We start from the raw sequence: 144,179 nt of genomic DNA on the forward strand, positions 1-144,179 counted from the left end.
GTAAAGTTAAGGAAAATCCTAAGAGGTTCTATAGCTATATTAAGAGGAAAAGGGTGGCTAGGGAGAGAGTAGGTCCCCTTAGAGATCAGTAGGGCCGCCTATGTCTTGAGCCGCAGGAGATGGGTGGGATTTTTAACGAATATTTCTCCTCGGTGTTCAATGACGAGAATATCATGGTTGCTCAAGAGATAAGGGAAACAAGTGGAGGTGTTCTGAAGGACATTCGTATTACCAGCGAGGAGGCATTTGCAGCCTTACAGTGCACTAAGGTGGATAATTCCCCAGGGCCTGACTGAGTGCATCCTCAGACTTTGTGGGGAGGCTAGAGAAGAAATTGTAAAGGCCCTTGCAGAGATACTTGATTCACTATTAGCCACCGGTAAAGTTCCTGAAGACTGGAAGGTGGCTAATGTTATTCTGTTGTTTAAGAAGGGTAGCAAGGACATGCCAGGGAACTACAGGCCGGTCAGCCTGATGTCAGTGGTGGGGAAGTTACTGGAGAGAATTCTGAGGGACAGGAACTACCAGCATTTGGACCTGATGGACAACTTTTTCACGCAGAGTGGTGAGGAACAAACTGCCAGAGGAAGTGGTTGAGGCAGGTACAATAGTATCATTTAAGAACCACTTGGATAGGTACACGGGGGGGGGGGGGGGGGGGGGGGCTTCGAGGGATATGGGCCAAACGCAGGAAATTGGAACTAGCTGGGTGGTCAGCATGGACTCGTTGAGTGGTAGGGCCTGTATCTATGCTGTATTTCTCTATGACTCTACTAGGGACCGTTGAATAGTCTTATAACAGTGGGATAGAAGTCAGACTGGTCAGATGAAGGGTCTTCACCTGAAATGTTGACTGTCCATTTCCCTTCACAAATGCTGCGTGACACTAAAATAGGTGGTGTCGTAGCCAGTAAAGATGGTTATCATGAATTACAGAGAGATCTTGATCAGGTGGGAAAGTGGGCCGAGGAATAGCAAATGGAGTTTAATTCAGATAGGTGTGAGGTGTGGCATTTTGGGAAGAAAAATAACAGTAGGACTTTCACAGTGAATGGTTGGGCCCTGCAGATGTTGTGGAACAGAGGGACCTAGGAGTACATGTACATGGTTCCCTAAGGTAGATAGGGCGGTGAAGAAGGCTTTTGGCATACTAGCCTTCATCAGTCAGGGCACTGGGTATACGTTAGGATATTATGTTGCAGTTGTACAAGACATTGGTGAGGGCATATTTGGAATATTGTGTTCAGTTTTAGTCACCCTACTATAGGAAAGATGCCATTAAGCTGGAAAGAATGCAAAGGAGATCTATGAGGATGTTGCCGGGACTTGAAGGACTAAGTTATGGAGAGAGGTTGAGCAAGCTGAGACTTTTTTCATTGGAGCATAGGAGACCGTGAGGTGATCTTCTAGAAGTGTATAAAATCATGAGGGGCATAGATAGGGGGGAATGCACTCAGTCTTTTTCCCAGGGTTGGGGAATCAAGAACTGGAGGGCATAGGTTCAGGGTGAGAGGGGAGAGATTTAATAAGAACCTGAGGGGCAACTTTTTCACCCAGAGGGTAGTCTTTATGTGAAATGAGCTGCTAGAGGAAGTGGTTGAGGCAGGTACATTAACAACATTTAGGACACTTGGACAAGTACATGAATAGGAAATGTTTGGAGGGATATGGGCCAAACATGGGCAAATGGGACTAGCTTAGATGCATGTCTTGGTCAGCATGGACCAGTTGGGCTGAAGGGCCTTGTCTCCATGCTGTATGACTCTTTGACTCCATGACCCATTGAGTTCCTCTAGCAGTTTGTTTTTTGATATGAATTTGATATCCTGCTCAAATTAGAATTTCTGATAATGAGGGTACAGACCAGCTTGTAGAAACTACAATTATCAGTGCATATGAATAAATGAGGTAAATTAATATGGTCAAACAGTAACACTGCTCTCTGTGAGGATTTGAGAATTGTTAAAGTCCAGGATCTGACTGTAGCAGCCAATTTAGTCCTTTATCTGCATCAGTAAGCTTCTCTGCAGGTCTGTGCAATCACTGAGAAAGTGCCCTGCAGGAAGATCTGGCATAAACCAAAAGTTTTGGGTAGCACACAGCACTCAATTTTACAGTCTCTTTTCTTCCCACATAGCAATCTTATGGACAGATTCTTCCTGGAGTGGATTCTATGCACCCTAACTTTTCATTCCAATGCACCAGTATGGGTCAATGAAATAGAATTGAGTAAAGAGAATCAGAAATGACTTGACATAAATCATTAAATTTGTGTTTTGGGAATGGAGAAATATTTCTGCAGATGCTTATGTAGATGATTTCACTCAGCTTATTGCATTATCCAAAATGGCGTGCTAGATTCGATAAACTTCCTGCTCAATCCTTCTAATTTTGCTGCACTCATATTGGTACTAATTTCACATTACCTTCCTTTACTGTGGTTTTTAACCTTGACGCTGCATTTCAAAGGTTTTGCAAAGAAGTCAGACTTCCATTTGTCTTTGAGTTCATTGATCCATTATCAATAATCCCGAGCTTGTCTCTAAATTCTAAATATTTAACCACTGTTGCTTTTAGAAAACTATTGATGGGAATTAGAAGAACAAAAGCCATTGAATTTATGATGTTACTCTCCAATGGCATGTATTGTAAAACCAGAGCAGCTCTTGACATAGGATCTGTAGATAAGGTATGGCAGCCCAATCTCAGAAGCTGTTCCTAATGGTTTGTCATTTCTCAAGAGGCTTTAAAATGGAAAGAAGTACACAATGGAAAAGGTCTAGGTGAACTTACCACCAATGACTTAACTTAAACAGGAGGTAAAATTCAAAGTTTGTTTCACTACTTCAGTTGAATTTGATGCCTGCCAAGGAAAATGATGAGATTTGTGATGTTATTTTTACATCCAACACAAGTTTGGAGATGGCACAACAAAAAAACTGATGATCAGCACCTGATTAGGGTTCTGGCAAATGGTCTTTGACCTGAAGCATTAACTTTCCTTCTCTCTCCACAGATGCTGCTGACCTGCTTGTGGCTTATGCTTTTACTTAAGTTGACAACAATGCTCTGTATTTCAAGTAGCTGAACTGATGTGCAACCAAAATTGTTGGTAAATTGTTATATTTAATCAATGTCACTCAATAGTCAAAAGGGTTGAGAGCTTCAAGTTCCTGGGAATGAACATCACCAACAGCCTGTTCTGGTCAAATCACATAGATGCCATGACCAAGAATGCTCATCAGTTCCTCTATTTCCTCAGGAGGCTAAAGAAATTCGGTATGTCCTCTTTGACACTCACCAACTTTTATCGATGCTGAAGCATCCTATCTGGATGTATCACGGCTTGGTATGGCAATTGCTCTGCCCAGGATGGCAAGAAACTGCAGAGAGTTGTGGACATAGCCCAGCATGTCACAGAAACCAGCCTCCCCTCCTTGGACTCTGTCTTTACCTCTCGCTGCTTTAGCGAAGCAGCCAGCATAATCAAAGACCCCACCCACTTGGGACATTCTCTCTTCTCTCCTCTTCCATCAGGTAGAAGATGCAGGAGCCTGAGTTCACATACCACCAGGCTTAAGGACAGCTTCTATCCCACTGTGATAAGACTATTGAACAGTTCCCTTATAAGATGAGATGGACTCTGACCTCATGATCTACCTTGTTGTGACCTTGCACCTTATTGCACTGCACTTTCTCTGTAGCTGTGACACTTTACTCTGTACTGTTATTGTTTTTACCTGTACTACATCAATGCATTCTGTACTAACTCAATGTAAGTGCACTGTGTAATGAATTGACCTGTACGATCGGTATGCAAGACAAGTTTTTCACTGTACAATAATAAACCAATACCAACAGTGGCCTGAATTAGGAGATCTGTTATAATAAGGCATAATACTGACCAAAATTTACATTGTCTAATATTCTTAATACTTAGAAGTATCCTCAAAGAGAATTTATTTTCTTTGTGCTTTTGGTTAGGTTTGTTTTGTGCGTGCAGATCTTTGGCTGAAGTTGGAAAGGCTACCATATCTGAAATAAAATCAGAGTATGCTGGAAACACTCAGCAGGTCAGGCAGCATCTGCAGAGAGAGAAGCGGTTCATGTTTCAGCTCAATAACAAAATTGCTTGAGACCTCTAATGGGGAGTACTGGATCTATAATTGCAGAGGTATTGAGTGGTGGTAGGATGACATGTCTCTGGCCAAAGTGGATGAAGTTACGAAAGGATATGTTATCTTAGGAGATTTTGGTAGAGGAATATCTCAACATCAGTGGTGGTCAGAACTGGAGTGGAGGTGAATAGTTGTTGATATCTTGAACTGTTTTGCAGAGTATAATGGGTAGAAGGCATCTCGTGAGATAGAAAGTGGTGAACTTAGTATTAACATAAACAAAGAGAACCATAATAATGTATTAAGTGCATCACGTACAATTATTTGCTTTGTCTTACTACTTCAAAGTGAATACAGTGTACCCCTGCATTACAACAGTACAGGCAATGGAAATTCACCCTTACAGAATTCACATATCACTATCACAAAGTTTGAGATGCAGAATAAAAATTTGCTCTTGCATAATTTGTATGAAAGAAAATAACTACTGTGCAAAATGCGAAAGAAACAACAAATGTCAATTTTTTCAAAGGTTAGCGATACAGAAAATCGTGATACAGACAGTTTTCTAGGAACGCAACCCCTCTATAAATACAAGGGTGTACAATATAATACATGAACATTTTGTCAAGCAGTTTGATACTCTGCCACTACATAAAGAAATCATCTCTTAGACAATCAGGGATTACGTTTTTTGAATGTGATGCTCTAATAACATTCAGTAGCATATGTATAAAGAAGCACAAGGCCACTGTGGTTTTTTTTAACCTTTTATAGAACTGTATTTTGTTCTTTCCAAAGCAGGCCAATGTAGAATGAGGTTAAAAGGTGCTCAGGGCTGCTGGTTAAATCTTATATAATTTAATTCAATAATATAGTGTGTCTGATTCAAGTGTCAAAGGGGACAGAAGTTACCTGATTAGACACTGTGACAGCAAATACTGGCAGGTTGGTTTCAGCCAATATTTCACAGGATCTTCAAAGATGTCAATTGCTTTGTGATTCAGCCCATGGTCTGAGAAGGCAATGCTACAGAACATATTGAGCTGCAGAGCTGCATACACCTCAGACAATGTCATTTCTTGGCAGCAAGTCAGTCTGTCTGCATCACTGGTGCAGGCTGGTATCTCAGTCTGATGGTCCTAATCTGCCTTTGCAGAACTGAAGATTTTTACCTTTCAATTTGTATAATACTCTTTACAAAAGAAAACTAATTTCATACTGACATTTTGTTTATTGCTGTTTCACATTTTGCTTTTGAGGTCGTTTATTTAAATCATTTGGATCATGGCTCATGGGAGATGATCATAGATGTATCACTGAATGTCTGCTCAGTCACAATGGCTTTGTCAGGATTTCCAGTGAGGGTTGATTAGTGCTGATTAAGGGAGAATTGCCAAAGTCCATTAAAGAATGAAAGAAAAAAAACTTGCATTCATATAGTGCTTTTATTAACCTCAAGCTGCTCTAAAGCATACTACAGCTAATCAAGTGATAAGGGTTTTAGTGCAGAACCAACAACAATTTGCAAGGATATGAAACCTTTAATGTCATATACCATCCCAAGGTATTTGATGAAAGTGTAGTCACTGAGATGCAAGGCCAAAGAAGGAAATGGGAGAAATTATTTGGAGAATTAAGGAAACAGCAAGAGATATTAAATATTTTATATTTGCCTTCAGGGGAGAAAACAAATAAGATCTCCTGGAAATGGTGGAGGACACAGGACTTGAGTGAATGAAGATCTCAAAGAGATTAGTGCTAGTTTAAAACCTACAAGAGAAATTAACCAAACTGAAAGGCAAAAATTCCCCAGGTCCTTTAATAACCAGCATCACAGAGTTTTGAATAAGGTAATGTGGAAGTAATAGTGGTCATCTAAAATTCAAATGCAGTTCCAGTTAAACAGTAGGAATACAGTACTTTGGAAGATAGAAAACGTAATCCCTCTTTTTAAGAGAGGAGGAAGGGAGAAAGCATGGGACTACAGACCAATTGGCTTTACATCAATAGAAGAGGAAATGTTGGAACCTATAAACTGAGGACTCTTTGAAATAGGTCTGGGCTGAGTCAGCATGAATTTATGAAAGGGAAACCCATTAGATTCTTTTGAAGTTGTAACAAAATAACTAAGGGCGAACCAGTTTGGACTTTCAGATGGCCTTTGATAAAGTGCCGCATAAGAGGTTATTAACCAAAATTAAAGTGCACAGCATGAGTAAATTGGTAAATTGGTTTATTATTGTCACATGTACCGAGGTACAGTGAAAATCTTTGTTTTGCATGCCATCCATACAGATCATTTCATCACATCGGTGCATTGAGGTAGTACAAGGGAAAAACAATAACAGAATGCAAAATAAAGTGTTTCAGTGATGGAGAAAGTGCACTGCTGGCAGACAATAAGGTGCAATGCCATGACGAGGTAGATTGTGAGGTCAAGTGTCCATCTTATCATACAATAGTCTTATAACAGCAGGATAGAAGCTGTCTTAGATCCTGATGGTATGTGCTTTCAGGCTTTTATACCTACTGCTCAATGGGAGGGGGGAGAAGAGAGAATGTCCAAGGTGGGTGGGGTTTTTGATTATTTTGGCTGCTTGACCAAGGCAATGAGAAGTGCAGATGAAGTCCATGGAGGGTTGGTACTGGAAGTTGATTATCAGACTGAAAGCACAGAATATGAATAAACAGGTCATTTTTCAGTTGGGAGCCAATAGGGGGCCATGGGGATCAATGTTGGGACCTCAGAAGTTCTCAATGATTGGATAACAGGGTTATATATCTTAGTTTCCTGATAATACAAATCTGGGTGGCAGTTTGGGCTGTGAGAAGGGCAGAGAGAGGCTTTTGGGAGATATAGACAGATTATGTGAATGAGCAAGGACATAGCAAATGGAATATAGTGCAAAATCATCCACTCTGGCAAAAAAAAAATCAGAAAGCCAGATTTTTTTTAAATGGTGAGAGATTGAAATGCTTTGTTGTTCAGTGACCTATGTGTTCTTGTAAAACAAATCACTGAAAGTTAACATACTTGTAGAGCAAACAATTCAGAAGACAAATGGTATGTTGACCTTCATTGCAAGAGGACTTGAGTTAGAAGAGAAGGTGCACTCAATTGTATAAGATCCTGGTGAGACAGCACCTGGAATATTGATTACAGATCTGGTCTCCCTACTTATGGAAGCATGTGCTCTTGATAGAGGGAATGGAGTGAAGATTCTCCAGATTGGTTCCTGAGATGGCTGTTTTGCGAAAGATTATGCAGATGGAACCTATGCATCCTTGTGCTTACAAAAATGAGAGGTGATCTCATGGAACCATTGCACATTTTTACAAAAGTTTGACAAGGTAAATACTGGGAAGATGTTTTCCCTGTCTGGAGTGTGTAAATCTCATAGTCTCAAGAAAAGGGGGATCAGCTATTCGGGACAGATGAGATGAAATTTCTTCACCCAGAGGGTGGTGAATCTTTGGAGTTTTCTATCCAAGAGTGCTGTGGAGACTCAGTATATTCAAGACAGAGATTGGTAGAATTTTGGATACTAACAACAATGAGAGGATGTGGGTTGGTGCAGGAAAGTCAGGCTGAAGTTGTGTATAGATCAGCCACAATCTTAGAACAAGTCTTAACCCAGAGAGGCTTCAGATGGAATCTGGTCCCTAATTCTTGTTCAAATTTCAATGTTCTTGAAGTCTGGCAAGTTTTGAATAAGTTTGACAAAAGATCAAAGGTACATTTAGCCTGCAGCTGTCAGTCTCACAACAGAGGCTGCAATTTCTTCCCACTGTTCAGTATAACTGCCTGTCAGTTTTCCGTGTTTCTCTGTGCCAACAGACCTGCTGTTATTGTCTACCAGTCATGCTCACTGCACAATCTCATTGGTTTTCAGGCCATCCCTGGGTTAAAAATGGTCAACTTATGGATACCCCTACACATCAACAAGCTCCCATAATATTATTAAACCCCTATGAACAGCAGAACTAGTTTCCCATCTCTCTCCACTTTCAGTAGTTGTTCTTTCTTATCGGTCTTATGTGCTTTTGATGCCATTCTTAACAACACTGTGGAGATATGGTTACCATATTGAGTGATTTTTTTAATGTAGTTTCTGACTTATGGAAAACATCAACTTATAGATGTCTGTAAAAACCGAACCCGTTCGTTACCCAGAGATGGCCTATATAAGTTGTTCTTTCCTCTTGGGCCTTCATTTTCAGGGAAAACAACTGCATTGGCTTTAAAAAAAACATTTATGTGTTTTACTATAAGCTTTAAGACTAACACTGAGGGAAAAAATCTATTCAGGTTTGAAACGTTATTAGTGATATACCTTGTTATGTTTTACAATATACTTGCTTCAAAAAAGTTTTCAGTAAAAACTGAGCAAGCATGAAAATTAAAAGGCAAACTTAATTTTATTAGATAGCACACTGTCCCCTCCTTTGATGTTAGACCCTTACAAAAATGCCTGACATTTTTACTGACAACGGTTTGTGTTGGACTCTCTCAAATACACCCACTGTATCATGCATGTTTGCCTCCAGCCATACAGGAAAGTAGAACAAGTCTGGCAGCAGGTCTGCACAGAAAATCTCTCGCTCAGCAACATCTGCCTTCATTCTATTCCAAGTGGATCTGATTAAGGTAATTCTCAATTGGATGCTTTTGTAGAGGAGGCAAGAAAGGAAAGCAACTGATTCAAAGCAGTAAGAGAGAAATACTCCATAAATGAACACCAAAGTCTACAAAATGAATATTTAAGATTTAAGATTTAAGATTTGAGTGGGAGCTCTGTGGTCCTAACCATCCGCCTGGTTGAATTTCCTTCTTGTGTAAAATAGGCTATTCCATCCCACAAACTGATACACAAAGATCTGAAAGCCACCAATTGCCAGCAGTGAGCTGGTGAGTAGTAGCAAGTTTCAGTGGACTGCCCCGTTAAAGTGAGAAGACTTCTGCCATTGATCAAACACTCCCAATACAATCGCTTAGAGTCAAAAGCAACAAATGGTCTGCTGGAGGAACGAGCAGAATCGGTGGGTGGAAAGGAATTGTCAACGTTTTGGGTTGAAACCCTGTATCAGAAGAGTTTGTTGCTCCAGATTCCAGCATCTGCAGTCTCTTGTGACTCCCGCTTAGAGTCTAAGACTGTTTCTTCTTCTGAAGGACATCACTGAAACAGTAGGGTTTTTAATGACGATTTATCACCTTCCTGGACATCTGGTGTTAGTTTACTACTTCACAGTTAACTTCAAATTCACAGCTTGCTATGCTGGGATATTGAGCCCAATCCTTCAGCTTGCTCTTCCAGCCCTAAGACTATATTAGGTCATGCCTGTCACTGAGTTCTACCCACTGTTATAAAACCCACAGCTTTATTTGCTGTGATCTAATTTCCCACTCTCATGCTTCTGTTTCATAAGTGTGATTCCCTTTCAGGGTGTTAACTCGAATAAGCCCTCTCTGCTGCCCTGGACATGGACACTGAACACCATATCTATTCACAGCCAAGTGCCTTTCTTTCATTAAAGAACAATGATCCTTGGCTTGGCTTTGGAACATAGGGAATTACAACACTGAGAGCTGAAACATGATGCAGCAATGTGAACCAGAGATGTATATGATTGGATATTAGAAGTGAAGGTGCTCCTTTCTGATCTGTCAAAATAGATTGATCAGTGTGATAGATGGAGTCATGTAAACTTGCTGGAAACACTTCAAGTCGATGAGGAAACTAAAATACTAAATATGGAGATGTCAAAATTGCATTGCAGTATTAATTATTTTCTGTCAAACTGCAATGATATTTTTCAGATAAAATTAAATGCATATTATAGTTACCTCTTTTGGTGACAGAATAAAGAATGTGTAAGGGCTTATTTATAACTGACCCAACTTCTAAATACCTTGCAACAATAGTTGGATAGAATTATGTGGAGGACTTAATTATATGGTGAGATCCACACTTTAAGCTTTCAAAGCTCTGCATCCAGAAATGACTGCAATGGGATGAATAGTGTGCAACCAGCAGTTACCATGGTTACAATGCAACACTGTGAATAGTTAAAAAAAGAAAGAAAACCGTCATGTATTTGAAATCTGAATTCCAAATAGATCCATCACATCTTGGAAATGAGAAGAGCCAGGGTGATGTGTTGGGTGGGGATCGGCAGGATCCTATTCTGTCCTTCCTTCAGCAGAAGATCACAAAGACCGAAATGAGTGCACAACCAATATAACTACAATTAAACGTGGAGGTAACAGAAGCAGAAATCCAAGTCTGAATTGCACATTTCACAGCAGTATAAAAAAAATCAGAAAATCAGTGTAAGTTTCAGGCACATGAATAGTTTGCAGGGGCAATTCAGAGGTTATTGTGTGGAATATATTTGCCTAGAGTAATAAATACAGGTAGAGCAAGGTTGAAGACAAGTGAACCTTTCACTCAGTACGATCTGCTTAACACCTCTTCCTTCACCAGATTCCAAGTAGATCAGATTAGGGCAATTCCCAATGGAATTCTTGTAATTAAGCAGGATACAAAAAAAATGGTAATTGTTGCAAAAGCTCATGAGAGAACTAGTCCTTAAGTGCACCGTAAGGTCTAGAAAATGATTATTTTTAATTACTGATCAGCATTTACAATATGAGAGGGAGATCTTCTCCCGGCTCCTTTGCCTGTGTACGATTTCCATCCTATGTAAAATGAGCTGATACACCCCATGAGCTGGTTCACAAAGATCTAAAGGCACCAATCACCAGCACTGAACTGTTGATTGGAAGTCAGTTTCAATAAAATGCCTTGTTAAAATGAGAAACCTGCTGTGGACCTTGGGGTCAATTCAGTCCTCCCCATAGTATTGTTTAGACTCTGAGATCATTTCCTCCCTTCTTCCTAGAGTTCCGTCCATTGCCCAGATCATATATTTCCTCTCCAGTTTATAAATATTTTGTGCTGTATCATATTTTAATTGGATTTTTATTGCAGTGCTGCAGATCAATAGCTCCTAGATACATTTTTCTTAAGCTTTCTGTACCACAGCTGCAGAAAGAACAGAGGGGGAAGTGGAAATATCTGGCTTGTTGGATGTACATGTGAATCAATTCTGAAGTAAATAAGTTGCATTTTTTTTTCTGTGCATCCTTTACAGTTCAAGGGAAGTAATCCAATGAACAAGCATTAACCCATGCTAAACCAGTGTATCTTGTTTTATTTTTAGCTGATTAAAGAGCTCCAACACAAACTCAGCTCTGAATTGGGTGATAAACCAATTCACACAATGAACCTGATATTAGTGGAGGCAGAAAGGGGTGGCAGGTTCTCGTTCATAGACTGATCATCGCGGATCTTTGTCTCACCTGTTGCCATACTTCAACACTGGTACAGAGCTGACGAGTACAAAGGTGATGTTTTTAAATTCTTAAATTCTAATTATTATTTGATTTCAATCAAGAGTAATTTAATCTCCAAATGGAAGTGTTGAATGAAAGTTAAGTGTTTGATCAGTTAAAACAAAATTATTTTTTTAAAAATAACTTGTATGTTTTGAATATTTTCAGATTTAAATTTAATTGTAGGTTTTCAACCTACTAAACCAAAAAGCATTGCTTAGCTAGCTGACCAAGTTTATTCAGCTGTTTTTTGCATGGGACTTTCAGCTGCAAACAAGGGAGGTAAATTAGGGCAACACAGTGATATAGCTGGTAGAGCCATTGCATCATATGTCAAAGGACCTAAATTCAATCCTGACCTCTGTTGTCTGTGCGAAGTTTACACATTCTCCCTGTGACTGCATGGGTTTCCTTCAGGTGCTCTGGTTTCCTCCAACATCCCAAGGACATGCAAGTTGGTAGGTTAATTGATCACTGTAAATTGCTCCCAGTGTATAAGTGAGTGGTAGAATCTGGGGGGGAGTTAATAAGAACGTGGGGAGAATAAAAATAAATTGGGATTAATCCAGGATGGGTGTAAATGTGTTGTTGATGGTTGGCACAGACTCGGTTGGCTGAAAGGCCTGTTTCCATGATGTATCTCTCTATGACTCTAGCAGCACAAGTGAGCTGAGAGCTGAATATCTGTTTTCTATTATATATGGGGAATGATACTGATAGCAGAAAACCACACGGTGAGATTGATAGCTGGCATTGAGTTATACATAGAATTTTGTCTTAGATTTTCCAGTGATTTTGTGTACTTACTGGCATTTCCCCATGCTATGTTGGCGCCGGAAGCATGGCAACACTTGTGGGCTGCCCCCAGAACACTCCATGCAAAAAGATGCATTTCACTGTGTGTTTTGATGTACATATGACTCATAAAAATATCTTATCTTATTTTATCTTAATGCCAAAAATCTGGGATTTCCCCACAAGTGTGAGAACATGGAGGTCTCAAATGTTGACAGCTTTTTGACATCATTTCCTTCCACTGGTCTCCAATGTTGGATTCCATGGAGAGTCCAGCATGGGAGGACAACATTGAAAAGATGCCCCATCCTATTAATCAGAATCAGATTTATTATCACTGAATTACATGACATGAAATTTGTTCTTTTGTGGCAACAGTACAGTGCAAAGACATAAGGTTGCTATAAATTGCATAAATAAATAAATAGTGCAATAAAAATACTGCAAATAACCTGAACCAAATTTAATCTGGTTCAGGGAGCACTCATTGATTAACTTCAATGGAGAAGAATGACACTGAAGGGCTTAGATATTTTTAATTGTTTGAGTTTTCATTTATATACTTTGTTTTTTTAATTGTTTGATTAGTTAAAACAAAATGAGTTTTTAAAAATAACTTTATGTTGTCCATGTTATAAAATTTCAATCTAATTGTATGTTTTCAACCTACTAAACCAAAAGGCATTGCTTAGCTGGCTGACAAAGTTTATTCAGCTGTTTCTTTTTTGCATGGGACTTTCTCTGCATCATCTCCCTGCCTCTTTATGTTGAGAATTGGGCTAAGTTCCCACTGGGCAAACTACATGAGAGAAGTAGAAATTATTTTCTGTAGTCAGTGCATTGCTGACTACAAAATGTGGCCCATTAAATACTTTGCAATGTGTTACACATTGAGCAATAAGCAGTTGGCCATGAGTTGCAAAGAGTGATCAATAATCTGTGGTGAACTCAGTATAATAGAAAAAGAAAGAATGTGCATTCATATAATGACTTTCATAACCACAGGATATGGAAGATCAACCACTGAACTACATTGAATAACATTAGCAAGTTTGCTGATGATACAAAGTTGGGTGGCAGTGCGACGTGTGTAGAGGAAGTTAGGAGAATTCAAGGTGATTTGGATAGGTTGGGTAAAAGTGGGCAGATACTTGGCAGATGAAGTTTAATGTGGATAAGTGTGAGGTTATCCACTTTGGGAGCAGGAACAGGAAGGTGGATTATTATCTGAATGGTGTGGAGTTAGGTAAGGGGGAAATACAAAGGGATCTAGGAGTCCTTGTTCATCAGTCACTGAAAGTGAATGAGCAAGTGCAGCAGGCAGTGATGAAGGCTAATGGAACATTGGCCTGTATTACAAGGGAAATTGAGTACAAAAGCAAAGAGATTCTTTTGCATTTGTACAGGGCCCTGGTGAGACCACTCCTGGAGTATTGTGTACAGTTTTGGTCTCCAGGGTTAAGGAAGGATATCCTGGCTATAGAGGGCATGCAGCGTAGGTTTACGAGGTTAATTCCTGGGATGTCGGGACTGTCTTATGCTGAGAGGTTGGAGAGACTGGGATTGTACACGCTGGAATTGAGAAGATTGAGAGGGGATCTGATTGAAACATACAGGATTATTAAGGGATTGGACAAGATAGAGACAGGAAATATGTTCCAGATGTTGGGGAAGTCCAGGATCAGGGGGCATGATTTAAGAATAAGGGCTAGGCCATTTAGGACAGAGGTGAGGAAAAACTTCTTCTCCCAGAGGGTTGTGAATTTGTGGAATGCACTGCCTCAGAGGGCAGTGGAGGCCAATTCTCTGGGCACTTTCAAGAAGGAGCTAGATAGGTTTCTTATAGATAAGGGAATTAAGGGATATGGGGACAAGGCAGGAACAGGATATTGATTGTTGAGGATCAGCCATGATCTCAAAATGGCGGTGCAGACTCGAAGGGCCGAATGGTCTACTTCTGCTCCTATTGTCTATTGTCTATTTGAAGTCAAGTCACTGTTATAATTTATGAAAGAGCGACAGCCAACTTCCACACAGTCAGGTCCATTAAACAGAAATTAGACTATTCTGTTTAATGATGTTGGCTGAGGGATAAATGTTGGCCATAAGATTGAAAATCGTCCATCGTTCTGGTTCATATTGTGCCAAAGGATTATGTACATCTGTCTCAGAGAGCCACCAGACTTCAGGTTTATCTGGAAGCCATCACTTAGGAAAGGTCAGCACTCTCATAGTACCTTTGGCCAGAGCTTGTCAGCAGTGGGTTTTGCACCCACAACCCTTAGACTTAATGGTTTGAATTGTACCATCAACTCAGCGTTGAAACCTACAATATATGTTTAATGTGTGACATATTTGACAGAGCTACAGTAATTGCTTTGTACTGGCCAAGTTAATTTTAGAAATTGCAAGTAGGAAGTATAATTGTACAGATTAAGGAAAAGGTTAAGTCTCATTTCCCACACTGTATTCATAGTCATTGCTGGTAATGACTTCCAACCAACATACAAAATCGTAAGAAGGAGGAGCTCATATGGCCCCTTGTCCCTGCTCTACCATTCAATAAGATCATGGCTGATTTCTGCCATGGATACACTGAGCAACTGAACACTTCAGTCCTGTTGGATAGAGACTTGCAAAGGTTCACCACCATAAAGTTTTAGAGTTGTACAGCACAGAAACAGGCCCTTTGGTCCACCACATCTATGCTGTCCTCGTTGCCCATCTACATGAATCCAATTAGCACTTATTAGAACCATATCCTTCCATTCCTGGCCTATTCAAATGCCTGTCTATAGTAGTGATTGTATGGTAGTGACTGTATCTGGTTCCATCACCTCCTCTGGCACCATAAATGTCAACCACTCTCTGTGTAAAAAAAATCTTTTCCCCTCAAATCTTTAAGACTCTTTAGTCTCACCTTAAACCTATGCTCTCTTGTCTTTGATACTACTACCACAGAGAAAAGATTATATGCCTCATAATATTATATACCTCCATCAAGTCACCCCTCAGCCTCCTTTACTCCAGGGACAAACAAGCCCAGCCTTTCTGATTTCTCCTCACAGTTAAAGTCTTTCATTCCAGGCAACATCCTGGTGAATCTTCTATGCATTCTTCCCAGCCAAATCGGACCCTTCCTATAATGTGGTGACGAGAACTGTACACAATACTCCAAGTGCAGTTAAACCAGTGTTTTGTAAAACTGTAACATAACCTCACAACTTTTATATTCTATGTCTTGACCTATGAAGGCAAGCATGCCATATGATTTCTTCACCACGTTGTATACCTCTGTTACCACTTTTAGATAACTATGGACTTGAACTCCAGGGTTCCTCTGTCCATCAACATTCCTTCACACCCCTACCATTCGCTGCGTATGTCCAACCCCTAATCTGGCTTCCCAAAATGCATCACCTGACATTTGTTGGAATAAAATTCTATCTGCCAATGCACCACCCAACTTTTCCATCTGATCTATACCCCGCTGCAACCTTATTCGCTATCCTCAACACCACCAATTTTCGTCACATCCGCAGACTTACTAATGATGACTCCTACATTCACATCCAAGTCATTAATATTTATCATAAACAATAAAGGTCCCAGCATCGAACCCTGCTGTAAGACCACTGGTCACAAACTTCCAATCAGAAAAGATTTCCTTCCACCTCCGCCCCCTACCTCCTATCACAAATCTGAATTTTGATCTAATTAGCCAGCTTGCTTTGGATCCCACATAGCTTAACTGTCTGGACCAGCCTACCATCAGGGATCTAATCAAATGCCTTACTAAAGTCCATATCGGAAGTGTCTATTAGTCTGACTTCATCAATCCTTTTCGTTACCATCTGGGTCAAGACATTTCTTTTCATATTGGTCTTGAATGACAGAGTCATATTTTGACAGCACAAATGGTCACCTCTCTGAAGATGGCAATGGTTGACATACTTATTGCCTTCAACTGAAAGAGATCACCGTTCCTCAGATGAACAATATATATTTAATAAGTAGTTAACTTGTATATTCATTTCTTTTGACTTGTTTGCATTTTTAGATCCTTTAGCAGCTCTTACCTGAACATAAGATATCATTGCTCTGGGACCTCAAATTGACTGGGTGCACTGACATCAAAAGTGAAAACAGCAACCATAATATTTGTGTCTCCCACAATTTATTTCCTGACTTTCTTTTTGACAGAGATGCAAGAGACTGCAGATGCTGGAATCTGCAGCAAAACACAAAAAACTGGAGAAACTCAATGGGTCAGGCAGCACCTATGGAGGGAAATGGACAGACAATGTTTCATGTCGAGACCCTTCATCTGGACTTCATCTTCTCCTTGATACTCTGATTACCTTGAGAGCAAAATTTTGCCAATGCTGAAAATCTGAAATAAAAATGGATGCTGGAAATATTCAGGCAGCAGCCGTGGATAGAGGTATGGAAGCCTGAATTCGCACACCACCAGGTTCAAGAACAGCTACTTCCCTTCAATTTTTCAGTTCCTTGAACCAACTTGCACAACCTTAATCACTACAACACTATGACCACTTTGATCGCTTTGCGCTAATATGGACTTTTGTTCTAATTGTTTTCTTTCTCGTAAAAATTGTGTATAATTTATGTTTAATTTATGATTTTCTTGTAAATGTTTTGTCTCTAATGCTATGTGCTTGTGATGCTCTGCAAGTAAGTTTTTCATTGCACTTGTGCATATGACAATGAACTTGACTTTGACTTTGAGAAAGTGAAAGAATTAAAGTTACAGGCTGATGACCTTCCGTCAAGATTAATTATTTCTTTGAAATGTTGTTGCAGGATATATTTAAGTTAAATACATTGGGCTATTCAAGCAAGAAGAGCCGCTGACTGGTTACTTCACTTGACTTAATGCTGGTTTTGTGCATGATCACCTCTACTTATTTATCTCCATCCTCGTTGTTCATTTTCTCATTCTCTCCTAAGGTTTGATTCCTTTCAATTGTCCCTCATGTTCACTGAGTGTGAAACAGCCTGCACTGATTTATCCATCTAAAGCCTCAAAGAAACACAGAAACAGCTCCTTGAGCCTGTTCCCCACTTCATTAGATCAGAGCTGATCTTTATCTTTACTCCAATTACCTGCATTAGTTCCATGGGCCTTAATGCCTTTGCCTAACGTCCTTCTGCTGCTGATGAGGATTACTGTCTGGGTGTTGGTCACTAGCATCAGCTGGTAAATGCATTTGCCCATTTTGCCTCTGCCCTCTTTGTGCAGCTGCCATCTGTGTTGTCCCTATGGTACAAAAATTGTGCTGCACAGTGTGGTATTTAGGCTTATTTAAATAGCTACTTAATTAAGCAATGCTATTAAAAGCGTTTGCCTGTCAGCCCACCTGAATCTCAGACATGCAAGTTTCTCACACCATACCCCCCTCACCTCCTTAGAAGGAACATAAGTTCAGAAATTTATCTTCGATCAGTGGCATTACATGTACCACATAATAGGATTACCACATTGTACTCTTGTCTCCGAAAATTAATTTCATTGATTTCAATGTAATGAATCAGAGAGGTGGGGTACAGTGGGTTAATGCTACTACAAAACATGTTTATCACCACTGACATCTGAGGCAAAAGACTCTTGGATCCCCTAAACTGTGCACTTAAAGAAAAAAGAGAGCCATAATTCTACTGTAAGTTGGAAAATTGAGACTGAAAATATATAGAACCCAAAGAATAAAACTCTTCCAAGATAAGTTTATAAATACATATCCTGACAAAATAACAGTATGAAGGCTCTTCGGGTAATGGCATTGAACTAGAACCAGACCTCCACTGTTCCTGAAGGAAACAGTTGTATCTTAACATTTAGCAGATGTATCCATTAAAATGACCCCTGAACTGTTCCCACAAGCCATTCATGAATTGACAATTTGCACTGTTTTTGTGATTCTTTTTACAACACTGCTGTAAAATATACAATTCAGACTTGGTATTCTGCTCCTGTTAACTCCAAGTATAATGGTACTTTCTATAGTTATCGAGGTTGTACGGCCATGTTGGTCTTTGTGTTCTTCTGCTGGAGGAAGAACAGAATAGGATCCTGCTGAAGGATTCCCACCCAACACATCACCTTGGTTCTTCTCTTTCCCAAGAGGTGACAGACCTATTACAGGTTTTATTTTGAATTCAGTTTTCAGACATTTGCCGACTTTCTTTCTTTTTCTAACTATTCTCAGTGTTGCATTGTAACCATGGTAACTGCTGGCTGCACACCATTCATCCCATTGCAGTCATTTCTGGATGCAGAGCTTTGAGAGCTTAAAGACTGTGAATCTCACCATATAATTAAAGTCTTGAGCGTAATTCTATCCAACTATTGTCGCAAGGTATTTAGAAGTTGGGTCAGTTATAAATAAGCCCTTACTTACACATTCTTTATTCTGTCACCGAAAGAAGTAACTATAATATGCATTTAATTTTATCCAAAAAATATTATTGTGGTTTGACTGAAGATAATTAACACAGCAACGTCTCCATATTTATTATTCTAGTTTCTTTGAAGTGTTTCCAGCAAGTTTACATGACTCCATCTATCACACTGATCAATCTATTTTGACAGATCAGAAAGGAGCACCTTCACTTCTAATATCCAATCATATACATCTCTGGTTCACATTGCTGCATCATGTTTCGGCTCTCACTGTTGTAATTCCCTATTTTCCAAAGCCAAGCCAAGGATCAGTGTTCTTTAATGAAAGAAAGGCACTTGGCTGTGAATAGATATGGTGTTCAGTGTCCATGTCCAGGGCAGTGGAGAGGGCTTATTCGAGTTAACACCCTGAAAGGGAATCGCACTTATGAAACAGAAGCATGAGAGTGGGAAATTAGATCACAGCAAGTAAAGCTGTGGGTTTTATAACAGTGGGTAGAACTCAGCGACAGGCATCACCTAATTTAGGGTTGGGACTAAAACCTGGAGGATTGGACTCAAAGTCCCAGCATGATATGATATAAACTTTAATTTTTCACTAAGAATTTGTGAACCAACACCAAATGACCAGTAAGTTGTCAGTAGGGCTTTAAAATTCTGAAATGTTTCACTAATGTCCTCAGGAGGAAGAAAATTGACACCCTTATCCAATCCAACCTATGTGACAGTAATACCATATTTTTAATGGTTTTAACTGGAGAACACTATCCCATCAGTGTGACATAAAACGCAGAATAGTACGGGAGACACAAGAGACTACAAATGCTGGAATCTGGAGCAACAATCTGCTGGAGGAACTCAATGGGGCAAGCAGCATCTGTGGGGGGAAATGGACAGTTGATGTTTCAGGTCAAGACCCTTCATCTGGACTTCATCTTCTCTTTGACAGCTCTGCTTATTCTGAGAGCAAAATTTTGCCAATGCTGGATATCTGAAATAAAAACAGATGCTGGCAAAATTCAGGCAGCATCTGTGGAGCGTAGTATGAAAGATTGAAGTCCCACACCGCCACGTTCAAGAATAGCTACTACCCATAAACTATTTGGTTCTTGCACCAAACTGCACAGTCCTACTCACTGCAGTATAGCAACACTACGAGCACTTTGTTGTAGTCCAAGTCCTGATGCAGGATTTCAACCCAAAACGTTGCTGATTCCTTTCCTCCCACGGATACTGCTTGACCCATAGTGCAGTGTAGCAAAGTAACAAGTCTTTTGGCCCAGAATTACTGTGCCAACCATGCTGCCAATCTTAACTCACCCCATTTGCCCACACATGGTCTATATCTCTTCATTCCCTGTCTGCTCATGTAACTCTCTACATGCCTCTTAAACATTTGTATCTGCTTCCATCATTTACCCTGGCAGCGCATTCCATGAACCGCCACCCTCTGTGTAAAAATCATGTCTTGTATATCTTCTTTAAATCTTCCCCCATCAGTATATGAAACAAGATAGATGAACTTACAGCGCTGTTAGAAATTGGCAAGTACGACGTTGTGGGCATCACTGAGTCGTGGCTGAAAGAAGATCACAGCTGGGAGCTAAATATCCAAGAATACAAATCCAATTGAAAAGACAGGCAAGTGGGCAGAGGGGGTGGGGTGGCTCTGTTGGTAAAAAATGAAATCAAATCCTTAGTAAGAAGTGACATAGGATCAGAAGATGTAGAATCCTTGTGGGTAGAGTTAAGAAACTGCAAGGGTAAAAAGACCGTGATGGGAGTTATGTACAGGCCTCCGGATAGTAGCCAGGATGTGGGGTACAAATTACAACAGGAGATTAAAAAAAGGCAAGTAAGGAAGGCAATGTTACAGCGGTCATGGAGGTCTTCAATATGCAGATAGACTGGGAAAATAAAGTTGGTACTGGATCCCAAGAGAAGGAATTTGTAGAACGCCGACATGATGGCTTTTTAAAGCAGCTTGTGGTCAAGCCCACTGGGGAAAAGGCAATTCTGGATTTGGTGTTGTGCAATGAACCAGGTTTGATTAGGGAGCTTAGGGTAAAGGAACCCTTTGGAGGCAGTGATTATAATATGGTAGAATTCACCCTGCAGTTTGAGAGGGAGAAGCTAAAATCAGATGTATCGGTATTACGGTTGAGTAAAAGTAACTACAGAGGCATGAGTGAGGAGTAGGCCAAGGTTGATTGGAAGGGGACCCTGGCAGGGATGATGGTAGAGCAGCAATGGCAGGAGTTTCTGGGAGTAATTCAGAAGACGTAGGATTATTTCATCCCAAAGAAGCAGCAGCATTCTAAAGGGAGCATGAGGCAACCATGGCTGACAAGGGAAGTCAAAGACAGCATAAAAGCAAAAGAAAGGGCATATAATATTGCAAAAATTAGTGGGAAACTAGAGGATTGGGAAGTTTTTAAAAATCAACAGAAGGCAACTAAGAAAGCAATAGGGGAGAAAAGATGAAATATGAAGGTAAACTCGCCAATAATATAAAAGAAGATAACAAAATTTTTTTCAGATGTATAAAGAGTAAAAGAGAGACAGGAGTGGACATCAGACCACTGGAAAATGATGCTGGAGAGGTAGTAATGGGGAACAAAGAAATGGAAGATGAACTGAATAAGTATTTTGCACCAGTCTTCACTGTGGAAGACACCAGAAACATGCCAGAAATTCGAGAGAGTCAGGGACAGAAGTAAATGTAGTCACTATTACTAAGGAGAAGGTGCTTGGGAAGCTGAAAGGTCTGAAGGTGAATAAGTCAGCTAGACTGGATGGACTACACCCCAGGGTTCTGAAAGAGGAAGCTGAACAGATTGTGGAGGCATTAGAAGTGATCATTGAAGAATCACTAGAATCAGGAATGGTTCCGGAGGACTGAAAAATCACTAATATCACTCCACACTTTAAGAAAAGAGGGAGGCAAAAGACAGGAAATTATAGGCTGGTTAACCTGACCAGTGTTTGGTCAGATTTTAGAGTCCATTATTAAGGATGAGGTTACGGGGTACTTGGAAGCACATGATAAAATAGGGCGAAGTCAGCATGGTTTCCTTAAGGGGAAATCTTGCCTGACAAATCTGTTGGAATTCTTTGAGGAAGTAACAGGCAGGATAGACAAAGGAGAGTCAGTGGATGTTGTTTACTTGGATTTTCAGAAGGCCTTTGACAAGGTGTCGCACACGAGGTTGCTAAACAAGATAGGAGCCCATGGTATTACAGGAAAGGTACTCGCATGGATAGAAGATTGGCTGACTGGCAGAAGGCAAAGAGTGGAAATAAGGGGGGACTTTTCTGGTTGTCTGCTGGTGACTAGTGGTGCTCCTCAGGGGTCGGTGTTGGGTCCGCTACTTTTCTCGTCATATGTTAATGATCTGGATGATGGGATTGAAGGCTTTGCAGCCAAGTTTGCGGATGATACAAAGATAGGTGGAGGGGCAGGTAGTTTTGAGGAAGCAGGGAGTCTGTAGAAGGACTTGGACAGATTGGGAGAATGGGCAAAGAAGTGGCAGATGGAATACAGCGTAGGGAAGTGTGTGGTGATACACTTTGGTAGAATGAATAAGGGCATAGACTATTTCTAACTGGGGAGAGAATTCAGAAATGAGGGGTGCAAAGGGACTTGGTAGTCTGAGTGCAGGATTCCCTAAAGATTAACTTCCAGGTTGAGTCGGTAGTAAGGAAGGCAAGTTCAATGTTAGCATTCATTTCAAGAGGACTAGAATATAAAATCAAGGATGTAATGCTGAGGCTTTATAATGTGTTGAGTCAGACAACATCTGGAGTATTGTGAGCAAGTTTGGGCCCGATATCTAAGGAAGGATGTGCTGGCATTGAAGAGAGTCCAGAGAATGTTTATGAGAATGAGCCCAGGGGTGAAATGGTTAACGTGTGAGGAGCATTTGATGGCTCTGGGCCTGTACTCACTGGAGTTTAGAAGGATGAGGGGGATCTCCTTGAAACCTACTGAATATTGAAAGGCCTGGATAGAGTGGACATGGAGAGGATGTTTCCAGAAGTGGGAGAGTCTAGGACCAGAGGACACAGCCTCAGAATAAAAGGACACCACTTTAGAACTGAGATGAGGAGGAATTTCTTTAATCAGAGGGTGGTGAATCTGTAGAAAATTGCCACAGACGGCTGTGAGGCCAAGTCGTTGGGTATATTTAAAACAGAGATTGAGAGGTCCTGGATTAGGAAGGGTGTCAAAGTTTACAGGGAGAAGGCAGGAGAATGGGGTTGAGAGGGAAAAATAAATCAGCCATGATCAAATGACAGACTAGACTCGATGGGCCGAATAGCCTAATTCTTCTCCTGTGTCTTATGGTCTTATGCCCTCTGGTATTTGACATATACAACCTGAGAAAAAGACTATCTACTCTATCTATGCCACTCATAATCTTATAAACTTCTATCAGGTCTCCCCTCTGCCTCTGCTGCTCCAGAGAAAACAACCCTAGTTTGTCCAACCTCTCCTCATAGCTCATTCCCTATAATCTAGGCAACATCCTGGTAAACCTCTTCTGCATCCTCTCCAAAGCCTCCACATCCTTCCTGTAATGTGGTGACCAAAACTACAAATGATATTTCAAATGTGGACTAACCAAACTTTTATACAGTTGCAACGTTGAGTTTGCTGCAACCTAATGACAAATAATGAAATTAAAAGCAACTTGAAGTTTATTGGAGCACATATCTTCATCAGAACAACTCAACACTGTGTTGGGAAATGTAGAATATTGGGTAGCAGAGTGACACAGCTAGTAGAGCTGCTGCCTCACGGCTCTGGCAGCCTGGGTTCAATCCCCACCTCTGGTGCTGTCTGTGTGCAGTCTGCACTTTTTACTTGTGACCATGTGGGTTTCCTCTGGGTGCTCAAGTTTCCTCCCACGTCCCAGAGACATGCGGGTTGGTAGTTTAGTTGGCTGCTGTAACTTGCCTGCAGCAAGTGGTCGAATCTAGGAGGAGCTGATAGAAACGTGGAAAGAATGAAATGGTTTAGTGTGGGGATATGGTAAAAATGGATTCTTGATGGTTGGCATGGATTCGGTGGGCTGAAGCTCCTATTTCCATGATGTATCTCTCTATGACTGTTTATAATTCTTTGAGATGCTCGCCAATAGAAGGACACCTGCCACTTTCAAATTCAGCTTCTACTGACCATCTATTTACTGATTTCCTTTGCTGAAGGCTAATATCCTATAAGAATTGAGTTCCATTGTAACAATGTCCATGTAGCTTGAAAGAAAATTGTTTGGTCACTGGGAATGGGTCTGATATATTTAAAAAGAAAACTCTTCATGTTCAGGACACATGTCAGATAAAACTGGAACCACGTTGGAGATTGTTGAAAAGAACCACGAAATCCTTGCATGTTATCAGTGCGTGGACGGAAATGGAATGGAATGCTGAAACCGAAAGATGTGTTGCATAAGCAAAGAGAAAATAGAAATAATGATTTGATTTGTGTGGAACAATAATGGCCCATAAGAGAAGATGCAGGCTTGTACTCCACACAAGTGAAACAGGAGGGAGTGACAGAGATATCCTGTGCAGAAGTACGTTATAGAGCCCCGCCTGCTGGCTCATTGAGAAAGTAATCCAGTTGGACCCTCTCCCCTGCTCTTTCTCCACAGCCCTACAATATCTTTTTCAGGTTTTTAATACAATTCTCTTTTGAAAGTCACCGCTGAGTCTGCTTCCACGCTTCTTTCAGGCAATTTGAGATCATAACAACTCGATGTGAAAAGAATTGCTTGGCCACGTCACCTCTGATTCTTTAGCTAACTTCCATGGTCACAATTAAATGCAGTTGAACACTCAGAATTGATTTCCGCTGAGGTCTAATTGATGTTATATGAAGGTCTGGCACGAAGCTTCCTTGCTTTAGAGCTTGATGCTGCTGTTATTAAAGGCAAAGGTTCCATTTTTGTTCAGCGTTTTCTTGACTTATCTTGCCGCTTTTATAGTTCATGCACATTCATCTTCACGTTTCCTTGTTCCTGCATCCTCTGTAAGTTTGTACCACTTAGTTTATGTCATCTCTCCTTATTCTGCCCACTGAAATCTATTGCATCACATGACTCCACATTAAGTTTCAATCAGCTCTTTGTCTGCCTGATTTATTAGACTATTTCCTCTTGAAATCTGTCATTAACTTCAAGGTTTACAGTGTTTGGAAGTTTTGGGCCATCCATAAACTTTGAAGTACTGCCTCTTATATCTAAGACCAGGTAATTAACATAAATCAAAAAGAGCAGCTGTCCTAATGATTTTAATATTTAGCAATACATATCTCCAATCTGAAAAAAAAACAGCCATTCAGTGAAACTTCCTCCTTTTACTTCCTCAGCTAATCTTGGTGGCATTATCTCATTAACCTCTATGGTTTTAATTTTGCAAAGAAATCCATGAGGCAACATTATGCTAAGCACCTTTTAAAACAAAACACTTTAATCAGCTCTTTGTTTCTCATGTTATAAATAATTACCAATACTTACCAAATCATGTTTACCTCTGGTTAATAGTTTTGCGGAGAATCGCTGGTGACGTCCACCTCATGTGCTACTCCATGGAAGTAGGAAATTTCCCACCGTCTCTCCCCCCCCCCCCCCCCCCCATCCCACGACTAGACTCACTAATGAATCCTGTGACAGAGGTCTGATGACCTGTGTTGAGGGACCAGAGGCACTGCACACTTGGACCTTTGAAGTGTTTTCAATTAAATATGTTATGTTTTAAAACAATACCAAGGGTCAGGAATGTGGGGTGGATTTACAGCGGGAGCTGGGGCCCAGAATGCCTGTTTATTTCCGACTCCTTTTAAACTGGAAGGTTTATTGTCCTCCTGTGTAACATGAACAAGAAATGAAATAAAAGCATGTTGGTGTATTAGTTGGAGTAATGTCCAATAATCTGGAAAATCTGCTATTCCGGCACTGTCAAAGTCCCAAGCCTGTCAATTTATCGAAGTTTTACTGTAAGCTAAAGATATTCTGATCCTATCTTTTACTTATAATGACACAGAAGGAGATCATTCAGCCTATTAAGGCCACACTGGTTCCCTGGAGATCAATCCCATTGCCTCTCTCTTTATATCCCTGTATCTGTGCTTATTCCCTCTCTCACATGCTCATCAGCTCCCTTTGATCCTTTTGCCATTAGCTTTCTCTAAGGGATAATTTACAACAGCCAATTAACCAACCAGCACATCTTTGGGATGTTCAGTGTATGACCAAAGATCCAGATAATGTGAGAATGAACAAATGGACACAGCAAAGAGTTCCTGTCTTGGAAAAGCAGCTGGAAAGGAGGTGGAATTTTTTTTGATGGATGTGATAGTGAATATATCACGACCCGAAGGGAATTAAATAAAACCATCAATAGAGAACATGAATCAATTGCGTCTCTGGAAGAAGTACTATTATGTCTTTCAAATGCCAAAACCTCTAGCTTGCCCAATGCCAAACTGTCTGTGACATATTGTGATGGATGGCTGTGAAACTAATAAAGATTCATTAAAGTTGTGCATATTTAATTGTACTTCTGGCAGGTCTATGTACATCAAAATATCACTTGGGATCAACTCAGTTCCAAAGTGTTACAACTGATAATGTCACAGATGCTAAATGACATTAAGGAGTGGAAATTGCTCCAGATGATGTTCTGATTTGGGAAGAGAACAAACAGGAACATGGCAGGTTCTAAAAGGTCTAATCATCTGAAAAATTGGACATTAGACATTTTAGATGCATTAAGTAGGTGGTGAGTCTAGCAGTAATGACATATCTGCAGTCACACAAAAAAACTGTGAAATCGGGACGTCCTTGCTTTAAGAAGTCATTATTCCTGTTTGCTCCCTTTTGTGCTGCTTGCTTGGCAGGTAGCAACGACGTCGGTTTCACACTGACCCAAAGGAATGGGTAAAGGGTGAAGGGCAAAAGGAAAGGAACAGGTTAATGGCACATGGGTCCTCCAGGGAGAATCCCTTGACTATGGAGCGCACCTGATAACACCTTGTGGCCTTGGATTAACCCAAGCCCCCTGAAATCCATGGCAGCATTAGGCCTACAAAGCGTGGTGTCTGTGAACCACCTTCACCAGTTCACAGACCCCTCTATACTGAGAGAGTCCTGCCAAAAATTACATGCAATGCTTTGTCCCAGGATGAAAGTAGGGACAAGGGGGTGGGTCGCTTCCATTCATCCATTGTCTGATATACTCCTTGTTTTATTACGAGTTACTTACTATGGTCATCAAGTGACAACTTTTGATCCAATCTCTGCTTCCAAGAAACTCAAGAAAACCGTGCACATTGATGTCATCATTACAAGCACAAAATGACATGGGGAAATGACACGTGCATTAGGGTAAATAACAACAGGAAGTGTCCGGTCAAAGTTCAACAGAAAGTGGGATGGAACTCCTCAAAACAGATGCAAAGCACGTTTCATGCATGAGTTAAGCATTAAAAAACTGGCACAAACGGGCAATAGTGAAGCTGGACATACAAGTTCAAAGTGTATGCAATCACTTACAAGGAACAATACTGACAACTAGATGCTTAGGGTGGAAAAGGCAAGGTGAAGGTCTTCAAAGACATGATAAAAACAAGGGACAACCTATAAAAGGGGAGGTGAACTATTTGAATTGGTTTCTACCTATTTTATCTGATGCCACAAATCAATTAGTAAGTAACTTGAACAAGACACAGCACAATATTTTCTCACCTACTATGATGGGAGAACTTGATAAACATTTGCACCAACCCAGAAGAGTTTCTGTTTCAATAGAGGATCAAATTTGCAGATTTGTTAGTAAGGTGCAAAGAATTTTCACCTATAATGAAAGAAATTCTGCACTGGCAAGCTAACACAAATATTGAGTCAATTATGAATGTAACACTTTCTCAACTCTATCCAAAATACTTTGATTGTAAACATAAAGCTTGAAGATAGAATACAAAGAATTATGAACAGATCTATACCTAACTAATGCCTTCCATAACCTGTGTGGGTTCTGCTGAGTTGCATCTCTGTATATCTGAGAGCCAAATGATGACAGCTTATGTTGTTCAGAAAAAATACTTGCTCCGGGATAAAGGTAATTGAACTTGCAATAACTCCACAATGTTTGGAAGATCAACAATAGAACTGATAATCCTGTTGCAATTGTATCTCAGTCATGTTTGACCAGTGCTAGCTGGTGACCAGGTGGAGTTATTACAGTATACATGGACAGTTAACTCTGTGTATGAGTTGAAGACTGAGACGATTATTCACCGATGAGAAAGGACTGAAGGGGCTATTTGTGTTTATTGTCAATGTCCACTTGCTTCTGACAGCTCTGCTGTCTCATGGCAATGGTCTTTTTAGTGCGATTACTGTCAGGCAGCTACTTCCAGCAGGGATTAAACACAGCTGTAATGGAGCGATGCACCATTTAAGATAATTATTAGGGAGTATGTTCCATCTGACAAATAATTTATGAGATATTTTGGGACTGTTAAACATAAGTGTTCAATCCAAGTTAAGTTAAATATTGTTTGAAGGCTATCACAAATGTGTACAATTGCAACAACAACATTTATATGGCACTTTTAAAGAAGCAAATCAGTTCGAGGTACTTTACAGAAGCATTATCAAACAAAATGTAGGGATGTCCAAAACATTAGTCAGAGTATGATTCAAGGAACATCATGAAGGAGAGAAAGATAGGGAGGCAGAGATGCTTAGGGAGGAAATTTATATCATGTTATATTAGACTCTCTGGTAGCTGGGAATCACAGTGGCATTAGGCACACATTGGGAAATGGACCCTGACTCTATCATGTTCACAATGCTGGGCTTCACACTAAGACATCTGGTTCAGTGCATCAGAGGGCTGAGGTGACCCTGCACATTCTATGATCCTCCATGTATCATGAAATTGCATTCAGCATCCCAACACTAGTATTGACACTTGTGTGAACTTGGCTGCATCACTCCTCCTTTATCCAAGATCAGCGGCAGTGAGCTTTGGAAACCATTCTGCGGCACACAGATTCAGGGCCACGGACAGTCAGAGGAATGGGGCTCCTCTCCAGCAGCTAATGTTTGCAGTTGAACATGGCTTCCTTTACATCTACACTAGCTCCCATCTGAAGCCAAGTTTCTGTCAAGTATTTACCCAATTCCCTTCTGAAGGGTACTATTTAATCTGCTTCTAGCACTCTCTGTCAATACATTCCAGATTAAAACAATTTGTGAAGTAAAATGTCACCTCTGGTTCTTTGTCCAATTACCTAAATCTGTTTTCACTGACTATTCTGCCTCTGGAAATGCCCTATCATTTTTTTTTCTCAAGAGAAAAAACTTGTCCATGTTTTAAACATTGACACTTAGATTCTCAGCTTAATGCTCTCTGTCCTAACCAAAATATCCAGGAAGTCAGAAACCCTTCTTCGAGACCCAGCCATTCTTTCTGATGTGCATTGCCCAGAATGGAACACAATAATCCACTTGAGTGCTTAACATGTCATCCTTGTACTCTCCTTCTAACATTCAGATATGGTTCCCATTGCCAGAAATTTGGAACTTTGAAAAAACATAAACGACAGAGGTTGCTTGGTGGATATCAGTACAAAATCGTCAAAAGCTGAGTCCCCTTACTTTTAGGTGGAGAGACTTCCTTTCAGCAACATCAGGAAAATATCAGGATGATTGCGCTCTCCCACCCACCCCCACATACACCACCCCCACATGAGCTCCTCCTACCACCAACCACAGCCACATTCCCTCCACACCCACCTCCTGCCATTCTCCTAGTGGTTGTGAGCAATCTTGTACTCTGAACTAAACATATTGGTGGATTGAGCGACTAACAAATTATCAATGTGTCCTGCGCACTTCCTCGCTGGCTTTGAATGCTGCCACTTTTGGTTTTCCAAAGTGCATTAATAGACGTGGCATCTTAACAACGTACACATCTGTACCCACCATTGAAAAATATTTCATTCCAAATGGGAAACTGGTAGAATTGAGCTTGAGCTGCAGGTGGGTAACAGATGATTTTAATCATACTTTGTTTAAATCCATGGTTTTATAATGTTTTTTCCCGACAAACTGATGTTTCCTGTGATTCGAAGCTGTATTAGGTCAGCCACAAAATTTTTGGCCAGACAGACTTGAGGGGCTGAATGGCCTTCTCCTGCTCCTATATGATTGATTCATTGTTTTTTTATTTCCCCAGTAATCTGCTTTTACAGAGAGGTGTAGTTATTTTCAGTACGCTGTTTCATCTTGCAACAAAACCCTTCAAATGCCATTTTCAGTCTTTTTGAAGCTATCATAAAATGGTGAAACATGAGCAAAAATAAAGGAAGACTTGATAGAGATTTGCAAGTTATAAACAATATTAAAACAAAAAGTTCGATCACAGATAACACTGCCAACTAAGTTGTAATATAACAGGAAAGGCACAGAAGTAAATAATCCAAGAGGAAATTTAAGGGAAATATCATTATCCAGAAAGTGTTAGAACATTAGTAACAGCCTTGTAGTTCTTCAGGACTAGTAATAGCCCTGAAGAAGGGCCCTGACCCAAAACGTTGACTGCCTGCTTTTCTCCACGGATGCTGTCTGGCCTGCTGAGTTCCTCCAGCATCATAGTATTTTTCATATAGATTCCAGCATCTGCAGTCCTTTGTTTCTTTAGTAATTAGACCAGTACCTATCATCAAAGACCCCCATCATCTTGGCCATGCCATCTTCTCACACCTACTATTGGGCAGGAGGTAGAGAAGCCTGAAGTCCCATACAACCAAGTTCAAGAACAGCTACTTCACTTCAACCATTTGGTTCTTGAACCAAGCAGCACAACCCTAATCACTACCTCTTGATAAACATTTTGACCACTTTGCACAACGATGGACTTTTTTTTCCTGTGTTCTTTCTTGTATAATTTTGTATAATTTATGTTTAATTTATGTTTTTCTTGTGAATGTTTTGTCTCTAATGCTATGTGCCTGTGATGCTGCTGCAAGTAAGTTTTTTATTGCACCTGTGCATACATGTACTTGTGCATATGACAATCAACTAGATTTGAATTGAGGTGGAACTGGCCCTCACTTGTAGTAGTTTAGGCAAATAGCATACACTCATTTATTTTTTAATTAACTTTTTGGATGTTGATTTGCTGGAAAGGCCAGCATTTATTGCCTAACCTTACGCAATGGTGGGCTGTCTTCTTGAACCACTAGGGTCCTTCTGGTGAAGGTAGTTTTACAGTGCTGTTGGAGAGGGAGTTTCACATCCAGATCAGGAGATGTAACAAGTGTGACTTTGAGTGTGAGTTTATGGGTGGTGGGGTTCCAATGAGTCTGATGCCCTTATCCTTGTTTGTGGGAGACGTCATGATTTGAGAAGTTCTGTCAGAGTAGCCATGTATTTTGTAGATGGTACACAGTGCAGATACAGTGCGCCAGTAGTGGAAGGAATGAATGCTTAGGGTGATGGATGGGGAGCATACAAGGTGAGCTGCTTTGTCCTAGATGGTGTTGAACTTCTGGAGTGCTGTTGGAGCTGCACTCATCTAGACAAGTGAAGAATGTCCTATCACACTATTGACGTGTGTTTTATAGATATTAGGAAGGTTTCAGGAGGTGAGTCACTTGCCACAAGATACGCAACCTCTGATATTCTGTAACCACAGTGTTTATGTGCTGGATTCCTGGTCAATGGTGACCATGAGGACATTGATAGTGGGGTCTTGGTGTTGGTCATGCCATTGAATATCAAGGGAAAGTGGTTAGAACCTCTCTTTGGAGAGGGCCATTGTCTGGCACTTTTGTGGAATGTATCTTACTTGTCTCTTATAAGTCCATGCCTGAATGTTGTTGAGGTCTTCCTGCATGCAAGTATGGACCAGTTCATTTGCTGAGGAATTGGAAGTGGAATTCAACATACTGCAGTCATCATGGAATGAAAGTCATTGTTGGTTAGGCCTCATGCAATGATGGCCTGGCGCTGGGATTATTGACCTCCAAAGACCACAACCATTATTCTTTCTACAGGTTATGACCAACCATTGGAATGTTTTTTTATTTGATATCCATTGATTTCAATTTTACTAGGGGTCCTTGATATCACACGTATTCAAATTTTGTTTTGATGTCAAGGGCAGTCACTATCACCTCTTTGGTCCATATTAGGACCAATACTGTGATGAAGTCTGGAAATGAGTAGTCTTGGAGAAACCCAAACTGGGCATTGGTGAGCAGTTTATAAGAGAGAAAATGCTACTTGATATGGCAGTTTAAGATACCATCCAACACCTGGCTGACGACTTAAGGGAAAGAAAGGTTTTTTTCACTGTACGGTATAATTGTATGTATAATTTATGTATAATTTATATTCTGTGTTGTTTGTACCTACATACCTCTGATGCAAGTTTTTCATTGTACTGTACCTCACTGTATTTGTCCACATGACAATAAACTCGACTTGGCTTGACTTGATAAGTGAAAGAAGTGAGACCAATAGGGCAAAATGATGAGGAGAGGGAGGAGACTCAGGTCCCGCACACACAAGCTGGTATAGGCAGTGCAGACCAGGTGGGCTCAATGGTTCTTTTCTGTGCTAAAATTCCATGTCAATTTAAAACTTTTAAAAGGCCAGTTAAGAACTTAGGCTATAAAGTTCTTATATGGATTTGCTAATGCCAATGACCTTGTGAAAAACACTCAAGGAAACAGTTGATGAGTAAGGAGGGATAAGTGGTGTCAAAGGAGGAATGAGGAGGATGACCCACAGTTTGGGGAAGATACTTTGAGGAGCTTATAAAGAAGAGTAAGATATGGAAAACCAGAGAGAAAAGAACTAAAATATTCATGGAAATATGAATCATCAAAGGCATGCCAAACTTCAGTAGTTTAGTAAGAGCAATTATAATGTCTTAAGATGATTACATTTCTAATAATGTCTCTTGAAGTCATGAAAGCATTCTTACATTTATGCTACATTTATTTTTAATAAGGCATTAAAATCACACCTCTTTCTCTTTCCAACATAAATATTTTGTATTCTTCACTCTTAGAAGATGAAATTAATGGATTACCATCAGGGTTAGGGAATGGGGTGGGACAGGGGAATGCTGCGTAGAGCATAAATTGCTGGATAGTTTTCCAGCCTGATCTGTGCCTGTTATGGAACAAATGGATAGTTCAGGAAAATTTGCAGAAGAGGTTCTAGACTAGAGAAGAAATTGGTGTCCAATAAGGCTAATCCTGATGGACGCTTGTCTGATCAAAGGATGGGATCTAAAGCACATGGGACAAATTATTTCAAGTACTATAGCTACATGTTGAGCAATAATTCAATGTCATTCTGGGCATTGCTTTGTAGCATATCCAAATCTTGTCCATGTCCCACTCAGCCTCCTATTTAAAGGAGCTGAAAGGGACCATGATTTTAGTTTTATTAAATGGCACACTTTCTTGTCAGAACGTGGACCCACTTCCAACCATCTGGAGGCCAGTGTTTCTTAATTCACCCTGTAAGCCAAATTATTCGGTGTGGTGATAGCTTCCCTGCCCTTAACCAGGCTCACTTGAAACTCCCACAAATGCTATCTGCCATTTTCTGTCAATTCAGATAGGACACATCAGAACCCATCGGAACCTTCAGCTTAGTGTTCCATGTGAGTGCCCTTCTATTTTAAGCAACCAAGGGCTCCATGTTACCTTGTCTTTTTCTACACACTGGAGGATTGGATTGTTCGCATATTAAATAGGAGCCTCTCAAATTTCTTTCACTACCTACGAGTCTTATCCCACTCAAATCACCTGAGGTGGTGGGAACATAGCTGGGATCATCGCAGGGCAGGCAGCCATTTCCCAGCACTGTCCTCTCTGTTCACACTCAAACCGTTCAGACACGCATATCCACTTCCCAAACACCCTCACTCGTATGCAGAGGACAGTGGAATGTGTCCAGGAATGGCAAAAGCAGCCAAAAACATCACTAGTCGGGAAGACCAGGATTAAAGGCAGAACTAGTGCAAAGCAGGTGCAGGACGATTGAATCTTACTTAGTTATCAGTCAAATGAAGCTGGCAGAAAGTGAATTGAGTAACACTTTGTTCCCACCTAGCAACCTCTCTCTGACCATGTCCTGCAACAGGGAAGCCAGAAGGATGTGTAAAAGTTAAACAAATGGGAAACTCTGAGGCAAAATAAAACTTAACTTCATGTGCATATCAAAATGAGATAAAGAAACATGTATCACTTTGCTCAATTTTTAACCTCCTGATAGTGGAAGAACAAGTGTATAATATCTTCCTTGCTTTTGGGATATCACAAAGTGTTTCATAATGGAGTTATTAGCTTTGTAGTGTAAGCACCATCGTTCTGTAGACAAACCTGGCATGGTGCTTCACAGAGAGTGGTGAGAGGATGACAAGGTAACCTTATTCTTTGGTGGATGTCCGAGACAAGTTTGCATTTCTTTGAATAATGAGACTCTTATGGCCACCCAACAGACAAACCATGCTTCAGCACCTGGCCCTGGGCTCAGAGGAAAGTGCTCTTCTTGAGACATTTCAGATGGAATAGCAGCAATAGTTAATCAGGAGTGAAGGTTCAGCTAACAGCAAGGCTAAAGCACAGAAGTTTGTTCATTAGGAAAATCTGCTCAGCAAGTCTCATTAAAGAATAAGCTCAGTTCCGAATGTTTTTCAATGTGATCATCTCTCAAAAGATTCCTTCTCAATGTCCTAGTGGCTATTCAGGGACTTTCTCAGTGTGTTGTCAGAATCTTGTTCTGCCCTTAATTGACCATTGAGCTCCTTTCCTTCTCTGGCCAAACTTCAAACAGCAAAATGGTAATTTTTTATATTCATTCACAGAATGTCAGCTTTGCTGACAAAGCCATCACTTATAAGCTATCATGAGGGCATGAAGACAGTTCCTTCAGCCCACTGGGTCGGCACTGGCCATCAAACACCCAGTTTTACCCTCATCCCATTTTATTCTCCCCCAGATTATACCATTTACCTACACGCTAGGGGCAATTTACAGTGGTCAATTAACCTAGTAACTCGCATGCCTTTGGGATGTGGGAGGAAACCCATGCGGTCATAAGCAGAACCTGCAAGCTTCACAAAAACACTGGAGCTGGGAGGCAGAAGCTCAACTAGCTGCACCACCCTTCATCCCAAAGATATGCTGGTTGGTAAGTGACTAGTTGCCTAACAAACTGCTGCACTGCCCCTTCATGTCCCAAAGATATGCTGGTTGGTTGGTAATTAGTTGCTGTGGACTGCTCAGTGTAGGTGGGTGACAGGATGGGGGAGTGAACTGATGGGCACATGAAAGAGAGTGGGTTACAGGGAGATAAGTGGGGGATTAGGATTGATGGGATTGTTCTGAGAGCTGGCATAGACTCAATGGGCTGAATAGCTTCCTACATCATGACTGCTATGAAATATAAAGCCTCAGCTCAGAGGGTTCATCCTTATCTTTGCTTTCAGATGAAGGCCTCACAGAACATTGGCTTACAACAGAAGTATCACCCGAGAAGCAGATATTGATCCAGAGTTGATCCAGCACTGTGTGGGGTGGTGTCCTTTCGTGCAGGCAGCATGATTGGATTGAGTTCTCTGATGGCCACAGTTGGCCCTTGTATTTTGGCAAATTGAGTCACATGTTGATAGAACACAGCACAGGAACAGGCCTTTCATCCCACCATGTCTGCTCCGAACATGACACCAAATTAAACTAAATCTCTTCTGCCTGCACATGATCCATATCTCTCCATTTCCTGCATATTCATGTCTGTCTAACAGATTCTTAAATTCCACTGTCATATCTGCTTCCATCACCACCCCTGGCAGTCGGTTCCAGGCACTCGCCACCCTCTGTGTAAAAAAATGTACCCCACACATCTCCTTTAAATTTGCCCCCCCCCCCCCTCACCTTGGGAAAGCCTTATTATCCTATCGCACACAGCCATTGGGGAAATCTTCTCTGTATTAACCATGTCGAGTAGTGTATTCGTGTCCCGAAAAATGCAACCATGTATTGAAAATTTGCTTATGTTCTTTATAATGATCTAGAAGTAACCATTGCCTGGAAAATCAACCCCAATTAGGAACCATGTACAATTGAGATCAATGGAACTGAAGGTTGAAGACAGGGTATAACACACTGCTGTCAATATATATAATTTTCAACACTATTACCCAGAGCTGAATTTCTCGGTATGATGTTGAATACAGCGCTGAACTTGACTGTCTACAGCTGGGCTAGTGGATGAGGTTATCTGCCTATTTGTTGCTCCCTAATGAGCCCACATTATCCTTAAGCATTGCCATTTAGTTTTGGCCAGGACTGGAGAGACTCTTAATGTTAGGAGCATCCTAATGCTATCTGCTCAACCAGACATCTCTTTCTGATCAGAGGTCATAAGGGCAGACTGCTCAATCTAATCCCCATAACTCTGAACTCAATTATAATCCAACTGTTTTTGCAGTCCAGCTTTCAGAAATATCTTGCATCCAATCTGGTGCATAACTATCCTTCGAGTGCAATGGGTGCATAATTAGTGCGCATTTGCTTAGAGTCTCATGCATGTTTAGCACACCAAATTCAGTCTGTTCATCACAGCGGTGACAGGAGTAGTTAGCCACAGGAATTCTACTCTTCAGCTAGTTTAGTGATGGGCCCCTTCTTCCTGAATATTTCAAATGCTCCATTCCAAAAGTGAAAAATTATGTCGATGCTGTATTTTATTCAGAACACAATAAATACTCTACCTCAGAGATAGTGCTCTTCCCCCCTCTCCCAATAAAAAAGAAATTCTGCCTCACCATTTAAATTAGACGCAAACATTTTCTTTAGAAAGATAATCGATTAGGTCAGCACTGTAGGCACTGACAACGGATATGCCTGAAAAGTGGAGATGTGTGAGCTGATTTTGAGAATATATTTAAATGACTTGTCAGGCTGTCAGGCACAGCTTCTTCCTTCGGGTTTTTTTTCAACTAATGGAATTTCAATGTCAAGATAAAGCTGGGTGTTCCAATATTGCATGGCAGGCTCAAAATTGGCCCCTACACTTCCACCCTCCCCCCCAGCCCCATCTTATCATTCCACCAGAAGAAGTACTGAATAACTCAGTGAATGCAACGGCTTGGAGTGAAGGTGGTAGGAGTGCTAGGTGACATCTTCAAAATCTTGGCTGTCTTCAGAAACTGGGGTAATAAATACATGTGCTGCTGGAGCCTTGTCCTTCAGCAGCTTGGAGGCTTCTGCACGCAGTTGCATGAACACTAAGTTCACAACCACAAACAGTACCACACCTGCAAAGGACCAGTGCTTACCTCGTTGGTGCTGCAAGTAATCTGGATGTAAAGCGGAGGTGGGTTGGAGAGATCCACATGAAGGACAGAGCCAAAGAGACATACAGCACAGCAACAGGCCCTTCAGCCCATCAAGCATCCACCTATACTAATCCAATTTACCAGCACTTGATCCATAGCCTTCCACGTCTTGATGAGTCATAGAATCACAGAGAGATACAACATGGAAGCAGGCCCTTTAGCCCATCGAGTCTGCACTGACCATCAACCATCCACTTTGCACTAATCCAAAAATAATCCCACTTTTTGTTCTTCCCACATTCTTATCAAGTCTCCCCAGATTCTACCAACACCAGGGGCAATTTAGAGTGGTCAATTAAACTACGAACCCGCACGTTCTTGGGAAGTGGGAGGAAACTGGAGCACTCAGAGGAAACTCACGTGGTCATAGGGAGAACATGAAAACTTCGCACAGTCAGCACCCAGGATCAGTATTGAACCCTGGTCGCTGGCATTGTGAGGCAGCATCTCTACTAGTTGCACCATTGTGCTACCCCTTGATTCAAGTGTTTATCAAAATGCTTCTTAAATGTGGTGAGAGTCTCTGCCTCCATCAGCCTCTCAGGCAGTGCATTCTACGTTTAAACCACCCTCTGGGTGAAAAAAATCTACCTTATATCTGCTCTAAACATTTCACTCCTTGCCCTCTGCTTATAAACACCTAGGATAAAATGTTGGTTTTTGTAAGGATTACCAAATTAACTGCTCTGCTCATCTGAATTTCCACAGGAAACTGCATCCAGAAATTAAAACAGAAGGTTAAAGGTAAATTCAGATAAAATGGACATTCACTGTCATGTTCACCAGCCATTGATTTCTGCTGGAAAGTGTGTGTGAGTACGGGTTGAGCAATGGAGTGGTGGTGGGAAGGGGAGGATAAGTAAAGTGATAGCATGCAGTCCAATAGCTTCAACATTACTGTTCAAGCCTACACTTCATGAACAAGGTAAATGTTGGGGTAAGGAGGAAGGAAGCAAAGGAGAAGCCAGTGGAGAAATTCCAGATTTCTCCCCTCTTTTTGCACTGGATGCCAAAAGTTTCTTATTTAATATGCCTGAAAGTAGATGTATAAAACAATCCATAGGTTAAAAAAAAGGCAGATGCTGGAAATCTGAAATTAAAGAAAGAGAAAATCCTGGAAATAGCCAGCAGGTCAGGCAGCAGATTTGGAGAGCAAAATAGAGTTAATGTTTCCAGTCAGAACCAGGCTATCCAGCTGAAACATTAACTCTTATTCTCTCTCCACAGACACTGCCTGACTTGCTGAGTATTTCCAGCAGTTTCTGTTTTATTTCAATTAAGTAATAAAAATACTGGAAATACTCAGCTATTTTATTATTTAATTGAAATAAAACAGAAAATGTTGGAATTTTTTTTTCTTTCCAGTCCTAGAAGAGACTGGCAATGTGTAACAAGGTAATGCAAGAGAGATCTGTAAGTGCAATTGCCCTTCTGTGCTTACTTCCATTTGGGGGGGGGAGTGGGGGGCATCTAGTGATAGTTAACAGTATGCATGTACCAGACCTTATGAATCAGAGTAAAGAGTCAGTACCCCACTCATCTCTAGGGATCATAGGTCTAAATTCCATTCTAGATTGCCATGTCTGAGCACTACTGATGGAGTACTAAATTGTCAGTGGTGCCATATTTTGAATCAGATATTTAATTAAAGCTCTATTTATCTGTTGAGGTGGATAGGATATCTAATGTCTGGACAAACAGTCCTCTCTCATCCATGGCCAAAAATACATTAGCTGCTGATCCACCTCACTTCCTCTGTTGATTGTCTGCAATGTTTATTTCCAATAGAAACTCTGGCTCAAAATGACTTATTGACTGTGAGATGCTTTGGGTGATTTTAAACATGCCATATAAAGAGCAGTTTTTAATTTTTTTTTAACATGTAAATGTGTCCAAAGATAATTTAATGTTATCCATCCATCAGTGACTGATGAATGGATGAGCATTTTATAAATAGGGAGCAACCTTATGGCCTTTTCTCTCCTCTTGCGTGGATGTCGCTGCTAAAACTAAACAGGAAAATTGTAAAGGTTAATCAAGCAGCTTCGATTCAGAAATGTGATGTTACAGTTGGAAATTAACACCTGAAGCTGGAATTTAACCAAGTCTATTGACTGGGTACTGTTTAAAAATTGACTTATGGATGATGACATAAAAGGAAGCCATTCAGCCTGTCAGGTCAATGCTAGCTCCCGAGAAAGCAATCCCCTTAGTCCCATTCCCCTTTCTTTATCTCCAACTTATTCTCTCTCACACGTGCCCATCAAGTTCCCTCTATGACTCTTCTGGACCTTCCCTATATTTAAGGGTAATTTACAGTGGCCAATTAACCTGGCATCTGGGGATATGGGAGGAAACCGGAGCGCTGGGGAAACCCACACAGACACGGAGAGAATGTGCAAACTCCACACAGACAGGACGGGTCACTTGAGCTGTGAAACAAAATATGTGAAACGAAATCTCAAAAAATTGAAGGAAGTGATAAGGAGTCGAATATTAGGTCCACGTTTAGATTTCATTTTTGCTCTGAAGGATGGCATGGGTTTAGTTGCTTCAGTCAAATGTGCATTACACTGATGTAAATGTCTAGTACTAGAGGGCATACATCTGAAGTGAGAGGGGGGAGTTCAAAGATGTGCAGGGCAAGTTTATTTACACAGAGAGTAGTGGGTGCCCAGAATGCACTGTCAGGGATGGTAGTGAAGGCAAATACGACAGAAGCACTTAAGAGACTCTTGGATAGGGACATATATGTGCAGAGAATGGTAGGATATGGACATTGCATAGGCAGAAGGGATTAGTTTAGTTAGGTGTTTAATTACTAGTTTGGCACAACATCATGGGCTGAAGGACTTGCTCCTGTGCTGTGCTGTTCTATGTTCTATGTACTATATTCTGGATTTCCCTGGAGAGGAGGAGGCTGAAAGTGGACCTGATAGAGGTATACAAAATTATAAGCACGATGCGAGGGTGAGAGAGTGAACTTTTCCTCCATAAAAGAGTCTTCTAAAACCAGAGAGCATATTTTAAGATGAGGAAAAAGAGGGTTGGAGAGGATCAGACGGAAAAAAAATTTCACCTGGGGGTGGTTATAATCTGGAACACACTGCCTGAGGGTGTGATGGAGGCAAGTACTCTCACAACATCTGGATGAGCACTTAAATCTCCAAAACATAGAAGACTGTGCACCAAGTGCTGATAAATGGGATCGGTATAAATAGGTACTTGATGGTTGACAGGCACACGGTGGGCCGTAGGACCTTTTGTCTGCGTTGTGTGAATCCATAACTAAATGAGATTGTGAATAGTGTCCCCTCCTTCATGAATGATTATGCAGCTGTTGTGTCATCTCCAAAGATGATTTAGTAAATTCTCTCATGAATTCTTTGACTTTCAATTCCCTATTCTGTTTAGAGTTTAATATTTAACATGCATTTTGTCTAAGTATTTCATGTTTACTTTTGCAAATCTGAAAATGTTTGTTTAAGGGAAATATCTTAAAATTAATTGAAACATAGTGTATTCTAGTCAGAATATAGATGAGGAGAAGCTTGTTGTAGCAATGTTAATGGTTCCTCTGCTGTGTAAACACCTGAAAAAAGGCAAGGCAATCTTCTAATATGATAGTTTCTGAAATCGTGAAATTAATTAGGATTATCCTGAGAGAAAGGTTTTTCCAATAGATCATTCTTTTCTCAGCTTCAGATCCTGACCTCTCTTTACCACAACCCTTCTCCTTTTACTTTCCAACCCCACAGTGGCCTAAGCTGCTTCAAACTTAACACACCAATATGTTTCCTTCCTGAGGAACATTAGTGTACTGTCCTATAAATCAACCACCAGCCTATTGCTCCAAGCCCATTAGGAAGTAAAATTATAGCTGCACTCCAAAAGAAAAGCTTCAAGAGAAGGTTCCTCTATCCAAGCTTAATGTCACCTAATCATTCCCATTTAGCCAGGGTGGCACAGTGGCGCAGCTAGATAAGTGGCTGCCCCAGAGCACCAGCAACCTGGGTTCAATCCTAACCACTGACAGAGGTGATGTTCCTCAGGAAGGAAACGCATTGGTGTGTTAAGTTTGAAGCAGCTCAGGCCAGTGTGGGGTTGGAAAGTAAAAGAAGAAGGGTTGTGGTAAAGAGAGGTCAGGATCTGAAGCTGAGAAAAGAATAATCTATTGGAAAAACCTCTCTCTCAGAATAATCCTAATTAGTTTCACTATTTCAGAAACTATATGTCTCTGTGTGGAGTTTGCTTGTTCTCCCTGTGAGCTGAATACAGAACAAAACACCGCTGTGCAGGAATGCAGAAGAAAAATTGGACCAGCAGCTGATGACATTTTATAAAATGTTTTTAAGACTAAACTTGACAGGTAATGATGGGAATATGTTGGTCAGACTGGGAATAGGTGGGCCAAGAGACATTGAGAATGTGTTTATGTATTTTGGTGGGTGCAGACTTGGAACCTGGGTTATAGGCAGATATGAATCAGAGAGAGAAATGTAGCCATCTAAAGCTGATGATCTTAGGGAGGTCTGTGAGGAGAGTGAGGAGATAGCAGGTTTGTTACACTCGGCTGTGCAATATTTCCTGCGGTGCTGACTGGCCTGTGATGCCTTGGCAGCATTTTCTGTTAAATTGTAAATTGCTGAGCCTGTGCTAAATCTCCATCTGACACACTCAGTGCAGAAGTAAAGGAATTTAAATTGAAACTTCTCAATCATCTTCAGTCAGGGGTTGTCACATGTGGAGCTTCAAGCAGTGACTTATTCTAACACGAAAGATAGCAAAAAAAAATCACTGATATCTCCGATCGTATTCATTTATTTTAATTCATATTTCAAGATGTTGGCATTGCTGGGAAGATCAACATTTATTGCCCATTCCTAATTACCCTTGAGAAAGCGATGGTGAGCTGCCTTCTTGAACTGCTGCAGTCTTTCCCGTGAAGGTGTTCCTGGAGCTCAGTTAAGGAGTGTTTCAGAATTCAGACCTCGTGCTGAATTGGAATTGGAATTGGTTTATTATTGTCACATGTACCGAGGTACAGTGAAAAACTTTGTTTTACATGCCATCCATACAGATCACTTCATCACATCAGTACACTGAGGTAGTACAAGGGAAAAAGCAATATCAGAATGCAGAATATAGTGTTACATTTACAGAGGAAGGGCAGTGCAGGCAGTGCAAGGGGCATGACGAGGTATATTGTGAATTGAATCATCTCTCAATGACAGAATTGTAAAATACTTACAGAAAACAATGCTTAGCCTATCGTGTCTGCATTAGCTCTCCACCAGAGCAAATCCCTGCTTTCACCCTCAGCTCTTTCTCCACAGCCTTGCAAATTTTTCTCCACCATATATTGATCCAATTCTTTTTGAAAGTCAAAGTGAAGCCTGCCTCCACCACATCTGCAGGTAGTGCATTTCAGAGGCATGGATTGCTTCACTTGCTGAAGAGCTGCAAATGGGATTGAATATTGTGCAGTGACCAATGAATATCCCCACTTCTGAGTTTATAATGGAAGAAAAATGGTTGCGCCTAGGACACTGCCCTGAGGAGTTCCTGCTGTAATATCCTGGGGATGGGATGATTGACCTCCAGCAACCAACAACCATCTTCCTTTGCGTGAAAAGCAATCTTATCAGGTGACTATCCTATTAGCCTGCTGGGGTTTCGGGCTGAGAAACTCTTGAATCTGAAGGAAAAATGGAAAATGTTTGAAACACTCAGTGGGTCAGGCAACTTCTGTCGAAAGAGAAACATTTCAGGATAATGACCCTTGGTCAGAATTGGAAAAGCGAGTAAACAATTTTTTTTACATTGCAGATCCCTTCCCTCTCTGCCCACAGATGCTGCCTGACATGCTGAGTATCTCCTGCATCTTTGTTTCAGATTTCCAGCATCTGAATTTTCGTTTACTCTTGAATTTGAAAATGCCTTAAGCAGGCAAAAGTACTGTCTCTTTTAAAAGAATACAGGGATCTAATAAACGATTTGTACTTAACCAGTACCTCCTATGACTCCACATCAAAATCTGTCCCAGTGTTCAAGGGTTACCGAGACCTGCTGCTGCTACCCTTATTGTGTATCCCTGCGTTCTCTTTCACATATTCTTACTGAGATTCCCATTAAACATTTGCCTGAGATGCAGTTGATACCAAATAAGTTAACACCTCAAGCATTGCTTCCTCACCCGACCATCTCAATTTTCAGCATGCACTTTGTCCCTTAATGTTATTGCTCTCCCTGGCCAGCCCCTGAGCTAACCCTAGCCCATGTGCTATACTTTGGGCCCAGGTCCTGCCTAACCTCAGCTTTGCACCAAGCATCAGACCCAGCCCAGACACAATCCAAGACACAGCTTCTGTCTTCGGCATGTCACCCAGTCCTGCTCTGCCTCACTCCTAGACACAGACCCAGAACTAGACATAAATCCATGCTTACCTCAAAACCAGACCCTTACCCCAACCCAGACCCTTACCTGAGACCCTTACCTCAAACCCAGACCCTTACCCCAGACCACAGACTTACTTTGTACCCAAACACACTTACCCGAGTATGTAATCCCCAAACCTTACACCTTACCCCAGCCAGACTCAGACAATAACCCAGATCCCTACCCCTTACCCTAGCCCCAAATCATTGCCCCTTATCCCTGACCAAAATTCAGACCCTTACCCAATCTCCACACCTTCGTCCCAATGCCAGACACAAACCCATAAACTTAGCCCAGCCCCACACCCTTATCCCTTGTCCTAGACCCTCACTTCAGACCTCTACCCCAAAGCCAGAACCTTATTCCAGCCCCACAGCCTCTCTCCTTATCCCAGAGCTGAACTTGATTCCTTACCCCAGACCTAATACCTTACCACAAATCCCTACCCCAGACATATCCTTCAGCTCCACACCCTTGCATCAGATCTGTTGCCCTGAGCCTCAGACCTGGGCCCTCACCCCAGCCTAGAACCATAAGCCTGCCCTGGACCCATACCTCCAATCCAGTCTGAGACACAAGTGCCCACCTTCATCCTAGCCCAGCCCCAGACCCTTACAGCAGCCTCAGGCACAGACACTCATCCCTGAAACAGACTTCCCAAACTTGAGCAAAGATCCTTGAAAATGCACCAGACAAATACCTGGAAGCAGGTCTGGCCCAAGACCCACTCCCATTTCCGGCCCTTATTCTAATTCCAATGTTAACTGCTTGTGGACTTGCTTAAAACAATCAGATGGTGTAGCTACCCCAGCCTAGTCCCACATTATCATTTGGGAAACTTCAGGCAGCTTTGCCTAATACAATTAAATGCTCTTTTCAGACTCTTGAACTGACCTGTTGTACACTAAAGATAAACTCTTGAACTCTCAGTCTACCTTGTCATGGGCCTGGCATTTTATTTGTATGCCTGCACTGCACTTTCTCTGTAACTGTAACATTATATCCTGCATTCTGTTTTTTTCCTCCTTTTGTACTACCTTGATGTACTTATGTTTGGAATGATGTCTGGATGGCATGCAAACAAAAACATTCCCACTGTATCTTGGTACATGTGACAGTAATCAACCAATTACCAACAATTAAATGAGATTAATGCTTTCAGCCACCTACACAGCTACTGGGGTGTGTAATTTCTCTCCCCTCCTTTAAAATACTCGTTCACCAAGTGTTTGGTCCTGTCCCTAACCTCCTCGTATGGCCCAATGTGAGTTTTGTTTGATGTTCCCGTGAAACAGTTCAGGGTTGAAGACCAAACAACTGCAGGTAACGGAAACCTGAAATAAAACAACCAGCTAATCAGCAGGTCAGGCAGTGTCTGTGAAGAGTGGGTGGCACAGTGGTGTGGTGAGTAGAGCTGCTGCCTCACAATGCAGGAGACCCAGGTTCAGTCCTGACCTCGGGTGCTATCTGCGTGGAGTTCTTCCCGTGACTCCGTGGGTTTCCTCTGGGTGCTCTGGTTTCCTCCCACATCCCAAAGGCTTGCAGGTTGGTATAATTGGCCGATGTAAGTTGCCTCTAGTGTGTAGGTGGATGGTAGAATCCGGTGGGAGGTGAAGAGAATAAAAAATGGGATTAATATAGGATTAGGAGAAATAGGTGGTTGATGGTCGGTGTGGACTCGATGGACTGAAAGGCCTGTTTCTCTGCTGTATTTGTCTATCACTTAATGTTTCAAGTCAGACATTAGAATCATTTGGCAGGTTTCACTCTGTTAGATGTGCTATTGAAATCCAGGTTGTTGTTGATATCCACATGCTTACAGCAGATTTAAGTGAATTTAGAGATGGAGGATTTTTTGGGAGACTCACAGTAAATCCACAAAAGTTGGCAAGGTTTGATATTGGTTGTTGTTATATTTTCTACTGATTCAGAGGTTGTAGCAAACCAATAAAGCAGAAAGAGTTTATACAGATAGCTATGCCAGTTTTAAGCATATCACAGCAGCTCTGTACTCTGAGATTTTATTGGATTCATCCTTGGAAATGAGAGCTACCAAGGCTTTGAAAAATAGGTCAGTACTACTCCACAATCTAATGGAGTGGGAAACAATTTGGAAAAAATAGTGTTAGAATATACGGTAAGAAGGATGACATTAAAAGTGCAGAAATGTTTGGTGACTTTCCAAGTTGACAGCCAACAGGTACTCAGTGTGCCCATGCTGGGGGAGAGCAATGGGGAAGCAATCCAAGGATTGAGAACTGATTGGAAGGTCATTGACTTGAAACGCTAGCTGTTCCTCTCACCACAGGTGCCGCCTCTCCTGCTGTGTGATTGTTTCAAGCGATTTCTGTTTTCAAGTTTCTGCCATCCGCATTATCATGTATTTGTCCAACTGAGAGGATGTGAAATATTACACCTTGCAACTAGAATTGTTCCTGAACACAACCAGCAAGTTAAACAGCTCCCTCAGCACAGACTGCATTGGATGCTGTCGCAAAAGGATAGTTGAAGGTTATGCTTATAATCTCAAGGGCAATGTAGAGAAGGCACACTTTATCATGTGGAGGTTAGATAGTTAATCCTCATGCAACTTCTTGCCTTTGGTGTATGTCCCTGCTCAATACAGGCACCAAATCCATTCCTCTCTCTTTTCATATCTTCTGCAACCTCTGCTAAAGTGAATAGCAAGGCTTGAAATAGTGACGCTAAAAGATTATCTCAAGTGCAAAATCATCCAATGGAGCATTTCATTTTACATGTGTACATGACACTGACTGAGTCAGGACATGATGTTCAACCATAAGTAGATTTATTTAATGTATTAATTTTATTTATAGCTAAAAAATGTTTCACTTTCACATTATGTAGCGCTATGGAGAAACAGTATCTCTCAGCCATCTATTCTTCCCCTCTACAACTGAGTCTGCCCTTTCTACCACTGTGTATTTACAGTATATCTGACAGCGCATCCAGACAATCTCTCACTCTCTCAGCTTCCAAAAGCATAGAACAGAGAAGCCGAGGGTAACTCCTGCTCTGTTGTTACACACAAAGCTGTATCAGAATGCAGCTTCTGTTGCCATTGTCCTGTTGAAATTCCTTCCATTTTCTCGTCCTTGGGTTTTCAGTATTCACACTGAAGAGACTCGTAATATTAAAAATGAGAGACTAGGAGCCATTTGAAGCCATTGGATCTATTCCCTGAAACAAGAGCTTGCACACCAGACTGAGCATTTTACATAATGTGACCATCAGGTGTCTACCCACACAGGAACTTCTATTTAACCTAGAGTTTCAGCTTCTCATTGATGTGTCTTTATATAACTTTAATGCATTATTCCATCCTCATTTCACCTAGTAAATTCATAAACTTGTCTCAACTCCGGGGTTAGTCATCTGATAGATGATGGCAGTTGTATGAAGAAAGATCATCGAGTCAAAGTCATTGAGTCAGAGGGTTGTACAACACAGAAACAGGCCCTGTAGCCCACCACATCCATGCCAACCGTTTCTGCCCATCTACACTAATCACATTTGCCCACATTAGATTAGATAAAATATCTTTATTAGTCACATGTACATCGAAACACACGGTGTAATGCATCTTTTGAGTAGAGTGTTCTGGGGGCAGCCCGCAAGTGTCACCACGCTTCCGGCGCTAACATAACATGCCCACAACTTTGCCCGCATTAGGACCATATCCTTCCATGCCTTGCCTATTTAAGCATCTGTCTAAATGCCTCTTAAACGTAGCAATTGTATCTGACTCCACCACCTCCTCTGGCAGCACATTCCAGATATCAACCACTCTCTGTGTAAAAAAACTTATCCATCAGATTCCCTTTAAAACTCCCTCCTCTCACCTTAAAAGCATAGTCCTCTTGTTTTTGATACTGTTATCATGGGGAAAAAAGATTTTAACTACCTACCCTGTCTATGCCTCTCAGAATCTTACATACCTCTAACAGGTCATCCCTCAGCCTCCATCACTCCAGGGAAAACAAGCTCAGCCTATCCAATCTGTCTCCATAACTAAAGCCCTCCAATCCAAGAGACATCCTGGTGAATCTCCTCTGCACTCTCTCCAGCGCAATCGCATCCTTTCAATAGTGTGGTGGCCAGAACTCCACACAATGCTCCAAGTGTGGCCTAACCAGTACTTTGTAACTTGTTGTTCAATCAAAGGCATGTCATCAAGGCCACGGATGAAGGAGGAGTTGATCTATACTTTCCAAGAATGATAACATTTCAAGGCTTTGGTTGGATGTGACAAAATGCATTGGATAGGTTGAGCGAGCTAGGGCTTTTCTCTTTGGAGAGGAGGAGGATGAGAGGGGACTTGATAGAGGTGTACAAGATGATAAGAGGCATAGATCAAGTGGACAGTCAGAGACTTTTTCCCAGTGTGACAATGGCTAACACCAGGGGACATAATTTTAAGGTGATTGGAGGAAGGTATAAGGGGGATGTCAAAGGTAAGTTTTTTTTACACAGAGAGTGGTGGGTGCATGGAACGCACTGCTGGCAGAGGTTGTGGGGGCAGATACGTTAGTGACATTTAAGAGACTCAGATAGACACATGAATGATAAAAAAAAGGGGGCTATGTGGGAGGGAAGGGTTAGATAGATCTCAGAGCAGGATAAAATGTCGGCACAACATTGTGGGCCGAAGGGCCTGTACTGTGCTGTAGTGTTCTATGTCCTATGTATTTTTAAATTAATTTTATGAGATATGGGCATCACCAACAAGGCTAGCATTTATTGGCTTTCCCTAATTGCCCTTGAGAAGATGATGGTGAACTACTGCTGTACTTCTGATGAAGATACTCAGAGAGTGATGTTTGATGGAGGGGAGGGGATTCCAGTATCTAGATCCAGTGATGCAGGAACAGCATGTCAGGATGGTGCATGATTTGGAAGGGAACCTGAAAGTAGCGGTATTCCCATGCATCTGCTGCCCTTGTGGAAGAGTTTGCAATTTTGGGAGGTGCTATTGGTGTAGCTAAGATGAGTACCCTCAATGGAGACACAAGAGACTGCAGATGGCGGAATCTGGAGCAGCGCCCAAGATGCTGGAGGAACTCAGCGGGTCCAGATGAAGGGTCTCGACCCAAAATGTCGACTGTCCATTTCCCTCCAAAGGTGATGTGTGACTGCTGAGTTCTTCCAGCATCTTATGTGTTGCTTGAGTACCCATAAGGCTTTTTGAATGTGATCTGGACAGGGTTACTGCATTCAATTCCATTCAAATGGGGCCCCAATGTAATGACAACAAGTGACTTTGTGGACAACTTCTAACAATCCTCCACATTATCAATGTCCCCATTAATTATACCAGCCAGTGGCCTTCAAGCTCCTGTGATAACCCTTTTAAGAAGACTGAGATAATATGTCAAAAACAAGGAGCTTAAAAAAGCTTTCTTTCTGTTATAATTTATCTAAGGCTGCATCCTCAGCCCCCTACTCTACTCCCTATACACTCATGACTGTGTGGCCAGATTTTGCTCTAACTCCATCTACAAGTTTGCAGATGATACCACTGTTGTAGGCTGTATCTCAAACAGCGATGAGTCAGAGTACAGGAGGGAGATAGAGAGCTTAGTGGAATGGTGTCATGACAACAACCTTTCCCTCAATGTCAACAAAACAAGAGCTGGTCACATTGACTTCAGGAAAGGGTGTGGTGTACATGCACCTGTCTACATCAATGGTGCTGAGGTCGAGAGGGTTGAGAGCTTCAAGTTCCTGGAAGTGAACATCACCAACAGCCTGTCCCGGTCAAATCACGTAGAAGCCATGGCCAAGAAAGCTCACCAGCGCCTCTACTTCCTCAGAAGGCTAAAGAAATTTGGTTTGTCCCCTTTGACTCTCACCAACTTTTACAGATGCATCATAGAAAGCATCCTATCTGGACGTATCACAGCTTGGTATGGCAACTGCTTTGCCCAGGACCACAAGAAACTGCAGAGGGTTGTGGACACAGCCCAGTGCATTACGGACACTAGCCTCCCCTCCTTGGACTCTGTCTTTACCTCTCGTTGTCTTGGTGAAGCAGCCAGCATAATCAAAGACCCCACCCACCCGGGACGTTCTCTCTTCTCTCCCCTTTCATCAGGCAGGAGATACAGGAGCCTGAGGGCACGTACCACCAGACTTAAGGACAGCTTCTACCCCACTGTGATAAGACTATTGAACAGTCCCCTTATACAATGAGATGGACTATGACTTCACAGTCTACCTTGTTGTGACTTTGCACCTTATTGCATTGCACTTTCTCTGTAGCTGTGACATTTTACTCTGTACTGTTATTGTTTTTACCTGTACTACATCAATGCACTCTGTACTAACTCAACGTAACTGCACTGTGTAATCAATTGATCTGTATGATCGGTTTGTGAGACAAGCTTTTCACTGTACCTCGGTACAAATAGCCATGCAAATATTAAAACCAACATCAATTCTGAATAAAATTGTGCTAATGTTTTTTGTACAAATTCATATTCCTTGGCTTTTCCAAATCATTCAGGAATTTTCCAATAGAGTTCAGAGGTTTCCACCACTGGATGGCAGAAGGTTTAGTCAGAAATATTCTAAGTGGGTAGGCCCACAATCCACCATTTAAAAAATGTCCTGGCCTGATTTGATTTATTTTTCCCCATCCTCCACTCTCCTCAGGCATTCAGAATTATCCTTCTGTTTTGAGTACACTTAGAAGACATCCGGCTTTAGGGATTGATTTAAATTATCGACAATCTGCAGAATATCTTTCAGATAAAAATCAGGAAATCGTAATCAATATTGTACCACAACTAAATATTCCAACTGGGAATGGCTGCACGATTTTCAACTACTCCTGATAAAGCAGGAAAAGGTTACATGAAGAAATTGTTTATCTGGTACAGTAATTCCTTGATTTTGCAAATTTGCACTATAAAACCATTGATCCTTTGGGGTATGTGTCTTTGATTTACAAAGCTATTTTTCACTGTAATGAATAGCATGCCACTCTCTTCTCAGAGGAATACATTGCACTGAAATGTCTATAATGCATTTCACCTAGCCTTTGATTTACAAAATTTCAGTTAACAAAATATTTTCCAGGAAACTATCCTTTACATAAATTGAGGAACTGTTGTATTTATGCTTGAACAATAATCCAAGGAGAACAAATGGGTATTTTGTTCATCTGATGACTTTCCACTGTGTTAAGTGTTACTTTAAGAAGAACATGGTGAAAAAGTCAAGATGGCTATTTTAAACAACTGGTTAATTTTAAGTCAGTTGATTGAGGTCATTCCATGTCAATCCAAGACAGGCTGCTTTAAAAACAAATGACTGACTGGATTTCTCATGTTCTGGGTTTTACATGCTCTTCATTGGCATTTATTGATGGAATGAAATTGCTTTTGAACAGGTGTAATCAACTGAATATTAACCTGAACTAAGGAGTTATCTCTTGAACCATCAATCATGTATTCATAGCACGATTAGTATGTAGCCGTTTAAACGATTACATTTCCATAAATGATGTCTCTGAAATCCATGACAGGAAGGATGCGCTCTGGATACAAGACTTGAAAGCTACATGTGCATTTACATTTATAACATATCATAAGAAATGCTGACTTTACTAATATATTGCAAACTATGAGTGTGAATGGTGATTCATTTCACCATTATGCATCGGGGACAATTAAATACAGAGAGAATTCCTTGAACTTAAAAAGCTACTTCTAAACTTTTGTCTATGTTGCTCTAAATTCTGTGTACAATTGTCTAGAAAAAAGATCTCCAAGGTTTTGTACGTTATACTATTTATTGTTGATGAAGAATATTTAAGGCAGGAAGTTCTGTACTTATTGCTTGATCACAAAACAGACAATTTTCCTTTCAGGTCCTCCATACATTTAACGTTTTAATGCAAGAAGAAGCTGGGACATCCCACATCATGCAACGCAAGTGGGGACCACTTCCAGGATTTTGGATCATAAATGCAGGACCTGTGGATGGCAAGGGATACTCAGGCAGGATCAAGATTGTGAAGCAACAGGGTTCCTCAAAAGAGACCTGTTTAAGTCTCCCACATGATACAAGCAACCACATTGTGCTCGAGATAGGAGTGAATGTGTGTAGGTAGATAGATTGTTCATTATGCAGGTTGAATTGTCCTGGATAGTGGACATGTTCCCTTAGCAATGTTGGGGAAGCATTCTGGCCAATGGGGATTTGGAATGTGTCCCTTGGCTAGGAACTCAGCTTAGGTATACCTTCTTTCAATGACAATGGTTCTTGCAGACCTCCACAACCTCCATGACCCTTGCCTTCTCCACTCTTCACAGCCCTCACCCCACACATACTGACCACCCTCTTCCAATTTAATCTGCCATCTTACCTAACACTGTCCAACCATTGATCTGGCGCTTGCCTCCCCCCTGCCCTGCTTACTTGACTCAACCCAAACATCTATCCCCAGTAGGGGCCTCACCCCACCAATGTGAAGCCCAACTTCACAGATGCCCAACCCCCTCCAATGAATCGTCCACACTAAACCTTACCCCACAAACCACCTTACTATACTTCCAGAACCACATCTGTTTCTTTTTCCTGATAACTCCTGTCTCAGTGGGGACTCTACCTACTTAGCATATGACAAATCATATGAAACAGTGAAGAGAGAGAGAGAGACACTGTGCAAAAACAAGGCCTTAGTGCAAAAAAGACAAAGACACGATCAGAGACAAGTCCATGGTAGTGCTAGAGGTGGTCCGTAGCGTTCCATTGCTGAGGTAGGGTTAGGGTTGTACAGGTTGTAGGAAAGTAGCTGTTCCTGAACCTGGTGGTGTGGGACTTCAGGCTTCTGAATCTCCTGCCCGATGGCAGCAGCAAGAAGAGGGCATGATCTGGATGCTTGATGTCGCCTTTTGAGGCAGCACCTCCTCTAGATGCTGTCAATGGGGAGGCGAGAGGGGTGTTTGCCTGTGATGGACCGGGATGTGTACATTACTCTCTGCAGCCTCTTGCCTTCCCATACATTAGAATTGCCGTACCAAGCCATGCTGCATCATTCAATTTTTAGACCAACCTCTTACTGCTGGTCCTGCCCTTGGTGGTGGATGTCAGGAATTCCCTGTTTCAGAGAATTGTGGGGGCTAGATCACTGGGGTTATTTAAAGAGGAAGTAGATACATCATGGGAATTAAAATCCACTTGGAACTGGCACAGAAGAGATGAGGCCTGGGACACATCAGCCATGGTCAAATGGAATAGAGGGGTTAAGTGGTCTACTCCTGCTCCTATTTTCTTATGTTGTATCAAACTTTGCTTGGGTTATGTCTAATCAAAAACAATTGCCAGAGATTAAGATTGAGAAATATTAAAATAATGCATTGACCGTATGTTATGTCACTCTTGTAATTAAAAATATCAAATAAAAAAACTGTAAAAGCAGCCAACAGTACTTTTATACACAAAGGAAAGCCTTTTGCATTTATTCATCTTTCATGACCTGGAGGTATTTTAAAGTCCTTCACAGCAAATGAAGTTGCTTTGAAATGATGTCGCTGCTAGGAAGTAAACAAAGGTCAGCTGCAGGACTTTGAGGCCAGTTTACACATGTTTCCATGCCATTTCATCCTATTACTCCAGATCTCTTTTCATGTTTTACCAACCCAAAACAACAGTCTTTTTTTGGAACTTTATGACTGTAAGGCTTGGTAGTGCTAGAGGAGCACTACCAAGCCTTACAGTCATAGGGCCATTACTAATGGAGACAGATATTTAGCTACTCCGAAATATCTAAACAGACAAAATATACAAGAGGGTTTGTGGAATATAGATTAGTATATTTGTACAGAAGAAGCAAGTGATGTAAGATTATCATTAAAAATCGTAAAGAGATAGATGAGAGCTTTGCTGGTCTTAGCATGGTCTCTTTAAAAGATCTTTTACAAACTCAACGTTGACTGTGGATATATGATTATTTAATCTTTAATGAACAAGCAAAATATTTGTCTTCATATCTCAGACTCATCCTTGGTATATAGACACAGACCCACAGCCTTTGTCAATGTTATTACAAAAATCCATATCCTAACAGCAGTGCTGAGCTCATTAAATAGTGCCCACAGTGCATAATAAAAATATGAGAACTTAAGAAATAGAACCAGGTAGCCCCTCGAACCTATTCTGCCATTCAATATGAATAGGGCTCATTCATTGCTTTAGGTCTATTTTCCTGCCTGATACCCTTATTCCTTGATTCCCAGAGTCCAAAAAAGTATATTGATCTCTGCCTTGAGATTCTATCCCAGGGTCAAGAATTTTGAAGATATGACTATCTGAGTAAAAATAAATCCTCCTTCCAGCCTAAATGGCCATTTATTTTTGAGAATGCCCCCACTGCTTGTTTTGATTTCCCTGCCCGAGAAATTGCAAACTATTTTGCTATCTTCTGCATCTATTTTTTTATTTTTCTTTACACACTACAGAAAGCACCCTACCTGGATGCATCGCAGCTTGGTATGTCAACTGCTCTACCCAAGACCACAAGAAATTGCGGAGAGTTTTGAACACAGCTCAGCACATCACAAAAACCAACCTCTCCTCCACAGACTCTGTCTACACTTCTCGCTGCCTCAGAAAAGTAGCCAGCATAATCAAAGACCCCACCCACCCAGGACATCCTCTCTCCGCCCTTCCATTGGGCAGAAGATACAAAACCTCAAAAACACACACCACCAGGCTTGAGGACAGCCTCTATCCTGCTGTTATCGCTTGAATGAACTTCTTGTATGTTAAAGATGAATTCTTGATCTCTCAATGTACCTCGTCATGGCCCTTGCACCTTATTGTCTACCTGCACTGCACCTCCCCTGTAAATGTAACACTATATTCTGTATTCTGCTACTGCTTTTCTCTTGTACTAGCTTGATTAATTTATGTTTTGAAATGATCTGTATGCATGGCATGCAAAACTAAGTTTTTCATTGTATCTCGGTACACGGTAGTGTAGCAGTTAGCATAACACTATTACAGCGCCAATGACCCGGGTTCAATTCCAGCCACTGCCTGTAAGGAGTTTGTACATTCTCCCCGTGTCTGCATGGATTTCTTCCGGGTGCTCTGGCTTCCTCCCACATTCCAAAGATGTACAGGTTAGGAAGTTGTGGGCATGCCATTTTGGCGCCGGAAGTGTGGCAACACTTGTGGGCTGCCCCCAGAACACTCTACGCAAAGGATGCATTTCACTGTGTTTCGATGTACATGTGACAAATAAAAAAATATCTTATCTTATCTAATCTTATTTTATGTGACAATAACAAACCAATTCCAATTCCATTTCCAATTTTTGGCGATCTGTTTTTGCTCTCCAAAACTCCCAGTCCTCAGGCTCACTGTTCTTCCTGCTGGCATTATCAACCTCTTTTCAGCAAATTCACTTTTTAACCTCTTGTTAGCCATGGATGTATCACTTTCCAATGGATTTTCTTACATTTCCTAATAGAATATATATTTAAGAAAAAAGTTATGTTCCTTTACGTTGTTTATCTGCCTGCAAAACTTACAATCTGACTTCCAATTTGCTCCCTGTACATGATTAGTTTCACTCAAGTTTACAACTGAAGTATATCACTCGCAAACTAAATACAAAATCCTGTCAGTAATATTTTTTTCTTTTGAGGATCCCCCACTATGATTACTAATTAACTCTGTCTTACTATACAAGAGAAAATGAAGTTAACCAGAGCCTTATCTGGGTCCATTACTGTTCCACTCCAGGAATCTGTACTCGATGCATTCTGTGAACTCATCCTCCAACATACATTTGCTAATCTGACTCCCACTCTAAAAGATTATTATATTGCCTTTGCTACAGGTGTGGATTAGTTTTCTCTCTAACAGTGTTGCTTTTTGTCTCTTCATACCTTTACCCCGTACTAGATTAATATCCAGTTCTTCTGGGTACCACATCCCATATTACAAGCATTCTGATATATCAAGCCCATCCTGTCACTTCCATGTACCAATCCTTTCCCAAATGTTTCCTGGTATCCTGTGTATCCATCCATCATGGCCACTGACTCTCAGCCTCATGCAATTTTATGCTGTCCACAATGGTAACGCTCACTGATTGCACTCTGTCTATCTGGTAAACTCAACCCAAAATGTTCACCTGTCCTTCTCTCTGGAGAAGATGGTATAATGTACAGACAGATAGGGAGAGATTTGAAGATGATAACTTACAGAAAAGGGACCACTGGAGATCAGTCTTATCTTGGCATAATTAATTATTAAGAACCAACAACTACCAGGTGACAGAATCAAATACCGGAGTCACACATCAGACAGCACTTAGACATATGGATTTGATTCCAGAAATAAGTAAAATACAATACAATAAGTGAAATAAGTGTTGGGTCTGGGAGGGGTGGGGGTGAGAGCAGAGGTGCAGGAAATGGCAGAGATACAAGTGTGAGCTCTCTCGACCACAGTTGGGGGGAAGCCATGGTTAGAAAAGAAGTTGGACATCTCGAATGTCCTGGAGTGGAAAGCCTCATCATGGGAGCAGATGTGGCAGAAGTGGAGAAATTGAGAAAAAGGGATATCATCCTTGCAAGAGACAGGGTGGGAAGAGCTGTAATCGAGGTAGCTGTGGCCGTCAGTGGGTTTGTAGAAGATGTCGATGGATAAGGAATCTCCTGAGATGGAGATGGAAAGATCGAGGAAGGAGAGAGAGGTGTCAGAGATAGTCCAAGTGAATTGGAGAGCAGGGTGAAAATTTATGGCGAAAGTTATGAAACTGTCAAGTTCCACACGGGTACAAGAGGTGGCACCAATGCAGTCGTCGATATAGTGGAGAAAGAGTTGAGGAATGGGGCCGGAGTAGGCTTGGAACAGAGACTGTTCAATGTAGCCAACGAAGAGGCAGGCATAGCTGGGGCCCACGCGAGTGCCCATAGCTACACCCTTGGTCTGTAGAATGTGAGAGGAATTGAAAGTGAAGTTGTTTAGGGTGAGGACAAGTTCAGCCAGGTGGAGGAAATTGTTAGTGGAAGGAGACTGGTTCTGTCTCTGGTCAAGAAAGAAGCAAAGGGCAGTGAGGCTGTCATGATGGGGAATGGAGGCATATAGGGACTGGACGTCCATGGTGAAGATGAAGTTGTGTGTGCCGGAGAACTTAAAGCTATGGAAGAGTTGGAGAGTGTGTGATGTGTCATGGACGTAGGTGGGAAGGGATTAGACCGGAGGGACAGGATGGTGTCCAGGTATGAGGATACAAGCTCCATGGGGCAAGAGCATGCAGTGACAATAGGTCCGCTGGCACAGTCCTTCTTGTGGATTTTGGGGAGGAGATAGAAGCAGGCAGCCCTAGGTTGTGAGACTATAATGTTGGTGGCTATGGGGGGAGATTTCCTGACACGATGAGGTCAGTGATGGTGTGAGAGATAATATCCTGGTGGTCCTCGGTGGGGTCATGGTTAAGGGGTAGGTAGGAGGAAGTGATCGAGAGTTGGTATCTGGCCTCTGCAAGGTAGAGGTCAGTACGCCAGACTACCACCTCATCACCTTTGTCGGCTGGTTTGAAGACAATGTCAGGGTTGGTGCGGAGGGAGTGGAGAGCAGAGCGTTCAGAAGGGGTGAGGTTGGAGTGGGTGAGGGTGGCAGAAGAGTCAAGACAGCTGATGTCGTGCTGACAGTTGGCTATGAATAGGTCCAGGGAAGGTGACAAGCCCAGTGGGGGAGTCCAGGTGGAAGAGGAGGGCTGGAGGCGGGAGAACGGGTCATCAGAAGGGGGGAAGACCTCTTACCAAAGAAGAAGGCATGGAGGGGGAGGTGGCGGAAAAAGAGCTTGGCATTGTGCCAGGGTCAGAATTTATCGAGGTGGGGGCGTAGAGGTACGAAGGTGAGGCCTTTGCAGAGAACAGACTGCTCAGACTCAGAGAGGGGAAGATCAGGGGAGATTGTAAAGACCCGGCAGGGGTGAGAATTGGGGCTAGGAGAGGAAGGGTTGGGGGGGGAGGGAGGTAGGGGGGCTGGGCTGGTGAGAGGAAAGGGGTTGGGAGTGGTACAGGGGTGAAGAGTGCGATGTAGGATCGGAGGTGGATGTCGGGGAGGGAACACGAGGGGGAGCAGGAGAGGTCAGGGTAGGGGGAGGGGATAAGGGGGGGGTTTGAGAGTGGTCTGGAGGAGGTGGGATGCAGAATTAGAGGTGGATGGGGGAAGAAACAGAGCAGAGGCAACAGAAGGCAAAGCCTGGAGAGAGGGAGGCCCTGGGGAGGAAGGGGTTGGGAGGAGCAGGGAGTGGTGTAGGGTGGGGGTGGGGATGTCCGGACAGATAAGGGAGGAGGGGGCCGGAGGACCGCGCACTGGCAGGAAACTCCAACTCCACACGGGCGGGGGAGGGGGGGAATGCATAGGAATTTCTTCTTATCACCATATAAATCCTATATGTGACAGATGTAATTAGGAGGTGGCTTCCCTGACACATATGTTTTGGTCCTGTCCTCTTTTGGAAAAATATTGGAAAGACATTTTTAATATTCTTTCAACTGTATTGAATATTGATTTACAACCCCATCCTATTACTGCAATTTTTGGGTTACCAATGATGGATTCTGGCCATTTATCCGCTTCTGCTTGTCGTATGATTGCTTTTGTTACATTAATGACCAAGAGATCCATTCTATTTAAATGGAAGGACTCTACACCTCCTACCACATTTCAATAGTTTTCTCAAACTATAACATGTTTAAACTTAGAAAAAATTAGGAGTGGTACTGTTGATGCTTCGCTTAAATTTGAGGAAGTTTGGAGTCCATTTATTCAGTATTTCCATATGATGTAAGCAGACCTTTTTCGAATCCCTTTCAATAACCTTTGAATATAGAGGAGCAGAACTAACAACATTATAATGTTTTTTTTAATTGAAGAAATATCAGTCCAGTTTTTTTTGAAGTTTTTGGTTTGTTTTTGTTTTTTTTTGATTTGGGGGTTCTCTTTTCATATAATTAAATTTCTTTTCAATTTTTTTGTTATCACGCTCACTTAGCAAGAGAGCGGGAGGTCTAGATTATATATTTTACTCCTTGTGAGTATATATATTAACTGTTATTATTGTTATCCCGCTCTCTTCGTATCATATGTATAATCATTAATACAATGTATATTAATTTGAATTAATTTGAAATTCAATAAAAAGATTGAAAAAGAAAGAAAGGAATGTCTTCTTGCAGAGGATGGTGATCCTTTGGAATTCTCTACCCTGAAGGGCTGTGGAGAGTAGATCACCGGTGGTATTTGATGAGGAGGTTGACCAATTTATGAAGTTGTGAAGATTCTATGCTGGGTTCAATACTATTGTATTCAAAGGGAGGAAAATTTTAAGGAGACAAAATTAAAGCAAAGATACTTTATTTCCCAAAAAAAACCCATTAAAATAAAGCAAAACAATTGTGACTTTAGATGATTACAATTTTAACTATTTACTTCAGTTTCACTAGTTTAAATATCCCAGGCTTAACATACCACCAGGTTTAAGGACAGTTCTACCCCATTGTGATAAGACTATTGAATGGTTCCCTTATATGATAAGATGGACTCTAACTTCATGATCTACCTTGTTGTGACCTTGCAACTTATTGCACGGCACTTTCTCTGTAGCTGTGACACTTTACTCTGTACTGTTATTGTTTTTACCTGTACTACATCAATGCACTCTGTACTAACTCATTGTAACTGCACTGTATAATGAATTGACCTGTACGATTGGTATGCAAGACAAGTTTTTCACTGTACCTCAGTACAACTGATAATAATAAACCAATACTAATGTCAGAGACTTTTATTATCACTTACAGCTTTGACAGCTGGCAAAGCTTAGAGTTGGGCTTCACAAACAGTCAAAGACTTTTAGGGGCAAGGCTTCTTCACTGTACTGTTGTGGAGTGCTGGATGCTGAGAGCCTGCAAGGTTGACCCTCTGCAAATGAAGCAGGTAAGCATTGTGTGGGGTAGAATCATGGGCAACAACTCCAGACAGCAAGCTAGGGCCAAGGAGTTCCAGCCCAATAAGTGACATCTTGGCAATACCTTGCATCTTGCAGGGTCTTGATATGTCTGTTATGAGTGAAAGAAACAGATTCGAGGTCTCGAAAGTGAAGGGCCCTGAACACAGTCTGGCAAGGAAGGATTTTACTTACAAAGACAAATGCAGGGAAATGGTAATGGGGATGACACACACATGCACACAGTTTATAGCGAGCATAGGAAAATTGCAATAGGAGTAAAATACACACACAATTAACTGGGTACATACAGTCAAGATGATACCTGCCACCCCTTGATTCAGTGCAGCACGGCTCTATGCTACCGGGAATCCGAACTAATTTCTCTTTAACAGTGTACAGCTTACCTCAGCATCCCTCAAGGACAAAAGAGAGAACCAAGCACATGTGGCACTCCTTATAGTGCTGGAGGGGTCCAGCCCAGGTAGTTCAAACAGGCCAATGGCCCGAGGCCAAGTACAAAGGTGCTTCAAAGGGACCAATGGTCAGTGTGCCCTGATGGGTGGGGTGGAGCCAAACCTTGATTGACAGTGGTGTGTCTTTCGACCAGGTGATGGGCAGTGCTGTCATCTGACCAGGTAGGGACAGTGTTGTCAAGTGACAGCCATGACCCTCCACAATACAATGTCCAACTGGAGCTTTAAGTCTCATGGGCGACAATCCTTAAAGAAGCACTTTCATAAGGCTCCCACCAACCGTGCACCAGCTTAAAAGCTCAAACTTACAGGTGGGTGTAACCGGGCACTCAGTTTTTCCACATGGTGACTGACTTCACAGGTAGGGGCTGACAGTATTGGGAGGCATAGAAGAGGAAGGACTGCATCAACTAAACAGATGCTGTACCTTGGGAAGCACTGAGAGACCTCCGCCCAGCCGGAGATCACTTAGTGTGCAGGTCAGCTCACTCTGTTCCCTGGAGAGATGAGCAGTGAATCAGCCCATCATCATCAAGGTCTATCAAACCATGCAGCTGGGCAATTGGCCATTGGCCCATGACAACCCCAATTTGATTGGTTCGTGAGAAACCAGCCCTAGTGGGCTAAAGTTCGGAACCAACTTCCTGACAACATTTGCAGTTTTGCCCATTCAACAGTCCACCCTCAAGCTGTGATACCGTGGCACCTCCAGGAGAGCTGCTGCCCCACAGATCCAGTGACCTGGGTTCAGTCCCGGCCTCCAGGAATGTGAGGAGAACAAAATGAGTTAAGTGGGTGCTTGACAGTCTGTGTGGACTTGGTGGGTCAAAGTGCCTGTTTCAGAGCTGTATGACTCTGACAGTACATTCAAATCCATGTTCTCCTCCAAGTTACCACATCCCCCATAATAAAATAGGCAAAATGAAGCAAGCAAGTAACTTGTGATCAATCTGAACAGCAACAGAATGAAAAGCATTTGGAAAGACAGCTGCATTATAAATGACCGAAGCATAAAAACTGAGGCATTGAAACCATAGAACTGAAAAAGGAAAATTTAATAAAGATTGATGCAGATGGAAAAGCAAACAATTGCCTCAGGAGCAGTAAGCAGCAAAGGCTAATGACAGAGTGAATTATATCTGCATGCAGGATACACTAGCAAATCTCTCAGTAATGAAAGGACAAACTTGCCACACTAACAGAAATCTTTGAAGTCTATTGAAACTTGGAGGTGTCCCATGTGAAATTCATACAGTTAATCTGAGAATAGTAGTGACATACGCAAACCTAGAAGCAATGTGACAGAATCAAAAGGTTCAATGCAAATATGCGAATTTGGATGGTTCTGTTAGCTTAGTGAAAACTGAGACTGTTCATGTCATCAGTTAAAGATGAAGAAACGTCGATCTAATGTTGGCAGTAGATGTTTCAAAACAACTGAGAAGAAATGCAGTTACTAATTATTAGGTTATCTGGCAGTATCTGATGGGAAATGCTTTCCCGTCACTTAAAGTCGATGTTTAATGTGCTTTATTCAGCAGAAGCACACAACATAAGTAGTAAGAGTAGGCCATTTGGCCCCTCAAGCTTGCTTTGCCATTCCAGAATCTCGAGAAGATGCCAATCAGATTTTCTACCATCTCCAGACAGAGGGCAGGTGCTTGGCAAAGCAGCTGCCCAGTCTGCGCATGGTCTCCCCGATGTAGAGCGCTGTCCTCGCAATGACCATCTTGAGTTCCTGGTTGCAAGCCGTGTCAACTCCCCTTCCTCCTCCCACATTAACCTATCTGTCCTCGGCTTCCTCCACTGCCAGGATGAGGCCAAATGCAAACTAGAGGAACAGCACCTCATATTCCTCCTGGGTAGTCTGCAACTAAATGGCATGAACATTGATTTCTACAATTCAGGTAACCCACACAGCCTCTGTTGCTTTCTCTCTCCTTCTGATCCACCCAGATCCTGTCACACACACCCTTCTTTCTAATCCATCCCCCAGCCCTCTGTTGCCGAGTTTCTTCCCCCCCCCCCCCCCCCCCCCAATTTGGTTCCATCCGCCTATCACCCACACACTCAGCCCACTTGGTTCCCTATCCTCTCCCCCCACGCTTCCCATCTGCCCACCATCCCACCCTCATCTGATTTCACTCGTCACCTTCCTCTCTGATCAGATTCCATAATCTGCAGCCCTTTCCTTGTCTCCACCAATCACCTCCCAGCCTGTTGTGGGACAAGTTCAAGGTTTCGAAGGTAAAGGACTCTGGACACAGCCTTAGAATTAAATGATTTATTTACAAAGGTAAACACAGGAAAAAGGTAACAGAGTGACACACACACACGCACGCACTGGTGATAGCGAGCATGGGAAAATCGCAACAAGGGTAAAATACTACACACGCAGGCAACGAACTGGGTACACACAATCAAGGAAGAGCAATACAGTACCCGCCACCCCCTTGACTCAGTGCAGGCACGACTTCTCGCCTCCAGAAATCCTAACTTAAGATGCTTCTAAACCTGTCAAAGTGCACAGTTTACCAGTGGTCTCTCCAGCATTGTTGCACGATTCCTCCAGGACAACAAAGAGGCAGAACTAGCAGATGGGGCACTCTTTATAGTGCTGGAAGGCTGGGGGTGGTCCAGCCCAGGTAGTTTGAAAGGGCCAATGGTCCATTGCCAGCAGGAACTAATCGATTACCAGTGACCAATGACCTGAAGCCAGGACAAAGGTGCTTAAAGGACCAATCGTCAGGTGTGCACTTGATGGGTGGGGTGGAGCGGGGCCTTGATTGACAGTGGTGTGCCTTTTGGTCAGGTGCTGGGCAGTGCTGTCACGTGACAGCCACGACCCTTTACAATACACAGCCTCCTTCATTATCTCCACCCCTGACTCCATCTGCCCATCAACCCCTCCTCACCTGGATCCACCTATCACTTTGTTATGAGAAAGGTTCTTTTGGTATCTTAAAGATAATGGTATCTGGACACAGTCTTTGTGCTTTAAAAGGAGGGTTTTATTCACAAAGACCGACGTGGGAACAGTATGTGAAGGAACAAATGCACCCTCGCACACTCGCACTGGGGTGATCGCGAAATGTGGGGGGGAGTCACAACAGGGGTGAAGTGCACACACGCTCACTCACACACACACACACACACACACACACACACACACACACACACACACACAACGAACTAGTACAAACATCAGGGAATGAACAAATACGTTGTCTGGACCCCCTGAATCGGGACAAACAACAGCTCTACGCTACTGGGAATCTACTCAGGATGCTCATAGACCCCTGTGGAAGTGCACCCTCTCACCGGTGGTCTCGACCCCGGCAGCAGTCGGAAAAGAGGACGAGAGCTCACGTGTACCATCTTTTATAGGGCTGTAGCGGGGTGGAGCCTGCGCAGGTGAAACAAGCCAATGATTCAGGGTCAAGAACAAAGGTGGGTTATGAGCCAATCCTCAGGTGTGCTCTTTAATGGGTGGGGCTGAGCCAGACCCTTGATTGACAGTGGTGTAGCTTCCGACCTGATAGGTAATGCTATCATCCGACCATGGGGGTCAGTAGTGTCGTCACTGTCGTCTGACCCTTGGCCTTTCATACTACACACTTGCCATCTCCTGTCTCACTCCTCCTCCTCCTCACCTCTTTAAAACTGGCTATCTCCCCTTTATGTTCTCAGAGCTGATGCAGGGGCACTGTTGCCACAGATGCCACCTGGCCCACTGAGTCCCTCCAGCAGTTTGTTTGTTTGTTTTTGTCACTCCAGATCCCAGCACCTGCAGTCTCCTGTGTCTCCAAGTGAAGCTGAAAGCAGGTTGGAAGTTAGTAGCGAAGGTGACATGTACTTGGTGGTGGAATCTGGTGGAAACTGTGATGGGTGTTCTGTGGAATGTCGAGACAGGTGGCGTGAAAAGTAAGGGCTCTGTTCCTGAGCTGACTCAGATGAAAGGGGGTGAGAGCAGATGTGCAGGAAACAGGTGAGTTGTGGTCAGTCCATGATGGTAGAGAGGAATCCACAGTTCAGGATAAAGGAGGACATTTCACAGGCACTTGTATAGAAAGTCTCATCACTGGAGCAAATGTACCAGACATAGAGAAAGTGGGAGAATGGAATCAAGTTCTTACAGGAGCAAGGTGGGAGGAAGCATAGTCTGTGGACTTGTCAGTCCCTGAGATGAAGGCAGAGAGATCTAGAAAGGGAAGAACCAAGGATGAACGAGGTGAAGGTGAGAACTGGGTGGAAATTGGAAATTTTTAGGCTCTGCATGAGTGCAGGAAGCAGCACCAATGCAGTGGTCAATGTACCAGAAAGAAGAGTTGAGGGAGTGGGCCCGGGTAGGATAGAAAAATTTACTGTTCCCTGAATCCCATAAAAAGGCAGGTGAGAGCCCACAGCTACACCTTTGATCTGGAGAGAGTGCGCAGAGTTGCAGGAGAAGATGTGCAATGCGAGATAAAAACAAAAATTGCTAGGAATATTCAGCAGGTCAGGCTGTAGCAGGTCAGTATTTCCAGGATTTTCTGCTTTTATTTTATTTTTCTAGCACATGCTTTTTTTTTGATTTTCACAGACTTGTTCAAAGTGAGAAAGAGTTCAGCCAGGTCAATGAGTGTGTTAGAACATTGAACATAGAACAGTACAGCACATACAGGCCCTTCGGCCCACAACATTGTTCCAACTTTTAAACCTTGCCAAAGACAATCTAACCCCTTCCTCCCACATATCCCTCTATTTTAAATTCCTCCATATGCTTATCTAGTAATCTCTTGAATTTGACCAATGTACCTGCCTCCACCACCACCCCAGGTAGCACATTCCATGCCCCAACTACTCTCTGGGTAAAAAACCTTCCTCTGATATCTCCCTTGAACTTCCCACTCATTAATTTAAAGCCATGCCCTCTTGTAATGAGCATTGGTGTCCTGGGAAAGAGGCACTGGCTGTCTACTCTATCTATTCCTCTTAATATTTTGTACACCTCTATCATGTCTCCCCTCATCCTCCTTCTCTCCAAAGAGTAAAGCCCTAGCTCCCTTAGTCTCTCCTCATAATGCAGACTCTCTAAACCAGGCAGCATCCTGGTAAATCTCCTCTGCACCCCTTCCAACGCTTTCACATCCTTCCTATAATGAGGTGACCAGAACTGGACACAGTACTCCAAATGTGGTCTAACCAGAGTTTTGTAGAGCTGCATCATTACCTCGCGACTCCTAAACTTGATCCCACAACTTATGAATGCTAGTATCCCATAAGCTTTCTTAACTACCCTATCCACCTGTGAGGCAACTTTCAGAGATCTGTGGATGTAAACCCCCAGATCCCTCTGCTTCTCCACATTGCCCAGAATCCTGCCATTAATTTTGTACTCTGCCTTGAAGTTTGTCCTTCCAAAGTGTACCACCTCACACTTCTCCGGATTGAACTCCATCTGCCACTTCTCAGCCCAGCTCTGCATCCTATCAATGTTCCTCTGCAATCTTCGATGATCCTCTACACTATCTACAACACCACCAACCTTTGTGTCGTCTGCAAACTTGTCAGCCCACCCTTTTACCCCCTCATCCAAGTCATTTATAAAAATCACGAAAAGCAGAGGTCCCAGAACCAATCCTTGTGGGACATTGCTAGTCACAGCCCTCCAATCTGAATGCACTCCCTCCACCACAACCCTCTGCTTTCTACAGGCAAGCCAATTCTGAATCCACACGACCAAGCTTCCCTGGATTCCATGCCCTCTGACCTTCTGAACAAGCCTACCATGTGGAACTTTGTCAAATGCCTTACTAAAATCCATGTAGACCACATCTACTACACTACCCTCATCAATCTGTCTGATTACCTCCTCAAAGAACGCTATCAGGCTTGTGAGACATGATCTGTACTTCACAAAGCCGTGCTGGCTGTCCCTGATCAGACCATGATTCTCTAAATGCCCATAGATCCTATCTCTAAGAATCCTTTCCAACAACTTGCCCACCACAGACGTAAGGGTCACTGGTCTACAATTCCCTGGACTAACCCTACTAACTTTTTTGAATAAGGGGATGACATTTGCCACCCTCCAATCCCCCGGTACCATTCCCGTGGGCAATGAGGACTCAAGATCCTAGCCAACGGTTCAGCAATCTCCTCCCTCGCCTCACGGAGCAGCCTGAGGAATATTCCATTAGGTCCTGGGCACTTATCTGTCCTAATATTTTCTAACAGCTCCAACACATCCTCTCTCTTGATATCAACATGCTCTAGAATATTAACCTTACCAACACTGTCCTCAGTGTCATCAAGGCCCCTCTCCTTGGTGAACACTGAAGAGAAGTATTCATTGAGAACCTTACCCCCTTCCACAGCTTCCAGGCACATCTTCCCACCTTTGTCTCTAATCAGTCCTCTCGTCATCCTTCTGCTCTTCACATAGGTGAAAGATGCCTTGGGGTTTTCCTTAACCCTACTCACCAAGGCCTTTTCATGTCCCCTTCTTGCTCTCCTCAGCCCCTTTTTATGTTCCTTCCTTGCTATCCTATATTCCTCGAGAGCCTTACCTGATCCTTGCTGCCTAAACCTTATGTATAATGCCTTCTTCCTCCTGACTAATTGTTCCACCTCTCTTGTCAACCATGGTTCCTTCACCCTGCCATTCTTTCTCTGCCTCACCAGGACAAATTTATCCCTAACATCCTGCAAGAGATCCCTGAACAACGACCACATCTCCATAGTACATTTCCCTTCAAAAATGTCATCCCAATTCACACTCACAAGTTCTAGCCTTATAGCCTCATAATTTGCCCTTCCCCATTTAAATATTTTCCTGTGCTCTTTGCTCCTATCCTTGATCATGACAATGCTAAAGTTTAGGGAGCGGTGTTGCTGGATAGGAACCATTGTGCTTCTGTTCAAAGAAGAAGTGTAGAGCCTTCAGACCCTGCTGATGAAATGTAGAAGGAGTGTATGTTCTTGGTAAAGTCGTAGTGGTTGGGACCTGAAAATTGCAAACTGTCGAAGTTGCAGAGGGCATCCAATGTGTCCTGGGTGTAAGTGAAGGGACTCGATCAGGGGAGAGGATGGAGTCAAGGTAGGAAGAAATAACTTTGGTGGGGCGAGAACAAGTTGAAACAATGTATCTGCCCAAACCAATGTGCCTGCGGATCTTGGGCAGAAGGTAGTAGTGGGTTGTGTTTGCTTGATGCACTAAAAGGTTATCAGTTAATTCCTTCGAAACATACAGTCCTCGATCTAAAGTAATCCGTTCCCTAGTCATTTTCTTAAGGTATGGATCCAGAAATCTGCCTTGGGTACATTCCAGGAATTCATCCTCTCCATTAATACTAACTTTATTTGCCCAGTCTATTTGTAAATCAAACTCCCACACACAACTTTAATTTCCTCAATAATACCACTCCCTTCAACACAACTACTAGTCAGAAGCTTATTAACAACTCCAGCCAATGTTTGCCGCCATCTGCTACTTCTTAGTTCCTCCCAAACCATTCACAATGGCACAGCCAGTAAAGCTGTTGCCTCACAGCTCTAGCAACCCAGGTTTGATCCTGACATCCAATAATATGTGGAATTTGCACCTTCTCCCTGTGACTATGTGGGTTTCCTCCGGGTGCTTCGGTTTCCTCCCACATCCCAAGCATGTGTTTTTGTAACCTTTTTTTCTTATCTCTCTAAAATCTGGTCATAGTGCTCATCCCCCACTTCTGCCCAAGTCAATCGTGCCAGTGTGGACCACAATTGAATTTAGGAGCCAAGAGGTAATATTGCAGCTATATAGGACCCTGGTCAGACCCCACTTGGAGTACTGTGCTCAGTTCTGGTCACCTCACTACAGGAAGAATGTGGAAGCCATAGAAAGGGTGCAGAAGAGATCTACAAGGATGTTGCCTGGATTGGGGAGCATGCCTTATGAAAACAGGTTGAGGGAACTTGGCCTTTTCTCCTTGGAGCAACAGAAGATGAGAAGTGACCTGATAGAGGTGTATAAGATGATAAGAGGCATTGATCATGTGGATAGTTAGAGGCTTTTCCCCAGGGCTGAAATGGTTGCCACAAGAGGACACAAGTTTAAGATGCTGGGGAGTAGGTACAGAGGAGATGTCAAGGGTAAGTTTTTTACTCAGAGAGTGGTGCGTGTGTGGAATGGGCTGCCGGCAACAGTGGTGGAGGCGGATACGATAGGGTCGTTTAAGAGACTGTTGTATAGGTACATGGAGCTGAGAAAAATAGAGGGCTATGGGTAAGCCTAGTAATTTCTAAGGTAGGGACACGTTCAGCACAACTTTGCGGGCCAAAGGGCCTGCATTGTGCTGTCGGTTTTCTATGTTTCTAATTAATGGTACTTCACCTTTTTGATTCTGCAAGGTCTGCCGCCAGTGACATCCCTGGCCTGGCACTAAGGAGGCAACAGAGCAACCCAGAAACTCATCTGCAGTACAGCCAAGAAAATGCCTATTGGCCCCTCTGTTGAATCTCCTATTGCTATTGTTCTTCTCACTCCCCTTCCTACTGTCCTGTGCAGCTGAGCTGTATGGTGCAATACTCCTGTCTCTGCCTGCACTCCCCCGGGGAACCAATGTCCTCCCACCAGTACCCACAATGGGAAAATCTGCTACATGGACTCAAATGACTCCCAGACCACTGGCCAACTCCTCCTAGACTGCCCAGTAGTCCCCATTCTTTCTGTTGGCACTCTTTAGTGGCAGTGTAGCCAGTTCCCTAAGCATCTGTATCCTCAGCCTCACAGGTAGGCCGGTTACTCTAGCCACTACTCTGCCTCCAAAACCCAGAGTTCAAACTGTTGCAGCTGGAGATACTTGCTGCACAATTGACTGTCCAAGTCATTGGAACCGCCCTCAGCTTCCCACGTGGCACAGGATGCACATTGCACTCAGCTGTGCTGTCCTGCTGTGCTTCACCTTTATCAATAACATAAAGTGGAAACTTGCCGGAAAGGTACAGTGGCACAGTTAGTAAAGCTGCTACCTCGCAGCCCCAGGAACCTGGGTTCAATCCTGATCGCTGGTGCTGTCTGCCTCTAGGTGCCCCAAATTTGGCCCACAACCCAAAGACGTGTAGATTGGCAGGTTAAGTGGACACTATAAATTGCCCCTGGTGTGTAGGTAAGTGATAGAATCTAGGGGGAGTTGATGAGAAAGTCAGAATGATAAAAATGAGGATTAATATAGGATTAGTATAAAAGGGTAGCTGTTGTTCAATGTGGACTTGGTTGGCCTAGGAACCTCTTTCCATGCTGTATCTCTCTTTGACTAAAATGCTCACCAGCTTTTCATCAATCAGTTACCTACCTTCCATCAATATCGCTTTTGAACTGTGGGATTGCACTATCAACCAATGTCAGTATTGAGCTGCTCCTACCAACCGTCTCCTCCTCCTCCTCATCACCACCATCATCACAACCATCAGCACCATCATCATCAGCACCATCATCACCATCAGCATCACCATCATCATCACCACCATCAGCACCACCATCGTCAGCATCATCAACACCACCATCATCACCATCAGCACCACCATCATCAGCACCATCATCAGCACCATCATCACCATCAGCACCAACATCATCACCATCATCACCACCATGATCATCACCACCATCATCACCACTGCCATCGCCACCACCATCTCCACCATCTCCACCAACACCACCACCACCATCGCCATTGCCACCACCTCCACCATCACCATCACCTCCACCATCACCATCACCATCACCTCCACCACCACCACCGCCACACCAACATCACCAAAGCTCCTCGATCTGAGGACCATGCACTGACAGGACTTCTACGCTTATGAGGCTTGAGTATTATAAACCTGGGCACCACTAGTTTAGCCATCTGACTTCAATTGATTAGTAACTAATAGTCATGGTCATCTCAAATAAATGTAATTCCCAGAAGTTACCCTTTTACCACCTTGACTGAAAGCTGTGAAATTATGACGTTACTGTAAAAGTAAATTAACACAGACTGTGTCTGTCCATGCTGGCCTTTTTGCCCATTTACACTATTGCCATTTGTTCTCATTAGGTCCATATCCTTTTATCCCTTGTGTACAGAGACAAAGGTCATGGCTGTCATGTGACAGTGCTGGTCGGATGACAGCATTGCTCATCGGGTCAGAAGCGACACCACTGTCAATCAAGGTTCGGCTCCAGCCCACCCATTAAGTATACACCTGAACAATTGGCTCATTTAAGCACCTTTGTCCTTGCTGGCACCGAGCCATTGGACCTTTTGAATTATCTGGGCTGGACCACCCCCAGCCCTCCAGCGCTATAAAAGTGCCGCATGTTCCTGGATCTCCCTCTTTCGACTGCCCCAGGAATAGTGGAACAATGCTGAAGAGACCATTGGTAAGAGTGTGCACTTCCACAAAGGTTAGGAGCATCCTAGTAGATTCCAGGGAGTGTTAGAGCTGGTGCTCGTCCAGAATCAGGGGTTCAGGCACCGTATTGTTTATTCCTTGATCATTTGTAACCAGTTTGTTGTGTGTGTGTGTGTATGTGTGTGCGTACGCGTGAACGTGCATCCATTCCCATTCATTCTGTCCCCGTGTTTGTCTTTGTAAGTAAATTTTCCCTTTTTAAAATACAAAGACTGTGTCTGGAGTCCTCTGCCTTTAAGACCCCAAAGAACCTTTTCTCACAACACCTTGCCAACCTTGCCAGATGAAGGGTCTCAACCCGAAATGTCGACTGTCCATTTTCCTCCACGGTTGTTGCCTGATCCACTGAGATCCGCCAGCAGCTTGCTTTTTGCTCTTTCTATGCCTTGCCTATTTAGGTGTCTCACTAAATGTCTCTTAAACATGGTCAATGTATCTGATTTCACCACCACCCCTGGCAATGGGTTCCAGATATCAACCACTCTCCGTAAAAAAAACTGTCCCTGCAAATCCAACTTAAAACCTATGCCCTCTTGTTTTGATACCCGTATTTTATATAGTTCAATTAAGTCTCCCTTCAGCCTCCTCTGTTCCAAAGAAAACAATCCCAGCCTAAACTTTCTTTCCTCATAGCTAAACTTTTCCAATCCTAGCAACATCCTGGTAAAATATTTGTATAGAGTAATGTGAAGAAGACCAACTGACTAATCAGCCTTTATCCATGATCTCTTGTCTGACAATCACTATGTACCTGTGATTTGAACATCGACCCATGTTATCTCAAATGGCCTTATGCTTCTGCTGGGTCAGTAGGCTCTATTGAACAGTAGAGGGTAAGAGTGATTTTCTGTCAGATTCCTCAGAAGAAGGAGCTGTTGTTATCAATTCCATCAATACAAACAGCAACCGACAGATCTGAAGAATTACTTGACAAATCAGGAACAACAGTTGGTTCATAGTGAATAGCAAGCACTTGTCGAAAATGCTAAAAATTTGTCATTAACTGAGCTGCAGGCATGTATTATTCCTTGATGCTGTTAAGTTTAATTACTGTGTGGAAACCGGTTTAAAAAATACAATGCATTAAAGTTGCTAATTGTGTGTTGAGATGCATTAATACATAATGACTGGATAATTTGCTGGTAATCCAATGCAAATTTGTTGGCTGATAAACATGTACTGATTATATCATTGGCTGTTATGCATTTTATTGCTCTAAGGATGGGATTTATTATGTCTTGACAGTCCAGGAGGAAAGTAGGAAAAGATAAAATGATCACATCTGAATAAAATCCAGAAATTGCAACAATCCTACCCAGTTCATCAGTACGTATAGTATAAAAGCTGCATTAGATATGAATTTAATAGGCAGCTTCATGAAAAATTTCTCCAGGTTTGAAGCTTTGTCTGCTATCAAAGTACATTATAAATTCACTGACTTGCTTCCCATGGTTTTCTATTGGCAAATCATGGTTTTCTATCTGAAAATCATGGGGAAGTGCGGTTGATTTTGCAGTATATAATCCCAGTGGGCAAGGCTCCTGCCTGGAGCATGATTTTTTGCAACATTATGTGAATCAAAACTTTGGTATATGTGTGCTGCATTATTTAACACAAGGGACATGAAGCTTGTTGCTGAATCCTACTTTAACAACAGTACATCTCACTGTATTTTTATTCCTGCTTTACATACCGGTCTAATGCTACACTGCTCTGGATCCTTCCTGGTCAGAGGAATTTATGTTTTAGATTTCCTTGCAACATAGTAGGAGGTTGTTTGGCCCATCAAGTCTATGATGTCACTCAAGGCAATTCCATTCCTCATTTATTTCTCTCTAACCCATTCTCTCTCATATGTCTATCGTCACCCTGATTCTCATAACACCCACCTACACTGGAGGCAAGTTATAGTGGCTAATTATCCTGCTAATCAGTGCCTCTTTGGGATGTGGGAGGAAACCAGAGCACATGGGGGAAACTTATGGGGTCACGGGGAGAACGAGCAAACAGCACCAGAGGCCAGGCTTGTACCCAGGTCACTGGATCTGTGAGGCAGCAGCACAACCTGGCACACCACAATGCTGCACTTGAGTGCAATGATTTCCTGTACCTGTAATAAGTGTTTCCTATTCAGGTAGTAATTCTTTTCCAGTTGATTAGCCACATTTTTGTTGTGATGAAAACACACGAAAGAAATGTTGCTACCTTAATTATTCATAAGACTTTAGAAAACAAGGCAGCATTAACCAATAGCAAAATTTCCAAGTACAGAGTTGCATTATTCAGTGGTACTCCTTGCCTCACATTAATGAAATTGATTTAGACCTTTGCTGGAGGCTGAAGCCCAGGCCAGCATTGCCTGACGTCACAACCTAGCTGATAGACCTCAGGCTTTTGCTGGTCATCATCACAATTTCCATATTTTCCTCACTGCAAGGAATTTGATTCTGACAGTTCGGCTGACTGTAAGGACTTGACCTGGCAACCCATCGACAAGTGCAATAGCAACTTGGCAGGCCTGTCACTTGGGAGACTGCAGCTGCTGTAAGTGATAAGCCCTGTTTCTATCGTGGAAAGGTTAATGGAGGGGAACCAAGCAAAGCTTTGAAACCCCAGCAGGTAGTGCTGAGTCAGTAGACCTCAACCAAAGGAGCTGCTTGGATGCATCAGTACTCCAGGGATTGAGCATGGATTCCTGCCTAAGATGTTTGCTGGGAGCAGCAGCTATGTGGGCAGATCATGCAAACTGCTCTGATCTCCATGGCTGCTTCAATCAATAAATGTTATTTTCCTTTAGCAATACTTCTTGCATGCCATTGGACAGGCTTGCAAATATCACCGACTGCATTATTTAACATAGATCTTAACCTTTATGTTTGGCTCAGATGCTTAACCTGTGCAGGGTAGTGCAGACAAGAATTCATAAGGAGACACAAGTCTTGATGTAGAGTGCTGACCTGGAATGTCGACCATCCCTTTACCTCCACAGATGCTGCCTGACCCACTGAGTTCCTCCAGCAGTTTGTTTTTGCTCAAGAATTTATCCAATTAGTTTAGCAGACATGCTAACATTAGTACTCTGAGTATGATGACGGGGGTTAGAAGTTATTAGAATGTAAAATGGTTGTCAAAGGGAATAATTAAGGTCAAGACCAGTTTATTTCACAAATCAAGAATTTGGGGTGAAGATTATGGGGCTGATAATGTTCCAAAAAAGAGTCTCCTTTTGCTTATGAATTTCCATAGGGCTGTTGCACACATCATGAACAGCCTTTGGGTGAAGCCCAATAAGAATCAATTACCAAGGGCAAGAAAGAAAAAAATATATACTGCATAGATATATCCAGAATAAAGGTTTCATTAAATAATTCATTCTATTATCTACCAAATAGTATAATTGCTTACATGGGAAATATAAATATTTTAAATTATTCTTTTAATGCAAATGGTTTGAAATGAATTAGACTTGTTTTTCTCTGTAGGAAGCACCTGTCCATTGCCAACTGATCAGTTGACACAGCTGTCCCTTTCATGATGGAACTATGCATAAACAGAACTCACGAGTCATGTGAGAAGTTAAATGACATGTTATCACTGAGTAATGCATTGTGCCTGAACAAGAACTCTGCAGAGTTGCCTTTTTTCCATCCTTTCACGGACAGAATATGATGTAATTAGATGCAAGAAGACACAGTTTACTGTGTCTGATGGTCGTCACCTTGTCCATTACTGACAATAATACAGTGTTTGTGCATTCAGATCGAATGATGCATGAAACTCTGTTTTACTCAGTAGGTTGTAATGACCTGGAGCACATTGTCTAATACCGTGATAGAAGAATATCTGATGAGGGAAGTTAATGGTAAATTTATAAAGGCTATGGATAGTAATCTCAAATTGGCTGGGGTCGAAATAATGAGTGGCAGGGGTAAGAAGACATGGTTAGGGGTAGTCGATAGGCCCCCACAATGTGAGCTCTTGATAGACTGGAGCATTAATGGGGAAATATCAAGGTCATATTTGAAGGAAACATACCTGAAGTATTGTCATGGGAAATTTTAATCTACATATTGATTAGATGAACCAAACTGAAAATAGAAGAAGAATTTGTGTAGTACGTCAAGGATCGCTTCTTAGAACAGTATGTTATGCAACTTACCTGGGAACAAGCTGTTTTAGATTTGGTCATGGTTAATAGGAAGGATTAATAAGAGATCTTGTGGTGAAAGAACCTCGAGGAGATAGTGGCCACAATATGATAGAATTCCAGATGCAGTTTGAGGGTGAACATCACTGGACCAAGAGCACTGTCTTCAACTTAAATAAGGGCAATTATAGCGATATGAAGTTAGAGTTGTCTGAGGTGAACTGGGAAAATAAGCTAAGAAACAGGCCAGTAAATGAGCAGTGCAAATATTCAAATAGTTGGTCCATAACACTCAGCAGGAAATTATCCCAACTAAAAAGAGGAATTCCACGAGAAAGGGGCACAATCTGTGGTTAACAAAGGAGGTCAAAGCTAGTGTTAAATTGGGCGCACAGAGTGAAAAGGGTTAGTGGTAGTCCAAAGGACTGGGAGGTTTTTAGGATCCCCCAGTGAAAGACGAAAAAGCTCATAAGATCGTAAAAAATTGATTTTGAGAGGAAACTTGCATGTAATATCAAAACAAACAGTAAGAGTTTCTGTGGATACATAAATAGGAAGAAAGCAACTAAGGTAGGAGTAGGACCTCTTGAGAACAAGGGTGGTGAATTAATAACAGGAAATAAAGAAATTACAGATATGTTAAATCAATTTTTTGCATCAGTCTTCACAAGTTCTTCTCTGTTATTTGAAATTAGCCCATCAAAATAACAGATGGGCTAATTTCAAATAACATGGAGGAACTTGTGAAAATCCAAATCACAAGGGATAGTGTGTTAGAGAAACTCACAAGGCTAAAGGCAGCCTTTTAAAGGAGATGGCTGCAGAGGTAGCGGACACATTGGTTGAAAGTTTTCAAAACTTGCTAAATTCCAGGAGAGCACCGGAAAATTGAAAAGCAGCCATTGTGACTCCATTGTTCAAAAAGGGAGGAAAAATGGAAGGTGGGGAGCTATAGGCCAAGTAGTTTTACAGCTATTGTGGCCAAGGTGTTAGAGTCAATAATCAAAGAGGAAATAACTCATCATTTAGGAAAGCTGAATATAATCAAACCTAGTTAACATGATTTTATAGAAGATAAAACATGCTAGACAAATTTGGTTGAACTCTTTGAAGATGTTAGAGAGAAAGTTGACAGAGGGGAACCTGTAGACATAGTGTAGATTTCTAAAAGGCCTTTGACAAGATGCCACATATGAGGCTAATGCCCCCATACTGGACTGCCTCCATAGAGTAGCTATGTAGGAAGTCCAAATGAGATTCACCAGGCTAATTCCAGGGATAGAAGGTTTGTCCCATCATGAGGGGCTGGACAATTTGTGTTTGTATTCCATGGAATTTAGAAGAATGAGGAGTGACCTTGTTCAAACATTTAAGATCCTCAGGGTGCTTAATGGGTAGGTATTGAGATGTTTCTACTTGGAGAATTTTGAACAAGAGGACATACCTAAAAAAAAATAAGGGTTTTTCCATTTAAAACTGAGGTGTGTAGAAATCTCTTCTCTCAGGAGGTAGTGAATCTCTGGAAATCTCTGCTCCAGAGGGTGGTGGAGGACAGATCATTAGATATATTTAAGGTGGAGGCAGATAAATATTTGAAGGATCAAGGAACTGAAGGTTATGGGGAACTAGCACAGTTGAGGCCAACATAGATTGGCCATGATCATATTGAATGGTGGGGCAGGATTGAGGGACCTGGTGTCCTACTCCTGCTTCTATTTTCTTGTGTTATACTGTGTCAAACATTTCATTTATTGTCCTGGGATGTGTCCAATGGGGCAGTTGAAAAGGTATTTTCCTTTGTAACCAATGTTGACCCTTACCTGGGTCTGTTTGATGCATTTAACCTATGCTGTAAACGGCCTGCCTATTGACAACAGAACTGTATAGGTGGAGCTCTGTAGGTAAAATCGATTTTTTTCTTTTTTCTGCTTTTTCAGGGAACTTTGATCTGCATCTAACTATCTTTTTTTAAATAAAAGCAGAAAATTGTAGAAAAAATCAGCAGGTCAAACAATTAATATTTCAGGGCTTTGAGCTGAAACTCCGTTTCTCTCTCCACAGATATAACCCAAACTACAGATTTCCAGCATATACATTTTTTTCCCTTTAATTCAATCTTTCTCTGAACCATTTTTTTCCTTTATGAACAGGGCCCCCTTCACTGTGGATATTTTTGAGTCTGTACTTTTAAAATAACTTTATTAAAATCAATAATGAGAAAATCACCTTCAATCACTATTTTATCCTCCTTGTCCAGGATGCACTCCAGCAGGTTGCTGAAGGAGTCAAATGAACCAGTGTCTGTTGCATGTTCCCTTAAAGTGCAGGTAACTGGGATGGATGGACCTCCTGACTGTACACAGCAACTTAGGTGTGGTCTGGCCATGGCACTATACAATTGCAATATGGTTCTCTCACTCCGGCAATGAAATTCTATTATATTAACAACTAACATGAAATTTGCCTTCTTGACTGTTTGCTATCCCTACATATTGGATTTCAGTGACTTGTGTTCACAAACACTTAGGTCCCTTTGAACATCAACCATCAACACAACCCTACTTCTCACCATGTAACAAATACTCTTTTTTATTATATGAAACATAGTGGATGTCCTCACAACCTCCACATTATGTTCTACCTGTTATGTTCTCATCCACTCACTTGGCTTGTCCGGATCCCCTTGAAGCTTCTTTACATCCTTCTTTGCATTGACAATCCCAGTATTATCAGCAACATTCAAAACATGAGATTTTGTTTCCTCAGTCAAATTATTGATGTGGAGTGGGAGTTGATGGACTCGAGCACTTTCTTGTTTGATCCCAGAAATGTCCCATTATCTTGTGCCATTTTCTCCTCTTTCAGGTCAAAATCTCAAAATTAAACTTTGTGGATTTGACAGGTTTTATCAACATTTATTTTTGTTCCTCCTACTGAAACATTATTCCTAGATTGGTTTCTCAATTATACTTTTCAAAGCTCGTTTGATTTAAAAGCAGACACCACTGTGCAGCTATAGTGTAGAATTTAGACTTCAAAGCCATATCTTTTCTATACAAAACCTCGTCTTTACAGCAATTAAGAAGCCCTTAATTAAAAGAAAACAAGCCAATTTCTTCATTTTAAGTGTTTAGCTTTTTTTTATTTTTTCATGCAAGAGCTGACACACAAACTTAAGTGTTTTCTACAAAATACACATTTCCATTATTTTTGAGGGGAACTGAGCTCATAGAATATTCACTCAGCTGAAATCATATTGAAACTTCCGCACAATCATCTACATTCCTTTTACTTCCTCCTTTTCAGGTTTCATCTTCCTTGCATCAATATCCTCAATGGCTATTAACACTCCAAATATTTTTGGGTGCTGAATTGATAAATTCTGATGAGATGCCCCTCCGGGGTCATGGAGTCTAAGCAGGAAGTTTTTGGACTCTCAATGCTGCTTTGTTTAGTATTGGTGAAAGACAATTCTCCCCCTTCCCTGTGGCTTGTACAAGACAGTTTCAATGTTCACCATTGTGCCCTCAGACAGGACTCCCTGGTCCATCCCCTAAGTTAAACATGTCAGTTCAGGAAGGCAAGTTGCAAAACTCTACATCCCACTGCCAGAGATTGAGGGGCTGGTGTTCCCAGTTCATCTTTTAGACCTTGAACCAGAGTAGATGAGAAGGGACATCTGTGTAATTATTCCCATCTCTTTATCCACACAAGGCAGGGAATTATGTGTGGCAATGATAGATTTCTTGTAAGCAGTTGTGTTTGTTAGTATTTGGAAATCAATCTCATCCTGGCTCCTTGCTGCAATTGTAATGTAGACTCCGTCTGGTTAAACAAGTATGGTGGTACTAACTTGGTTACATCTACCACATGGATGAGACAGAGTGCATGAAAAAGAGTTCTTACTCATATCATCCCAACAAGAGCTATAGTCTCCAGCTCCACTTCCGTTCTGCCATTTAATAGGATCATGGTCTATCTGATTGCGACTTCAACTCCACATTCCAATCCACAGCTCAGTAACTTTTTGCCTCAATGTTTACCAAGAATCTATCTACTTCTGACTTAAAACTATCTTAATGTGTTACATTCTCCTCCCTTCTTCTTACTTTTAAAAATCCTCTCTTCTTACTTTTAAACAGTGACCCCTAGTTCTAGTTTCTCCCACAAAAGGTACATCCTCCCTACGTTCTCAAGACCTCTCATATTTCAATCAAGTCACCATTCACTCTTCTAAACTCCATGGGGGTGCAGCATAGTCTGTCCAACCTTCCCACAGAAGTTATTAGTCAAGTAAACCTTCTGCTTTTGGACCTTTGCAAGGCAAGGTATGTGTTGTGTCTAGGAAGGAGGTGGCTTGATACAGACCCTTTCTCTCAAAGCCCCAGCCCACAACTTCCCTCCATTATTTTCTAACTCTGTGTTACCTGTAAATGTAACTTGTTCCAGTATCTGCTCCTGTTTATTTTGAGAACTTCATGATTTTTTGCGCACTTCCAGAATGATTGCGCATAACAGCAGTACATACCTGCCAATCCTTGCTCTCTTTTTTGCAACTCATTTACTTGCTCCTGTGATTTGTTTTCTTATATATTCAATTGTGGCATACTCTAATGTGCCTCAAGAACCAAGTGATATAGCTCCAATTTATCCCTTTCGTTTTTTGCTGATGAACCTCCTCAGAGAGTTGATCGATATTCACCTGTAACTCCCATCATACTTTTCTGGCATAATAAGGATGATTGTTTCCCCAGACTTGCCAGTTTTTCTCTAACAAGTTCATGATTCAGCCGTTCCACGTAAAAAGCCAAAGCCACTGTTTCTTTTCTTATGGGACCACTTCCTCTCAAAACAACTTGATCAATTTGAATCCTCATTTCAGAAGGTTTTTCTTAAGCTGAACCCTCCCTCTCAGGATTTGTTTATAAATTATTTATACTCAACTTGTCCACCCTACAAATCAGGCAGAGACCAGTGCATGCCTCTCTGCTGTGAGAAATGGTGCAATAAATGTTGGAAATATGCTGGGCAATTCAAAACAATGGCAGGCAGATTCAGAGATCAGTATGCCGAGAGAATAGTGGGGATCCTTTAATTCACGTCTTCTTGCCAATCTCCTGTGGAGTTTGTTTCTTGTTGTTTTTGTGAGTTCTCATTGCAGGTGCGCTTTTAAAGCCAACATCATTTGGTAAACGAAGAAAAGGTCGCTATGCATTAAACAGTGCCAATGTGTCAGAATCTGGGCAAGCATCAGATGTGCTAGGGCGACATCTCCCCAAAAGTGCCGAGGCCAGTTTCCCATTGGTCGCTAACTGATCCAGAAATTACTGTAAGCATGGTGTAATATGCACAAAGTTGTTTATGTACACAAATTAAACGTGCAAATGGGTCCAATTTCCAGGCATTTCTATCTTACCAGGATGTCAGTCTATTAAGTCTTTTGGCTCTTATGAACAAAAAGCAGCACAAGCTAACTTCTGTAAATCCCATCCTCATTTCCATGTTGCAAGATTTAGACTCCATCTTGATGCAGGTTCCCTGAGTAGGGAGGTATTTTAGTTCGTAGTGGCGGTCTGTCCCAGCAGCTCACAGTAATGGTCTTCTACTCCTCAGTCATCTTCTTGAATTGGTGAAGCTGTCAAACCAAGGCTAGCACTGAATCCCTACAAAGAGCTCTAACTTGTTTGGGGTCACTGTCCTCCACATCCTACCTGTCCCCTCCCCCAATCATCTCTCATGCACCATCTTAATGTCCGATATGGAGGGGTCAGGAAGTGCTCTCTGTCCTTTACCATCCTAATTACTTCACTCCAAGAGTAAGCCAATCACCAACATTCTCCCCTCCATCTCTAGCTACAAGGAGGTATTAGAATGTTTCAGAATGCAACACAGAAACAGGTCCTGTGGTCCACCAAGTCTGTGCAGACCATCAAACCCTAAATTAACCTAATTCCCTACTAATCCCATTTTATTCTCCCCACACTCCCCTCAACTCCCCTCCAGATTCTACCACTCACCTACACTGTAGGGGCAAGTTACAGTGGCCAATTAACCTACCAAATCATACATATTTTGGGATGTGAGAGGAAACTAGAGCACTTGAAGGAAACCCACATGGTCACAGGGAGAACATACAAACTCTATACAGACTGCACCAGGATTGAACCTGAATCGCTGGAGCTGTGAGGCAGTGGCCCTATTGGTTGCCTCCCTGTGCTGCCCCTTTCTCTAATTGGCCCTTTAATACCGGTCTTCCTAATACAACTTTACAATAATTATTTGTACAGTTATCATAGATAATGTCAATTCTGATTATCCAGATGTGTTCACAACAAGCTTTTTCTGTCTGGATATTGTGCTGGCTTTTCACGGTGCAATGCAGTTGAAATGGAACAAAAGCTTTAACTAGTTCAAGTACATATTGCATCCTACATCAATTATAGCATGGAATTCAGCCACAAATCTGTCCATCACAACCCATAGCTTCCTCCCCCATTGAATTAATCACCATTATCCTTCCATTATTGACACTCCTTTGGGGCTGCTCATGAAGCCTCTTAAAATTAATCTCTGCTTATGCTTAAGAGAAGTAATGGACACATTTTAAAAGTTTTTAAAAATTAAAAGCTACTTAATTTACTAAAAACTACTTAGTCTACATCAACCAAACTATTAACTAGTTCCACATGAACTTCCCTATAATAATTTTCAGTTTTTAAAAAATTTGCACAACACAAACGTATGGAGAGTCATAAAGTCATAGGGCAGTACAGCACGGATACAGGCCCTTCGGCCCAACAAGTGCCCACCCAGCTAGTCCCAATTTCCTGCATTCGGCCCATATCCCTCTAAGCCCCATCCTTCCGTGTACCTACCCAAGTGTTTCTTAAATGATACTATTGTACCTGCCTCAACCACTTCCTCTGGCAGCTCGTTCCATAAACTCACCACCCTCTGCATGAAAAAGTTGCCTCTCAGGTCCCTTTTAAATGTTTCCCCTCTCACCCTAAATCTATGCCCCCTAGTTTTGGACTCCCCTACCCTGGGGAAAAGACTATTACCATCCACCTTATCCATGCCTCTCATAACTTTAAACATTTTACAAGATCACCTCTCATTCTCTTACATTCCAAGATATAAAGACCGAGTCTGGCCAACCTCTCTGTATAATTTAGGTCCTCTAGTCCTGCAAAATCCTTGTAAAAAATTAACTGAACTGTCATATTAAAAATGTTTTTTTTTAACAGTTTCATCTTCACATGTTAATGAAACTCCAAGTTATCACTCTTTTATCTACCAAGGGACATACAGTGTTTTGTTGGAAAAGGAAGAAATAACATGTATTGCACTGATTTATAAAATAAAAATAAGATATGCTGGAAATAGTCAGCAGGTCAGGCTGCATCTGGCAGAGTTAATGTTTCAAATCAAAGATCCTACATCAGAACTGGGAAGGAGAGAAAATAAGTTTAAGCTGCAGGAAGGGGGAAATGTCTCTTATAGGGTAAAACCACGGTGACCATGGGGTAAGTTGTAAACAAGGTTATCTGGTCAATGAGTAAATGGGAGCAGTCAGAGAGTGAGAACATAGACAAAAGAATGTTGGAGCTGCAGAGACAACCCCTCTCCCCCACCCTCCCTGTAGTTTAACGAGCTTCTTTTGTCTCCTTTCCAGTTCTGATGAAGGGTCTTCAGCCTGAAATGTTAGCTCTGTTTCTCTTCCCACAGCTATGGCCTGACCAGCTGAGTATTCCAGCATTTTCTGATTTTATTTTAGATTTCCAGCATCTGCAGCTTTTATTTTAATTTGCACTGATTTATGTTCTGGGTGGAAAAGTGATGGAATTTCAGGCGTAATTTTTGCTCAGGTTGCCAGTGGTCATCTGCACACCTTGCCCTTGTTCTCCAAATTACAACACTGACCAGGCTTTGCAGTCAATAGCAAGCTTCTCTTGCTTTACACTGACCTGATTATTGTCCAGTCTTTTCTTGAGTCTATTCCTGGAAAAAGCCCACACCAGCTTCAGTGAAGAAGCCCATTACCATGCTCACCTCTTGTGCACAAATTATCAACTCATTGAAAGGTGCACTTCTGAAACTTGTTGGTTTTCCTTTATAAGGAGATGTCTGCAAGTGAATGCTGCCAATTGGTCCATTCCAAGGTACAGGAGTACATCCTGAGGGATATGCTGGAGCTCAATGTAGCCATCACAAAGTATCTGTTGGGAGTGAGCACAATCTAGTGTCCTGGACTGAGCTGCTAGGCCCTTGTGTTAGAGTCTATCAAACAGCTCTAATGGGCCTCATTCTACCTAGTCATATAGTTCACTACCCTGGGAACATACTTGAGAATGAAACATGAGTGATGTTTACACATTGTAACAGAATTATTGAATTGATGGTAAAATAAACATAGGAAAAGAAATGTTCCAATTGTATTTACTGCATATATTATGGATAGATACAATAAATACAGCTCAGCACATCACAGAAACCAACCTCCCCTCCACGGACTCTGTCTACACTTCCCGCTGCCTCATTAAAGCAGCCAACATAATCAAAGACCCCACCCACCCTGGATATTCCCTCTTCTCCCCCTCCCATTGGGCAGAAGATACAAAAGCCTCAAAGCATGTAACACCAGGCTCAAGGACAGCTTCTGTCCTACTGTTATGACTATTGAACGGCTCCCTTTTCCAATAAGATGGACTCTTGACCTCTCAATCTACCTCATTGTGGCCTTGCACCTTATTGTCTACCTGCACTGTACTTTCTCTGTAACTGTAACACTTTATTCTGCATTCTGTTATTGTTTTCCCTTATACTATCTCAATGCACTCATATGATGAAATGATCTGTATGGATGGCATGCAAAACAAAGTTTTTCACTGTACCTCAATACATGTTGCAATACTATACCAATTTACCAATAATATTGTGAAAAAAATGCTGTCTTTTAAGGAGAGAGAAAGCAGCATGAAATTGCTGGACAATATCTGCTGGCTGGCCACACCACTCTGTTTTGCTTAGCTTGCTGCCAAAATATTCTCAATGTTTCTGACATTTACCAGGTCTAATTTGACATCAGTTGTTCAAGTAGACTCCCCAGACTGTGGTGGGGGAACTGCCACAACTTTGCCCTTCAGGGTTCACTCCACGAGTGATCCACCTGCAGAGTGCAGTTGGGAGAATGTGGTCCAATAGGTGTCAGCAGGTTCGGGGCATTGCTCACGTAGGGACATGCAAAGATCCCAAACTTCTGATCAATTATATGGGGAAATGCCAACAGCTCCACAAGGAACTGTTGACATGTCCTTGCAAAATACATTCCATTGTAATGTTCTTTAATCAAAGAACATTAGTGGCAGTGCTCACACCTCTTAGTCATGGCCATAGGGTCATGTTACACTTTAGAGAGTTTGATACAAAATCGAAGTTGGCACTTTCATTCAGTGCTGTACTGTCAATGATGCTGACTTTCACTCCAGATGTTAATTCGATACCATATCAGCCCACTCAAGTGTGAGTCAAGTCATGTCCAGTTATTCACAGGAAGACAGGAGTCCACTTTTGTGTCCTGGCCAATAGCTCTCCCTCAGATTGCTTGATCATTACCTTGGTTTGTAGTGTCTTACCATGTGCTCATTGGCTGTCCTGTTTCTTACATCAGACTAAGTAAGAAAAGTTCTTTGACAAATTTTGAGGTTGTGAATTGACCTATTTAAAAGCAAGTGATCCCTTCCTTTCCTTCAGCTGTAATAATCCTGGTGAAGATGAGAAAATAATCCCTCTTTCATCCAATCAGTTCAATAAAACGCCCGCAAGATATTTTTAAATCTTTTAGATAAAACACTGATAGCTATTCATTGAGACATTCAGTATATACAGTGCAGGGACTGAGACTATGGTATTGTATTATGCCCACATGCCAAAGATGACTGAGGCTACAGCTGGACAGGGAGAGGGATGAAATTGGACACCAGGCAAAAGCTGGCAATCTGAGCTTTAGTGCTTAGTTGCTGATTAAAATTCATTGAGAGGTTTAAAAATTCATGCCTTACGTCACAGGATGTGGAGAGATATGAAAAAGGGAATTTTTGTTCCAAAAATAACATTTAATTAATCTATTATTTACACTTCCTGAATTTTCAGAAAACTGACTCACAAATCAGGTTGAAACTGCAAATTGGATCCCAGATCTCTAAGATCTGCCACAGCTGAGGATGCGTGACAAGGATAAGTATCAAATAGTCCAGACTTCCAGTACCTGCCAATTTTTTTTTCGCTGTTTGATTACAGTTGAACTGAGTACCGCCCCTTCCAGGAACGTCCACCTTGAAGTTCTGCCTCTCTATCCATTTGTCCCTTTTTCTTCAATGAAAGCTCATTAGCCCAAAATGTTAGCCCTGTTTCTCTCTGCATGAAAGCTACTTTAGTTGCTGAGGGTTTCCACCATTCTTTTTATTTCTTTCATCCCTCTTGTAGTTCTTGATGGAGAATAATGTGAGATTGAGATGCTTTCTATACTACTTTAAACTTTTACTTGCTTTATCACTGTATGGTGCCTCCAGACAATGGCAATGTATTAGCAAGTAGCTTGAATACATCCTGGATTCCAGCTGGTTTAACTCCATTGCCAGATCGGACTTGGTTATGTTTAGGTTTAATGGGCCTCATTCTGCTCAGTCATATGGTTCCCAACCCCAGAAATATTTTGGAGAATAAAGATAACCCAAAAGAGCCCTCAGCCTTTGCAACTTTATCACCCAATCGACTTCAGTTGCTTCGTCATTTTTCTTATCTTCACGCAATGTGAGATGTGGACAGGTTGGTTGATGGTCAATTTCATTTGCAGCTCCCCGGCTGATGAAGGTGCACAAGCCCATCTGCAGCAAGATCGGCAGAACATTCAGGCTTGGGCTGATAGTAAGCAAGTAACCTTTGTACCACTGAACAGCCAAGCATTGACAATCTTCGACACAGGAAGTTCAGCCAGCTTCCTTTGACATTCAACAGAATTACCCTTGTCAAACCTCCCACATGCCAAACTATGATTTCTACCACCAGATGTGGTACAGTGATGCAGCTAGTAGGGCCACTGTCTCAAGCACCACGGTCCCAGGTTCAATTCTGACCACGGGTGCTGTCTGTGGAGTTCACATGTTCTCCCTGGGACTTCATGGGTTTCCTCTGGGTGCTCTGGTTTCCTCCCTCATCCCAAACACATGCGGCTTGGCAGTTTAATTGGCCACCCAGAGTAAATTGCCCTTAGTATGTCCATGGCAGAATCTGGGGACAGTTGAAGGGCAGAAGATGGTTACTGCCCTGAATCTACCCTGGGGCTAGGTGATTGACTTCCAACAGTCACAACCATCTACCTTTGTGTGAGATATGAATCTAACCACCTGGATGTTATTCCTTTGATACTCATTGATAAGTTTTACTTGGGACACTTGCTGATTATATTTTGACTTAATCTCATGGGCAGTCACTCTTATCTTGCCTCTGGAATTCAGCTGTTTGGCCCATGTTTGTTCCAAGGCTGTGATGAGGTCTGGAGCTTAGCAGCCCTGTCAAAATCAATATGGGCACTGATGAGCACATTGGAGATGTGCCAATGGCTGTAACCAGCGACAACTTCCTTCACTGTGCTGATGATTGAGTTGTAATTGGCTGAATTAGGTTTGCTTTCTTTATGTGTCCTATATCACCTCATACTGGCATCCTTCTACTGAAGCCCTAATTCTTGCAACTAGGTCGAGTTTCTCCTTCATTTGTCTACCCATCTGTTATCTGTTCATCATACAGTGAGCGTCTGGGCTCACTTCTTGCGTTTTCTGAATGAGATCTTCTGTCAAGCCCCACTTCAGCCCATGAGGATATAACTAGGGCCTAGCGGCAAAGAAGGAATGGGATATTTTCTAGAGTGAAAACTGAGGCATAGTTTGCTTTTTGCATGGATGCAAGTGTATCCATTACACGTCTACAAAGCTACGCAATTCTCTCAGAAGTTGGTCAATATTTATCCTGAAAGCAAACCAGAACAACCTTGCATTTGCCACATAATAACAGTTACTCTGGCTAAAAGATAACTCATTGGTTGCAAAAAAACTTTGGGACACCCTATGGCTCTGAAAGGTTTCCATGTAAAAGCAAGCAATTTAATCTTCATATTCTGCTCCTTCAGCTTTTTTCGCACTAAGTTTGTCATCCCTGTCTCCGACTCTGGGCTTTGTGACAATTGATATCGCAAGTAGTTCACTTTCTTCAGGAGTTGTCTTTTTCAAGGACTTAACGCCAACATTTTCTCAGTCTTGCCTTCCTGTTCAGCCTCAAGTGAGGTCTCTGACATGGTGCACTCCACATCAATCACAAGGCACTTCCTTCCAAGACACATAGAGTATCTCTCTCATCAACCCACATCCCATTCTAAGCCAATTCTTGCTTCAGGGATGCAATGCTTTTTTGGTTCCCTTCCTATCTTTCAATCTCAATCAGACAAATAATCTAGAACGTGTTTCCCCCTTCTTATCCTGTTCCAAGTTCCGCTCACTGATCAACCCAATTGATTTCCAAACTCCAAGCACCTTTAATTTTAAATCCTCTTTGTTGAATTCCTTCCCTATATTTGTATCGTTGTTTGGCCCAGCAATATTTCCCAATGTTTCCTCAATTTCACTCTCATTTGCATCAATTCCTCCCTCCAATCCATGCTCCTTTCCATCACCCTCTATTGTTTTATGCCTCACATCAAAGAGGTTTTGGTGATCCATCTTAATGGGCAGAATTATGCTGGACAAGTCCACTATCCACAATCACTGTTAGCGATCTAAGTACACTTAGATGTTCAGCTGGTCCTCTGCTTCCTCGCATTGAGCAGTGAGGTCTCAACAACAACTGCACCATTCTGCAGAAGCCCCACCCTTGCAACCCCCATGACAACTTTGATAGCTAGCAAAGCTGTGGGTGGAGCTTTGCCTTCTATCAAAGCTGACAAAGATTTTAATACTCGTGTGACAGGTTGGGTCTTAAATATCTTTGTCTTAAATACTCCTAAAATTTAAAATTAACTTAATAATTTTAAATGTCAGTCGATGCTTAAAAAACTAAACACTTTAAAAAAAAAACAATCTGTCATTCAGTGAGTTCACAAAAGTCTGATTATTTCCGTCTGTATTGCCGACAGCTAATGGCTCTGTTCAGTCAATACGATTCAGCCCAACAAATTACCTGACTCTTTACATACACTCCCCAAACTTCTATGAGACTCTGTTTTTCTACAATTGAGAAACAATATACATGCATCCTATTGCTTTGGACATAAGCACTGAAATGCAAAATGAACCTTTAATTAAATCTTGGATATTACCCACTGAACAATCAGGGGTCATTTCAATTTGCTTGCATTAGGTTTGCGATTTTGGTCAAAGGTTGAATTCAGAATCTAGGCTGACAATGCAGTTCCTTGACAAAGAAACACAACTCTTAGTGGTGCCATTTTTCAGCTGAGACATTAGATTAGGTCCTGGTAACAAATTCCAGGATCCATCCAGTTTCAAATCACGAAGCCTTCAGTATTTTATCCTTTTGTTTGAATTTGTGGCTAAGCAAAATAAAGTAACAAATTTATACTTGGACTTCTGTGGATTGAAGACTGCAAGCAGTTCCATAACATATTTTATGTGAATTATGGTTGAAACGTTTGTTAACAGAATGGTTGAAAGTTGATGAAGTGAAGTCCTCTATTATGCATGACAACTGATTTATTCCTGCATCTGTATAATTTGACTTCAACAATAAATTTATTTAGTAGCTTTTAGCCTAAGCTATGTGTCCTGTCAGGCAAATGTTCTCTACTGTTTCTGAGGGACTTGCAGAATAAACAAGGTGCACTGTAAACAATGCAACCTTTGGTGATATCATGCTTTTAAACTCAAGATTTTGGATTAGTGTTGTCAATTTTCAAAGCAAAGAACAAATATTGAGAATAACATTTATAGTAAATAAATTGGAGATTAACATTAAGATTCTCCACATTTATATTAAGGTAGGTAAAAACTTAAATGAAAATAAAGTGAGCTTTCTTAGCTTTCTGCCTTGTTTATCTAAACTGACCAAATGGTTAATAAAACTGATTTAAATATCCCACTTTAGTTATCCCTGGCAACAATCAAACACCCAATGAACTCTACTTGTGAACATTTTTAACAAACTCATCATAGGGACAACTCTCTATAATGAGCAATATTTTCCCTGGGAACGCCACTTTCCTTTGACCAGATGCAGACTCAGTCAGCTGCATGGTTTCTTTTGAGTGAGAAGATTGTTGGCTCAAATCTTGCCTGGCAGTGCACTGATGAAAGAAGTGTTGCACAGTTTTACCAATGAGACATTAACTTGAGGTTTCTTCATGAGTGGCAGGTGCTATTTGCTTGAAAATTAGGGGACCTCTCCATTGTGTCCATTTACTCCTCAAACACCTCAAAAATTTATTGTCTGGTCATTTAGATCATTGCTTTTTTGAAAATTGGCTGTCATGTTCCAACAACATTGACCACACTTCCAAACTGTGAAGTGTTATAGCTTGTCTTTGAGTGGTAAAAGGGTGAATATAAACACATCTTTATTGGAGAAGAAGGATCTTAAAAATAACTAATGCACAGCTTTGTACTCATGGTGCATCAACACATCGCTCACTTGTTTAAGGACTTTCTCCTTGTGGACCACAGTATCCATTTTGCATACACTTAAGCAACACTACACTGGAATGAGTTAAATGGATAAAACCAATTTGTGTCACATTAAAATCCAGCATCAGCCTCAAATCAGTTTGTTCAGCATGAATGTTGGAGTTAAATCTTCTGAATAATTACTGGGATTTTGGCTGCTTTACAAAGAGGAAATTACAGTCTTTTAGAAGCTTTCAGTACATGCAGATGATAGCCCACATTGTAATGTGTCAGCTGCTCAGGCACCACTGTTCAATTTTGCAGTTGGTGTAATTATTTTGTGGAGTATATCTGAGTTCTTTTGTGTGATATTTTGTGGCAATATTTTATTTTCTGTTCAGTGCTTTATTGCAAATTATTTTTTTTCTGGATGCGGAGTGGAACAATCAAACATTTGCATCTTTATTTATTAGGATGTGTTTCCCATTATTTAGACTTTTTCCAAACCAAGGATTTCTTTGTTGGATGTCATGGTATGCTTTGGCTTTTTAGCCATACAGGTGACCTTCAAATACTTCAGTGTGTCAATGTTTGAAGTAAAGCTGCATCTGCAAATTTCCAGTTCCTTTTTCATTTATGGGACGTGGGTAGGATTTATTGCCCATGCCTAACTCTCCTTGCAAAGGTGGTAGAAATTTGTCTTCGAGTCATAGTCATACAGTGATACAGCACAGAAACAGGCCCTTTGGCCCAACAAGACAGTGCTGATCATCAGGCATGCACTTACACTATTCCTGCATTAATTCTATTTTTTTATTCATCTAGCATTCTGTTCAACCCAACCATAGAACCATAGAACCATACAGCATAAAACAGGCCCTTCGGCCCACCATGTTGTGCCATCCATCAAACCAACCTCACACTACCTAACCCCTTCCTCCCGCATATCCCCCCATCCCACACTCCTCCATATGCCTATCCAACAAGCTCTTGAACCTGTCCAATGTATCTGCCTCCACCACCACCCCAGGCAGTGCATTCCATGCACCAACCACTCTCTGGGTGAAAAACCTCCCCCTGACATCTCCCCTGAACCTCCCACCCATAAGCTTAAAGCCATGCCCTCTCGTCTTGGGCATTGGTGCCCTGGGAAGGAGGCACTGACTGTCTACCTTATCTATTCCTCTCAGTATTTTATATACCTCTATCATGTCTCCTCTCATCCTCCTCCTTTCCAGTGAATAAAGCCCTAGCACCTTAAGCCTCTCCTCATACTCAATACTCTCTAATCCAGGCAGCATCCTGGTAAATCTCCTCTGCACCCTCTCCAAAGCCTCCACATCCTTCCTATAATGAGGCGACCAGAACTGAACACAGTACTCTAAGTGTGGCCTAACTAGAGTTTTGTAAAGCTGCATCATCACCTCGCGGCTCTTAAACTCAATCCCGCGACTTATGAAAGCCAACATCCCATTGGCGTTCTTAACTGCTCTTTCCACCTGTGAGGGAACTTTCAATAAACTGTGAATATGAACCCCCAGATCCCTCTGCTCCTCCACACTGCCAAGTACCTTGCCATTTACCCAGTTCTCTGCCCTGGAGTTTGTCCTTCCAAAGTGTACCACCTCACACTTCTCTGGATTGAACTCCATCTGCCACTTGTCAGCCCAGCTCTGCATCCTATCAATATCCCTCTGTAAGCTCCGACAGCCCTCCACACTATCCACAACACTGCCGATCTTAGTGTCGTCCCCAAACTTACTAACCCAGCCCTCCACCCCCTCATCTAAGTCATCTATAAATATCACAAAAAGTAGAGGTCCCAGAACTGATCCCTGCGGGACACCACTAGTCACTGCCTTCCAATCCGAGAGCACTCTTTCCACCACAACCCTCTGCTTTCTACATGCAAGCCAATTCCTAATCCACACAGCCAAGCTTCCTTGGATCCCTTGGCCTCTGACCTTCTGAAGAAGCCTACCATGAGGAACCTTACCAAACGCCTTACTAAGATCCATGTAAACCACATCCACCGCGCTGCCCTCATCAATCTTCCTGGTCACCTCCTCAAAGAACTCTATCAGGCTTGTGAGGCAAGATCTTCCCTTCACAAAGCCATGCTGGCTGTCCCTAATCAGTCCATGATTCTCTAGGTGTTCATAAATCCTATCCCTTAGAATCCTTTCTAACAGCTTACCCACCACAGACGTGAGACTCACCGGTCTATAATTCCCTGGCCTATCCCTATTACCTTTTTGAACAAGGGGACAACATTCGCAACCCTCCAATCCTCTGGCACCATCCCCGTGGACAACGAGGACTCAAAGATCCTTACCAGCGGTTCAACAATCTCCTCCCTAGCCTCTCGAAGCAGCCTGGGGAAAATCCCGTCAGGCCCCGGAGATTTATCTGTCTTAATATTATTTAACAACTTCAACACATCCTCTCTTGATATCTACAACCTCGAGAACATTACCCCTACCAGCACTCCCTTCCGCGTCATCAAGACTCCTCTCCCTGATGAATACCGAAGAGAAGTACTCATTGAGAACTTCTCCCACTTCCGCCGCCTCCGGGCACATTCTCCCACCTTTGTCTTTAATCGGACCTACCTTTACCTTAGCCATCCTCCTACCCTTCACTTACTTGAAAAAGGCCTTGGGATTTTCCTTAACCCTACTAGCCAATGCCTTTTCGTGTCCCCTTCTAGCTCTCCTCAGCCCTTTCTTAAGTTCCTTCCTTGCTACCCTATATTCCTCACGGGCCCCGTCTGAACCTTGCTGCTTATACCTCTTGTACGCTACCTTCTTCTCCCTAACAAGTCGTTCCACCTCTCTCGTCACCCACGGTTCGTTCACCCTGCCATTCCTTCTCTGCCTCACCGGGACATATTTATCCCTAACATCCTGCAAAAGATCCCTGAACATCGACCACATCTCCATGGTACATTTTTCTTCAAAAAGGACATCCCAATTTACACTCCCAAGTTCTCTCCTTATAGCCTCATAGTTCGCCCTTCCCCAATTAAAGATCCTCTTGTCCTCTCTGCACCTGTCCCTGTCCATGACAATTTTAAAGGTTATGGAGCAATGGTCACTGTCCCCCAAATGCTCACCCACCAATAGATCCTTCACCTGTCCCGGTTCATTTCCTAAGACTAGATCTAACATGGCATTCCTTGTAGTCGGCCAGTCAACATACTGCGTCAGGAATCCCTCCTGGACACATTTAACAAATTCCGTCCCATCTAAGCCTTTGGCACTAAGCAGATTCCAATCTATATTTGGGAAGTTGAAGTCTCCCATTATAACAACCCTGTTATTTTTGCTTCTCTCCAAACATTGCCTGCCAATCTGCTCCTCCATATCTCTACTGCTACCAGGGGGCCTATAGAATACTCCTAGTAGAGTAACTGCTCCTTTCTTGTTCCTTAATTCCACCCATACGGACTCTAGAGATGATCCTTCTACAACATCCATCTTTTCCACAGCCGTAACAGTGTCCCTGACCAGTATCGCCACCCCTCCTCCTCTTCTCCCCCCTTCCCTATCCCTCTTAAAACACCGAAAACCAGGAATATTCAATATCCACTCCTCTCCTGACGTCAGCCACGTCTCAGTAATAGCCACGATATCATAGTCCCCCATACTTATCCAAGCCCTCAGTTCATCCCCCTTATTCCTGACACTTATTGCATTTAAGTAAACACACTTCAGTCTATCTACCTTACTACTTTTATAGCCTGTATTTTGCTTCTTCTTCCCCAAAGCCTCTCTACCTGTTTGATCTAACTTTTCCCTATCCCCTTCTTCCTCTGACCTACTCCTCTGGTTCCCTTCCCCCTCACAAACTAGTTTAAACCCTCCCGAACCACCCTAGCAAATCTCGCCGCAAAGATATTGGCCCCCTTCTGGTTCGGGTGTAACCCGTCCTCTCTGTACAGGTCCCACCTTCCCGAGAAGAGATCCCAATGATCCAGAACCCCTTTGGATTCTACCATTCACCTACATACTAGGGACAACCAACCAACCCGCATGTTTCTGGGATGTGGGAAGAAACCAGAGCACCCAGAGGAAATCCACACAGTCACAAGGAGAATGTGCAAACTGCACACAGACAGCACTGGAAGTCAGTATTGTATCTGAGTCATGCCTTGAACTGCAGCAGTTTGCCTGCTGAAGGCACCTACAGAAGCCAAGAAAATAAACTGGACAACACTATAAAAAAATGCATTCTGCAGAGGAAAATTATTTTAACATGACGTTAATCAATTTGAAAACATTTCTGGGTATGCTAACTCCAGTCATTAAAATTGCATTGTCTTTAAGGTGGAATTTTTTTCTCGTACGTTTGTGCTGTTTTTCTATTTCCCCAATTGACTTCATCCAAAGTTTGCCTCCAGGCAGATTTTTAACCTCATTGGTTCAAATAATGATGGGTACTGTTCACTTATTGCTTTCACTGAGGCTGATGGCTCCATTGCAGCCTTAATAAGAGGCTGCAGCCACATTTCTTCCACAATCATAGGCAGACTACTGCACTACTCCCTGCAAATAAACTTCAAACTATGACTCCACTGACGACAGCACTAGTTATTCACAGCAGGTTCACCCACAAATGTTCATGGCTAAATGGCTAAAGAATTCCTGCAAAGAGAGAGATGGTTCCATCAGACAAACAAACTCACAAAATTAGGAGCGGGAGTGGGCCACTTGAGCCGGTTCTGCTAATCACGACTGATTGTAACCTTCACTCCGCATTCCCCTCCCTTCTCTAGAAACCTTTCACCGACTGCTTATCTGGTATCTATCTACTTCTGCCTTAAAAATAATCACAACTCTGCTTCCTCTGCCTTTTAACGAAGAGAGTTCAAAGATTCACATATCTCTGAGGTAAAAAATGTTGCTTCTCTGTCCTAAATGAGCGAACCCTTATTTTCAAACAGCAACTCCTCGTTCTGGCTTCTACCACAAGAGGAAACATATTCACCTCCTCAAGACCTCTCAGAATCTTATATGTTACAATTAAGTCCCCTCTAACTCTTCATACTTCAAAATACAAGCCAAGCCTATCCAACATTTCCTCACCTGTCCATTCCACAAATGCAAAAAAGGGAGGAAGACTTCTGACAAAAAAAAGTTTCATCCAACGTCTTAACCACACAGGATTCACACAAAGGCCCTCTCTTACCAACACTCCTTACCGTCAATACAGGCTACCCTTCTACAAGGTAGTCCTCACTCACATCTGGTCACCTTCACTGTCAGAAACCTAACCTCAGGATCCTCGTAGGCTGTCTCTGATGGTATATCTCACAAATGACACTACTGCCTTACAGAAATCAAAAGAATCACAGTTGTTATGTTGGGGAACCTTAGAGTTTTGGCCAATACAACTTTACCATTAAGAGTTGGCTGGGCATTGGCTGTGCAGCAGAGTTCCCCAAAGTGCAGACATTCATAAAGGGCACTCAAGATCCTTACAGGCTCCTCCTTGGCAGCTTCCTGCCAGAAGTACCTTCCACATGGAGGAGGTTTCCCATGTGCACTGCTCTTTAGCAGCCTTTGGAGGTCCTCTGTTCCCCCAGGGAGAATCCGACACCTCCCTCTCATCACTGGATCATGCACGCATTCATTGCCAACACTCTTCAGTAGCAGAAGAGTGCTGGCCATAATGTGATGGGATCTGTTAACAGCTACACCCTGAGGTCAGGGTTGTGAGGAAAGGCACTGCTAACCTGGGAAATTTGACTACCACTGCTTACTGTTTCTGAAACAGATGGCACTACATAAGGAACCCCCAGCGCTCTTTTGGATCTGGTACTGAAGCATTTTGCAATATTTTAAAATGGCACTAGGAAAATTCTAGCATCAATTTGATGACATTAAATGGTGCAATTTACTTTATCAGGCTGTGATCTTTTAAGCACTTGTCAAAGTTGTTAATGCTTCTGTTACACTGGAAAACCAGCACAAATAAAGTTCTAGATCATGGTATTTGTGGATATGTTGTTCCATGAACTAGACCAAGTGACAGTAAATCAATATATTTCCAAAGCATGAAAGTATGTAATCTGGAGGGGAACTTTGCAAGTGGGTGTGTTCTCCCTTGTCTGTTGATTTTGCCCCCTCAAGCTGTTTGAGGTTCGTGGTTTGGAAGATGCTGTTAGAGTAGCTCAGCAGGTAATTGAGTGTGTTTTGTGAATGGTATACACTGCACTGGTACACTGGTGCGCTGGTTGTGGAGCAAGTGCATGCTTAGGGTTCCAAGCAGCAACCTGCTTTGTTCCCAGAAACTAAAAGACATGAAACTGCTGTAAAATCTAAACTGCATTTTCAGTTAGAAACTTCCTTGGTCTACTATTATCAAATCCCAATTCTTTCTGCTTCTGCATAAAACCTGGATAAGTTATCAAGTAATTCAATAGGAAGCTACAGCTAGAATGGTGTTAACTAACCTACTAACTTCATCTCCCTATTGCAGTTGCATCTGTCCATGGCAACGTTGGTAGGATTGACCACCACACAGTCCTTGTGGGGGCAAAGTCCCATTTTCACACTGAGGCCACCGTCTATTGTATTGTGTGGCATGATTATTGCACTACATGGCAGAATAGGGTAAACATCTGGCAATTTACAACTGGGCATCCAGGAGGCATTATGGACCATCAGCATCAGCAGAATTATATTTCACTGCAACCTCTAACTTCAGGGCCCATTACATCACTCACTCTACTGTCACCATCAACCTTGGAGACCAATACTACCAAAATAAAAAATAGAGGAACTTTCTAGAAATGGCACCAGGTATACCAGAATATAAGATTGCAAAATAGAGATCCACAACTTAAGTTTTTCTTAAATTTTTAAAAATTTTTTTAAATTTTTTATATTTTATTTACAGCATGGTAACAGGCCCTTCCGGCCCAACGAGTCTGCGCCACCCATTTTTTAAACCCAAATTAACCTACCCGTACGTCGTGAGTATTTCCATGTTGGACAGTAGAAGCAACATGTAATAGACAGAGGTAAGTTGTCCCAAAAGCAATGGATCAAATCAAAGCTCTCCAGCCCTGCAATATCCCACAGCAGTGCTGGGTTATTAAGTTGCCAACAGAAGCAGGAGTACCCATGCACACTCCTCAATGATGACAGAGCCTAGCAAGTGAGTCCAAAAGAGCAGTGTGTAGCATCCAGAGAGCAGATGATTCACCTTGCTCCTCCCATCAACTAGGGTCAGTCTGGCTAGTTTGATTCACTGCACATAACATGACCAAGGCCTTGGGAGGAAACAAAGGCCACAAGCCATGGCAATATATTCAATGTGGGGCTGAAGACATAGCTGTGCCTCTAGCCAATCTGTTCCAGTACTATTGAAAATAGCTGATAATGATAAAAATTCTATGCAAATGTGTTGTCTGCAGAAAGCAGCACAAATTCTATCTAACCAATTATTGTCCCATTTGAGTACTCACAGTTACCAGCTGTATTCTGGAAGATGACATCAGCAGTCCTACTAAACAGCATTTATTCAACAGAACTACCCACTGATACTGGAATTATATTCTGTCAGGGCTACTCATCTCCAGACTGTGGTACAGTCCAGGTCCAAACATGGACCAAGGCTAAATTCCAGAGGCAAGGTGAGAGTGACTGCCCTTGACATAAAGCAGCTTTTGACCAAGTGTGGCATCAAGCAGCCCTGGTAAAACTAAAGTCACTGGCAATCAGGAGAGAATTTCTCCACTGGTTGGAGTCTCACTTGGCACAAAAGAAGATGGTTTTGGTTGTAGGAGGCAAATCAACTCAACCCACGGCATCATTTCAAGAGCTTCTCAGGGTTGTGTTCTGAGTCCAAACATCTTTAGCTAGTTCATCAATGACCTTTCTCCATGAGGTTGCTTTGGCCCAACTGGCATTAAGTTCATGAGTGCTGTTGAGGCTTCAGTCAGCCAAGCAAGTGGCAAGTATCCCTGACGTGCCTTGCAGATGACAGAAAGGCTATGGAGAGTCAAGAAATGAGTCACTTGCCACAAGGTACCCAGGGCTGCTCGATCCTGCACTTGGTCAAACTTGTCTCTGAAATTTAGCTTCAATCCATGTTTGGACCAAGACTGTACCACAGTTTAGATATGAGTGGCCCTGACAGAATATAATCCCAGTATCAGTGAATAGTTTATGTTGACTAAATGCTGCTTAGTAGGACTGCTGATGTCAGCTTCCAGAATACAGTTGGTGACTGAGAGTACTCGAATGGGACAATAGTTGGTTAGATTGAACTTCTGCTGCTTTTTATGAACAGCGCACTTCCATGGAACTTTTAACATTATCAGGCATTTGCAATAGCACTGGAACAGATTGGCAATAGGCACAGCTGTGTCTTCAGCACCATGCTCAAGATATTGTTGTGGCCTGTGGCCTGTGGCCTGTGGCCTTTGTCTCCTCCCATGGCCACTGATGATTGCTCAGCATTCATTTATATGTACCTCAAATAATGAGGCAGTCTATGTTGTGAGCTTTGCATCATGTGTAGACTTCAGTAGTAAGCAACATTTGTGTTACTTGCATCAGGCAATGGCCAACTGCGCAGGGATGGTTCTGACCACCTCTGTTGTTTTTTCTTTCTTCTCCAATCTTTTTATTAGTTTCCAAATTAATACAGATTAATATATAACATCAATGTTTGTACATGTAATACAAAGAGATCAGGAGAACAATCAAGGCATAGGTAATCATAAAGAATAATAAAATATAAAAAAAATCTGTAGATCCCACGATCTCTTAGTAAATGAATATAATATAAAAGAAAGGAAAGAAAAAAGATTTATTGTGTATACAAAAGAAAAGAAAAAAAAATCCCCAAATCAATAAGAAAAATTATAAACAATATATCGAACCAAACTAAAAAGAAAAATTTCAAAAGAAAAAGACAAAAAAAAAGAAAAAAAGACTGGACTGAAATTTCTCAATAGAAACAGAGCAATATTATGTCATCAACTCCGTTCCTCTAAATTGGAAAGTTATTGAAGAGGGGTCTATATCATGTGAAAATATTGAGTAAATGGACTCCAAATATCTTCAAATTCAAGTGAAGGATCAACAGTACCACTCCTAATTTTTTCCAAGTTTAAACATGGTATAGTTTGAGAGAACCATTGAAAAGTAGTAGGGGGTATTGGATCCTTCCATTTAAGCAAAATGGATTGTTTGGCCATTAATGTAACAAAGGCAATCATACGGTTAGTGGAAGCAGATAAATGGCCAGACTCTATCCTTGGTAATCCAAAAATTGCAGTGATAGGGTGAGGTTGTAAATCAATATTTAATACAGTTGAGATAATGTTAAAAATGTCTTTCCAATATTTTTCCAAAAGAGAGCAGGACCAAAATGTATGTGTCAGAGAAGCCACATTCGATTTACATCTGTCACATATAGGATTTATATGGTGATAAAAACGGGCTAGCTTATCTTTTGAAATATGGGTCCTGTGAACTACTTTAAACTGTATCAACGAGTGTCTGGCACACATTGAAGATGTGTTAACTAAATGAAGAATTTTCTTCCATGTCTCTGTAGGTAAAGATGTCTGGAGTTCACTTTCCCATTCATTCTTAATTTTGTCCAGTGATTCTGGATGTATTTTCATAATCAAATCATAGATTATTGCTATCAAGCCCTTCTGATAAGGATTAAGACCTAAAATCTTTTCTGTAATTTCAGTTTTGTATGGTGTCGGAAAAGAGGGTATAGAAGCTTTTAAAAAATTTCTAATCTGCAAATATCGAAAAAAGTGTGATCTAGACAAATTGTATTTGTTAGACAGTTGTTCAAAAGATGGAAACAGTTATCAATGAATAAATCACGAAAGCATACTATTCCCTTCCTTTTCCATATAGAAAAAGCTGAGTCAACTCTGGATGATATTACTATCATCAACATCACTATCATCAACACCCGCATTAAAATCACATCATTAAAATGCTGAGAGTAAGCATTGCCAAGAAACTTAACTGAACCAACCATATAAATATGGTGGCTACAAGAGTAGGTCCATGCTGGGTACTTTGTGGCAAGTGACTCATCTCTTGACTATCTAAAGCCTCTCTGTCATCTCTAAGGCAGGTCAGGTACACTTGACGCTTGCTTGACTGACTGAACCTTCAACAATACTCAAGAACTTGATGCCAGATGGGTCAAAGCAGGCCATTTTGCTGGCACAACAGCTCTCTCCTTCAGCTCCAAGCATGCTGCATCTGGAGCGGGTCACACGTACAAGTTGTGCTAAGTCATGGTAACTCATGAAGCATTTCCCAAACCAATGATATTATGCCCAGAACCAGAAAGGCAGCAACCCCATGGAAACATGCGATCACCCATCCAAGGAACACTTCCACTCCACCAGCTGATTTTCCCACCTTTGGTTCATGAGTTGTGGTTTATATGGAAATATGTTGCCAGCCGCTTATTGGTGCTGGATTAAAATCCTCCGACTCTCTATCTAATAGCACTGTGGGAGTATTTTCATCATGCTGACAGTCTTGTATATAGAAAGTAGTTCTCCATTATCATTTCAAGGGCTATTAGGGATGTCATTGTGTGCTCCCTTGGCAACAGTGTGCATGTCCCTTGTGAGAATTTAAACAAAGTGAAAGAAGTAACCCTGGGCTTTGCTGAAGCAAGAATTAGGGGAAGTAGAAGAAACAGAAGAAAGAAAGAACATCAATTTACAATCTTTCATGAGTTCAGGATCTTATAAATGCTTCAAAGAAAACAAACTAATTTTTGAAGTGTGCTCACTACTGTATAATTGCAGAATTTGTACACAGTGAGAAACAAGCAGGGTAAACAACAGAGAGCAGCTGATTAGTTCTTGCTGTTTAATGGAAAAGACAACAAAAGATCCCCACTCTTTAAAAAATGTCATGGGATCACTTACCGTCCTCTGGGAAGTAGATGGGGCTTTGGGTTTATGTCTCACTGTCTCCTTGAATCACTTGCATGTGTTAATCAACACATATCAAATTCAAGGAGAATCACCTCTCATTTGTTCCATTGATCACTTCTAGGGTAAAAACTGCTATAGTTGGATTCAAAATAAATCTCTCTCTCTCTCTCTCCCTCCTCTCCCTCTCTCTCTCCCCCCTCCCTCCCTCTTGCTCATTCTCTCCTCTCTCTCTTGCTGTCACTGTGACAATGCATCCCGACCTTTACCCTGCCTTTCTCCATTTCTGCCACCCCAAGACATTTTAATTTCCCACAACTATTACTCCTGACAAACTCAATGGCTATTTATCTAGCCTGTTGACCTATCTTAGCAAAAATATATCCCTTAGATCACTAGATCCTGACCTTCCAAACAAAATTATTAATCTGCACTTTTGATGACTGTTGGGATTTTTTAGATATAAAATATCCTTTTTGAGGCCTGATTAGTTTACAATTTATGCTAGAGTTTTGGTGCCAGAGAAAGGTTATCATTTAAAGCAATTGACTCAAAATGTTTAATTAGAAATAAAGCAGTAATGGTGAATACCCAGAAACATGGAGAAATGGGAAGATTTATTTTAATTTTCTCTTCTGGTGTAATACGACACAATTAATTCCAGGGACAAGTCTCCCTCAGTTTCATTTCAATTAAAACATTGATATAAATGATGAACAGTGACTTTGTCTGTGTTTTATTGTGTGTATTTTTGGTGGGTTCTTTTAATACCGATTTAAGCATCTCAGCTATTCATTTGAATTCTTTTGATTTCAATCTTTTGAGTCAGTTACTTGCCAAGAACAAAGAAGAGAAACCACAGGGATACAGAGAATGGCAAGTAACAGGCAGCAATTACAAGGAATTATTCTGTGACACTGCTCAAGCTGTGTGGGCTACTTTTAGATATACCAAGCTCAACACCAAATTTATTGCAGGGTTGCCAAGTTACCGAGGAATTTTTCTAAAATATTTAATCATAGCTAATAACATAGAAATATTTACATGTAGATCTATGTAATTATTAACATCAAGAGATACTGTATGAGGTAGCTCTCAATTCTATTTCCAGAGCCATTTGATTTACATTAACTGCCTGTAAGTTTTAATATTCTTCCACATGCACTCAAATTTTATAAGACATATTATTAAAGCCAGGATGCACTCAAGAACATGGGATCAACAAGCCGAACATCTCTTTCTGTGGTGTGATTCTGCAAAATTGCTGGCAGGAGAAGGTCATTGTTGAGGCATGCAGTGAAGGAGACTTCTGTTTTTGATTGTCCCATTACTGCCATTGAGGTGTGTAATAAAGTTTGTTTGAAGTGCAATCTGTTGGGCAAATTTGGCAGCCAGCCTGCACATGGCAAGGTCCAGTTCTCAACCATCAATACTGTGACTGGAAATGGCCTTGAAGTGATTTAAACCCAAAATGAGAATACCAAATAAATGGAATTTGCAGAACCTGGAGCTAGTGAAGCCAAGGGCAGTGGGTGAGTGGGACCGGGACGAGTGCTGAGTTTGGGCCCCTAGAGCTCTGGATAATTTGAACTATAGTGAGGGTGGGTTTGGGTTGGATCCAGCCAAGAGGGGGAGTGAAAGGTTGCAGGAACAGGAGGAGAAAGGATGAAAGAGAATAAAGAAAATGAAAGAATAAGGTTGGGTGTGGAGGACTGGCCAGAATGTGTGCGAGAATGGAGACAGAGGGAATTCAAATAAGCAAGTCATCACAATGATGGGGAGGCACATTCCCTGGTTGTAATCAAAGGACGTCTCCCTCATTCTAAGTGCCTTGTACTAAACAGATCAAAACTTCTTAAAATTGGCATGTTAAAGTTGCAATTCAAATGTGGCAATATTAATTTTACTGAGTGTCAGTCCACAAGGGCAAACCTTTATTGGATCAGCAGCCTGACTAACTCAAAGGCTTTGAGTAAGAGGAATGTTACTGGGAAGGAAGAAGCAAGTGGGAAATGGCTTTGTTTAATGTTGGCTGGGTTCCTCTGTCCTCTTCCCTGGACCCTGACCTCCCTTCACTATCTGGGAGACACCTCGACAAATTCAGGATAGAAAGATGTAGTAGGGAGCACACAGGTCCGGAGCAACTGGGCTAGAAATGTCTGTCATAGTCATAGAGGGATGAATACAGCATGAAAACTCTTGAGTTTGTGCTGACCATCAAGTACCCATACATAGCAATCCTACTGATCACATTTTTTTCTCCTCAACTCTTACCCAGATTCTATCACTCACCTACACATTAAGAGCAATTTACTGTGGCCAATTAACCCAGGTGCCAGCTCAATTTTGGGATGTGGGAGGAACTCCAAACACTTTGGAGGAACCCATATGGTCACAGGAAGAAAATGCAAACTCCACACAGACAGCACTTGAGGTCAGGATTGAACCCAGGTCACTAGAAGTACGAAGCAGAAGCTCTGTCAACTGTGCCACTGTCTTATTTCTACACCTTTTGCTGTGACTATGTTGAGAGTCTGGGCTCTGTAGGGGTCTTTATAAGGAACAAATAGTCATTCGATCCAGCGAGGCTGGTGATGGATGGCAATGTGCCTTCTCTTCAAGGTCTGTACCTCCTGTGTGGGTCTTAATTGCACCACCACCCCAGACTCTCACACACAGTTGGCTAGTCTACTGTGGGCACCTAACCCAGGGCCACCTCACAGCGGAGGGATGATGTATGCTGGCCTCACAATGTAAGCGCTGATATCACGGAGACCCAGGACTGGACACATCACAGCAGTGTGGGAGAGGCTGTGCACTTGTGTCGGGAGAGCAACAAGTCGGGAGCTTCAACACAAACTCACCCAAATCTCAGAAAATAAGATTGGAAGTGTCCAAAGCATTAGAGGGACAAATCTGATGGATGAGAGACCTCAGAACAATGATCTGATTTCACAACAGGTGAGTCAAAGACAAGTGCTTGTCGAATGGGTAGCTTGTTCTATGTACCCACCACCCTCTGTGTGAGAAACGTGCCCTTTAGTTCCTCTTTAACTCTTTCTTCTCTCACCTTAAACCTATGCCCTCTTGTTTTAGACTCCCCTACCCTGGGAAAAAGACTGACCATTCACCTTATCTATGCCCCTCATGATTTTATATATCTCCATAAGGTCACCCCTCAATCCCAGATTAATCAGTCTCTCCTTATAACTCAAGCTCTCCGGTCCCAATAACATTCTTGTGAATCTTTTCTGTACCCTTTACAGCTTAATGACATCCTTCCTATAGCTGGGCGAAAAGAACTGCACAGAATATTTTCACCAACATTTCATAGAGCTGTAACACAATGTTCCAAGTCTTGCAGGCACACTGGTGCATCAACATTCTAATGTGCCCCCACACTCCTGTTCACCCTGAGCCATAATCCTATCACTCTCATGATCCTATTCAGACCCTGCTGCACCTCCACACTACCTCTACCTCACACTGTACACTCACCCATTCCATCATCTTATCACTCAGATGTATCCCCATCATAACATCCTTTCATCCCTGCACTGCTGTACCTCATGCATACAGTTGCATAGCAGTACCCCAACAGTCAACTGTAATCCTGCCCTCACCCACCCATCCCTCTAACTCCTTGCTGAAACTCCCTGTTACTCTAGAAACACACAGTTTCTTTACAAACTGTCCTGGATTTTCCTGTGGCAGGTCTCCCCTGCCAAGAGTAAGAACTGGGAGTGGGTGTTATGGGCTCCCAGAGGCAGATCAGAACAGGAGAACATGAGAAACTGACAGACATGTGTTATCTAATTCAGAAATGCTCAATCCCTGATCTTGATAAGTGCCCATTTCCTAACCAGGGTCAGAAAATGCAATTTGGTTCATTTCTGTAACCAAACTTACAGTTTAGTTATCCTAAAGTATTCCAATTTAACTCTGACTAATATTGTATGAACTAAATGCAACAAAACAAAACAACAGCTGCAGACACTATTTCCAGAAAATTATGGAAAAAGTGCTGTATATTCTCATATTCCCTTATGATATTTGGACAATCAAGTTGGGGCTGACTTGATTTGTTCCTGACCTCAGTTGCTGTCTGTACAGAGTTTACTTGTTAACTCCATGACCTTGTGAGTTTCCTCAAGATCTTTTGACCTCCCCCCATCATCCTGAAGACATTCTATCAGTTAATTGGCTACTGTACCATACATTAGGGCAGGCTAATGGCAAAACAATTCAAAGGGGTGTTGATAGACATGTGTGAAAGAGAATATTGAGGAGCAGAGGGAAATAAGAAGAGGGTGAATGAGACTGATGAGATTGCATGCACGCAAAGGATCAAACAGCCTCCTTCTGTGTTGTTACAAGCAACTCTATTGGATTTCATGTTTATTTAGCAAAGATGTCATCCCTGGGAGAAGCATCATTTTAACTGAACGGACAGATACCTTCCAGAAAAAAAATCCCTGAAGCCAGAGAGCACAGATAATAAACAGTCCTTTTCTTGCAGAAATGCCACAGAAGATTGAGCTGGAATTGGCTAAAACTCGGGATAGCTTAGCTGCTTCTCAGGTGCAGATACTGAACTGAAATCCCTCAAATATCAGAGAAATTCAGTCCAGAGAATTCTGCAGTAACACATCATTAATCAGAAAACACTCTTGTATATCTTCCCATAAAAACTGCTCCATGCAACACAGAAGATTCAAAGGGGATCAGTCTGAACCTCATATGAAATCTGCTAAGGCCAAACATTTGATCACATAATATGTGAAGAGAAATAGAATTGTCCTTTTTCAGGAGGGCAGGAGAGTTTAAACTTTTTTTTATTGTGGAATCAAGGTCAAGTCGGGACCACTCAGAAAAAGAACTGCAAAATAGAATCAGAACAAATGTATAGTGGTGTTAGCATGGCTTCCACCCAGGGAGAAGGTATAAAATGCAATATGCGAGGGACCCATCAGCAGTGTGTTCAATTCAATCCAGCCGCCAACGCCTCAATCCCATTCCACCCGTCTTTCCCTCTACAGCAATGTGAGAACAATTTCCACCCTCAATGTACTTGACCCATGGAGTTGGACATTGGCAATGCATGTTATGGCTGCCAAGGTGAGACGGAGGCTGCAGCAGAGAGGGAGAGTGCTCCAACATTCTCAGGGGAGACGGAGATAACTCATCTGAACGTAAGTTCCACAGCTGCCAATTTGAGCACAATAGAATCATAGAGTCATGAAGTTGTACAATGCAGAAACAAGCCCGTTATGTCCATGCCAATCTTTCTACTCATCCATGCTAACTTCACTTGCCTACATTGAGACCATATCCTTTTATGCCCTGCCTATTCAAATGCTTGCCTAAATGTCTCTTTAACATAGTGATGTATCTGATTCCAGCACTTCCTCTGGCAGCATGTTCCAGATATCCACAACTCTCTGTGTAAAAAAACTTACCCCGCAGATCCCCTTTAAGACCTTTTCCTCTCACATTAAATCTATGCTATTTCATTTTTGATACTTGTACCATCAGAAAACAATTCTATTTACCCTATTTATGTCTCTTATAATTTCATGTACCTCTATCAGGTCACCCCTCAGCATCTTTTGTGCCAGAGATAATGAACCCAGCCTATTTTTGACTAAAGTCCTCCATTCCAGGCAACGTCCTGGTGAATCTCCTCTGCACTCTCTCCAGCACAACCACATCCTTCTTATAGTGTGGTGAACATAACTGCACACAGTACTCCAAGTGCAGTTTAAACAATGTTTTATAAAGTTGCAAAACAATATCCCACCTTTTAGATTTTATGCTCTGACCTATGAAAGCAAGCAAGCTGTATACCTTCTTCATCACACTATTGACCAATGTTGCCACTTCCAGGGAATTATGGACTTGAACCCCAAGGTCCCTCTGTTCATCAACATTCCCTAGCACCCCAAATTTTATTGTATATGTCCTAAGCCCTATTTGACTTCCCAAAATGCATCATCTTGCACTTGTTGGGGTTAAGTTCCATTTGCCAACACCACAGGTTTTTACAGCAATTCGGTAGTTTATTACCAATGACCAAATTTTTAAAAAAATCCCGGGTTATTAAATAAATGTAAATTCCACAGCTGCCAAGGTGGGATTTGAATTTAAGCCTTTGTATCACATGGAAAGGTAAATTACATTTGATCATTTTAATCAAGTTTGGTAAGGTTGTAACTATGAATATAAATAGGGGGCAACCAGTTGACGTGGCATATTTTGACTTTAAGAAGGACTTTGATAAGGTGATATACAAGAAATTATTTGTTTTTCAGATTATTAAACAATGTTAGAGCACATGGCATTGGGGGTTTAATACTAGTGTGGATTGTGGATTGGCTAACAAACAGAAGAGAGATAGAATAAGTGAATCATTTTTGGTCAGGAGTTAGAACTAGTGGGATGCTATAGGGATCAGTGCTGTGGTTTCAGCTGATCGCAATCTACCTCAATGATTTGGATCAAATACAATACATTCAAATTTGCTGATGATACAAACCTGGGTGGCAGTGTGTGTTGTGAGGACAATGCAGAGAGGCCTCAGAGAGATAGATCGAGATGGATTGTGAATGGGCAAGGACATGACAGGTAGAATATGATGCAGAAAGAATATAGGGTCATCTACTTTGGTAGAAAAATAGAAAGGCAATGTGTTTTATAGATGGCAAGATATTATAAGGTGTTCAGAGGGATTTGGATATCATTTTGCACAAATCACTGAGAGGTAATGTGCAAGCAATTAGGAAGCTAAGTGGTATATCGGCTGTCATTGCAAGAGGATTTGAGTACGAGAGCAGACACACCTAACTGTAATTGTAATGAGCCCTATTGAAACCTTATCTGGACTATGGCGTATGTGTCTGCACTCACTGCTTAACACTTGATAGATCAGTGACAGAGGGAGTACAGCAAAGGTTCACTGGATTGATTCCTGATGTGGTATTTCTCAGTATTAAATTTCACCTATTACCTGTCCTGCCTGTCTCTATTTCTTTGAAATCTATTATTATCCTTCTTACAGTTACTATACCCTATATGACACTAATATATACTATGACATTCAGTACCAGACTCCGGGGAACTTCAATGTACACTGTCCTCCAGAAGGATAAACAGGTTTTAATCCTTGTTTCCTGACAGTTAGCCGATGTCACTTGTGAGCAGATTGCTCATCCAGTGAGCAGCGGGATGCCACTTGTGAGCAGATCTCTGTTCACACGAGCAGGGAGACGTCACTTGTGAGCAGATTACTGTTCTCATTGGAATCGTGAGATGCCACACGGAAGCAGATTGATGTTCACATGAGCAGTGAGCTACCAATTATGAGCATTGCACTGTTCCCATGGAGCAGTGCAATGCCACTTTTGAACAGATCGCTGCTCACATGAACAGTGAACTGCCACCTGTGAACAGATCACTGATCCCATGGAGCTTTGAGACGCCAGTTGTAAGAAGAATGCAGTTCACATGAAGCAGTGTTATCCCACTTGGTGAGCAGATCACTGTTCTCACTGAGCAGTGAGATGCCACTTGTAAACAGATCACTGATCCCATGTAGCAGAGTGAAGCCACTCGTGAGTTGTTCGCTGTTCCTGTAGAGAAGTAAGATGCCATTAGTGAGCGTATCGTGGTTCGCACAAACAGTGGGACAGCACTCATGAGCAGATTGCTGTTCGTACAAGCAGCCAGATGCCACTCGTGAGCAGTCTGCTGTTTCCACGGAGCTTCGTGATGTCACTTGTGGCCAGCTCACTGTTCACATTGGGCAGTGAGATTCCACTCATAGGCTGATCAATGTTCCCACGGACCTGTGAGATTCCTCTTGTAGGTTGATTGCTTTGAGGTGCTACTTGTGAGCAGACTGCTTTTCACATGAGCAGTGAGATATCACTTGAGAACAGATCGCTGCTCTTGAACGCAGAGATGGCACCCATGGCACATCAGCCAGCTGAACAAGAGAGGTGATGCATGTGAGGACATTCCTCTGCTGCACCAGCAGAGAGACGCCACTTATGTGCAAGTTGCTCTCCTGTCAATCACCTCCCCGAACCTGGAGGTTGAAACCATGGCAGTGCGGACTAGGTTCCAGCAATTACCTGTGAGGTCAACTGGCGTGAAGAACCAGTATGTACCTCCTTAACCCCTGCCTCTCAGACAGCAGTGTCTTGTGTTCCCACAGCCTGCCATTCCACACTCTTAATGGCCAAGGGCTTCAGTTTGCAGCTGGTCCATCAGGCCAAGAGCTTCATTAAGGAAATCTGAGTGAACTTGAAGGGAAAAAGACCAATCTACATCAGGCAGCCGACAGCCACAGTTGGAACACTATGATGTAGTGCTCGGCCTTCAGACCCAACCCAGGAGGGTGCTGACCAGGGACCCACACTGGGTCACTGTGTATCATTTAATTTCACTGTACTGTTATAACTTATGAAGGAATGTTCCAGTGTGTGGAACAAAGTCTCCGTGGTCTTGTAGCAGCTGGTGCTGCTGTGTTCCCAGTAACCTCACACTCAGTAATGATGTAAATGGAAAGCAGTTCAGTTCAAACGCAGCTGTCAGACTGGATGGCTGCCGTACACTGAGGGTGATTTAGACTGATGATCGCTCCACTACTTGGCAGTTCATGGGCACAAAATGACTGTTATTCTCCGATGAATGAGCACATCCTCTCATTTCGCATATAATCTCAGCACAAAATTCATCTCCCCTGCTCGGTATTCTCTTCAAAGATATTAATGGCACCAAGTGAGAGAGGCCCTCCTGTGAGTGGCTGTAAAATATGAACAGAGCTGAATGGACAGTTCCTGGCTCTGCTCTGGGAGGTTTCATTTCCACACGGACTTAAAAGCTGCTCAGATCACTTCAGTGATTTCTTGATCAGGATTGTGTGAAAAGGGAGTAATCACACTTGATTGGTGTGAAGCATGATTGTTCTTCTCTGCAGCCTCCTTCATTAGTTGCCCATTGTGCACCTTGGAATGGGCAATTTCTTCAATATTTTCAGCTGATGCTCGTGACTCCAAGTGAGTTCCATGAAGGTCCTTGCATTGTTGATGGAGAGTGGCTTGAAAATTTAACCCTCCAATGGGTCTCCCTTATGTCTGCATGTCATTCTGCTGAATTGAGACATTCAATACTCTCGACTGCATTGGCTGCAATGGTAGTTATTAATAATCGATGTACACCAGCCCAGAAGCACTAAGGCTTTTGACGAGCAACAGCACCAACAGCGTGGAGCTCCTCCAAGGAACGTAGTACAGTGTTCAGAGTGCTTTAGTGATGTGTCACCCCTGAGGAAATAGTGAGATGTTGAGGGAAGACATATTGAGTAAAAAGTTGAGGGATATGGTAGTGATGCAGCTGTTTTATTACTAGACTGGACTTATTCAGCTGACTGTACTAACAACATAAAGGCCTGAGCTCAAATTCCACCATGGTAGTTGTAGAATTTCAGAAGTGGAAACCCTTCTGGTTCAACAACGATGTATGTTTAGGGGAGGAAGCTTTCAGGGGAGGAAATTTTCCATCTTTAACCAGTCTGGCTTAATGAAGACTCCAGACCCACCAATATAAAATAAAAGCAGAAAATGACAGAAATGATCAGTGGGTCAGGCAGCATCTGTGGAAAGAGAAACAGAGTTAATGTTTCAGGTCTGAGACCCTTCATCAGAGCTGGGAAAGAGAGAAAAGTTTGCTTTAGGTAGCAGAGAAGGTTGGGGGGGTGGGGGGTTGGGGAGAATGGGTAGAACAAAGGGACTATCTCTGATAAGGTGAGACCAGATGACTTAATGTTGCAGGTAAATTGCAGATAAGATCAGATTATGCTTCAGTGCAACGTGTGAGGTTGTGGGACATGCCCAGCAGGCCAGGCTATCTAAAAAAATGAAAAACTGAGGCAAGGTAATGACGGGTAGAAATGGTCAGTTCTGATACAGGCAGAAGGGAGTGAGTGATTTACCTAAGAATGGAGAATTCAAAATTGAATCCGGAAGGCTGCAAAGCGCCCAGATGGAAAATGAAGTGTTGATCTTCAAACTTGCGTTGGGTTTCATTGCAACAGGGCAGGAGGCTGCTTACACAAGGATGAGTTGGAGAGGGATGGTGAATTAAAGTGGCAGGTAAGAAACTTGGGGCACTCCAGTGCAGAGAGCACAGGTGCCCTGCAAAGTGATCACCCTATCAAAGTTTGGTTTCTCCAGTGTAGAGGGCGCCAGATTGTGAACACAGAATTCAGTACACTAGATCGGAAGAAGTGCATGTGAATCACTGCTTCACTTGGAAAGACCTTTTGGGTCCCTGGAAAGGCAAGAGGTGAAAGGACAAGTATTACATTGTACATTGACATTGTATCAGTGCTTCCCTAGAGGGGTGGGACTATGCACAGAAGCCACAAAAGGAATGGGTAGCCTTGTCTTCCATGAGTCCAATAAAGATGTCAGGCAGAGGGGAATCCTGAAAAAAGGATATGTGTAAATTTCCAGGAAATTTGTTAATAATATTGAGGTGTCTTTCTTCAGATATGTGTAGAGCCTTGCTGCAACAGTGAGAGGATATTTGCTAAGATCAGGACCTTGGGAAAACAGAAGATCTTCCTATTGTTGAAGACCACTGGATTTTTTGAAGGCATCCTTAATAGACACATGAGTGCATTTGAGTCAGCTTGGACATTGGGGAAGCCAACAATGCGGTGACATCTGCTCCTCACTGAATCAAAGCACACAATGTAAAGAGCTCGGGTGGTCTCTCTGGTGCAGTGGTGAGCAGCAAAATCAGATGTATGGCAGCGATGATGTTTACCCCCAAAGTGACCCTGAGACCAGGGAGGTCATTGTGATGATCATGATCTTTAACAGGCTTAAGTGTGTGGCTGGAGGTGATCTCACTTCATGTCACATACCTCAGTGATGAAGTCCATTGGAGACCTGAACCTGCATAGACATTACTCCTCAGAGAGCTCAAGACGGAGTCTAGTGCCTCTGAAAACTCTCTATGGGTGTATCTGTGTGCCTACAGCCCTAGTCTCTAATTCTCCCTGAGCCACCTGCAATGTCCAGCCTAAAGCTTCCTCTCCAAAGTGCTACAACTGGCACAGCTCAGTAACTAAATTCTGCAAAAAAGCACTTCTTTGACCACTTGAACACAATCAGATAACTTTGAACAGTTTGAACATTCAATCATTGAGGCCTTTTGAAGGATCCCAACAGTCATTTTCTGTAAGGAGTGGTTGAACTGTGCATTGTCTGATGATTGGCATCGTTAGGTGTACATCTGAGACTGGGATAATGCCGGCAGATGTGACCCCTCCAATTTTACTATTGGTGTAACTTCATGCAGAAGTAATTGCTAATGCGATTTAGTCTGGGTTGGAAAAAAAATATACAATGGAATTGCTCAGCAAGAAATGTCCTATAACCCCTGGTCAAATCAGCATGTCATTCAAGAGTTTAATACCACTGTGAAAGCAAAGCACAGGATCTTAAATCTGCCATTGAAATCCATGACTAACAACACTCAATAAAAGTACCATGCTATCAAAGAAACTAAAGACTGATATTTCTTTGTGGAAGCTGACTCAAAGAATTCCATGCATCTCAAAATCAGCACATAGTTTCAGGGAATCCTACAACATTGCCACTGATTGTGTGAAGTTGAGGGAATCACCTTGTGCATTATATGTTGGTCTAAACTGACTAAAACATAAAAAACCTCCAATAGCCTACTTGAATTTTTTTAACCAATATAATTGCTGGACATAAATGTCAACAATGCAGAATTTATATTTTGCTTTTTGGAAGGGTTGGGTGACTTTTATAGAGCACATATAAACTAATGATCAACCTATGCAAAGTGAAATTAATTTATAAATAATGCAGAGCTGTTATTTATGTGGTGAGTGGGGAAAAGTGCCTGTTGAAGTTCAGAGAACAATGCAAAGTATTTCAGTTAAAATTAAAATACCTCACCTTAAATACCTCATCTGGAGCAGTGGTGGGTGTCACTAATAGAAACTGTAACTGAAAAAAAGTGTGCTTCATGAGCAAGAAGAGGAGGTCACTCATGAATCTGGACAATGGTTCAAATAGGGACCAGGTCAAAACACATGGGCTCCTGGTGAAGTGTTATGCAGAGGAGTTCCTACACTAAGAATTTTACAGAAGATTTGCCAACATTTCAGCAGGTATTTTCTGGAGGTTTCTCAAGTGATCTGTGACATATTGCCAGCACGGTGAACATTGTTAAAAGACATAAATCTTGATTAATGGCCTGGGATACTTGGTAATCCTGCTGAAAGGATATTCTTTCTCTTCGACAATGACATATGAAAATGGTAGGAATACCACAATGACTATCATGGAAATTATGCAAATATGGAATTCTACTTCTCCAATAACAATGCTTGGAAAAGTTTTGAATGAATACAAAATGTCATGGGCTAACTTGATATCTCTCTATTGTTTGTGCAACAAATATAGTGAATTTGTTCCATGACTAGCAATCTATTGTTTTTGGAGAAGCAGGACAAGTGATAAAGGCTGGCCTAAGTTTTGCAATTTTTAAGGATGCATTGGAGTTTGACATTCATAATGATGCTTCATTCAAACACTGCATGAGTGTTAAAGCAAGCCTGGTTTGTAATCGGTCGGGAAATAAGTTGAGCATCATGAATGATCCCAGGAGTCACAGTATCTTGCTGGTTTTCTTTTAAGAAGGCTTATTTAAATTCTGGAGATGGCTTATAAAATCTCTGTTCTGGTTGACAAAGTCTCTGAATCTGAACTTGATCAGCTTTAAGGAAAATAAAAATTTTCTTTCGCCAGTATATTACTGAGAATAGCTGAATCAATCAAGACCCTGGAACCCTCACTTCCTCCAGTTTTTGGAAGTGAAAAAACTATACTTCAACAAAGGATGCTTTAATTATGTCATAAAAACAGAAAATGCTGGAAAGACTTCGTAAATTGGCAACATCTATAGAGAGAAAAACAGGGTTATGGTCTTATGGTTTATGGTCCTATGGATTAATGTTTCAGATTCTCAGCAGTGATTATATGCCTGAAATCTATGCTCTGCTAAATTCTCAATCCTCAATATATGTGCAAGACATGAAGATCTTTTATATTTTGTTTCTGTTCAATGCTAAGACAAGTTAATGCAATATCAGAAGGAAGATCTGTTTTTGTTTCATGTGCAAATTATTGACCCTCTGCAGAAAATGGACAAAACCCTTGATATTTTCAGTTTTGTCTTATTTCTGTGCTGAATGGCTGACCCCTTATTTTGAGACTGTTACCTGGTTGTAGTCAACCCTACCAGAAGAAATGTCAGCTCTGCATCTAACCTATTAAGCCCCATAAATGAATGTTTATGTGTGATCATCATGTGAGTTCCGAGTGAATGGTTTCTAGAGGAAATAAATTGTCAGTGGTGAGAAAATGCTCTCCGTGCCAGCTCATTGGACCAGGGAGTGGGGCTGTGGTGAGTTGGATACCAGGCCTCTCAACAGCCATTGGGTAGAAAATTGTGGCTCCAGTCTCATCAATTTGCCTCTCTTGTCAAGTTCAAGCTGCAGCAAGCAAGAATAACTAATTTGAGAAATTACTTATAAGCACAAATGGTTTTGTCGATAACACAGATTTTGAAATGGCATTCTTTTTAAAATGCATGCTTTCAAAAGTTAGCATGAACTCCTGTATATGTATTTGTGTGTGTATTTGTGTGTGTGTGTGCATGCGCGTGTGTGTGTATATGGGTTTGTGTGTGGGGGGGGCTGCTTTGAGCTTGTGTGTTTGTGTATGTGTGTGCTTGTATGAATGTGTGTATTTTTTTGTGTCTGTGTGTTTTGTGTGTGTTTATATGAATCTGTGTATCTGTGTGTGTTTGTGTATTCTTGCATGTTTGAATGTATGTTTATGTGAGTGTGTGTATTTATGTGTGTATGTTTTGTTGACTGTGTGTTTGTATGTGTGTGTTTGTGTTTCGTGTGTGCATTTGTGTTTTGTGTGTGCGTTTGTGTGAGTGTGTGTGTGCACGCATTCCTGTGAGTGTGTGTTTTTTGTGTGTGCATATGTGCTGAGATCTCAGAGTCACTGTACCCATAACGTAAGTACAGTTCCCTTCAGAGTTCTGCTGCCTCTACAGTGTCACCTATCTAATGACAGCACTTAAAGAACTAAAAAAAAACTGCCTTGACTGGCAACAGATCATGGCTCACATCACCCTGACCTATGGAAATCTGTGATCCTTCTAGCAACCCATAAGCTGCAAACCTTTCATGGAATCCCAGTGGCAAAGTCATTAACCACCCAGTTCTGTGCAATCCAATGGCTTTCTTTCCATTAGGTCCATTACAAAGCTCTATACACATCACAGCCACAGAAGTAGATGAATTCCCTCAATCTGATTGTCTGATTTGATGAATTCTCATAACTCCTGGTCCCTGAAGAGTTTTGTCAAGTTGAAGATTGTTCAATTATTTCACCATCTTGGGTGCTTATTGGAAAGAGGTTCAAATTTGTACAGCTCAGAGAGATGCAAGCTAATTGCCTCTATTATCTCCATTAAAAAAAACTCATTCTTGTCCCTGGCTGAGATAACAGGTGGTTCCAGAATATGGGAATGCCTGAACGGAATTATCTTTTGATCTCACCTCCCAGAACAATTTTAAATATGGAAATCCTTCAAGCTGTGAAATGAGATTTACCTGAAAGATTTGTTGAAATATCAGTGTAAAAAGATGCTCTTTCGACATGTGAGATTGAAATATCGTGGTATACATTTCACTCAAGAGAAACAGGGAGGGGAAGTGAAAAGTGGCAGGACAAGGTTCGTCAGTTAAAATTCCATAATTACCTTAATAACAAAGCACAAAAAAATTTTGAAAATGTCTATGCTCATAACTTTTGGAAGGGTGCATTCCTTCAGGACTCTGACCTTCAGTAATTTCACATAACATACATTATGACATAGAAGGAGGCCATTTGGCCATCTAGACTTTTCAAGCCCCAATAGAGCAATCCTACCAGTCTTATTCCTCAACAACCCATTCCATTGTACCCCTGCAACTTCCCTTCTCTCCCTCGCCCATCAGTTACCACCTTTTCCTACACATTTACTGGATGTCTAATTTACAGCAGCCAATTAACCTACCTTTAGGGTGTGGGAGGGAACTGGAGCACCCGGACGAAACCCACATAGTCACGGGAGGATATACAAATTCTGCCTGGACAGCACCCAGTGTCAGGATCAAACCCAGGTCACTGGAGCTGTCAACAGTGTGTTCCCTTATCCATGTTATCATTTCTCACCTGGCAAGGTCTCCATTGGTTTACAGCTACTTAGTCACTTACTGTGAACCCTAGTCATTTACTGGGGCGTCACTGGCCACTGATGAACATCACACCCAATCATTCCCAATCTATTGACAGCCTTCCAAGGCTGGAGCAGATCATGTGTCCATTTTGTCAATCAACAAAGGAGATGCACCGAAGGTCCTTTAAAAGCTGGTTAATCATTAGAACGTGCAGTGACCCAAGTCGTTTGGCCACGAGGGCAGCAGCAAGTGCACCAGTTTTACTTCAGTAACTTTCATGCTGATCCTTTCTCCCACTCCCTCCCTGCAGTCTGCATTATCAGTCTACAAACAGAATAGTGGTCCAGGCAAAGACTGACAGTGCTGCATTTTCCGCTAACTTCTTCTGAACCTTAGTCGACTGACTCTTTCACATTTTAGGTCACTTGCTTTCATCCTCCTTTGTTAATTTAGTTACTTTCTATTTGCCATGCTGCCAAGGATGGAGGATAGGTTATCCAGAGCAGTGAGGCAGTCAGCACAGGCCGGAAAGATCACTTCAGCGATCTCCACAAGAGAGTCTGATGCAAACATCCTTGATCCCATTCCACCCTACACTACTAAACTCTCCTCAGCACCACTGCAGTCCAGCAAAGCTCTAAAAATACCTTCCAAAAGCTGGAGAGCAGGAAGACGTCTGCAGCAGACAAACTCCCTAAAGCATGGCAGAGAAGTATTCACGGCCTTATCCTTAGAGTGAGAAGTCTTCAGCAAGAAATGTTTTAATTCACAATGAACCAAAATTGATCAAAAATTAAGATAAAGTGAATCCTGGCATGCTATGAGGAACCCTGGGATATTGTGGCGAATTTTTCGCATGGCTTATGAGCTGAGAGGAAAACCTGAAGCGCCTGTTTATATAAATCCCTACAGTGTGTCTGACCACCAAGATTTGTAGGTCAACATGAAGACCAAGAAAGCTTGGTGTGTCAGGTTCTGTCCCAGCAGCTTTTGAAAGTGGTAAGCATCACTGGAGTTAACTCCCATTCACTAGTGTTTCAGAATGCTGATTAGCTCTTTCTCCATCGATACAGCTTTGTGGTGCTAATTGTTGAACATTATACATTCCTGTATTGGACTTCATGGTCTTGTAGCAGGCAAACAGGATGAAGGCAGTACAATCAACTGGGAAGCTTGTGTCAATAAATGTCACTGGTATGCTTTTTGGATTATAAAGTAAGGAGAGTTCATGACAAGCTTTAAGAACTTGAAGGAAGCTCTGGTCGGAAATGTACCACATTCCAAGTGATTACTAGGGTGAGTTATGCCCAGAACTATCTTGTGATAACTTTCCCTGTGGCGGACAGCAGAGAGACTTCCGTATCTAATCCAATCAGATTTATCTCTTTTCTTGAAGGTGATCATGAATACACAGTCTCTGAAATCTCCTGACAAGCTGGCTTCTTCCCAAATGATTGAAATATAGGCAGTTGTCTTTTCCACCAATCAATTAAGTTTGACATGAACCATCCGGTTCAGGTAAAGTTAGTCCAAGCACAGCCCCAAACTCTTTTGAAAGTGTATTAAAACTGGTCAATTGCCACAAACAATATAAATTCAAACACAAGTAATATGACATAAGATATGAAATTACTAGAATGATGTAATACATACAAAATATTGTGTACTAAAGTGACCTCTGTACTCTATAGTTTAAACAGCTTTAACCCTCAGCTAAAGCTAATGACATATAATCTTATATAGTGCCCTCTAACACTATACAGGTAATTAAACCTGCTGACGGTTTCCTTGTAAGCTGTTCTTTATCTTTAAATATTACTTACTCTTCAACTGTAGATGACTCTAGACATAACTCACCCTGACGATCACTCAGAATATGGTACAGTTCTGTCCACTGGTCTGAAATGACAAAATGTAAAATAATTTATTTTAAGATGGGGAATCAAAGCAGACTTCTCTCCAGCTCTGGAGATTAATATTTTGCCAAGTTAGTGTGTTTTGTTAATTCAATGTATAATAATTATCAGGTACCAACATTTAATGATTCTGCCCCTCACCCCATGTATTGCTTCAACTGTGGCCAAATTAATTGTGTGTTGGTGGCTGTACCTTGAGGATGATGAAGGTTCAGTCTGTATTTATTACATGAATGAAGAAGGGTTTGTTCAGCTGGGGTCACAACCATGTTACGGGCTCTGCTGGGATGGGGCAAAGGCAGAGAGAAACATCAAAGTGGCCAGATTTGGTACACAGGTTATATGTTGTGCATCATGGATCTATTCACAAAGTCATCACCTCCAACAGTACAAAATTCCCTCAAACTGAAGTATCAAACGGGATTAAATATTTAACCTTTGGAAATGGGACTTGACCGATTATGACCCAATGCTGTAATTACAATCACTCAGCCAGTGTTACACAAGTACTGGGACCAAGATATGGGAGTTTAATAGCACTATCAATAGTTTTGGTGTTTTGCAGAGCTGGGTTGAAGAACCATCATCTTTTATTTTTGGGATCCCAAGGTTAGGAAGCGCTGAGTGAAACCTGAGTTTAACGTGTACCTAGAGTGCAGAATTTGGTACACTGATGGATATTCTTGCACATTTGATGATGCCAGTGTAGATTTCCAGGCACTGGCTGCACCATGGAGTTGCAAATTAGGATCTATTGGGATCCATTTAAAATGAGGGTGGCTGGAAAACTGGCAATTGATGGTACTAAGTGAATGATCTTGGAGAAGAATTGTAATAGAGGGTCTATGGGTAGTGGGGAGATGGGAGAGGGCCTCGGATCCTGGGCTTCTGACATGGAAAGACATTTTCAGGAGATCATCTCAGTGATTCTGAAGTCAGGGTTTCATTATTGATTCTTTGCAAATGGTTGAATCGATGATTTTATTTAATAGGAGATAAATTGTTGGCTGCTTTAATTATCGTCAACCAATATTATAACTGATATAAATGATTCCTTGTTTATCTTCCAAAAATATCTCATCCATCAAGTGAGTGCTTCTTCTTCATAGGCAGTCCCTTACCAGTAAGGATGAGTTAGTTCCACTACAGTTCCGTGGGCTCTGAGCTGGCTGTTGAAGCCAATATGGAAACTGCAGACTCTTTTACAGATGGGGCAGGAGGTGCCTGATGGGGTGAGACAGTGCACTCCTTCCATTGCTCAGAAAGGCTTCTGTATTCTCCCAATGTATGGACCCGAGGTTCTCAAAACCATCCTAAATGGTCTCGGTCTACTTTGAGCAATTGTGGACCCAAGTCAATGGAGATGTTGCATTTCTCAAGGAAGCTTTGAGCATATCCTTGAATTATTTTCTCTGTCCACCTGCTAAGACAGAGCTCAGAATAGGGTGTCTGTTCATGTTGGACGTACAAATGGCAAGACCTGCTGAACATAGTCAACAAGATGTAACTTGGACCGCAATATTGAGGATGTTGGCTTGGGAGAGGACAGTGACTGCTTATAATACAGCATAGAAACAGGTCCTTTGGTCCAGCATAAATTCTTCCATTGAATTTGGAGAATTTAGCACCAGAATATTGTGTGTAGTTCCGGTCACCATACTATAGGAAGGATGTGATTAACCTAGAGAGGATGGACAAAAGATTTACAAGGATGTTGCAGGGACTGGAAAGCTTGAGCTAAGAGGAGAGACTGAATAGGCACTCTAGTGGTACATTTCCACTTCATTAATGTTTCTTTGGCTTTAAAACACCCATGCTATTCTGAGGAGGGGAAAGGTGCTTTAGAAATGCACAAAAAACAGAAAACTGCTGGAAAAAAGCTAAACAATTCAGGAAGCATCTGGGGAAAAAGAAACAGTCAGTGTTCTTTGTTTGCAACACTTCATCAGAACTGGCCAATTTAGAGACACAGAGTTATACAGCATGGATAACAGGCCCTTTGGCCCAACTCATCCATGCTGACCAAGGTGCCTTCCTGAGCTAATCCCACTTTCTTGCATTTGACCCATATCTCGCTGTAACTTTCCTATCCATGCACCTGTCCAAATGTATTCTAAATGTTGTAATTGTACTCTCTTCTATCACTTCCTCTGGCAGTTTGTTCCATATACCCACCACCCACTGAGTGAAAAACTTGCCCCTCTGGTCCCCTTTAAAGTTTTCCCATCTCATCCCTGGTTTTAGATTTCCCTACCCTGGAAAAACACTGTGAACATTCACCTTATCAATGCCCCTCATCATTTTATAAACCCCCATAAAGTCTCCGCCTATCCAGTCTCTCTTCATAGCTCAAGCCTTCCAGTCCCAGCAACATCCTTGTAAATCTTTTATGCACCCTCTCTAGGTTAATCACATCCTTCCTATAGTATGGAGACCAGAACTACACACAATATTCCAGGAGCAGTCTCACCAATGTCCTGTATAGCTATAATCTGATGAAGGTAACAGCCCCAAAATGTTGACTGTATCTCTTTCCACAGATGCTGCATGATAATTTGAGTTTTTGGTGGCATTTTCTGTTTCTGTTTTAGATTTCCAGCATCCGCAGTTGTTTTGATTTTCTGTCTGGAAATCTAAATTAAAAAGCAGCAGGCGTAATTTGGAATAAACTGAAATAACGGCAAACTGAGAGACAGAAAGGTTTGACAACACTGCTGAGAAGCATTAGACCATTTTCCACTATCAGGACTGCTTAAGAAAAATAAGCTGAACAACTTCAGGCTTTTCCTGCCGTGGTGGAGGGGGCAGCCCACACTCACTGTGTCTCCCCAAAATTTGCCTGTAATGTCAAACCGAAATGCTACCTGAATAATGCTGTTGAAATTCATTCTATTGCTAGCTTCAAATTATTTTAGCAAAGGAGGATGTACTAGAGCAGAAATACTGCTTCATACTGAAGATGGAGGAGCCTGATAACTATCCAGTACTCTGTTTGCTCTGGCACCTGTGTTCCATCTCATTAGTGCAATTACAGAGATCTGTCTCCATGCCTCTGCTCTATTGGTGTGAGAAAGCCCACAGGAGCCGCTTGAAGTTGGAGTCAACAATTCCCAATTAAAGGGATACTCACATATAAAGGTGAGTGTTTAAATATTTATTTCCGCTGCATCCGGCTTCCAAATCAATCTTGCGTGTTTATGAGTAATGCACAAAACACTGGAGGAACTCAGTGGGTCAGGCAGCATCAATGGAGGGAAATGGACAGTTGACGTTTGAAGTTGAGACCTTTCATCTGGACCCTTCATTAAGTTCTTCCAGTGTTTTGTATGTGGCTCCAGATTCCACCATCTGCAGTCTCGTGTCTCACATATTTATGAAGCTGGGTGGAACTGGCCAGTGGGTTTGGTGGGAGAGGAGAAAGAGGAAAGGGTGAAGAGGAGGATACAAGAACATTAGGAAACAAGAGCAGGAATAGGCCATTTGGCCTTCAAACCTGCCCTGCCATTCAATACAATCATGATTTATTTGGAAGAGTTTGGGAGGTAAAAGTGGAGGGAGATCTTTGTGGGGATGGAAGGGGAAAAGGAGAGGCAAGGATACAGATGTGACGGACTGATAGGAGAAGAGATGGGGAGGAGGCAGTATCAGAAGGGAGCGACAGGGGGAAAACTAATGGTAGGGGACTGGAGAAGGAAGTGGGGGAGGGAGGGGATTGGAACAGGAGATGGGGAGAGAAAGGGAAGGGTGGGGGGGAGGAAGGGAGAGAAAGAAGGAAAAAGCTGTTGAGGAATAGATGAGGAAGGATTGGAGGATAAAGGGGCAGAAAGGGGAGTGGAACAGGGAAGAGAGAGGAGAGGGTGTGAAGGGGAGAGGAGGTGCAGAAGCAGAGGGTGGGAGGAGATGAGGAAAAGTGAGTGGTGGGAGGGATGGAAAGAGCAGTGGAATGGTTGACGATCTGAGGTCAAAAGATGTCCTGGGAATCAATGATTTTATCTGACATGAAGATGCCTGAACAGTTAGTTTTACTTCCCTATACAGAATTAATACAGACCAAGATAAAGCAACAATTATCAACATTAAATCACAAACTAAGCCATGTTATTTATTTCAGTCTTGAGCAGAGATCAGGCACCTCATTGATGGTTATAAAGGCATAATTTCCCAATATGTAAGTCAGTGATAATAAACCTGATTCTGATCCTGGTCCCCAGTCAGGACACACCTCTTTCCTGTGAGATACAGAGAAGGTGGGACAGTCCTCTTCTCTCTCAAAGCTACTACATTGCCATTTTCTTCTCAACTGCAAAGAAGCTGCATTCCAATGGTATATTCATATTAAAATGGTACTCTGAAGCAGCTAAGTAACACATTTGTCCCTTCTGTATTATCAATTTGATGACAATTGTCAATAATTTCATTTTTACTGTTAAAATCAGCATAAAGTTCCTATAGCTCTATGTTCTTATACGTTCCGATAGCTATATTCCTATGTGGTCCCATCCATGGAACCAAGGATTCAAACTTCCCATCGACTGGAGTTCAGATTTGTCAGCACTCTGTCCCTTAGTCTTTTCCCACAAGAGTTCCATTTTCCTGCTCCCTTGTTATGGTTACAAGATTTTAGCTTACTGGCATATTCTTACATTGGGACAGGAAAGAGAGAATGGAGAGGGCGGAGGAGAAGCAGATAGAAGAGAAGAGAGGAAGGGAAATGGAAGAGGAGGGTTCAAGGAGAAGATGGGGGACAGGAAAAAGAAGAGGGAAGACAAGCGACACAGAAAGGTGGAGAAGGAATGGTTTGGAGGGTCAGATAGAAGGTAGGGTAGAACATGGGAGAAGGAAGGGAGAAGTGGGTGCAGAGAGAGGGAAAGGAAGAGGAAGAGGTGAAAGGAGATGAAAGAGTTAAGATTCCAGAATCAGCGCCAGAGAACTGAGAAAACAAGGAGCAGGAAACAAACTGCTGGAGAAACTCAGCAAGTCAAGCCGTGTCTGAGGCAGAGGGGTAGTTGATATTTTGCGTCGAGACCCTGCATCAGGACTGAGAGAGTAGAGGGGAGATGGCCAATATAGAGAGGTGAGGGGGGGGGATGGGGTGCTGGCAGATGATAGGTGGAAGCAGGTGAGGAGGGGGATGATGGTCAGGCGGAGGAGTAGGGGCAGTGGAGACAGGAGATGGTGGCTGGTGGATGATAGGTAGACACAGGTAAGGAGAGAGAAAAAGAAGAGGCAGATGGAGCCAGGTGGGGGAAGGGGGGGAGGTAGAGGGTGATGAGCGGAGACACTCAATGTTGAGAAAACAATGAACTGATGAAAGGTAAATGACTGAAATGACAAGTCTCCCTGCCCAGATGCTGAGTGTCCTGCTGCAACCATTTTAAAAAAATCTTTATTTATACAGCATGGTAACGGGCCCTTGCAGCACAACGAGCCCGCGCCACCCAATTACACCCATGTTAACTTACTAACCCATATGTCTTTGGAATGTGGGAGGAAACCGAAGCACCCGGAGGAAACCCACGCAGACACGGGGAGAATATATGACCTCCTTACAAACAGCGCCGGGAATTGAACCCCGATTGCTGGCACTGTAATAGCGTTATGATAACTGCAACGCTACCATGCCGCCCTTAATATATTGAGATTATATTAGAAACTTGGTAGGTACATCAACGCATGGAGGCCCTTCCATTCATAGAGTCGGATGGATGGCAATGATTTTTTTAGGATGAATAGTATCATTGTCATGGAGAGTAAGTATGAAAATGCTCAGAATGGGACCAAACATGAATGTGACTCAAAAAGGCCATCCTGTTCATAAAGAAAGGCCAGATACTTATATAGTATTGGTAAACTTACTTTCATCACTTGGATGAGTGATGTCCCATTTCACAAAATAACAGAAAAAGCTCAAAGCCAGTTCAAGCCAGTGCTGTCGATGATTGTGGAGAGTTATAAATCTGGCACCTCCAATTAGAGGTCAAGGAAAACAATTCTAAAAAGTCAATAGTCATTCTAAAAAGTCTGCCATGATACTGCAACTTCAATGCAGTGTTACATCATGTGTATCAATATAAGTTTGTCCAATCAGCATATTTTGTCCAAGTTTGGTAAATTTGGTAAATTGGTTTATTATTGTCACATGAACCGAGGTACAGTAATAAACTTTGTTTTGCATACCATCCATACAGATCATTCACCACATCAGTGCATTGAGGTAGTACAAGAGTAAAGCAATAATAGAATGCAGAACAAAGTATTACATTTACAGAGAAAGGCCATGACGAGGTAGATTGAGGTTAAGAGTCGATCTTATTGTACAAGGAGACCATTCAATAGTCTTATAACAGCGGGATAGAAGCTGTTCTTGAGTCTGCTGGTATGTGCTTTCAGGTTTTTGCATTTTCTGCCCGATGGGAGGGAGGAGAAGAGAGAATGTCCAGGATGGGTGGGGTCTTTGAATATATTGGCTACTTTTCCAAGGCAGCAAGAGGTGTAGACAAAATCCATGGATGGGAGGCTAGTTACTGAGCATGCTAAAACTGGTAGCAAGCAAGATTGTTACAGGCATGGAAATGCCCTCTCCAAATGCTAGAGAATTCCAGCCAATATAGAATGTCAGTTGCAAGCAAAACCCTCTTTACATGTCTCAATATTTTGATACCAAATTGGCAGGGGCAAAGGTCTTTCCTTCGCTGGACCTGCCTCATAGCTATGCCCATCTTAATGTAGATGAAAAATGCTAAAGCTCATTGAGAATTAATTGCCACACCTTCTATTTATGTATCAAACTAGTGAATGGGATAAAATCAGCATCAAAAATATTCCATGCGACTTTGTAAAAGACGCTGCAGAGGTTCCAGCATTGTTTGCGCAATTAGGCTGAGATGGACAGTTTGTGAAGGACTCTTGCATAAGCTACACACACCTTGTTTGCACTCCTGTCTCAACTGAACCAGTGAGCACTTCAATCAAATTCATTTCTGTTTAAGAACTCACTGAGCACACACACACATTACAATGAGTAAATTTAATCGTGTTATTGTATAACACAAGTTGGAATATTTGAATATTACCAGTAAAAAAACTGTTGAAGTCTTAGAAAGCAATTCTGTCCTCAAGGATCTATCAAGATAATCTATGAATAAAACAGAATGAAAGTTAAACAGATCAATAGAGTTAAGAAAATTCAATGCCAATATGAAAAGTATATGTTCTTGTTTTATTTACAACCTTATTTTGTACATTAGGCATTTCTGTCATTAAGAAAAATGGCATATTTCCAAGCCAAATGGAATTTTTTGTTTGAGTCTATTGATTGATTTGCCTTTCACTCTGTTTATTCGCTTTTTTTTCGAACTGACTATTCAAGATAGAATGTTTTCAACAGCCCTTCAATAGATTTTCATTGATTATTTTCAAATGTTCAGTTCCGCTTTGCTGATGTCTTACTTTGAGTCAATTAATAAAGAATAGGGCAAAAGAATGATAGTTTAAGTGTGACCAGAAAACAAAGAATAAGAGGAAAGTGCTTCAGGCAGAAAGCGTTACATTTATAAGAAGTTCAAGATACGTGCAGGAGAGCCCTTTATTTACAACCAGACCAAGATGTATATAAGGAAGCAAGAAAGAAAATTGATGTATGAATAAATATAACGAGTGAGTAATGTGTGTGTAAGATAATGTGTGAGTAACTACTGCTTTAGTTACCATATGACAGGAGGAATTTGACTGAACTCGTGAGAACAGAGTGCAACCAGTGGAAATTTACAAAGGTTATTAGCAGGATTAAAGAATTGTGCCTATGAGGTGAGATTAGCTGGACTGAGGTTAATTGTCTTGGGACAGAGAAGGCTGAAGAGTGATAATGCAAAGGTTGTGTGGGGAGAGGTACCTCCTTTGGAGGTAAAGTCAATACAAGCGGCCATAAATTTAAATTTGGAAGGACTGGAGGGATGCTGAAGGGGAAAAGATTACCTAGAGGATGGACAGAGTCTTGAACTCACTGTCAAAACAGATGTCAGAGAAGGAACCACTCAGCAAATATAAAACAAAGCTGAATATACACTTGGAGCACTGTAAGCTACAAGATGAACAGATGGAAAGTGAGATTCAGCTGGAAATCTCTTTGAAACTGACAGCGAAATGATGGGCAAAATAGCCTTGATCTCTGCCATAAATTTTTCAGCTTTACAATATAAGTGCAAAAAGCATAAAATACAGGTTGGAATGCAAAATGTGCAGGAATTGCAAAATACATATAGGATGTATGCAATATGTGAAAGAAGAGCTTTGGCTTTGGAGGCGGTGCAGAGGAGGTTCACCAGGTTGATTCTGGAGATGGGGGGTTTAGCCTATGAGGAGAGATTGAGTCGCCTGGGATCATATTCACTAGAATTCAGAAGAATGAGAGAGGATTTGTGCAAACTGCCTGAGAAATAAATGCAGGAGATACAAGGTATAAGCAGGAAATATAAAATATCAAGAACCACACAGTCTGTACAGGCATAACCATAAATTCCATGTAAGAAGAACACTATAGATGCAGGAGCTAACAGATCCTCTTACATGTGTAAGAAATGCATAATGTATGCATAGTGCACAGGATACATGGAAGAAACATCCAATAGATATAGGAAACACATGATATTTGAAAGAAGACCATGACATAAACTGGAAGTCCATGATAGGTTTGGGAAGTGAATATATTTGCATAATCCACACAAGAAGCAGGGGAAAAGTGTGAGAAGAATGGGGTAAACTTCCAGGAGGTGCATGAAATATGCAATACACAGCACAATGATTTCAAGATGCATATAATAGTTCATTATCTGGAGAAGCATAAGATCTACTCAGGAATATAAGGTGCAAAGAAATACAAGGTATGCAAGGTGTGCATGATATATGCAAGATGTTCATGACACTTGCTAAATATGCACAATACATTGTACATCCTAAAGTAAACTTTGGACACTGCTGGATGCCTGGTAATTTTGACTTACAATAACAATTACAGAACACAAGAATATTGACCAAAGGTAGCTTTGACAGCAAGGAATTCCTTACTCATGTTGCTTGCATCATACATACATATGATGATATCACTACATCCTCTGACCACATAGATACTTACATAACCAGTACACCACTATATGTGCAAGGTATCTGATGTCTTACATCGCCAAACACTTTCAAATAATAGTAAAATGGATTGTAGTCCACTAGCAGACATTAATTCTCCTGGAAGTGCATGCAAAACAAAGATCTGTCTCAAATCTTCAGTGATACATTCCATAGTCATAAAGGACTTATCTATTTCACTTCAATCCTTTTGGAGTGTGAATTGATGAACACAAACAAAGGATGGATGACTAACTTGTTTCCCTCATATATCCTTCTCCATAATGGAACACTATGTAGCTAAGTCAGTTTCTATCTCTTTTGACTTCCTGTAAAGTCCTTGTCCTGTTGTCTCTCACCACAGTTGCCCGGAGCATAGACGCTACATAAAGAATCTTCTGTGTCAGCTGCTGTCGTTGTAATTTTGCGCAGACTCCCTGTTATCACCTTTTGTGAGAAACTTGCTCTCTCTGTGTTTATGTTGCATTCAAGACCACACTTCTGCCTGTTGACTTTTGTTTTACAGGTTACTGCTTGTTGATCTCTCTTCTGACATAGGTGCCACTTAGACACTAACAGATGCATGGGGAATGACTGTCTATTACATCTATTACAGTGTCTTCCATCACTTGTGGCCACCTGATGACGTAGCTTCAGGACAAAAGCTTTGGGAGTTGTCCTTTGACTATAAGCTACCATTCCATCTATGGTTTGCGTAGTGTGGAATGCCTACCTGGTGCCTTCTCCAAGGAAGTCACAATCCTACACAGCAAATCAAACATAAGGCTCATTGTGCCCAACAAATTTGACAAGATCATTTTGACCATTAGATCGTAACCTTGCCTTTGAGTGCATGATTTAGGAACTCTCCACAGTTACAATGCCTTGATAAGTCTTTAAGACCCACAATGTACTCACTCACGGTCTCTCACAGCCTTTCATTGTGTGTGTCGAACATATAGCTCTCTGCTATTCCTAATGGTTGTAGATTGAAGTATTCTTCCAACCTTTGAACTATGTCAACACACAAGATATTCTTAGACCTCTGCAAATTTATTGAGTCAGTGAGTGTGTGATACAGTTCAGCACTGATTTCCATGAGTAATTTTGCCTTTCTTACAAGCCCTCACTGCAGATGTCAATCCCTGCATATTTTCAGCATCGACATCCAGCTCATAGAAATAACATATCAAACCTTTCCATGGAGAATGTGAATTATTCACATGCCTGTTTTTGCTTGAATCATTTTCTTTATTTTCCTACCAAAATGGTGCTGCAGAAGTCAAGCCTTCACTCTCAGCTTGATCAATTAACTGCAGACTTACATCATTTCTTGCTTCCATTTTGTTTCAGAAACCACTTGGTGCAGCTTTCAGAACAGCTGCTGCTGCTTCATGGTAAAAAGCTGTGACTGGCGTTCTCCCTGTCTGCCCTAGCTCTGACCTGCAGGACTCGTGCAAAGCAAACTTCATTCAGGAGATTGAACCTAATGGGCCAGATCTCTGCAATTTTTTGCCACTTTTACTCAGTGGATCTCAGCCTCTGAGTTTTCACGGAGTTCATGAAGTGAGCCTGTTGGTTTTACACTGATTTTCACACTGATTTTCTCCTGGATATTTCACCATATTTTTAAACTTCTTCTGTGACAGAGATGGACCTTGAATACTGTTTGAGATCTGGTAAGTTTTACATACAGTAACCATTGCAGGGAACAGGAGCTTCAAAGAAATGCATTATTTTGAACTCTTGGAGCAAAGGAACTCTCAGTGCAAGGTACTTACATGATACACACACACACACACACACACACACACGCACAAGCACACTGCATCCTCTGACCACAAATTAGATACAAATACACCACAACTTCAGAAGAAGGGTTGAGGTCAGCGACTTGGGACTTGAAACATTTGGGATGTCACTGACCAGGCCTCAGGGCATGAGTGAGGTGAAAAGCAACAGCAAAGAAGTGGGAAATGCGGCAGGAACTGATGGATTGAGGAACCGACCAACTTTTAATTTTTGTTGCTTTGCATGCCTGTCTGTTTGTGTTATCTATGCAATCCAGCCAAATCAGCTAAATTGGTTCACAATATTTAAATACACGTTGCTTTATATGCAAAGCTCGAATGCTGCCTGAAAAAAAACCTTGCTGTGGAAGCCACACTCAAGCCACTTCCCACTGAACCCCCACCCAAAACTAACCATGCCAACAAGCCAAGGAAAGATCAGCTCTAGTAGGGTAATAACAGGCTATACGGTGCAGATATGCACTGCCTATGTTGGACTCAGGAGTAGAAGGGCTCAGAAAAAGACAGATAACTGTGGCAAGAATAGTTCAGAAGGGGATAGAAATAAAGTTACAGAAATTAGCATAAGATGCTGTAGTTCCTGCAGATGACATTACACAAAAGCAAAGAAGCTTTATAATTGATAAAGCAGTGTCCATTTCTGGGGACCTCACATTAGAACAGATGTGAAGGCCTTGGAGAAGGTGGAGCACAGGTTTTACAAAATGATATCAGCAAGACAAACTTCAGAGAGCAGAGAAACTGGATTGTTCTCCTAAAATTCAGTGAAGATTAAAGGGGAGATTGAAAGGGGATGTTCAAAATTATGAGGGGCTACGACAAATTAGATCGGAAGTGTCAGTAACCACAGACTTAAGCAATAAAAAACAGGAGGAGATGAAGGGTTGTATATTATTTGCAGCAGGCTCTTATTAGCTAGAAATCACTGCCTAAGAGGAAGATGGAAGGAAATTCAAAGGTATTTTTCAAAAGGTAGTGAATACATATTTGAAATGCAAAAGAAAATTGCAAGGTTGCATAGAAGAGAAAGAAACTGGAACTAACTGGAGAGCACATTCAAAGAACACAACCATAAACCCAACATATATTCCACACAGGAAGCCATTTGTCCCAACATATTCAAGCCAGACAAAGAATCTGGCCGAATTCAACTTTCCAGCTCATGGTCCAAAGACCTGTACATTGGGGCACTTGTCCACATCAATTTTGAATGGGATGAGATTTTCTGCCTCTATTATCTGTTCAGGCAATGAGTTCCAGACTTCTTGGCTACAACAAAAAGATCTTCTCAGCGTTGCTCTAATTCTCACACTGATTACTTTAAATCTCTTGCCTCGAGTTAATGACCCCTTAATGGAAATTAACTTAATGGAAATGGGTCCCACCTAATCTTTCTATCTCGCCTCCTTATATTGTTACACACCTCAGTTAAATCTCCTTTCCAACTCTTCTGTTCCAAATTATTGCTCGTAACTAAAATTCTCCAGCTTTAGAGACTTTTGTTTCCTTGGATGTGGTAACTTCCTGCATCTAGCCTGTCGAGCTAAAAAGACTTAAGGCTTTTGCAAGTCTCAATGAGATCTCTTCTCATTATTCTAAACACTAGAGAATATAAATCCAATCCACATAATCTCTCCCCATACAACACACTTGCCAACACTGGAATCAGTCAAGTGAATCTTTGTGGAACTCCCATGATAGCAAGTAGATCCTTTCTTAGGTAAGGAGACTAAAACTCTATGGAATACTCCAGGTGTGTACTTAATAAGACCCTATACAATTGCAGTAAGGCTTCTTCTGTATTCACATGTTCTTTTAATAAAGGCCAACATACCATTTGCTCCCCTTATTAATTGCTGCACTTTCATGTTGGCCTTCAGTGACTTGTATACAAGCATGCCCTTTGAACATCAACACCATATCATCCCTCACTACTCAACAAATATACTCATTTTCTGTTGTGTGCACAAAGTGGATATCGTCATATTTATATGTTTTATATTCTATCCACTGTGTTTTCGCCCACTCACCAGCTTGTCCATATCCCCTTGAAGCTCCCATACATCCTCCTCCCTACTTGCCATCCAATCTAGTTTAAGATCATCAGCAAACTTGGAAATATGGCATTTAGTCCTCTCAGCCAAATTGTTGACATAGATTGTGAAAAACTGGACCCAAGCACCAATCGCTGTGGTAACCTATGAAGCCAACTTTATTCCATCTTTTTATTCCATTTCTTTGCTTTCTGTCCAATAACCAATTCTCAATCCATGTTAGTATATTTCCCCCAATACCATGTGCTCTGATCTTGTTAACCAACTTCCTGTGCAGGACCTTTTCAATAACCTCCTAAAAATTCAAATGTACCACATCCACTGGTTGGGCCCACATTTGCATTGCTTTTTTTCTCTCTTATGTACCTACAAATGCTCCAAAAGTTTGTTTTTATTTTGCTCAGAGTCATAAAATCATACAGCACAGAAACAGGGCCTTCAGACCACCATGTCTAAGTCAATCATCGAACACCCATTAATACAAATACTACATTAATCGCATGTCCACTCTCCCCTCATTCCTATCCACTCATCTACATACAAGGGCCAATTAAACCACCAACCTCCACATGCTTGGGATATGAGAGGAAACGGGAGCACCCGGAGAAAATTCATCTGGTCAAACTGCAACAAACTGCACCTGAGGTCAGGATTGAACCTGCGGTGCTGGAGCTGTGAAACAACAGCTCTGCCAGCTGAGCCACTTTGCCACCAGCCTCCCCAGTCTGATGTTATAATCCACCTTGCCATTCTTTCGCAATTTCTTGGTCTTCCTTTGCTGATTTCTAAAATGTTCTCAATCCTCAGGCTTCCTGTTATTTTTAGCCACTTTATATGCCTCTTCCTTGCACTTAACACTGTCTTTAGTTTCTCTTGCCAGCCACAGATGAAACATATTTCCTGTTGGGTTTTTGTGCCTTGAAGAGTACTTTGTGCTGCTTATGCATTATTTCTTGAAATGTTTCTGTTGCCTGTCCACCGTCATACCACAGACTATAAAACCATAAGACATAAGAGCAGAATTAGGCCATTTGGCTCTTCGAGTCTGTTCCACCATTCGATCATGGCTGATTTATTTTTTCCTCTCAGCCCCATTCTACTGCCTTCACCCCATAACCTTTGATGCCCTTACTAATCAAGAAACTATCAACCTCCATGTTAAATATACCCAATGACTTGGCCTCCACAGCCACAGGGAATCCTGCACTAGGACTCCCAAGTACCTTTGCATCTCCGATTTCTGACTTTGCTCCCTATTTAGAATATAGTCTGTGCCTTTATTCCTTCTACCAAAGTGCGTGACTGTACACTTTCCTACATTGTATTCCATCTGCCACTTCTTTGTCCATTCTCCCAACCTGTCCAAGTCCTTCTGTAGACTTCGTGCTTCCTCAACACGACCTGCCCCCCCCCCCACCCATCTTTGTATCATCTGCAAACTTGGCCACGAAACGATCAATTCTGTCATGCAAATCATTAACATACAACGTGAAAAGTAGCAGACACAACACCGAACCCTGAGGAACACCACTAGTCACTGGCAGCCAACCAGAAAAGGCCCCCTTTATTCCCACTCTTTGCCTTCTGCCAGTCAGCCAATCTTTTATTCATGCTAGTACCTTTCCTGTAATACCATGGGCTCCTGTCTTGTTTAGCAGCCTCGTGTGTGGCACCTTGTCAAAGGCCTTCTGAAAATCCAAGTAAACAACATCCACTGACTCTCCTTTGTCTATCCTGCCTGTTACTTCCTCAAAGAATTCCAACAGACTTGTCATGCAAGTTTTCCTCTAAAAGAAACCATGATGACTTTGGCCTATCTTATCATGTGCTTCCAAGTACCCCGAAACCTCATTCTTAATAATGGACTCTAGCATCTTACCAATCACTGAAATCAGGCTAACTGGCTTATAACTTCCTGTCTTTTGCCTCCGTCCCTTCTTAAAGAGTGGAGTGACATCAATTTTCCAATCCTCCGGAACCATTCCTGAATCTAGTGATTCTTGAAAGATCACTTCTAATGCCTCCACAATCTCTTCAGCTTCCTCTTTCAGAATCCTGGGGTGTAGTTCATCTGGTCCAGGTGACTTATCCACCTTCAGACCTTTCAGCTTCCCAAGTACCTTCTCCTTAGTAATAGCAACTACATCCACTTCTGCCCCCTGATTTTCTCGAATTTCTGACATGTTGCTGGTGTCTTCCACAGTGAAGACTGATGCAAAATACTATTCAGTTCATCTGCCATTTCTTTGTTCCCCTTTACTATCTCTCCAGCGTCATTTTCCAGCAGTCCGATGTTCACTCTTGCCTCTCTTTTATTCTTTATATATCTGAAAAACTCTTCTTTTGAAAAAAAATAAAAAAAACTCTTTTATATTATTGGCCAGCTTACATTCATATTTCATCTTTTCTCCTCTTATTGCTTTTTTAGTTGCCTTCTGTTGATCTTTAAAAACTTCCCAATGATCTAGTTTCCTGCTAATTTTTGCGATATTATATGCCCTCTCTTTTGCTTTTATGCTGTCTTTGACTTGCCTTGTCAGCCATGGTTGCCTCATCTTCCCTTTGGAATGTTTCTTCTTCTTTGAGTTGAACTGATCCTGCGTCTTCCGAATTACTCCCAGAAACTCCTGCCATTGCTGCTCTACTGTCATCCCTTTTTGGGTCCCCTTCCAATCAACTTTGGCCAGCTCCTCTCTCATGCCTCTGTAGTGACCTTTACTCAACTGTAATACTGATACATCTGATTTTAGCTTCTCCCTCTCAAACTGCACAGTGAATTCTGTCATATTATGATCACTGCCTCCTAAGGGTTCCTTTACCTTAAAATCCCTAATCAAATCTGGTTCATTGCACCACACCAAATCCAGAATTGCCTTTTCCCTAATGGGCTCAACCACAAGCTGCTCTAAAAAGCCATCTCATAGGCATTCTACGAATTCCTTCTCTTGGGATTCAATGCCAACCTGATTTTCCCAATCTACCTGCATATTGAAGTCCCCCATGACCACCATAACATTGCCTTTCTTACATGACTTTTGTATCTCCTGTTGTAATTTGTACCCCACATCCTGGCTACCATTCAGCCTGTATATAATTCCCATCAGGGTCTTTTTACCCTTGCAGTTTTTTAACTCAACCCACAAGGATTTTACATCTTCTGATCCTATGTCACTTCTTGCTAAAGATTTGATTTCATTTTTTACCAACAGAGCCACCCCACCCCCTCTGCTCACCTGTCTGTCTTTTCGATCGGATGTGTATCCTTGGATGTTTAGCTCCCAGCTGTGATCTTCTTTTAGCCACGACCCTGTGATGCCCACAATGTCGTACCTGCCAATTTCTATCTGCGCTATAAGCCCATCTACCTTATTTCGTATACTGCGTGCATTCAAATGTAACACCTTCAGTCCTCTATTCACCACCCTTCTTCTCAAATTGCTCTCCATGTTGACTGAAGTTAAATTCTTATCTCTTTCTGAACTTTTTGTCTTATTCTTTATTCTGGAGACTTCAGTAACCTCTCCTGCACTCTTCTTCCTTTTTACTTTATCCATACTTTTCCAATGTGTTGAACCCACCCCGTACCATTTAGTTTAAAGCACTATCCACAGCCCTAGTTATGTAATTCACCAGGACCCTGGTCCCAGCGTGGTTCAGGTGGAGCCCATCCCATTGGAACAGCTCCCTCCTTCCCCAATACTGGTGCCAATGTCCCACAGATTCAAACCCCCTTCTCCTACACCAATCTTTCAATACGTTCTCCCAGTCAATCAAATCGGCTGTCATACCTAACAGAAAACTATCAATTTCTGTTCTGAAAGCTCTAATTATCATTGTAATAAGGATGGCTCCACTGATGTGCTGTTTTATAATTAGCATCACATATAAATTCTTTATCTGGACATGTTGTATGATATAGTGTTCTGGAGGGTTGCATGCTGTAAAGAAGGATATTCCACGATACTCAATATCAATGCTTCATTCACGTTGCTATGTAAATATGATGTCCAAACATTTACTTTATTACATTTTAATGATGTTTATTATTTTGGTCTGAGACGCAATAACTTTTTTTGAAAGTCCCATAAACAACACCATGTTTGATGGTAAGCTTCTCAAAGCAGCGTTGTCAAGTTTTCCTGTTTAATGCCATATTTTACCAGATTCAGGTGTTGTTGCTTTGTTAACCTATTGCAAAACCTCACAGCTGCCAGCATTTATCTTCATTTTAGCAGTTCTTAAGGGGACAAGCCAAATACAAGTAGCACTCTTCCAGCTACTGGGGGGTGTTGCTGCCTAAACAATAGGTGCTGCAATAATGGGAGGGGGTGGGAGAGTGCTCTTTGGTGGTTAGACAGGCTGGAGAAGGACAGTACCTGGAGGAGACATGTAGTTTGTGTAAGGAGGCCATGGAGAGCTTCCAAGATCACTGATAGGCTCCCCTGGCTGGAGGTTGCCAGGGTTATCCTCCTAAGGAGTGATTCTGGATGAATGAACTCTCTGAATGCCCACACTTTGAGAAAGCCTGTCATGCAAACCAGCAGTCCTGTCTGCTCTGGCTGTCTCTGCAGGCTGAGTAATAAAAAAAATAAGATTGAGTCCGCTCTCCTTAATTATAGAATTAAGTAACTTCTATAATGTAGCAGTGAGCTGCAAACTGAGATGTGGCAGTATTCAGCAGCCGCCTGGAAAACTCATGAGACTGACAGCGACTATAACCCTGACCTTCAAGGCATCCATCCATAAGGCTTTGTTTGAGACTGCAGTAGATTACTGATTTCAGTGAGGACAAAGAATGCAATTTGAGTGTTTGCCCTTTAAAGCATGGTTTCAGGGGATATAGGCTCAGTAAAATCTGGTTGCTCTGTGAGTAAGTAAGAGCTGCCATTTTTCAGAGCAGTGAGGTTTCTTTGGATGTTGTATTAATGTTGACATTGTTTGGGGGAGTTTTATTTGGGAGAAAAATTGCAAGGAAATGAAAAAATCAGGAGTCAAATTTCCCTTGTAATTCACTAATTCACTCAGAAAATGGTGCAACGTTGCTCCTTAAGCCAATTTTCAACTGTAGAGCCCTGTTTCATTTGGGGATTGAGCAGAAGCTTCTAGGCTTTGTTGACCACTGATTTTGGAACAGGCAAAATTAAACAAATTTTCATCCTTGCAACACCATAAAAACACTTGCATCCTTTTAAACAAATGAATGATCTCCCTTAGGATGAGGTTCTACTCATACTGTTAAATGGCTACAGAGCATTAACTAGTTACATCTTATTAAATAGTATTAAAGCTTTATGTGGTATTACATGTCCTCTCATCGGATCAAGCAGTGTTCCACAATATTAATTAATATAACACAGTTAGTGTTGCGTAGGATTAGATAAAATTACACAGCACTATTTCCATGCAAAGTGCAATGTAGCATTAAGTAATCCTTACATTAAATATTGTTTCATTCCATTATACATAAATTAGAAATAGATTCACCATTACTTTGTGATAATGTATTATATTTTGTTGAAAGAGAAGATTGCATTCACATCACAGGACATCCCAATGTATTTTACAATCAAATACTTCTTCAAAATTTAATCACTGTCTTAATTTTCTACTTTTTAGGCAGCTCCTCAGGGTCCAGGATGATACATTTCTCCTCTGACATTTTGGGTAGTGGTGGATACACACACACACACACACACACACACACACACACACACACACACACACACACACACACACACACACACACACACACACACACACCGCATGCAGATGTAATCTGACCATGCACACTCACATGGACACAAACACAGATTCCTGCCCACACTCTCTTCCTTGCCCCAATCTTTCTTATCCTAATCCTACTTCATTCACCTCTCTCTTCTCCCAGTCCACCCAGCCTACTCCCACTTCACTAAGGCTACACTGAGATTTTGTGCTCAGATCTCTGACATGGAACACGGAACTTGAAAGGACAACCTTCTCACTGGGATGACATGACTTTCTCGTCACTGCCACATAACAAACAAAAGCTCATGGATAGCTTTAGAATAGAAACAGGAACTACACAGACTGAAGGCACAAATAATATATTATGCGGCTAAGAATCTGTAAAGTTGGTCTTCTATTTTGCTCCTTGCATTTTAAACCAAAATCATTTAAGTGAAGAATCTGCTATCCATATTCAGACAGTTATGGCATCACTGTGCCATGCATAGCCATGCACAATGCAGAACCTCTTTCACTGAGTGTTCGTCACTTGTTTTTTACTACGAGCGTGCCTTGTCTTCCCTCAGTGCACTCTGGAAATGCAATGGATCACATTGCATTTGATTCACCATTTCTACATTGAAAATGTGGCAACCAACTTGCACAAAGTGAGCCCCAACTTAAAGCTATAAGAAGACAAACAGGGGCTCAGAGTGATGTGTGATCCAAAAGTCCACACATCCTACAGTGTTGTATTTCCTCTACTGCGATGTCAGACCAAATTTTAACCCTCCAGTCTTGAAAAGGAACTGTAACACCAACCTGATCATGAATGAAGCAGATGAGATGGAATTTTAGCCCAAAGGTACTATAAGCAGATTTATGAATCATACTGCAGTGAATAGTTTCAAGCTCTATTCACCATGTCCCTTATTCCCCAAATGCCACCTTCCTATTCCTCTCCCTACACTGGCCTCTAATCTCCCCTCTAATGCTTTCCAATCTTTCCAGTATCAACTTGCTGCTTTCCAGCCTTTGATCTCCACCAAATCCGCCTTAAGTTTCTCCCCCACTCACCTCCCCCCCCCCCACCTGCTTTCCTCCATATTCCTTAGAGTTTAAATGAATGAAATGTATGACTTTTTAAAACATGTAAGATCTTAAGAGAGTGTGACAGGGGAGTTGTTGAGGTGTTTTCACCAGTGGGAGAGTCTCGAATGAGGGGACATAGTTTTAAGATAATGTACTAGTCATTTAAAACCAAGGTACATAGAAATTTCTCTACTCTACAGAGTTATGAAGGCTAGCTCATTAGAAGTATTTAGAGTGGAGATAGAAACATTTTTGAAAGATTGGGGGATTTAGGGCTATGAGGAACTGGCACAGAAGAGGAGTTCAGGCCAGCGTAGATCAGTCATCATCATATTGAATGGTGGGGCAGGCTTGAGGGTCTGAGTGGCCTACCCCAGCTCCTATTTTCTTGCGCTCTTGTATTCTATTGGCATCACTCCTGGAGCCTTTTGTCACAACCTTACCTGCCTGCTCAGCCATTTCTCGTCAGCACAAAGGGTAAATCAAATTTCCTTAAATACTGGCTTCTGTGTGGTGGGGACCTCAGGAGGAGCCAAGGTAGGTCATCTATTTGGCGCCTTTGGCTGTAAATGCACTGACTGACTGGCATTCACTCTCATTGAGGATGCAGGGGTGGCCCTCTTCCCAACTGTGGATTCATTGTCCAGCATCATTCATAACTTGGAAGTGGCAGAAGCAAAGAGCTTTGATCCGGTAAGTCAGCTGTGATGTTGCTTAGCTATGTCCACTGCATGGGGTTTCCACTATTTAGCATACACATTGTCCTGGATTGTAACCTTTCGCCTGGACTTCAGTTTTCTGTGTGCCTTTTGTGCCTTCGTACCATTTGTGTTGCTGTCCAGGTGAAGGGTCTCAACGTGAAATGTCGACTGTCCAATTCCCTCCTTAGATACTGCCGCTGAGTTCCTCCTGCAGTTTGTTTTTTGCTCCAGATTCCAGCATTGGCAGTCTCTTTTGTCTTTCTTATTTGTACCTTAAAGGGACCCAGCATGGGCTGAATAGTCTCCTTCTGTCCCTTAGCAGTTCCGTGATCCCATAAACAAAGGTCGGTCTCCTAGCTTGAAGGCAGTATGATGTGCACACTGGGCCAAGAGGTTGCAGGTCACCTTTGAATACAAGCCTGCCATTGCAGGTGACCCACAGAGTCTCGTAAATGCCCCGTGTCAGCTGCCAGATCTACCAGGTTGCAGCAGGGTCTTGTGTAAGGTAACATCTTACATGGGTGGGCTAAACCAAGCCCAGCCTTTAGTTTGACTGAGAAAGAACTTTGATGGTCACTATAGTCCATTCCTTTAGCTTTGCCAGCTTTAAAATTGTCAAGGGCTTTGAATGTTTCTGTACCTCTCTGATGTTCAGAAGTGTTCAAAAACCACCGTAAATCAAGCATATTAAAAATAAGTACTTTAAAAAAAATCTGTTTGAAAGCACTAACGAAAAACATTGAAGCAAGCATAATGAATCAAAAGTGTAAATTAGCTATAATTTCCCCTCTTTCTCACACCCTTTGCACTCCTTTCAAATGAATGGGGTTGCTGTTCCTGTGCTAGGTTTTAAACTGTGCAAGTTCTGAGGGGTGTTTCCCATTATAAGTGCTGTAGAATTCAGCAAGCTTGTGCTCAGCTGCAAGACTCCATCCAGAGTCCAAAGGAAGAGTGCAGCAAGAAATACTCAACAGGTCAGGCAGTGTCAACAGAGAAAGAAAAACAGAGTGGAAGCAGTGTGTTGCCCAGATGATCGTAGTCATAACTGTTCAAGATATCTTCATTGGTGGAAATCACTCTGAGGTTTAATGGCCTAGTGGAACCTAGCCAGCTGGATTAAGATTCCTGCCTGAGTCCCATACTTGCTGATACATTGGACACCTGCCAGCTGTTCGACACAGAACTGCCAGTTCCTGTTAGCTCAGAGCCAAACTCACTGCTGTGGCTGTGGGATTGCAGACTGGCCAAGGACAGCAGAATTCCTTTTTGGAGAAAACCTGAGGGATTTTATGATAAGCCAATGGTTTCACGGTCATAATTACTGACACTCATTTTTATTTCAGTTATTTTTAATTAACTGAATTTAAATTCCTCTACTGGCACAATGGGATTTGAACTTTAGTGTGTGCATCATTATTCCAGGCCCACGGATTATCTGCACAGTAATATAATCACCATACTCTCAAGGTTTCCAAATGCAATGAGCTCCCCTGTTACAGACCACCCCCACCCACTCCTGTGCCTGATCGATCTGTTAAAGCTGAGGCTATTGTTTTCACAGCTGCAGCAACCACTGCATCTTACTAATAGCAGGAGAGGGAAGGAGCTGTCAGTTAACCTTCAGGTTAAGAAGCAGCTAGTTTTTGATCCACTTACTGCCAGCAGTAACTTAAATCATCAAATAAGGAAGTACGGATTAGGTGACACCAAGATAAGACTCTAAAGATTGTTGAAGAATGGATGGATTTAGGATAGTATAAAGTTCAATGGTTTTTTTTTAAATTGAATAAAGATTCAAGTGATCTGTATTTCTGGCTTGACAGAAAACAGGACAATTGATTTATGCAAATGAAACAGAACTTCTGTGTCTTTGTTACATCATGGAGAATACAAAGTAGAAAGAAGTGACAACACCAAACATAACTTGGTGACTGAGAATGGCCTTTCATTCATTGGCAAGCACAGGTAATGGGTAAAAATGCTGGAGACCAGTAGACATGAAATGCTGTCACATTTATAAGGTTAATTAGTATCACAAAGATTATTTTTATCAGGTAAGATATCTTTATTAGTCACATGTACATCGAAACACACAGTGAAATACATCTTTTGCGTGGAGTGTACTGGGGGCAGCCCGCAAGTGTCGCCACGCTTCCTGCGCCAACATAGCATGCCCACAACTTCCTAACCCGTACGTCTTTGGAATGTGGGAGGAAACCGGAGCACCCGGAGGAAACCCACGCAGACACGCGGGGAGAACGTACAAACTCCTTACAGACAGCGGCCGGAATTGAACCCGGGTTGCTGGCGCTGTAAAGCATTACACTAACCGCTACACTACCATGCCTGCTTTTCACAATATCCCGTAATGTCCCAGAGTGGTTTGTGGCCAATGAGAAAAAATTGAACAATTATAACTCTCATCAGTCAGGGACTGCAGTTATCAATTTATTCCCAGTACAAACAGCTACATGATAATGATCCTCTTAGTTTCTTGATGTTTGTGGTATATTAGTATGTAAGTGCAGCTGCCATTAGAGAATGTGAATATTGGAAACAGGAGTAGGCTAATTGGCCCCTCAATCCTTCTCTAATATTCAATAAAATTATGGCCAATCTGATCTGGTTTCTTGTATTCTCCACATACTCCTAGATTCCTATGTAGTTTAAATGTCTGTCTTGCGTCTTGAGTGAATTTGAGTATATTTAGTGACTGTGCTCTCTATGAGAGAGGGTTCCAAAGATTCATGACCCTCTGAGAGAAGGAATTTCTCCTCATCTTCATCTTAAATGTGTGATCCCTTATTCTCAATCTATGCCTCCAGTAAGGGAAACATGTCTCAGCATCCGCTCTGTCCAGCCTCTCAGATTTTATATGCTTCAATAAGATCACCTTTAATTTGGCATAAAGAAACTTGGCATGTCTCTGTGATTCTCACCAATTTTTATTAATGCACCATAGAAAGCATCCTGTCCGGATGCATTAAGGCTGAAGGGTGGCCTTATAGAAGAATATCAAATTATGAGGGGCATAGACAAGGGATGATCAGAATCTTTATCCCAGGGTAGGGTAGGGTAGGGTGGGGTAGGGGAGTCTAGAGGGCATAGGTTTAAGGTCAGAGGGGAAAGATTTAAAGGGGACCTGAGGGGCAAGTTTTTCACATGGAGCTTCCGGAGAAGTCGTAGAGGTGACTACAATTACAACATTTAAAAGACATTTGGACAGGTACATGCACAGGAAATCTTTGCAGTGATATGTGCCAAATGCAGGCAAATGGGAATAGCTCAGAAAGCCGCCATGGTCGACATGGACATTGGGCCAAAGAGCCTGTTTCTGTGCTGTATAACTCTGTCACTCTTTGACTAATTCCAAATGCATCACAATAGGCATTAAGGGTAGCAAAGACAACTGGTGCACATTATTTCTGGGGGAAAAACACACAACTTGAAGAAGCTCTTTGAAACAGCTACTGAGAATTGCTGGTCAGTCGCATTATCCATGGGACGTCAAAACGTCAAAACAAAGAGAAAACAGTTTGGATATTGAAGCCTTACTTGCTGCACCTCTGCAGTTGGTGGCAACGAACAGGATAGTGGTAGTACTGTGGGAGGTAGAGAGACTCCAGCAACGAAGGAATTAATCAAGCTGGAGAACTGCAATGCAAGGATACTTTGCATGCAGCAGTGTCACCATTTAGGCAGGAAAATGGGACAAAAGTGTGACTCAAGGGTAATCTATATATACGGACAGCTTGGGGGTGTACAACAGAGTATGTGACTCTTTCACAACAAACATAGAGAGGATGTAAATCACTTTAATTCTCTATCCCTATCCTACTCTAACTTATTGGTCTGTGGTCTCCTGCACTGTTACAATGAGGCTAATCCAAGCTTGAAGAACAAAGACTTTTGAGTTATCGTTAACATCCACATGGCCCTGAGTTTGACTTTAAAGAGGAAAGTGAGAAATTCAACAGTTTTGAAACCATAAGATACAATGGACTTGGATGAGGAGAGCGTCAGAAAGCATCAAGTGATATTCATGAATTCTGATGAAAGGTCCCAGACCTGAAACATTCAATGTTTCTCCTTCCACAGATTGTGCCTGAACTGCTGAACATTTCCAGCATTTTTTGATCTTGTGTCTGATGTCCAGCATCTACAGGTTTTTTTTTTACTTTTAATTTATTCTTAAATGTGTGCAATATGGAGGCTCAATTCATTCTTAAAATGCAATGAATATAATGGCAACAAACATTAAAAAAGTTATTTTTATACTATAAAGCGCTGCAACAAATAATTCCTGAACATCTGAAGAGAGGATTGAGAGATAATGGACTTCCTGGGACTATGTATTCTCATAATGCCACATCCTAAAGCAAACTCCTCACCCGAGCTGCTTGTGGTGTCATTTGAAGAATGACCCTATAATGGAGGTTATATGGATTGATAATTGAAACATTACACAGATGGATTCATGGCAGCCACTATAAGACTATCTGCAAAGGATATGGTTCCATCACAGCACAAAAACCATCCACAGGATTTAAAAGGAAGTGAATTCTGATCATAATTTACACATAAAATGAGATAATTCATTCTCAAATCCTAAAGGAATGCTACAGGATGATGTTCCTCTGAGCCCTTGTATGAAAAGAATCGTGTTTATGCAAATTAACAAACTTAATACCTCAAATGAAGAAATAGTGTACCTAAATTGGTATTACCAATTGTGCTAGAGGCAATGACTTCTTACATGGTGAAGGTTTATTTTCAAGGATTGCAGCCCTGTTGATTTTTGGGAATGGAAGGCTTCTTTTAGTCCAGCTTTAATCTATTTCTCCCATCAGTAGGCATTTGTATAGTGTCATCCCTGTATTGAATGAACTAATTGAACGTTCTAGAAACAGCAATGCATGAGAAGATGCTAGATGCCAACTCGTAAGGAGCTACCATCAGTGACAGTGCCCTTGGATTAGGCAGTAATAAGACTGGGACAATGCATTCCTTTATGGAACTGGGTCAATACTTAGGCTGGCAAGGGGAAGCACATTGTGTGCATGACAGCCTGAGTCAATACAAGCAGGCAGTTACCATCAGATTGTCGAATTGCAAGATTACAATCTCTATGTTAAGAAATGTTTGAAAAATTCATATACTACTTTTGGATTGAAATGACCCAAGACAAGCAGCTGCTGTATCTTCAGAGGCTTCAAACACTGCGCATCATAACAGCTGAGCAAAAAATATCCTAGTGGTCCCAGCATCACTTCCCAGACCATGCTGAATGAATTATAGAACAGAGAACATGGAACAGTCCAACAAAGGAACAGACCCTTTGTCCCACGATGACTGCGCCGAACACATTGCCAAATTAAACTAAATCTCTTCTGCCTGCACGTAATCCATATCCCTCCATTCCCTGCATATTCATGTGTCTGTCTAAAAGCCTTTTAAACAACTCTATCATATATGCTTCCACCACAACCCCTGGCAGCCAGTTCCTGGCACCTATCATTCTCTGTGTAAAAAACTTGCCTGCACATTCTCTTTAAACTTTCCCCCTCTCGCCTTAATTGTTCTGAGTTGAACTAGAAATAGAAGCTTTACAATTAGCTTTGGTGTCACTAGCAAGAGATTTGGCAAGGATATTAAGATTGTGTATGGGAGAGGTGCACAAGTTGTGGGCAGTGGTGTGTGTGTGTGCATGTTTCTGTAGAGGCATGTGCATATGTGTTTGGTGTGTATATACCTGTATGTGTAAGTGTGTGTACCTGTGTGCGCATCCATGTGTGTGTGCGTGTGTGTGTGTGTGTGTGTGTGTGTGTGTGTGTGTGTGTATGGGTACTTGTGTATATGTGCGTGAATGTGTTTCTGTGTGCTTGTTTGTATATGTGCATGTGTCTATGTTTCCATATATGTGTGTATGTGTGCATGTGTGTGAATGTGTGTATGTGTGCATGTGTGCATATGTATGACTGTATGCATGTGTGGATGTGTGTGTGTGTGTTCAATAATAACTGGATGAGACACACTTGTGAACACAGAGTATAGTCTCAGGATAAGGGACTGGCCACTAAATGTGGGCTGTGACTCTTTGGAATTCCGTATAGCAGAGGGTTGAGTCAGTGCTCAGACAGAAGTTTGGACTACAAGGACTTTAAGGG

Source organism: Pristis pectinata, chromosome 3 (genome assembly GCF_009764475.1).
Source record: "Pristis pectinata isolate sPriPec2 chromosome 3, sPriPec2.1.pri, whole genome shotgun sequence".
In the NCBI taxonomy this organism is placed as follows: domain Eukaryota; kingdom Metazoa; phylum Chordata; class Chondrichthyes; order Rhinopristiformes; family Pristidae; genus Pristis; species Pristis pectinata.